Consider the following 144,179-nt stretch of genomic DNA (forward strand, 5'->3'; position numbering starts at 1 on the left):
ATTTTAAGCATGAACTGAAGAGGGTGGATTTTGTGCAGAGTTGGCACTTTCCGTCCTTGTAATGATGCCAACGCTTTCTAGACAGCCTTGCTGAATCCCAAATCCTGCCTACAAGGAAGAAGACCTACTGTAAATATTGAAAGGTCCATAAATAAAATGCTAACAAGGTGCAAGATTGGTTCAGAAAAAGTTGGAGCAGTCAGTGTGTGAGATGTAAAAAGCAGAATGTTTTGAGAAGTGAAGCTCATAAACTTTTTTATCTGCAAATACTCTAAAACGTCAAGCACTGACTGAGGTGCAGCAGTTTAAAAATTCAAATATTTGTGTTATTGTAACAATCTAGAAAATGTAAGGGACAAAGGAGTAAGTCGCATATTCAAATGTTTTTGAATCAAAGGGCCAGATAGTCAAGGCACTGAGTGAGTCATTCAGATTAGTGCATTTTAAACAGCTTTGCGCCACTGTGTTTTGTCTCATTGACACATGTTTGAGTAACCCTTTATTATTAGTCTGTCTGCATCGCTAAAGCTCAAAATCCTCCCTTTCGATCTTGTGATGTCATCAAGCAGTAGTTTTCAAATTAACAACTACTTTTCATTGTTTGTTCAGTAGAGATTCAATTCTATTCATTTCTGGGGCTGAAATCATCCAAATGAATCTCGTGAAGGTATATGGAGTTTATGGAGTATTACCAAATGACATAAGGTGGAACATAGTTTCCATCTGAGAAAAAACTAATCATGCAAGGCTTGTGGGGTAAACAAGTGTTAATGAAACAAGACAAAACATATATATTTTTGATGAAGAAACAACTGTATAACAGATCAAAAAACAGCATAATATAGGCCCTTCAACAAGGCAAATTTTAGTTCTGTATGAATGTACTGCTAATGATTAATTCAGCAGGTCTTAGAGCCAAGAGAGGACTGCATGTGACCCATAGTTTGGACACCCCTGTTTAAGAAGATTCATAATAATGAATAATAATAATAATAATAATAATATTGCATCAGTTTTATATAGCGCTTTTTTGGACACTCAAAGACGCTTTACAGAGCATTATTCATTCACTCCGTACCCGGTAGTGGTAAACTACTATTATAGCTACAGCTGCACTGGGGCAGATTGATGAATACAAGGCTGCCAATCTGCGCCATCGGTCCATCACCATCACGCATGCACACACCACTTACATACTAGGCAATGTGGGTGAAGTGTCTTGCCTAAAGACACACCTGGCACCCCCCTGTGGCACCTGATTTTCCCAGGGGTTTCCCATCAAACTACTAACCAGGCCCAGCCTTGCTTAGCTTCTGAGATTTGATGGGATCAGGTTTTGTCAAGCTGGTATGGTCACAATTTAGATGGATTAGATGAATAGTGTATTACATTTTAACCTGGGGCAGGGAAACTACTTTTTGCAGTTTGGAGAGAATTGCTTTCATTTTGTTTGTCCATACAATTAATATATGTAATTAATGTATGCAAAACACTGCTGTAATTTTACATTTCTAGTCTTTTCTGGGAACTGTCTTTGAACGACTAAATTTTAACTAAAAACTATTCACCGTGGGCCACCTGTGAAGTGAATGCAGCATAACCACAATTTTCAGGGCTGTAATTCTCCATCTGTCTGACTAACAAGACTTCTGACAGGAGCGAGCTGGGGCCTTGAGTGTGCACTGTGGATGACATCATTTACCAGTCACTAAATCCTACACACACTCACACACACGCACACATACACTAGAAGAGCAATGGGGGATTGTGCTCTGCAGGGCAATGACTCGTAACACTGATGAGGGGACAGTAGGTGGAAGGACAAGCCGGGCCTGATTTAGTTCTCAGCCAACAGAGGAGGCCCGATGACAGAGGTCCACGACATACAGTTCGACTTTTCCCATAAATAAACATTGTATGCAGTGCAGGAGGGAGAGGAGACGTTTACAAATTAGAATAGGAGAGGGCAATGTGGTGTAGAACGGTAAATCATATGACTAGTTACAGCTCATGGTGAAATATTTTGGAAAATTATCAGCTTTTTGACAGAATTTATTAGGCTTAGATGAAGTCATTGATTAATTCATGTCCAGTTAAATGGGACTTTTTCTGGAGGAGGGTACATGATGTGAATATTATGCTTTGCCTAAAATGTTTCACAGTGGCATTAAATGATCTATCTTTATCTTGCATTTTCTCAATTTTAGGAGTTTTTTTTTTTTTTCATAAAATTTGTTGTAAAACATGCATTCTTACTCTGAACAGTGTTGCCTCTCCACAGATCTGATCAATAATGTGCCTTGGTGACCCAGTCTGTTTGCCTTATTGGATAAGTTTAATGCTAAGGAAAGTGTCTTGCAAAAAGACACAGTGGTAGTAGGTATTCAAACCGATCATTGTATCTGTTGAACAAATCATTATATTCTATAAAAAAAAAAAAAAAAAAAAAAAGAATGTTTTAAAAATTCATTATGGTATTAAAAGCGTTTTTTTGTGTCATGATATGACATGATACCTGAATACTCTTTATTTCAGTTATTAATTTAATATTATTAGTGCCTGCCTAGTTGAAATTTTGAAATGTAAGTATTTAAAAATGTCCCTGGATATTAATACTGAAGTAGACTTTAGCGTTTGACTTGTAGCTTTACTCTATCTGCTGGCACTTCAATGAATGTAATGAACTTGCTGCCATATTTGACATACCGTTCTTATCAACAGAGAAGTGAATTATTGCACCTCACCTCGCATCCTAACATAGTTTCCCCATTTACTTCCAGACAGGCAAACAAAGCAGCCTTGAGCCCCATAACTCACCGGTGAGTTTCCTTCGGTCCGAGAAGCAGGTGCACAGGGCTGCGCTGGTCATCTCCTCTCGCTCAGTCCTAATCAGAGCGGGTAATGACGCTGCGTCCGCCAGTCCCACCGAGTCCCACGTGTAGCCGGGAAACAGGTGAATCTGCCTAATCAGGAGCAGAGTGGTAAACAGCCAGCAGACCAAATTCATACATCACAGTTTGATTGCTCTCAGCTGGACAGGACGATGCTTATTCCCCCATAATCATACCACAAATATGTCCCGTTTTTTCCAATCGGCTACGTTCACATGACATCACATTCTTGAATTGCTATCGTTTAAAATTTAATTGCATATGACAGTTTTGATCTTGCCTAGTTTTTTGGGGAAAGTTGGGAAAGTTTATAATTTTACTTACTGGTTGGACATGGGCAGCAGATATGACATTTTATTATGACATTACATAACAGTTACATAGCAACCACAATTTTAACAAGGACCAAAGCTTGTCTAAAAGTATGATTACAAATAACAACGCCTCTATTTTGTTAAAATAACATTTAAATTATCTCTGCAATAGGTCTAGTTAGATGGATTCTGTTATAGAATTCAGTGATACTTCTTGTACTTTTGTACATTTCTTTTCAACTTTTTTTCAACAAACTTTCCACTTAACTAGTGTAAAATTATGGTTAATATTTACCATAGGTACTATCCCACCAAACCAAGAAATAACTAGAAAAACATCGTCATGCGCTGAAGGACAGGTCACAATTCTATGGTGGAATTTGCTGTAAGACTTTCAGATTGTAGATTTTTATTGTTAATATCTCTAATTACTGTGCCTCAAAATAAAGATTTTTTTTAAAAAATGGCAACATTTAAAAAACAGCTTCCTATTCAAACCCAAAGATATCATTTAAATGTGACTTAGAGTCATAAGAATGACATGTTTTTAGATCTAATCCCTAACAATTAATAATACGGTCCAACATTTGTGGATCATAATTTGAATATATCTTTCAATAACAGTGAATCTCTCATAGAGTTAGCCTCCTGTAATAGCCTGGTGGCAACCTTAGCGGTTTGAAGAGGAACAGAGTCAAGTTGAGCCAGTTTTCTGTGCAGATCCCAGTGCATTTATTCCCAACAAGACAAAAAAAACTATTTACAAAAGTTCAAAAAAGGTTAAAACAGGCATAGCAGTTACCTGCGCTCACACAGCACCTCTCCCTAAACAAGGTGAGGCTGGCTTCTTTTAAAGGCCCTGTACTAATTGGGTGAGCCCACTTTAACGATCAGGTAAGCACCAATAATTTGTACATTTAATATCTAAAAACAACTATCAAAACAGTGCCCAAACAACATCCAATTACATTACATACATTACAAATATATATATATATCTTTATTTAAATTAGCAGTGTTCAAATGTTTTAAAATACTAAATAGAACCAGTTAAAAATGTGTGCTCCCCTCCTCCAAACATGGTTGGCTGCCCCGGAACCTTCTTAAGGTGCTCTGGCTGCCCGGGGACTCTTTTGGCCGGAGCACCTGAGGCAGACCACACCAGAGGGTAAGAACAATTACTTCAATTTAAATGCACTTTTTCCCTTTTCTTTTACAGGTAACTTCAATCTGCACATACATTTTCAATAAACATTTCTTAAACTTTGTTTCAGTTCCTCATTTTACCTTTTAACTAGCCCTAGGCCCAAGTAATGGACTGGCTACATTACATTTCCTCCCCCCTCTTTTAAGGGTCCAGTACCTCTTCATACACTCTAGACAGGGAATCAGCTACAACATTAGATTTTCCAGGCTTGTAATGGACAGTAAAGTTAAATGGTTGGAGGGCCAGGTACCAACCCGCAATCCTTGTATTAGAGTCCTTCATTTTATGGAGCCACTGAAGAGCGCGATGGTCAGTTTCCAGGCTGAAATGGCGCCCCAACAGGTAGTACCTCAGTGACTCGATTGCCCACTTCATGGCCAAACATTCTTTTTCCACCGTTGAATACCTGGTTTCTCTGTCCAGTAGTTTCCTGCTCAAAAACAAAACTGGCCTTCTCTCTCCGTCCACCTCCTGCAGCAAAACTCCACCTAGGCCCACTCCAGATGCATCGGTTTGTAGAATGAAAGGTCTATTGAAGTTCGGGTTCTGTAGAACTGTGTGATTGTTCAGGGCCTCCTTTAGATCCTTGAAGGCGCAATCACACTGGTCAGTCCATTTTACCTTCCGTGGTGCCGACATTTTGGTGAGGTCATTAAGCACAGCTGAGCGGTCTGCGAAGTGGGGAATACATTTCCTGTACCAGCCAATGAGCCCAAGGAAGCTCTTCACCTTTTTCTTGGTGGCTGGAATGGGGAAAGAATGAATGGCCTCCATTTTTCCCACCTGGGGCCTGAGTTTGCCGTGTCCAATAACAAAACCCAGGTACTCCACCTCTCTGAGCCAGACAGCATTTTTGGGGGTTGATGGTTAGGCCAGCGGACTTTATGCACTGCAGAACTTGTTTAAGATGAGCCATGTGTTCCTCCCAGGTTCGGCTGTAGATGACAACGTCATCCAAGTACGCAGCTGCGAAATCTGAAACATCTCTCAGAACATAGTCCATCAGTCTTTGAAAGGTGGCTGGCGCCCCCTGGAGTCTGAATGGCATCACTCGAAATTGGTACATACCAAAAGGAGTTTTAAAAGCTGTCAGCTCACGGACCTCTGGAGCCAGTGCCACTTGCCAGTATCCTTTGCTCAGGTCTAGGGTGGTGATGTACTTGGCCTGCCCCACTCGCTCAACCAGCTCATCAATCCCAGGCATTGGGTAAGGGTCACACAATGAAATGGCATTCAGGTACCGAAAGTCTATGCAAAATCTCAGTGAGCCATCCTTCTTGGGCACAAGAACCACTGGACTGCACCACTCACTGTTCGAAACCTCAATAATGCCCAGGTCTATCATCAATTTAATTTCCTTTTTCAAAGATTGCACCAACCGCTCAGGAATCCTGTAGCTCTTTTGACGTGGAGGAGCCGTCTTTCTTCAGCCGGATGTTGTGCTGGACCAGGTCAGTGTAACCAGGTGAGTCCCTGAACAGCTCTGGGTCAATGAGAGGAGCCACTTGCCTCTGCTGGGAGATAGACAGATGTGAGGTGTCTATAATTTGAGACTCACCCAGGCTTCCAGGCATGAACTTCTCTGGTGTCTCGTCGCACTGCACGAATCAACAGCTGAGGGACAGGTTCCTGGCGGGACTGAAATTCTTTTAACAAGTTCACATGGAATGTCTGGTGCTTTTTGGCTCTGTTGGGCATATAAAGTTCATATGTGACCTTACCCAGTCTTCTGGTTATTTCATATGGACCGTGCCATTTGGAGAGGAGTTTGCTTTCAGAGGTGGGGAGGAGAAGTAGTACTTTTTGACCCGGTTCAAAGCTTCTTTCCCTGGCCTTCCGGTCATACCAGGTCTTTTGGCTTTGTTGAGCTGTCCTCAAAGTCTCTTGTGCCAGGGCAGACATTTCCTCCAGGCGCTGCCTCATTTTAACCACATAGGCCACCACGTTCTCTTCAGCGGGGGTTGGGTTCTCCCAGTAGTCCTTGAGGAGGTCGAGTGGCCCCCTTACTTGGCGTCCATAGAGCAACTTGACTGGCGAGAACCCAGTTGAGGCCTGTGGCACTTCACGGTATGCAAATAGCAGGTACGGCAACCACTGGTCCCAGTCTGCTCCTGTGTGAGACACAAACTTACGCAGCATATTTTTCAAAGTCTGGTTGTACCGCTCAACTAGCCCGTCCGTCTGGGGGTGGTATGGGGTGGTCCTAATACCCTTAATCCCCAGGAGCTTGTAAACCTGCTGTAATAACTTTGACATAAAGTTTGTCCCACAGTCTGTCAAAACCTCTTTTGGAATTCCCACCCTGGAAAATAGCTGTAATAAACAGTTAGCAACATTTCTGGCTTTAATTGTCTTCAAAGGGAAAGCTTCTGGGTACCTGGTTGCATAATCAGAAAGAACTAAAATGTATTTGTTCCCTGAACTGCTGCGTTCTAATGGCCCCACTATGTCCATTCCTATTCTGTCAAATGGAGTTTCAATGATGGGCAGAGGCTGCAAGATAGCACGAGGGGCTTTGCGGGATGAGGTAAGTTGACATATTTCACATGAATTACAAAATTTGGAAATGTCATTGTACATACCTGGCCAAACAAATCTGCTTGCAATCCTGCACAAAGTTTTTTGGAAAGCCATGTGTTCCGCCCATGGCACAGAATGACCAAGCTCCATTACTTTGGCTCTAAATGGTTTGGGTAATGCTAAGGCTTCAACAGTGCCCTTGCATTGATACAAAATGCCCGCTTTAACAATGTATGTTGCCTCCTCTAAACATCCTGCACTGCCCTTTTTAACCCCTTCAACTTCGGTAACTTTTTGAAACCAGGGTTTCAGGCTTACATCATTCTTTTGGAGATTGGCTACATCTGGTGGGAGTTCAAACTCAATTTGGAGAGAAGGTTTGGTTGGTTTCTCAGTTTGCTTACTAGCAGTGACTTTGAACTTTTCCCGTCTTTTTTGTGCTTTGGATTTAACAGGTTTTTCCCTAACAGGTTCAAGATCCTCCCCCCAGAATGGTAACTCTTGTAAGGACTCTTTTGCCTGCTGAGCTCTGGTAATAACCATGTTATAAGCTCTAGCTGGTTCTGCTTTCCCAGGTAAGTTTTTAGGTAGACTAGGGTTTTCAGGTAAGTATTCAGGTCGGTTTAGGTTCTTCGGTGAGTTTTCTGATTCTTGCACCAAATCCAGCAAAATTGGCACATCGTTACCAAGAATCACATCAAATGGCAAGTTTGGCACTAAAGCCACTGGCATCAAAAATGTCTGGCCCCCAACTGTCAAATAAACTTCTGCTGTGGGGTACTGATGTTCATCCCCATGAATACAGCTAATGCTAGTTTTTTCCTCATTCCATTTTTCCCTTGACACCAGGCTGGACAAAACCACCGACTGAAACCCACCCGTATCTAATAGTGCCATAGTACGGTGACCATTAATCAGGACTGGTGAGGTACGAGCTCTCTGAGTTGTTACAAAATGGCTGGGCACAGGTCTAGGCACTGCACAGTAAAGAGATGGCTTAGATTTATTAGCTAAAGGACAAGAATATTGGGTGTGGCCTAGGCCATTACACAAGTAACACCTGACCTCTTTGTTGGACCTATGGGAGACATTACCAGGATTAGGCTTTTGAGCATGGCTAGGTGTAAAATGTCTAGGTCTACACAAAACCCTATTCTGACCAAAACCCCGTTCACCCCCATTGGACTTACTTCGGGCTTGGTCTCTGTGTCCATGTTCTCGGTGTTGACCTTTTTGGCCATGGAAGGAGTTCTGTCCATAGGTGGTCTGGTTGAGTCCTTTCCGTGCAGCTAGGAAGACTTCTGCCAGCTCAGCTGCTTTCTCTGCTGTCTTGGGATCATGTTCCCGGATCCACACCTCGAGCTCCGGTTGCACCATTCTCAGAAATTGTTCCAGAATCAAAGTCTCTGATATCTCCTTTTTTGTAGATTTTTCGGGTTTGACCCATTTTGAGAACAGGTCCTTCAGTCGCACATACAGCTCCTTTGGGGTTTCGTCTGGAAGGATCTCTGTGGAACGGAATCTTTGACGGTAAGTCTCTGAAGTTATTTCATATTTTATCAATATTGCTCCTTTAACCTTTTCATAATCCTCAGCATCAGCAAAGTCCATTTGAACATATGCACTGCGGGCCTCGCCTGTGAGTAGAGACACTAGGCGGAGCGCCCACTCCTCTTTTGGCCATTTGCAGACTTGAGCCATTCTTTCAAATGTGGTGAGAAAATGTTCAATGTCATCGTCAGGTGAGAGAGGAAACAACTTTGGCTCTCTGTGAACTACAATCTCTCTGAAGAATCTGTTGTACTCACAGACACTGGGACCTTCATCTTGAGTGTTTTCATTCTGGTCTGTAGGGGGAGCAATTTCTTGCTCTTGGTCTTGTCCTTGGATGACGCGAGTCACCAAGGACTGCATTTCCATCATCTGGTGCTGCATGGTTTTCCATCTCATTTCTTGTTGTGCTGCCTCTTTTTCTAGACGCAGATCTCTGGCTGCCTGGGACTGTGCGAGTGACATCACCAGCGCGGTCAACTCCTCAAGCTTGTCCCCTGGTTTGCAAGCTGCTCCAGCCCCTTGGTTGGCAGGTGCACTTGTCCCCTCGTCAGGATCCACATACTCGTTAATCTGCACTTTTCTTCTTGTACTCATCCTTAGTTACTCTGTTGCATGGGCCCCAGCTTCCGACACCAAATGTAATAGCCTGGTGGCAACCTTAGCGGTTTGAAGAGGAACAGAGTCAAGTTGAGCCAGTTTTCTGTGCAGATCCCAGTGCATTTATTCCCAACAAGACAAAAAAACTATTTACAAAAGTTCAAAAAAGGTTAAAACAGGCATAGCAGTTACCTGCGCTCACACAGCACCTCTCCCTAAACAAGGTGAGGCTGGCTTCTTTTAAAGGCCCTGTACTAATTGGGTGAGCCCACTTTAACGATCAGGTAAGCACCAATAATTTGTACATTTAATATCTAAAAACAACTATCAAAACAGTGCCCAAACAACATCCAATTACATACATTACAAATATATATATATCTTTATTTAAATTAGCAGTGTTCAAATGTTTTAAAATACTAAATAGAACCAGTTAAAAATGTGTGCTCCCCTCCTCCAAACAACATGGTTGGCTGCCCCGGAACCTTCTTAAGGTGCTCTGGCTCCCCGGGGACTCTTTTGGCCGGAGCACCTGAGGCAGACCACACCAGAGGGTAAGTACAATTACTTCAATTTAAATGCACTTTTACTTTTTCCCTTTTCTTTTACAGGTAACGTCAATCTGCACATACATTTTCAATAAACATTTCTTAAACTTTGTTTCAGTTCCTCATTTTACCTTTTAACTAGCCCTAGGCCCAAGTAATGGACTGGCTACATTACAGCTCCATAGGCTCTCCATCTGAAATTATGACATCATCAAATTCTCAAACCGGAACACAACCTATAACCCCACAACTTCCACTTATCATGCCGGCCGCTTCTGTTTCCTCAAAACTTTTCTAAAAGATAAATATTCCCATCATGCAAGCTGTTTCTGACTAAAATCTCATCAACTGCTTCACAAGCTGCTGACATTCAACACTGCCCTTCAAGGCCAATGCCACTAAAAACAGTCATGCACAGAATTGTATCTTTTCTGCACATTTCTCCTCATATTGTAATCAGAGAGTGGGGTTATTTTTACACAAAGCATGCCTCTGATGGCTCGATAACCCGCGTATGCCATATCTGTGGTATTTAATTTTTAAAACATTTCTGGGTTTAGCTGTGATGTGAGGGCTGCCGAGGCTGGTCAAGGGCGGATTTTGTTACCGTGTGGCCATCAATAAAGGTTTAGCGGACGTGCTAGCAGATGGATGGCGAGCTCTGTGTACAAGGGGATGCTGCGCGATTGACAGTGTTTGGCCAGGATCGACTGGTTGAGTGAGGGATTGTGGGAATCGGGGTTGAAAGACTAGAGTGGGCTTTTCACGAGTGTCAAAACACCCATACAAATCAATGGTCATTAAATCAGACAGGAATTCTTCAAATGTATAGTACTGTACAAAAGTATAGAAAAGTTATAATAAAGATAATCTTATAACCCTATAGGTCTGGGTTTAAGACACGTAATTCAGGGGTAAATGCTCCTCTGAATCTTATTTTTGGTCAATGTATAACTTATTACAGTCTCCATTATATTCTGTTTGATGCTCATAAAACAAAACATATTCAGCATGTAGAACTTCACAATCAAATGAAACACTAAATCAATCTAACCTGTATTCACGCTCAAATAAATCAAACTGCAACAATTCTGTATTAAAGTTCTAGTATTACACGTGCACAATTAAACTTTTTGTGGAAGGTGTGCCATATGCTTGGTGGATATCTTTATGGAGACGTTGTTGTTTTGCTAGGAATGTACCACAGCATGGCAATGTATCTATATGGAGAAAAGCAGGTGACACCATAGGCCATAGACGAGGTCAGAGTGCCTCTTTCAATATTTTCAACTAACCATCAGCCATTTAAAGCACACAATTAACCACACTCCCTATGATGCCTGTAAATAAAGTTTGACATTTGGGAAGAATTCAAAAATTCTTCTGCATTACTAAGTAACATTTGCTATTCCCTTTTACATTTATGAATTATGGAAACATTTAAGCAACTCAAGAAACAGGTCATGGCTTGTTTTAAAAGAATGAAAAACTATAGTTAAGGCAAGAGCAACGCTGTTGAGACGTGAGTCATCTAAATAGCTGATTGTCAATCAAAAATCTATGCCTGTTGCTATGACAATTACACTGTAAGCAAAGGATACCAGTACACCTGCAGTGAACTAAAGTTCTACAAATATTATGCATAAAAAGTAACCTAGCGCATAATGTTCTTCAGAAAAATGAGGCAAGGATGTGAGTCACAGTAAAATACCACAACTATCATTAGTATTTGTGCAAGGTGTTTTTATTGCAACATGAATTCGTATTGTGAGCTCACCTCACCTCTTTACAGATCTGACCTGTAACTTGGCCTGGTTGTGTAACTCGTTGTTCTCCGTAGAGATAAATAAGTTTAATGCCATACTGTGAAACATTCCAAAGATACTACAATATTCTAAATACTCCCTAAAACTACCATTACTCACTGCTTACTAATCTGTCATTAGACCGAGGTCAAATCAGATCACAAATCAGCTGCTTAAAATATTTCCAAATTCACATGTTATGGCACTTTATGTCCTCTACTGACACCTAATACAATTCAGCACAGGTTGTTGAAAAAACAGACCCAATATATGTAGCATGTAATATTGTAAGACAAGCTCAGTGAAACAAATGAATGTGGTCTGAGAAGAGACTGATAATGTGATTTATCCACAAATAGTGAAAATAATGGTGAAAAATGTCCTGGCGCTTTGACAGTGACTCACCGAGCTGCTCGCGTACGTCCATGGATGTGATCATTTTGCAGATATGACTACTCTCCCCTTCCCAATGATTTTCTGTCTACCTCGGTGCATAACACGACTTCCATTATCCCCTGTAACTCAAGAGCTACACCATAAACGCCCATTTCTTCGCAAATCAATAGGGTAATTTCATACGGGAATACACAAGCAAGTCTAAGGATAGGATAGTGTGGGCAGGGTAGCAATGACACTGTTTTTTTCTTGCTTTTTTTCTATCCTCGAGACATGGGGCATTAAAAGCAGACATCAGTGGATCTGTCTGGTCAGTATCACTCGGAAAATGGACAATTGGGTACTTTTATCTTGCAGGTCTTTTGATGCCAGTTCAAGGGCAACTGTGACAGAGGTGAGGGAAGAAGGAAGGATGCGGGGAGAGGGAAAAAAAAGACAGATAAAAGGCAAAACTAACAACATGAGAGAGAAGGAAAAGACAGGTGCAGGTTTTTAAACATTTACCTGTCGAGGTGGAGAGATGGGGGTTTGATTCCATTACACTTCTATTACAGCGGTAGTTAATGGTCGTGTCACAGTCTGTTAACTGCATTCATCTCGGGCTCTGATATATAACGGGACATCAGCGGGAACAAAGACAGATGACTATGGGGGAACAGGGTGGTGGCAGGAGCAGGGTAGTGGTAGGAGCAAGAGGGCTTGGGAGGAGGACAGCTGTGGACAGAGAGAAATATAACTATGTAAGAAAACATGGAGGTTGGACAGTTTAAAGGGTGTAAGTGATATTTAGGGAAAAAGTACATGTTCAATTGGTATTTCAGAAGTTAATCCTAAATTATTTAAGAAGGTATTAGACTGCATGGAGTAGAGTGCCTTTATCATTTATTGAAGAGTGGAAATAACAAAAACATTGGTTGTTCTGAAAGAGTGCTATTTTTCATAGTATAAAACCCTGTAAGTTAACTTTTCAAACTACACTTCAAAAAGTGAAGAAAATATATGAAAGATAAGAAATGAATAGTTACTTTTTGCTACAATTGTTAAGTATTGTGTATTACTGCATGCTAGACACATTTGAGCAAATCTGTCAAATACATTTTTTGACTATTGACAACTTTATTTTATATATTTTTTTCTCTTTTTAATCCCTCAGTCATCCAGGTAGAATCCATGCTTATTTTATACATGATATAAAATAACTAATTAATTGTAATTAGAAGTTAATGTGCTTTCATACTATTCAATTTAATGATTGCAATAACTGGTGACTGCCCCATAAGGACATTCAGATGACATTATATTCAATGTCCATGTCCAATAGAAATGTGTTAAAATTTGTTTTTCAATGTATCAGTTGTAGGTACACCTACAAAAAGTGCAAAAATGTCACTATAACTCAGACTTAGACTTTATTGATCCACAAGGGAAATTAATAACTTTACACCACTGTGTGGATTTCACATTTTTCCCCCATTTTAATCAGCTCTTTTTTTAAAGCATGTTTATTAGATAAAAATATACTCAATATTACATTTTCTTCTTCAAAACAAGATTAACGATATTATTGTTATTTCAAAAATCTTCCCAACTCTAGATAAGACTTCATTTTAAACTTTTTTTAATAACTTTTTTTTATTTTTAGTGACTATGACAGGTTCCACTTGAAACTCACTGGGGCATAATATACAGAAGTTCAAAGACCCAATAGCCACTCAAGACACTTACATAACTATAGGATTAATGCTGTCAATTTAAATGAGAGGCTGCAGTATGAGCGCTGAGGCCCGTGGCTCCCAGTGCGCCCGGCTAATTTCATAAAGGGATTATACATGGCCTCACCAGTGCGCTATGTGATCATCTCGGCTCCGCTCGCTCTCTCTGTTCGGCATTAACCTATTTAGGCTGGCTTTTAGACCTCTCCACCTGCCCTATACTCTTTCACCATTTTCCAAATCGATACAGAGTTGAGCACGTACATATAAAGCACCAGAGGAACAGACTTTCAAAGAGTTTAACCACAGCTAGCACTCCCCAAAATGAAATAAGCCGGTACGCGACGTCCCCGAGGCTTTATTTTACCATACGCCTTCCTGTCCTCCATCATAAAGCTTTATCACAGTCTAATTATGCGCCAAAACAATGGAATAACTCATTGGCAGCGCCTGTTCACATTCTATCAGCCTCTTGGCAAAGACTGCACCGGCCAAAATTATATTGTCACTTACCTATTAATGAAGACAAGTTTGTAGGCGCGCTATGGCCCCTTTTAATTTATATTAATTCTCTGTCAGGTCTCGTTATGGCTGTTATTAAGGGGCACCGCCTCGAAGAAAAACAAGGCGTTTGACCCAAGTGCTAGCCTATGTATAAATCTTTCTCTATCATTTAGCGGGCAATAGCAAACAACTAGCACACTATGTGAGCAGAATGTAGAGCAGTGGAAAAGTTGGATAAGTTTTGAATATATTAAAAAGTCAGGGTGCTAACTATGCAGATTCTAGCGGCAAAGAGAAGCTTGTGTATCATGCAGTGGGCTTGTGGTACAGATAGGGATGTTTTGAGGTGAAATAGAAATGAGGGAGCACTTTTGTTGCTAAATCGAATACACATTGAATGAATATTTATGGAGTTTAAAAGCACAGTGAAGTATTTCCTATATTACCACATGAGATCACAAAGTGGAAGAGCATTTTCTATTTGAGAGAAGAACGCCTAAATATACAGGATTTTTGTGACAAATGAAATAAAACACAACTGGGCCCGGTCAAGCAGAAGTATACAGCAAGGCCAAAAATTCAAGTTAATGCATCTGATATAAAAATGTATTCAACAGATAGCATATGTACTCTAGTTTATGAAACTGTTTACCTTTTTTTTGTAAAATTTTTGGTTCTGAAGTTCCATACATTTTAAATAGACCATGTATGCAACATGGACCAAAAATTATTTCCCAAATTTCAAAGACCTGTAAATCATGTAAATAAATTGATGTATTTCATCATATCTTCTGTTATTCCATCTTTGAACTGTTGATGAAGGTACATGATTTAAAAAAAAGTATTTATGATAAAAATTAGCTTGGAAGGACTGACATATTTTATAGAATTAATTACCTTTCATTTTGAAGTAATATTAAAGTTTTCGGAAGAAAAAAGCTGACAAATTATGCAAAATCATGCACCTTCTACTTGCTTGCACAATTTTCCCTCCGTTACTTTTCCCTCCGTTACCATGACCTTTCTTAATACAAAATCTCATTACTCAAAAAATAAGAGGTTTTTCAACCTAATCTTGTACCATATGGTAGAAAACTATATGAAGCAAATATTCAAACAGCATAATACGGGCCCTTTAACTAATGAAGAAATAACTTCATAATTTGCTCCTGTCTTCTCTCTGACAGTAGTCATTTAAGTACAAATTCTCAACTTCATCTCTTTTGGTCTCTATTATAGCCTACAATCTTACAATGTTGTACTGTTTTGACAACACTAAAAGGTTTGACTGAATTTTAAATGTATATTGAAAAGATTTTTTTTTTTTCTAGCCTTTTTCTAGCCTCTTTTTCTATTATTTGGTGACATTTTCTGGCAGCCATATTGCCCTTCTTTATTCCTCATCTCTCTCATTCTCTGCGGACCACTGACCTAAAGTTAAACGACCAGCTCTCCAGAGTCGCCCGGTCTGTGGACAGCAAGGCTAATCTTCCATTTCAGTCTTCTTCCTGTTTGCTACATGAGCCATGGCAACTGGCCATATTTGATATTCTCCACAGCAGGCCTTATACCACTTTTGACCACCTCTCTGACCACCTGTCCCTTTGACGGGCATGGATATCCGTGTGGTTAGCCTGTCTGACTGCATCAATACCCCATTTCCTACAGAGAAAGACGACAGGAAGCTAATGCGCATTGATGGCATTTATATTCCAACTTATGTTATGATAAACAGGCCGTGATTACACATCAAATAGCGGAAATCAAATGCCAAACAGCAAATTAAAACGCAGTCAGAGCAGTTATCGGTAGCGCGCCATGTCTAATCACTTCTCCCAGACTTTTTCACTTTGTCAATAGAGCAGGTAAGGCCAGGTTCAAGGTGACAGCAGCGATAGACTAAACAAAAGGAATGGGTAGAGTCCTGCGTATCTCAACAGAGGAAAAATTGCAAGCAGGGCATTAATATTTTTTGTTATTGGGTCAGGAATGCTTTATAGTGTGTTTATAGCAGGGAAAGGAAAAACTAAGATGATTTCTTCGCTAAGATAATGTAAGGCCTGATAAATATTCACGAGAGCAGCAGAGGGGTAGTGCAGGGTGAGCATGGGGAGGAGAGGAAGTATGTAGGATTATGGAGGAGGGACCTGAGCAGACGTCTGTACTTAGAGTTTAGATTATGGGGGAAAGGAAGAAGAATGGCACAAAAATAAAATACACTTCAAACATTTTAAATACAATTAAAAATACCTAAATGCATGTAAAATGTACTTGTGATTTTGAGCTACAACAGATTAAAGATGCATTGTGTAACTTTGATGGCTGAGGGCCCGTCAAATGCTTTTCTTCATGTTATTTTTTTGTCTGGAATGTTTCACAATATGGTATTGAATCTTCTATCTTCATGGAGACAAAACCACACTATATTATTATAGGTCAGATCTGTGGAGAGTCAACCCTGCTCACAGTCAGAATTCCTGTTCTAGGCATTTTTGAGCTATAAAACCACCTGTAATTGAATAAATGTAAGGGAGCTGTTTAATGTCATACTGTGGAACATTCTGGGCAAAGCAATGACATATCCACAGAAACAAGCAGGTGACGGACCCCCACCCAAGAAGTTACACAGTGCACCTTTATAACACATGCAACTTGAGACTGATTGATGTTAATGTTAGCTCATTTCAAAATGTTAGTTTTTGGAAATGGGGGGTATGGACAGGCCAGTCCTGCAAGTAATCAATATTAAAGTCATCATTTTGTATCCTGTATTTTGTATTCCTCTTCCTATTGGAAAGAGATAAACCGCTTGCCTTTTTTGCCAGAGTGAATTTGGTTACCCTATTAGTGTCTACATTTTGCAATATCAAAGAACCTTTCATTTTATTCATGTAGGTTCATTTTATTTCACATATTGAAATAAACAACATATTTTGCCCTAAACATAACCTTTCCCATACTACGCACAACAAACGCCAGATGTCAGAGGTACTTCTGAATGTAATTAGATTTCGGAGGGATACTGCAAAGGTATTTACAGCACAATCCAAAGAGCTGCTGCGGTCCACACAACTGATGTCTCAGCTTTTGGTTTGTTGCTTTATCAACGCTTTTGAGTTTGCTGCTGACCTGTTATAAAATATCTCTGTTCTGTATTCCTCTGTCCTTTGCTGTTTTCATTCCATCTGTTTCATTGTGTCTAAAAGGCTGAGATGGCTCAATTAGCGAGGGCAAGCTGGCTGACGTGACCCCGGGTTTGGGACAGGTGAGTGGGAAGCCATCAGACCCTTTGATTGGTCTCCAAGGCACTGTAAAGCAAAGAGGTTAGCAGTGGGTTACCTCTGAAGCCATTAACCCAGAGCCCCCCCCCGGTTAGCCAAGAGGAAATTGGGTGTTAGATGAAGGATGTACGCCCGTGTTTTCAAATGGAAGTCGTGTAATCTTGTCTGCCCTAAAGGTTAAGCAAATGGAGAGGTAGAGATTAGTGGATGAGATACAGCGGAGAGGAAAAGGGTAATAGCAATACTGGATGAAATTACAACTACTACTACTACAACAACTGAATGTAACTGGACTAAACTGTAATGTAAGTGTAGTTTTTAAGTCACAGTATAAAGCGTTTGTGCAAAAATAGACTAAAATTAAAGGTTCTTTGTTTCTATTTTGGTTGTTTTCATTCCACAGAAAAAAATATTTTTGCATCTCCACAAACCTGACTCTTATTTAGTGAAGAGTTTAATTCAGTTTTGTTAGTTAAGTTATATACTGTACCTTTAAATATACTTGAATATATGACTTTTTCACTTTGTATTACTGTCACTGACTGATTCTGTAGGCTGGTGTATGAGTTCTACAAAAGGCTGTATGGTGCCCTAAGTGGTCATAAGTGGACATCTTGTAAAAAACAGATCACGTCAGGTAAAAATGTACAGGAGTTACAACATTTAGAAGAAACCCAACAGTAAAAAGTGTAACTGAAAGAATATGACAGCCCAACTTGTATACAAATTGGTTACTGACCTTTACTTTAGTACAAACACTGGCAAATACACAATGAACCCAAACCTATTCCTAAATTACAGTATGTTCTTGCTGTGTTATTGATCAAATGAAACAATATTAAAGCAGCAGTAGTTTGATGCCTGCCCTGCTGTACAGCCGTCTCTCACAGGACTGACTGCCTTTGCATGTTGGCTGCTAATCACAGACACATCTCGGATTATTGCAACACGACTTGAGCCTCTTCCTCTCTGTCACTTGCTCACACTTAATTTGCTGCCCAGGGGCCTGCCGTGTAATGATAGTCCTGTTCCCATCTCTGCTCATTAGATGGCAGCCCCTTTTTACTAAAGCATGATAATAAACACATTAAGTGACATGGAAAAATCTCAGCCATCCTTCAGCGTGCAGGAGATAACAAGGTCAAAACCGACACCGCAATTAGAGACCAGCTACTATCGCTATGCTGTTTGCCGCTATATATTTCAGAAGAATTTGAGAGAAAAAAGTGAATGATAGTATTAAAAGTAATGCCTGTAGGGTTTTCACTAATGATGTACTTGTTCATTAGTAAAAAACATTGACCCCTGTTACATCATCCATCAGTAATTACAGGCTACACAGGAAAGACCAGGCAATATAGGTTTATAGTGACATCCGTGTAGCCCAATTAAATGTAATAAGGTTTCAGAAATGTCCCTGTAATACTGGGATGACTTAATGCCATAATAACTAACAGAAATGTGAGTGACGCAATTTATCTTATCCATTATTATACACGCTTTAGTAAGTTAGTAAATTAGGCTCTTGATGTTGGATCTCTTTATTATGAATGTAAAGTAAATATTTGCAATGCTGTGATCCTGAAAAGTGTCTTAAAATATTGTTTAAATTGTTTGTTGCCTGCCTACACAATAAAATGGTAAGCTACTTGGTCTAAAGTGTACTGTGATTTGTGGTATGAAAATCTGAGTAAACTGTATAAATCATGATATTGAGTAATTTAATGGCAATAAATTCAATCTTTTACAAAATTACAAAAATTATTGCACTAACATTTCATCAGGGTGAGAAAAGTAGCATCTGCAATAATGCAAATCTACCCATGCTAACAAAATATGTGGAATTAACAACAATATAATTAGATATTTTTGAGACTTTCTAATGGGAATGTGCAAGTTCTGCAATTTAACATAAAACACAATACATTTAGCTATACATTAAGGACCCATATTACACACATTTCTGCTCTATGTTATAATGTTGTTTCCTCATCAAAAACATGCCTGGAGTTGTGTTTTCTTTCATTCACACATGCCTAACACACAAATCCCTCATATTTAGGTTGACTTCTTTTCTCAAACTGAAAACACTTTGTTTCACCTTGTGATGTCATAGGGTTATACAGGAAGTGCTCCGCTGTGTTTTTAAAGTCCATACACCTTCACTGAAATCATCTGGATTATTTCAGACCTGAAATTTACAGTCGCTACTGAGGTACAGTAGCTGGTAACTTGTAAACTACCACTTCATGACATCCCAAGGTGAAATAGAGCATTTTGAGCTTTGGAGATGTAGAAAGACTTATAATGCAGGATTATTCAAACAAGTGTGAGTGAAACAAAACACAAGTTCAAGTATGTTTTTGAGGAGGTAAAACCTTTCTAACACATCTTAAAGCTCACAAGGGTTGACTTTGCCATCAGATGCATTCTATTCCCTCATAACAGTGCTATCTACACTCTCATTAACTGCCTGTGTCCTCATTCATACATCCAAATGTTCTTTGTGCTGTTGCATGTCATGAATCCTTAAGTGTCCCTAATTCGGGCCAGTCAGAGGAGCGCTGGAACAAGGTGACCCCGCCTGTGTTTTTAATCATCAGCTGGTTCGGACGAGGTTAGGACTGGAAATTGCTTTGACTCTGTAGTGAATCTATTATCATATCGTACACCCCTCCCTCTTTGTTTTCATCTCTGCCGGACACCACTTTGCTTTTCCGCCTTACTTTTCTACTCTGTGTAATGTAAAAACTGTCTCAGCATGTTGATAATAGAATGCATTTAAATCTCTGTACGGACACATTTTCTGAATCCTTATTACGCTTTTCAAACTTGGCTGTTTAATCACTTCCTGACCAAGGGAACCCCACCATTCTTCTGTATCTGCTGACAAGTTTATCTGCTATTATTGATTTTGTTTAAAGAAGACATATTATTTATACTTGTGGCTTTAATTCTCTTTAAACACACTTTTGGTCACAGTGGAATTAGTATTTCACAATTTCTAACTTAAAATAATGTCCAAACAAGTCTGGTGGTGGTTTATAGACTTAAAAACTGCACAGGAGAAATTCAAGTTTTTACCTGTGAAGCAACAAATCAGGCAAAATGCAAACAGAGCACAGAGAAGACCACTTTGGATTGATGAATTAATGAAAGAAGCCTCAATGAAGCAAAATACAACTCTATTTATGGATTTGATAATGGAACAATATAATATGAAGTACATTTTGCATAACACATCCTTTAAAAAAACAACTTCAGATTCCTATTTCCAGCCATTACCAGTGCGCAGGGGCTCTCTCGCCATTCACACACTTGTTGGCTCATTCACATGGAGAGAGGAGTGAGTGGGCTTCGTTAGGCTGATTAAACCATCACGTCTAATTAGGGCCCGCATCACGCTTGAGCTGACAGCTGCTCTAGCATCAAAAAGATGGAAGATACATCAGTCTGCCTCTTGCTTACCAGTTACCGCCACCTGACTGCGAGATTGAGAAAATACTTTTGCAGAAAACACTAAATGTGTTAGTCATTTTAAAATGTAAAAAAAACCTTGAGACCAAACAAAGAAAGTGCAGTCCATTTGAATAAGGTCAAGGGTACAGTTTCAGTTCCTCTACTGCAGTGAATCACAATAGGACGTTTACTGTGACTATTTTAATATATGCAATATTTTCACTTATAATTCTTACTTTGTAAAGAATTAGTAATGTCCTTGTGCAAGTGTCAAATTAAAATGAACAGAAATACTCAAGCAGAGCCAACAGCTGTAGATGCATGAGGTTTATCTGGAAGGGCATTAGGTACAACATACGGCTCAAATTGGCTAGCCTACTGGACCTTCTCAAGCAATTTGACTCCACTTTAGATAAGGTCAATTTTGTACGATAATGATGTTTTTGAAAAATGCAAGTGATCTCAAATACAGCAACATAATTCTATTATTTTGGGCAAACTCAGAAAAATTAGTCACTTCTGCAAATCAGAAAATGCTTTTCTAAATTAATATTTAAAAATACGAATCATATCCTACTGATTGATTAATTGATCAAATGGGAAACTCTGATTTTAAGTTTCTCTATGGCCTGACCATTTATTTGACTTAAACTGCATTCACAATACTACACCTACACTATTTATAATATATATATCTAAATAATATAATAATAGTAATAATAATAATATAAAAATACTAAGAAACAGTATGTAAATGGGATGATAAACTCATAAACCCACAACTAACTCATTCCATACCTTCTCCTTTTTGGTGTGGCCTTATTTTAATCCTAAAGTACAACAGCCCTACAATTTGGGGTACAATTTATTATTATAACTTAATCTTAATTAGCCTTAATAAACTACAAATACATAATTAATTTGAGTGTTAGTGAATTTTTTTAAATATCGACAAGAAAAGCATGTAAACAAACACTAAATACATATACATATACAACCAAAATGTGCTGATCTCTAAACAGCAGTTAAAGTAAGTCAGTAGTCAGCATTAAGACTTCCAAAGTACAATGCAAGGACAAATGTCAGGAATATCTGACAGACGCTGCCAGGAAACTTTGAAGATTGTTCTATTGTTGCGTCATAAAAAAACGTCAAAATGTATGTTGTCATTTCAAACTTACAACAATAAACTTTTAGATACTACAATCTTGACAATAGAGGACAATTTTAAAAGTCAGTTAGAAACCTTTTCCTTTTTAGCGCGTCATCTCTTCCGTAAACACTGCTCAGAGTGCAAAGTGGAGGCCAGATACATTAACTTCTATAGCCTTGGGAAACAAAAGGGCTGCGCAGCAAACTGTAAATGTAGTTAGCGCTGATGAGACAAAAGACAATTAGCCACTTCATTCAAACAACTTGCTCCTAATTGACCCAGATATCTAAATGAGAAAGTCATGGGTTATTGTCTGAATGGATCAAAGTTCAGGTGGAGTTTTCAGGTGACAGATAAACATACTCAGGTCCTTTTGTGACTGGCAGTTAATCAATAAATGACCTTGGGTTAATTGTTACTTTTACAGTCATTGATCTGGTAGAGATTTACAAAGCAATGGATAAATAAGAAAAAAATTATGCCAACAGATCACATTAAAGAGAGGCTTAATTTAAAAATGTAAATGAAAAGACAGCAGTTAACTACAAATTTAATCATGTGTAAGTTGTGGAATGTTGATTTTAACGTAAAATGAAACATTACAATAATTGGATATAAGGAACATGTTAAAATAGATAAAGGTATCTGTATATTGGAAAAGTATCTCCACTGCACGTCATCCATCCATCCATCCATCCATTTTTGTCCGCTTATCCGGGGCCGGGTCGCGGGGGCAGCAGCCTAAGCAGGGACTCCCAGACTTCCCTCACCCCAGACACGTCCTCCAGCTCCTCCGGGGGAATCCCGAGGCGTTCCCAGGCCAGCCGAGTGACATAGTCCCTCCAGCGTGTCCTGGGTCTTCCCCGGGGCCTCCTCCCGGGGGGACATGCCCGGAACACCTCCCGAGGGAGGCGCCCAGGAGGCATCCGAAACAGATGCCCGAGCCACCTCAGCTGGCTCCTCTCAACGTGGAGGAGCAGCGGCTCTACTCTGAGCTCCTCCCGTGTGACTGAGCTCCTCACCCTATCTCTAAGGGAGCGCCCAGCCACCCTGCGGAGGAAACTCATTTCGAGCGCTTGTATCCGCGATCTCGTCCTTTCGGTCACTACCCAGAGCTCATGACCATAGGTGAGAGTAGGAACGAAGACTGACCGGTAAATCGAGAGCTTCGCCTTTCGGCTCAGCTCACTCGTGAACAAGACCCCGAGATACTTGAACTCCTCCACTTGAGGCAGGGACTCTCCACCCACCCGGAGAGGGCAAGCCACCTTTTTCCGGTCGAGAACCATGGTCTCGGACTTAGAAGAGCTGATCCTCATCCCAACCGCTTCACACTCGGCTGCAAACCGCCCCAGTGCACAACATCGTCTGCAAACAGCAGAGATGAAATCCTGTGGTCCCCAAACTGGACCCCCTCCGGCCCCTGACTGCGCCTAGAAATTCTGTCCATAAATACAATGAACAGAACCGGTGACAAAGGGCAGCCCTGGCGGAGTCCAACATGCACCAGGAACAGGTCTGACTTACTGCCGGCAATGCGAACACAGCTCCTGCTCCGGTCATACAGGGACCGGACAGCCCTTAGCAAAGGGCCCCGGACCCCATACTCCCAGAGCACCCCCCACAGGACACCACGAGGGACACGGTCGAATGCCTTCTCCAGATCCACAAAGCACATGTGGACCGGGTGGGCAAACTCCCATGAACCCTCGAGCACCCGATGGAGAGTATAGAGCTGGTCCAGTGTTCCACGGCCAGGACGAAAACCACACTGCTCCTCCTGAATCCGAGGTTCGACTATCGGCCGGATTCTCCTCTCCAGTACCCTGGCATAGACCTTACCGGGAAGGCTGAGGAGTGTGATCCCCCTATAGTTGGAGCACACCCTCCGGTCCCCCTTCTTATACAGAGGGACCACCACCCCGGTTTGCCAGTCCAGAGGTACTGTCCCCGACCGCCACGCAATGTTGAAGAGGCGTGTCAGCCAAGACAGCCCCACAACATCCAGAGACTTAAGGTACTCAGGACGGATCTCATCCAACCCCGGAGCCTTGCCACCAAGGAGCTTTCCAACCACCTCAGTGACTTCAGCCAGGGTGATGGATGAGTCCGTCTCCAAGTCCCCAGCCTCGGCTTCCTCCTTGGAAGACGTGACGGTGGGATTGAGGAGATCCTCAAAGTATTCCTTCCACCGCCGGACAACGTCCCCAGTCGAGGTCAACAGCTCTCCCCCCACACTGTAAACAGTGTTGGTGAAGAACTGCTTCCCCCTCCTGAGGCGCCGGACGGTTTGCCAGAACCTCTTCGAGGCCGTCCGATAGTCCTCCTCCATGGCCTCCCCGAACTCCTCCCAGCTCCGAGTTTTTGCCTCCGCAACCGCACGGGCTGCAGCACGCTTGGCCCGCCGGTACCCATCAGCTGCCTCAGGAGTCCCCCGAGCCAGCAAGGCCCGATAGGACTCCTTCTTCAGCTTGACAGCATCCCTTACTTCCGGTGTCCACCACCGGGTTCGGGGATTGCCGCCGTGACAGGCACCACAGACCTTACGCCCACAGCTCTGAGCAGCCGCACTGACAATAGAGGCAGAGAATGAAGCCCACTCGGACTCCATATCTCCAGCCTCCCCCGGAATCCGGGAGAAGTCCTCCCGGAGGTGTGAGTTGAAAGCCCCTCTGACAGAGGGCTCCGCCAGACATCCCAACAGACCCTCACTACACGCTTGGGCCTGCCAGGTCTTTCCGGCTTCCTCCTCCGCCAGCGAACCCAACTCACAACCAGGTGGTGATCAGTTGACAGCTCAGCCCCTCTCTTCACTCGAGTGTCCAAGACACGCGGCCGGAGGTCAGATGACACGACTACAAAGTCGATCATCGACCTGCGGCCTAGGGTATCCTGGTGCCACGTGCACTTATGGACACCCTTGTGCTCAAACATGGTGTTCGTTATGGACAAACTGTGACTAGCACAGAAGTCCAATAACAAAACACCGCTCGGGTTCAGATCGGGGAGGCCGTGTCACTGTCGTTGCCCACGTGGGCGTTGAAGTCCCCCAGGAGAACAACGGAGTCCCCGGTCGGTGCACTGTCTAGTATCCCTCCCAAGGACTCCAAGAAGGCCGGGTACTCTGCACTGCTGTTCAGCCCGTAGGCCGACACCACAGTGAGAGACCTGTCCCTGACCCGAAGGCGCAGGGACGCGACCCTCTCGTTCACCGGGGTGAACTCCAACACACAGCGGCTGAGCTGTGGGGCAATGAGCAGGCCCACACCCGCCGCTCCCCGCGGCCAACGCCAGAGAAATGGAGAGTCCAGCCCCTCTCAAGGAGTTGGGTTCCAGAGCCCAAACTGTGCGTGGAGGTGAGGCCGACTATATCTAGTCGGTAACGCTCAACCTCCCGCACAAGCTCAGGCTCCTTCCCCCCCAGCGAGGTGACATTCCATGTCCCCAGAGATAGTCTCCATGTCCGGAGATCCGGTCGCCGAGGCCCCCGCCGTCGACTGCCGCCCAGATCTCTCTGCACCGGCCCCATATGGATCCTCCCGAGGGTGGTGGGCCCACGTGGGGACGACCCCACGTCACTCCTTCGGGCTGAGCCCGGCCGGGCCCCGTGAGGGAAGGCCCGGCCCCCAGGCGCTTGTTGGCGAGCACCCACCCCAGGCCTGGCTCCAGGGTGGGGCCCCGCACGTCATGGTGCAGCTAATTTTTTTAGCCATTGCTATGGTGCTTATAGTGTAATGATACAGACCAGGGATTAACTGCTGCTGGAACTACTTTGCAGTTATACCACACAGTAGTTAGCCTTAGGATTCTTATCAAACATAATGTAAATCTTGCATGAATCTTTGTAATATGCAAAGAGGGTGATCATTGAAGAGGATCCAGAAAAAAAATGCCCAAGTCAGACCAAAGCTGCTCTGTTTTTATTTTTCTGTTAGTACCCCGACACATTTGAATTGTAAATGTCTTTTCACACACCAAAAAAACATATATGATAATTTAACTTGCTAACTTTTCAACTGCGTTTGAACTTGCCAAAAAGTTAAAAACAAATACAAAGCTCCCATACTAATTTAGATGTAAATGTGAAACAAACACAGGTAAACAACAGCGACCTTTCTGCAGATGTCCCTCAAACTTTTGGGAGAAGTTTGCATCTGCTCCCGGCATGAGTGCCGTGACAGAATGCTCTCCAGATCTCTCTATGGCTCCCACTGCGTTCAGCATAAGAGAGGCGGTGACAGACAGTGGACTGACAACAGACGTGCTGTCAGCTCAAATAGTGCACACTACAGAGCAAGAGACTGACAGAGACAAAGGATAACCTAAACAAGCCTGTGCACTTTCTATACGGATTTTAAGTTAGGCTAATGGTTAAAATATAAATGGATTTGGTTGATTGAGGCTTAAATGTGCACTGTGTAACTTCTAAGGTGGAGGGTCCACTACTTGCTTGTCTCAAGCTGTTATTTCTTTGCCTGGAATGTTCCACAGTAGAGCATTAAACATATCTCCCATGCATTTCTTCAGTAACAGGTGTTTTACAGCATACAAATAGCTTTAAAAAAGTTGAATTCTTACCATTCTTACTCTATTTAAGTTTGTCAAATAGGTGGTACCCTTCACCATTTTCCCCACTGAAGTGGATTCACCATTGATTTAAAATATTTTGTGACAGTTGCACTCTAAAAAGAGAAAGTTCAGAGACTTGGGCGGAGATAGGGGTTAGGTGAATAGAGGAACTTTCGGAGCAATCAAGATTCAAATTCAAGACTATACAAAATTACTCAAAGATGCACAAATCACTTAAAATACATCTTTGAGTACAGTCCCTGACAAAAGTCTTGTCACTTATCCATTTTGTAGAAACAAAAGCTTATAACCTGACTTTAAATTAATCGATTGGTTTTAGAAATGTCTCATATGAAAGCTAAAACCCTCCCAAATTATGCTCAATATACTAAAATAAATTTGCTTCACTGAAGAAAGATTGATCATTTAATGAACACAGAAAGGTCAGATTTTGGCAAGACAAAAGTCTTGTCGCCTTGTCATATAATGCACCCAATCCTAGATTACAGCCTCACCTGTGATCAGTTACTGATCAATCAATTAGTGGGTGTGTATAAAAAGAACCCCAGCACACCAGACCTTCACATCAACTGCAACTTGACCTCTGACAACATGCCTAAGATCCACCCTGAGACCAAAGCATTAATTATCAAGAGGCTGAAGACCAGATCCCCTGCTGAGGTGGCTGACACCTTTAATGTGTCTCAGAGTCAAGTACAAAGAATAAGAAAAAGATCTGAAATGACTGGAGATGTTTTTGACAAGCCCAGGTCCAGCAGACCCCGCAAGACAACTGCTCGGGAGGACCGTTTGTTGATTCGAAAATCCAAGGCCAGCCCCTTTTCCACTGCAGTAGAGCTCCACCAGGCCTGGTCACCTCAAGTCCCTGTGTCAACCACAACAGTTTGTAGAATTCTGTCTCGAAATGGCCTCCATGGTCGAATCAGTGCACAGAAACCAGCACTAAACAAAAGGCAATTGAAAAACCGTGTGGCATTTGCCAAGGCCCACAGCCTGCTAAAAGGATGGACACTGGAAAAGTGGCAGAAGGTGGATTTCTCAGATGAATCCTCGGTTGAATTACATCACAGCCACCACAAATATTGCAGGAGACCTACTGGAGACCACATGGATCCAAGATTCACCCAGAAAACAGTTAAGTTTGGTGGCAGAAAAATCATGGTCTGGGGTTCCATCCAGTATGGGGATGTGCGAGACATTTGCAGGGTGGAAGGCAATATCAACAGCCTAAAATATCAAGAAGTATTAGCTACGTCTTACATTCCCAATCATAAAACAGGTCAAATTTTGCAGCAGGATGGTGCTCCATCGCATACTTCTATCTCTACATCAAAGTTTCTCAAGGCGAAGAAGGTCAAGGTGCTCCAGGACTGGCCAGCCCAGTCACCAGACATGAACATCATTGAGCATGTCTGGGGTAGAATGAAAGAGGAAGCATGGAAGGCAAAACCAAAGAATCTTGATGAACTCTGGGAGGCATGTAAGACTGCTTTCTTTGCTATTCCTGATGACTTCAACAACAAATTGTATGAATCATTGTCGAACCGCATGGATGCAGTCCTTAAAGCTCATGGAAGTCATACAAGATATTAAATATGGATCTCACAGCACCACTACATTATGCAACATATTTTTGTATTTGAAGTAAATTATTTGTTCAATTTTCTGTAGGCGACAAAACTTTTGTCTTGCCAAAATCTGACCTTTGTGTTCATTAAATGATCAATCTTTCTTCAGTGAAGCAAATTTATTTTAGTTTATTGAGCATAATTTGGGAGGGTTTTAGCTTTCATATGAGACATTTCTAAAACCAATCGATTAATTTAAAGTCAGGTTATAAGCTTTTGTTTCTACAAAATGGATAAGCGACAAGACTTTTGTCAGGGACTGTAAGTCACCATGAGAAAACACAGTTAAAACCTTGTTAAAGAAATGTAGATTTGACCTAATAAGTCCCCTTTAAACACTACAAGTATCCCATGCAACCAAGAGGTTCCATGTGACGGCATGACAAGGTAAATTATCTCTCTATGACACTTTACCAAAGTCTAAAATAAAACTAAAGCCAATTAGGTAATTTGTAAAAGAAAAAACAACTGTTAAAGCTGGGACATAAAGCATGAGTTCCATTCTGTATGTAGAAATGCACATTTACATAAAACATTTACAGGTTTTGGGTGGGTGAATAAAATTTTCTTCCAACAAAGCTATTATCAAAGAAGAATATAACTCATCTAAGTTCTTCCCACATCTCTTTATAACGCACTTGAATGACACTTAACAATCAAAATAACGGTTAATTTAAGACACTAAGGTTGATGAAAATTTCTATCAAACTGCGTAGATTCTTTTCAAACATTCATTTGGCATCGCATCACAAAAGCTTTCATTTTGCATTTTGAAATTGCTTTCCACTGCGCGCTGTGCAATTATCAAACTTCACCAAAATAGCCGTGGTAAAAAACACACCCAATTGCATAATACAAACAGATGGCACGAGAAAGGCGTCATCCAAAGACCTCAGATGTGGACAATTTGGTTGATTTCCTCCTCCTTGTGCAGTGGATATGGGCTGCTGAATGACTCAGTGAGAAGACGTATCAATGGGAGGAAATAACATGATTCACTGCACTGTAATTAGACAGTGAGCCAGATGAAAAGCAGAAGATTTGCTCTTTGACATGGGTCACCCGCAGAGCAACACAAATACGATCTAAATGCCATCAGGCGCGGTGCAGTCACTGGGAGCCTTGCGTGAGAACATGCGCCGTCAATTCATTATTTTCATCTATTTCTATCCCGTGGCCATTATAAGTGAGCCAAAGAAACAAGAGTCAGATGAAGAGGAAAGTTGGAGCAAGCAGAAGTAATGCTGTGTTCCCTCCACAACAAGGCAAGAATATGAATTATCTGCACAGACTTGTAGATGATCAAAAGGGACAATCTCTTTATTACTATGACAGAGTGTGAGACACAAACCATCTCTGGCTCCCTGCGTCTGGTTGGACTTACCGGCTCGACTTATCAGGGGCAGATCTGTAATTACAGCAGGTTGTCAACAGTTTATCAGCCTGGTCTCATGGGAGTCCTGCTCAGAGCCCAGCTATAACAAACAAGAGACAGGCCAGCAACAGTGCATGATAGGAAAAAAGAAAAAAGAACTCCCACTGTGGCAAAGGTCAGACATAAGAAAGGAGGGTAACATCATTAGGTAAAGTTCTCATAAAATACATAACTATTTGCCTTTCAAAGAATATTGTTGTTGCAAAACGTTGTTACCTTTGTACTGATATTGAATTAAAAATCATGTTATTGCATTAGATATAAACAAAGCTTTTTGGACACTTTACATGACATGATCATTCACACATGATGAGAGTAAGCTACTTCTGCAGCTGCAGCTGCTTTGATGTAGACTGAGAGAAGTAAAGCTGCCAATCTTTACCAATCGACCACCACCGCCCACAATGACCACACACCACTTTCATACTATGTAAGGTGGTTCAAGTGTCTTGCCTAAAGATTGGGTATTCTTAAGGTGGTATATTGCAATTTTATAAAAAGTAATGTGTTTCAGAGTTAAAGTGTAGTGCTGATACTCATAACCAGCTCCGGAAATCAAAAAGCTTTATAGTTAATGATAGTATCAGTAGATTTTGTTGTTTAACTGTGTATTAAACTGGCCAGCAAGATGAATTCTCACAATGTTTGTGGGTTCACAAACTCATGGCTAAACATATCAATCAGTGTTAGCCAGGTTAGTGATGGATAGAATTAATTAGAGTTTCATTTTACCTGTGCAAAATTACTTAATATTTGAAAAAAATATTCTATTGTAGCTTTTAGCAGACTATCTGTGTAACAACATTCATTACCTGAGTTGTTGAGATGAAGATTCTTCTGAATGACTTTTTTAGAGCCACTTCAAGTAATTCATTTACTGGATTGTCTGTCGAGTGGCCAGCAAATGAGTTTCTATAAATAACGTGTATTTTTTTAATTACATTCGTTTTCATTTGGCAGGTAAACAAACCACTTTCATCTTTGTGCTATGCATCATTAGCATAAAAAACAATTATACAAATTATCTCTGTGCCACTGAATAGTTCTACAGCTGTGTAACAGAGCCATATTGAACTCCAATTATATTCATGTTTGTCAGCAGTAGCATATCAAAAAAGTTTATGATGGTATTAAACCTGAGAATTATTCATACTATACTTGCGTAATCTACATGCTTCAGGGCAATTATTAGCTTTATTTTTGGCTATATCTACAGTTTAGCTTTATTTATGGAATGCACAGAGAGACATAACCTATCATCAAGGCAAATTGTTGATTTTAAATTAGCATAGCATTTTACTCATTAGTTGGGATTAACATTCGAGTGCAACAAAACTTGTTGGACTATTACTGGTGTTGACGGCTAAGATTAGTTTGGACTAAGGTGTTCAATAATCATAAATCAAAGCACATTTCTACCATTGTATAATCATCTCATCCTTTGTACCACCCTTGACTGAAATTTACAGTAACATGTCAACAGTTGATTTTGGATAAAGAAACCAAAGCAGGTAAATCTTTCTTATATAATGTGCTAATAAAGTGAACCCCCCCAGACTATAATTGTGACTTGTAAACACACAATATAATTAAAGAATACCAAGTCATTTTTGTTCCGGCAAATATAAAGCCACCCCACTCCCAGTTACTCTCACTATAAAATGTGATTCATGAAATGCTGACAGCAGCCCCAGTCCTTTAATTATTAACAGTGAAAAGTCGGTGGGAGCCATCACTCACTGCCGCACAAAGGTAATGGGGTTATTTGTTGTGGCAGGGAGCCTTAAACTTTGATTCATTTGGCATTCTTCTATTGTGTCAAGTTGGATGGCTTCAGCAGGTAGATAAGAGGGCTATTTCCTGTGCTCCCGTGACATTGACCACCCTCTTCCAACACACACACAACACACACATGTGCGCAGTCATTTTAATCCAGTCTCCACGGTAACATGCACAAGTCATCCTGGTGAGATACGGACACCATTACAGCAGCTGAATGTCAAGGGGTGACCCTCCTTTGAATTGGCCCTCAGCCGGACGGGATACAGGAAACACATTAAGGGGTTAAATGAAAAGGTTAAGTGTTCTCCCGCAAGCCCGCATGTATATCCCTCAATAACACCGAATGTCAGCTCTCTGGTGCTTCCTGTTTCTAATTTCACAAGGTAAACTTAAACGCACGCTGGTTTATCATTGAAAAAAATCAGTCAAAGTGAAGAGGCAGGAGTCCGGAGAATGGCGGCTAATTACAACCCCGGTGTGAGAAGAGATTCTCAAAAGAGCGCACAGCTCGTGGTGCTGGACAGCGGGAGCCCAGAACAAATTAGCCTAATAGCTGGAAAGTGCCTTCTAAGCAGAAGGAGAGGTCAGCCAGCCGAAGTGTGCTCTGGAACAGTGCACAAGGACACAACTCAAAGTGGGCCAAGCCATTGACTTTTCAGAGAGGAGGAAACATTATAACAATGTTGTGTCACAAGTTCAACGTGGTGTAGGTTGTTTAGTTTCAATCATTTGGATTAGTTTCATCATTTGCATGGGTTTCAGCTAGCTGTTATATGCAACATTTGAGGACTTTTTCCATTCAAAAGATATAATATGTTTACAGTAATAATCACTATTCTGAAACGCATGGATACACATCTGATGTTGATGTGTTTATCATCAACATTGAAAGACACAGTCAAATGTACTTCACGTTAAAGTGTCTGTTCTTTTTCATCTGAGCAAAAATTGTTTTGCCCCATATACAGCTGTACAGTATAAGCAGCTCAAAATAAGTCAGCTGTGTGCTGTATGCATCTAATTATAAAGTGATGTCCGAGAATCAAGTGTGCAGTTTGCATGCTAGCTGTGACAGCAAACTCCACTCTGGCCTGTGAAAAGTGCTCACAAACTTTGAACCACTGCAAATCATTTAAAATGAACTAGATCTGTTTTTTTCACATTTTTATGACAGTAAGTTAATGAAAAATAATTTTTATACATTTGGGAATGTTTTGGATGCCTAGAACACATCCTTACATGACCTTTTTTGACAAACCAGTGTTTAAGAACCACAAATCTAAAGCTGTTTCCTTGTAATTTTCCATTTTTGTTTTTCTTCATTTTTCCATCAGCAAAACTCAGCTTCTCGTAGCATTAAAAACATCCTTTCTCCAAGCCAGACGCAATCAACTGCAGATTACAGCCATTAATGACAAGTATTTTCCATGCCAAACCTAAAACTCGCACCTAAAATTGAGTTTTAAGCCAATGAGATAAACTTTAGGTCGCTGAACTTAAGCACAAACAACTTTAACTGCACTTTATTTATGACTATTACCTCTGTGTCTCCTCCCCCACACTGTAATTTCAACTTAGAAATCTCATTACCACTGTGTTACCTCGTGCTACACCCACAAAGCCAACCGTAAAAAGTAACCAGAAAATCCATCTCTGCCCGTCTAAGATCACGAAGCTATCTATTTGTTTATCCCTCGGAATGCATCGGCAAACCAAATTAAAAGTCATATCTTTATGCTCCAGGCTGCCTAATATTATTTCCAATCAGGGAGTGAATTATTCAGGCTTGTGTGTGACTAGCGGCCTGTTCTATTTGTAAGCTCTGGGACTACATTAGCAGCATGAGAGGGTACAGTAAGGACAAGATAAATATTAATTGCATGGTTATTTCTTACTGCATATTCATATAAATGCCACCCACCTGCCAGGATCCACGCAGGCAGATGTAGAGACTTCTTGTAGCCTGGAAACAAGACACATGAAGAAATATTAGCCCTACATACCAATACAGTTTTTCATTTGAAGTAATAGTTTTTATGATTAATTTAGAATCTCATGAATTACAGTTGGGGTCCCAAATTAGCTTGTAGACCTTATACGTACGCACGATAAAATAATATTAAAATATGTTACATACTCAGGTTAAATTATTAAAAGAAAAAGCAAAGTACCAGATGCAAGGTATTAAGGCCCTGTCCCTCGTAGCAGTGGATCTATTATTTTACAATGAATGTACTTACAATGTATTTAAGTTAAGTTAAACTTAAAATTTTCTTTATTGCGCTCTTGTGATTTCTGATAGTATCATATAATGGTACTTCTTAAGCCTAATACAAAAATTGTATTAATATTACAAGCATTATTTTTCTTGAGATTAACTGGAATAATTGAAACTACTCAACAATTAAAATAATCACACCCATATTTTGATAATTACTATCCTTGTTTTGGGCTACACATGGTAAAAGAGGCAGCAGCACTGTTACATGAAAATGTCAAATTTTCTGATTTCTGAAAAGAATGGATACAGGCCAATCTGACTGCATCTCTAAAGGTAAGTGGCAATGCCCTTTCTAAATGAACAGAAACTGGATGTATATAATATTATTACTGTGCCAGCACCTGAATACTGACTTCATTATCCCTCTCTCGCCTTTTCTTGTGACACTCATCTTTTGGGCGCCTACAAAGTCACTGGGCCTCTTTTCATCTGCAAATGCCAATGTGAAGCGTATTGTCACCAGCTGTTCTTTCTTCCCCTATCATGTCTTTTTGTGCCTCTCAGTGCGTCGCTCCGACAGCCTGCCAAGCCAGAATTATACAGTAGGTCAGGGCTAATGAGTGAGTTTGGAACGTCTCACATATTTATCGAAATGAACCTGCTGATCTCGGACCTCCTCTGCCTCCTCTCTTATTCAGCTAGTTGTTTGGGGTTTTAGAGGGATTTGTGGTCATGGTTTGGTCGGCGTGGCTCGCACTCAAACTCCAGATATGACTCCGACAGTTTACAGCTAGTTGACGAATAACATCTATCTAAGAATATACTACTGTCAGTAGAGGGGAGGAATATACTTTTAGTAGCAAGAAAAAAGCTATCACAGAGAAACTGATGACAAAGAATTAACCAAATGTTATGACAGAGGCACAAATAATAATGGACATTTAGGTCTATAAAAATATTTCTTTGCAGTTAATTTGAAAATGAAGACAATGCCATATGCCAGTCTTTGGTATAAGAGGGACACATATGCCAAGTGACATATGCCAGACCTTATCTAGATGATTCATACCAGCTGTATTTGTAATTTCTAAAAAAAAAAAAAAAAAGGGAGTAAAGAACGATTATGAAACCATCAAGAGAAGAGAAGAGAATTTGATAGTAACAACATATTTTACGTCAATCTTTGCTTTCTTCTCAATACCAATACAAAACTTGGTCAAGGTTACTCTGGCCCCATTTTAAAGGTTCCTTTCTTCAAATGTCGGACGCAATAATTATCTTTTACCAGAAAAAAGACATTCTTTGACTCTCACTTACTAAACATGGGACATAAGTGGCCTAATATGGAAATCTCGTAAAGCCCTTTACTAGGGCCGGTGAAATGGGATTTGCAGTTGCTGTCGACATTGCTTCTCACCATTCAGAGGTAATAGAGGATATATCCCTCAACACATCAGGTAGACAAAGGGATTTACTTTCAGCGAAAATCTTTCCGACCTTGTTCCGAGCCCATTTGAAGGTGCAAATTCCCCCCGCTTCGCTTGCAAGTCAAATTTACTCCAACTCCCTTGATAATTTCTTCCGATCCATTACCCAGCATGCCGTTGTTGTGTTGTTTGTAGACGCTGTGCTGCTCAAAAATATACAATCATCCGGAGGCAGAGCTAACAGACACGAGAGAATTTATTTAGTCAACACGTTTTTATTTGATTTCCTGTTGTGTGGGACAATACAGTAGCAGAAAAGCGATATAGTGTTCATTAGTTTTCGTGCATTGGCAATAGCTGTCTAATGGTTTATGCATACGGGGCCAACAGCGGAGAGCCGAGATGATTTAGGATGATGCTCATTTTATGGAAATCAAAGCAAGAAATAAGAAGAGTTAGAGTAACACAGCTGCCTGCCTGCACGCTCCCCCTCCCCACGCCTCAGACTGTCAAGACAATTGGGCTGTGTCTCCCCTTCTCCCCCTTCCTCTGCTTCGATCGGGCCTCACCTCTCCTTCATCCTCTCCTGTTGGTGCTGTCAGAAAGCATTAGGACGCTGCTAACGAGTGACTTAAATTAGGATTCCCTGTAGTCTGATCCAGGTGTGGGTAATGAGGTGCGAAGACAGAAGATTGGGGCTCCTCCTCCATTCTTTCAGCTCCTAAACGGAGAAGAATATTAGACCATTATTTTTGGCACTGAAGTATTGATAAATTACGAGGCTGGGTGAGTAAAGGTATACATCATGGTTACAAAGGGTTGGCGTCGTGACAGCCGTTGTTGGTTACATTGTGCAGCCTATTCGAGGAGCTAACACTGATATGTACTAAAGCAGACAGGTCTAATGATATGGAAATGGAAGTTCATGAAATGCAGTCGTGAGTTGTGTTCCGGTAGCTGCAGTGGGATGTGAGTCATGCGGTTGATGGGCTGTGATCTGTTATCGTCCCCATGGCGTGGCCCCTCAGTCAGGCTAAAGAGGTGGTCTCACTCCAGTGAAGGTGGAAATGAATGTAGGCTCAGATCCTGCTCTTGTCTGTTCCTCCTGACACCCACACGCCTCTGTCTGAGCTATCTCGGTACGCCTGACGTGAGGGTGCGGGCACGTTCATATATGTGAGTGTCAGGATGCACTCATCCAGAACTTTTCTAACCACTCACATCATCTGCCCAATGATTTTAGCATTTACCTTTGATTTTTGGATCCCTCACTGTGTCAAGAGCGAAGTTGGGGAGAGAGGAAGTGCAAAGTCAGCAATATACAGCACTGTCCATCAAGCAGCTGTGACTTATCTGGAACAACAGAGGCCTTGACAAAGTGACAAAGTCACAAATAATGACCACCTGCCTCCCATCACTTTGACAAAACTCATCTGAATATGTCTCCTGCCTGCCTCAGCAAGGCTCCCATCGTCCCATTTAACCATTTAAATCACTGAGACAGATTCACATTATATCAGGCTGGATCTCACTCAATCTGTCAAATTTAGAGTCCCAGTTTTCTGTATGAACTTCTACTTTGAGTTGTGACTCAGATGATATTTTGCTAAGCATTAAATAATAACATAAAATGAAACAATGAAAATGACGTGCAGCATCACAGAGTACTGCTGTCCTGCCGCTGTCTCCCTGGAAGCTGATTGGGCAGATTGGACAGGCTCCAGCGTGTTGTTGAGCAGCAGATTGGTCCCCAGCAGCACCTGGTGCTTTGTCTCCACTTTAAACAGGCTCCGTCTTCAACGCTGGCGCTGGTCCTGACACATAACTCCCTGAGGAAAAAGAGAGAAGTGAATTGGTGTCTGCCTTCCACTCAGGTACATCCTCCCCCCTCATCCTCTGCTGCCCACTCAAGCAGCTGTCAAGGTGAAGCGCTTTTACATGGTGAGGCTCCAATGCCCTTGTCCAATTTCACTTTGGAGTGAAGCTGGACTGAACATGCCAATCCTGATATTACCAAACAAATTAAATCAGCCGTTTGGGTGCAGAGGAGCGCGAGTGTTGAGGATGCTAGGAGCATGGCAGCAGAGGAGAGAGGGAGGGAGCTCTGTGTCTGCTCTGATCGGGACATCCGAGCAGGAGAATGGTTAATTGGCTCTGGATGAAGGCAGAAGATGGAGGGAGCCTGTTCTCTAGCTGCTGGCCATGTCCATGACCGTGCCACGATGGCTGGCAATTAAAGAGCTTATCTGAGGTGAGGAGGCACACCGCAGGAGCTATTGGCAGGAGAAGAATACAACCAGAAGCACTGAGAAAATATCTACCAACTGAAATGTAGCCATAGAGGCAGCTCACTGCACTGGTTTTATTTTTACTCACTATGTTTCATAGGGTAATGTATAGAAGATGTAGTAGAAAGAATCTCACAATATAAAACAAATGCACAGATCAGAAAGACATAAGGGAGGAGCAACATCTGAAAGTCAATAAGCACAAACTGCCCTGAATTGATTAGATACTGAAACCATAAAATAATATATTGTTTGATAAATTAAAGGGGACAAAGCTTGTTTGATGTTACATATCACAAACAGTAATACTTTGAATACACTTTGCTATTGAAACCAAAGGATTATCATTATCATACTGTAATCATGGTTAGAACTTTAATAGATGTGGTTGTGAAAGAGCAAAACAAACAGAATAAAGCCAATTCTATGGTCTGAGCATAAGCAACCATCCAATGCTCCATATAAATGACCACATAAAAGCAATCATTTGTTATTCTATGAAATTGCCTTCTTTCATAGTACTAACTCTATCTCTCTATGTGATCATAAAAACGCATAGACTGTATAAGTAGTTACAACGTTCATATATTATGCACACAGACCATTAACATTGCTTCAGTCAATTATCCAAATCAAGACTTTTCCAAAACTATTATCTGCATCTGCTTTACACTTTGAGGTGTTGCCGACTCGACCAAAATAAGGGGCAGTAAGAAACTTCAGGGGGAACTTCTAATACCAGAGCAGAGAGCAGGGCACCTCGAGTCTATAAATCTTTTGGAGTAATATAGACTTAGCCCACAGATGTGGAGAGTGGCCAGCTCTCGGCATGGCACTGCTGGGACAGACCTACAGCGTTATTGGCCACAGCACAGAGATATTACCAGGCCATTGCAACTTTGCACATTGCCTCTGGTGTAGCATCCAGTTCCCGTGGACATTCCATACGGTTATTGCTTTGTAACATCAAATCACAGCACAGCACATCAATCTTATATTTGGTGAGTATTTACAAAAAAGCCATCCTTAGAAGAAATAGCAGTGCATTTTAAAATGAAATACCTCTACCTATGTCATCAACACATCAATCATTCCATCCAAAATCCAGAGAAAATTTATGCACAAGGACAGCATTTTTATGGCATTTATTTAACAATATAAAGATGTAGATCATTTATGTTTTTTGTAAAATCATTACGGTTGTGCAATTTAGACTTTGATTTTTGGTCTTGTTTACAGTCATGACACTAGGTAGCAGTTAAGGAGCTAGTGTAATTTTAGCCTGAAAGAACTAACTGCACTCCCATCTATCTCAGCATGTCTCTACTCTCTAGAGTTTACCTGCTCCTCAGCCTTCATCACCTCACTCCAATTACTCCTCCCCACCGCTGGTCACACCTCCTCCTCGTCCAATCAGCCCCTAGCCCAGTTTAAACCCCCAGTGTTTCGGTTCTCTCCAGCACCACCTCAACTTCTCATTGTTCCCTTCAGTCTCCTCATGATCTCATCGTCCCCCCTCTAATACTTCCAGTGTCCAGGGCCCGGGTGGAAGGCATCTTGTAAACGTCATCTAACTGGCCACACCCTTCATTGCAATGTCTTTAAAAATAAAATAACACATTCAACAAATCATACTAATACTTTTCGATTTGTGTCTTTCTCTTCTCTTTCTCTCCAGGTTGAAATTGAATTACCTTTATGTATGTCACATCTGCTGGGCATGTCGAACCAGGAGGTAAAGTTATAAACCTCAACAGAAACAACAACAACACCAAAACCAAACAAATAATAGGTATCTTACTTAGTGTACTTAAATATGGCTAAGCTGTGATGAGTCTTTGCTAGCTATAAAAAAGAGAGATAAAATGATGGCTTGTGAGAAGATCATCTTAGAAAACAAAGGGATATCCAACTGGCAAGTTTCTGGTCAACTCAGGTAATTGCTATGTTGTTCGGAATATCTTTTACCTCAAACCCTATAATGCATTTATCCAGATTGAACATCTGAAGTTCTGTAAGTATTTCATGCAAGAAACAATAATCTCTTCCTACACAAATATAGTGGCTTTTGTACTGACATTGTGAGAGGTGAGCCAATAAGAAATGGCTCATATGGGATAGTAAAACACAGCTGAGGTTTTAGCACGTTTATTCAGTAACAAAAGCACAGGTGTTAGAAATAACGTTAACAATGGCTCTATTCAAATCAATGGTGCCTGTTTCCAGTGAGGTGTTTATGAGAGCCAGAGTCCTAAAACAAAAGCTGTGCCAGCTATTAATGGAGCTCATTATGCAGGTGTGTTTCTAACTTTGACTTTGACAAGACTAAACTGGGGAAATGTCTCTCTGAAGTAAAGTGGCCGGTGAGGTGGTGAGAAACTGATCATGCCCAGTTAAATATCAACCTGGGTAAAAACTATTTTGTAACTTTAGACTATTTTAATATGCTCACATTAAACATATAGTTGCTTAAGTTATGTTGTAGATGTGAGTAATTGCAATTTAAAATTTACACTGCAACAAATCAGTAATCAGTGCTAGTGCAGCTCACTGAATGAGTTCTGAAGGTTCTAACCTTTCACCTCAGCTATGGCCTGTCCATACTGAGAATTGTAAAAACTTAAACATGTTCTCTATATGCAGGTTAAGACACTGGTAACCAAGGTTCAGTTGTATTTGTATTACCCTTTTTTAAAACATTGTAGGAGCGCAGGCCACATACAGTTCCTTGTCAATAATTCAACAAAAAAAAAAAATAAATAATTTTTACCATCAAGGTCATTCCTATCCAGTCACATTGTACCCTAAGTGCTTTATTTTTGCACCTCTAAGTGACATGCCAATACAATAATGTCTCTTCAAGAAGTTACTTTGATACACCATACCGCCATGTAAAGCCTGGGCAATTAAAATCATAATGGCAGATTTCAAGCACTAAACTAATGAGCTCAACTCCTCTGAGCACAAATGCCATTAGAAGTCCTAATGGCCCCCCTTCTCTCCATCACAAAACAAATGTTGAGCTGCTCCAGATGAGATGTGCCTCCCTGACTAGAGATCAACACAATGCTTATTTGATTAATACTGTTTGTTTACATGAACATACTAAAAAGCCTCTCCCCGCTGCGCCAAAAGCCTTGATACAATGTGATGTATAATTGGATGCTGGCTGTAGGAAACAAAAGAAGAGAGCTCGGCTTGAATGATAAATGGGAACGCAGGGAGACGAGTGGATTAGGGAGTTGATAAAGCACTTTTTGGCCTTCTTGTTTTCTTTACACAACAGCTTTATTCCTGACTTCACTACACAACTTTCAGAGCTTCCCACTCACAGGCCTACTGTTTGTCTTCTTGTCAAGAGATATCACGCATAAATCACACTAAAACAAGGCTATCCTCCTCCTCTGGCTGTCTCTTACGTTTGTCTCTCTTACCACATCTCCATGGGGGACCACCTGGATCAGTGAAGGGGGAGATTTCATCATTCGTTTCTGCCAGGATCTATTCTTGCTTTGGTGGGTCCCTCGGAGATTGGTGAGCGGTGCCAGAGCTGATGATGATCCCAGCTCTGCTCCTCCCTCTCCCATTGGAGCACATCAATCACCTTTGCACACCTCACCGGCTGCAGGAGAGGGATGGAGTTTTTTCTTAAATCTAAAACAAAAACAAAAACAACCAAGGTAAGGTCAATGCTGGTGTTACGGTGCAGTGAAGACCCCATATGACAGGCAGTTGCTGTCACATCTTTGGGGCATGTCAAATGTTTTTGTTTTGTGTGTGCTGAGTGTGGGTGGGTGTGGGTGTTTGTGCACATGTGTTTTGCTGTTGTGGATTTGATATTTCAGACAATCTCTGTGGAATCAGAAAAGGCACCTGAGGCGTGAAATGGATGGATGTCCCGGTGGAGGGCACCCAGGACGTCAAACACAATCTAAAAAACTGGAGCTGTGTTTGTCTGCTTTCATTAGCACACATGTGGGGTCCCTCTGTGTCTGGCTCCTGTCTTGAATGAACAGTGTCATGTTTCTGAAGAGGAGAAGAGACACATCAATGTAAAAGACACAATAGACAGAGATTAATAAAGCACTTACCTAAGTACATAAAATTAGTTCATTCTTATTAGTAAAAACTGTACTATAATTTTTCGACAATTTCTTTAAACCACATTTGTATTAGCTAGAGTCTCAATGCATAATTTGCTCTGGAAACTGGAATTGAAGGCAGATGAGCACTTTACACATGTGCTGGTAGCATAGCACTGACATTGAGCAGGGTGTATTAAATTTAGACTTCAAATGTAATATTATTATGGCAAATGTGGAATTTAGCATTATCTGTGCTATTTAACTAGTTGTTATGTGGTTACAATTTAATTACACTAGCAGGCTTTATTGAAAACAACATTTTAATTGCACCCTTTAGGGTATGCTAAGTAGCTAATTAGCAAGAGCTAAATTACATAAAAAACACATAGCGTTATATAATTATTTCTGACCTTTCTAACTTATAATTACAATGTATTATTACTATTGTGTTTTGGTCTAATCTATGATCATACCTCTTATGTCAGCACATTCTCACCATTCTTGTTTTGACTTGTCATGAGCTTCTTCCAGATCCACGGCTCCTTTGTCAGCGAGTGATAATGTGATCGGATCTCATATTTGAAAAGAGCCAAAACTATTCCTTTCTAGTTTTCATGTATTTATATTGATCAACCCTGCACCAACACAAAATCAGCAAAAACAGAGTAGGCAACATTATTATAATAATTAACGTAGTGCAAATCATAACAGATCAAACATAATTTCAAAGGGTAAACACAGTCCCACTCTTTGTTCGAACCATTTCTTAGCCTTGGTCATTTCTATTTGTGATTAGTTTGTTATTAAAATGAGTTGCCAGAGTGGCTTCTGTTAGACTGACTATATTCTAAATTATGTATATTGAACAGAAGAAAAGAAGAAGAAAAAAAAAAAAAGATTTGGATGCCATAAAAAAGCTAAAAAGCTGATCACTAGTCAACATCAGGTCAAAAATTTGGGAAGAGAGCCAGCGCCCTCTGAGTGTTAGAAAACGTATTGGGATGTGAATGTGGATGTATAAAATTTAGTATCCTCGAATGATGTTATTCTGTGGCATTATAGGCTAATAAAACATGTCCACCCCAGTGTAAATAAATCTCAAATGGCCACATTCAAACTCATTGGGTTTAATAACACATGGCAAAACTCAGCCACTGCTTTATAAAGATTAGACTACATGAGAAAGTGAAATGACGGAAAAGGTGTGGTAACATGTTGAAGAGCTAAGGCCATGATGTGTGTGAACTCTGGGCCAACAGAGATACAACCTTTGTTTATGAGCAGAAGAGAGCCAGCTGACAGTGCGTTTAAGTCAGTGGAGCCCATCCCACTCAGAGATCTACTGGTATGCTTTAATCAAGTGATGCAGCTTTTTCTGTGCCAAGGTTGACCATAATTGTTACCACCAAACCGGAACAAATTCATGCCATGCTTTTTCTTTTGTTGAATACATTTTGAGAAACAGAGATAGATCACTGCATCACTGGAAAAAATGTAGACAAATCTTTAGCAGTATGGCATTGATGCAGTAGATGTGAGCACAGATGTTGTTTTATTGTTATAAGCTTTTTTCTATGGAAATTTCAGGGGAAACCAGTATTTTTATATGCATTGTTGTGCAAGGAAGTCCACAGGTTACAATATAAAAGCACAATGACGCAGTGTAAAAAAGAGCATTTTATTAAAACAAAATGCCTATTTACAAAGGAGAATAGACAACACCTGCACAAAAGCGTTGTACATTACAAAAGGGGTAATGCTTACATAACTAACTTGGGAATGACAATTTGCATCACAGCTGTTATATTACAGTGCCAAACCTGCCCTAAAGGCTTGACTTCTTTTGATTTCTCACCAACAAATCAAGAGGGAAAAAGACATGAAGATGCAATGTTTTTAATACTGGATAAGTTTTAATTTTAGGTTTGCATTGTGTAAAAAAAGAGTACCATCCATTCACATTTCAACAAGTTTTTCCACCAGTTGGGCAATATACATACGGCTGTTTCTTGTAAAAAAAAAAAAAAAAGAATAATAATAATAATAAAAAAATAAGATTAACATTTTAACGTTACAATCAGACAGAAAATTTTTGCCTTATTCACATTACTGAATCACCCCATTAATGTAGAAAAATAAATACAAGTTGAAAAACAAAACATTCAATAAAATATCCTTTGTATTACATTGTATTCAGCATCCTGGTAAATTGCCTTCTAATTTGTCAATTCATATCATGACAGTAAAAGGCTTTCAACTTGAATCTAGATCATGTTTTCCTAATGCCCAAGCTTCAGTTTCAGACCATTAAACATGTCAGGGCCTTATATCTACAGAAAGGCCTACCCGCAGTATGTAATCTGATCTTTCTACAAATCTTCACATCAACACTTGTGTTCTACCTATAGCCACGGGTGCCATGCGGGGTCCATGCGGCACAGGTTGTCCAGGCTGTTGGCTGCGGCAACCAGGGTGTTGACTTTACTCTCGCCCCCCTCAAACTGCGCCAGGTTGTGGAGACGGGTCATGATGGCGGTGACAGCCTTCTGGACCAATGAGACGAGCTGCTGTGAGTCCATGTTCTCTGGCTGGCCGGCTGGAGACAGGGGCATAGAGGTGTCTTCCTGTGTTTTTTTGTGCCAAGCGATGATCTCGTCTCGAAGGACTGCTTTCAGAATACCATCAACCTGTAAGATGCAGAAAAGAAATGAGATTAAAAGGTCAGTGAATTGAGGAAAAATATAAAGATATTTGAAGATGGCAAATACCTGAAAAAATATAAAATCTGAATAAAACATACAATTCTTAATCTAGGTCCTTTTGTCAAGAGTAATTGTTTCACAATAATTTGTAGCAGTTTAAATGGCCTATATAACATTATACGTATATAATGTAAATTACTCAACAACATACCTGGAGTTGTGTTTTGTTTCATTTACACATGTTTAACACACAAAACCTTTTTTTAGGCTAGGTTTTTCTCTCAAATGGAAAACAATTTCTTCCACATGATAAAACAGGAAGTGCTTCACTGTGTTTTTAAACTCAATATAATTTCACTAGAATCATTTGGATGATTTCAGCCCTGGAATGGCAAATATCTACTGAACAAAAGGTAGATGTTAACTTGAAAACTACCACTTCATGACATCACAAGGTGCAACCGAGAATTGTGAGCTTTGGAGATGTGGACAGACTAATAATAAAGGATTACTCAAACATATATGAATGAAACAAAACAACTTGGGTATGTTTCTGATGAAGTAATAACATTCTAACATGGCTTAAACCTCACAAGAGCCCATTTTGTGTAATGTAGGACCTTTCACAAATATGGTTCATAAAATATAAAATACTCGCACTATATAGAACTTGGAGAATTTGTCAGTGAGTCGAGAAAACAACTGCCTTCCAGGAATACTTGTCAAACTGGCATCCTGGGAATGACGGCAAACAAACACCTCAGTTTATACAAAGGTCATTGGCAATCTTAGGTTTAATGTATACTTAAGGCTGAGCTGTTAACTCAAAATTCAGGGTGGGTCAGTTCTCTTTAGGGGAATGTTGCCATGTTGTTAGCAGCTCATTATGGCAACAGAGAACTTAAATGGACGACCATGAAAAAACAGGATGGGATCAACACTAGCAATCATCACCTAACTAGGTACAAACTGTTCCCAGGCTTACCTTAAGAGCTGGAATTTGAGACAGCACTAAACGTTTTATGGTCAAGGGTTTCACTATATTTTGAGTGGATGATTGTTAGGTGTTTGTTGTGTTGTTTTCGTTCCCTGGAAACGTCCATTTCCTTTGGACCACAAGAAAAAAATCTGGCTTGTGGGTTTTTGGCCTTAATTAGTTCACACAGTAAACTTTGTTTATTTGCCTCTTAAGAACTGCATTTTTGCTCCACATCTGTGCGACTATCTACTGAACCTATACATGGACATACCACACACCTGTCATTATGGCTTTGCTGCAGATTTGTTTTCCTTTTATATTCACTGTATTGTTTGGCTGCTTCTCTGCACTTATATTCTAGGAATTATTTGAGCCCAAAGGTTTACGAGATGAGATGAAAATGATAAAAAAAAATAATTGGGAAATAAACAAACAAAATACCTTGAAATTTGGTTGTGCAAAGCAGCGTGCCACAGCGATCATGGACGCGGTGAGGGGACCGGAGACTCCGATAGTGGTCAAGAACTCTGAGATGTTGGGAGTCAAGCGGAAAGGAACAGGCCGATTAGCATCCAGGTCCCCAGTGGCATCATTTATGTCAAAGCGAAAGTAGGAGACATTGAGCTTGCCCGTGTCCTAGAAGCAGCAGACAGAAATAAGAGAAATGTAAATGAGGACAAAAAGTAAATACAGCAGTCACATTATTCAAAATCTTCTCATGAGCTTTTGTAGAAATATGTACGTTTATTTTGCATTCCCTTTAACACATTCAATGATATAAAAGGAGTTACTAAACCATGCCAAGACCAAAGAAATAGCTGCTGTTATTGATCTGCCTGGTCAGACACAGTAACACATCAAACTATCAGCAGCAGAACATCTATAATCCTCAATGCACTGCTCTCTGGGCCCACGCTCCCCACTGACTCAAATATATACCGCCAAGTTTTCATCTTTAAGCTTGCATTTATGTGTGTGAGGACGAGTAGCCAATCCAGTGAGATAAGCTTCCCTATATGAAAAGGTGAGTGGCTGTGACAGCTTTATAGCTGAGAATTTCAATCTTGTAAGAGCTGCCTCTTCTTCTCAGTCTTGCCTCCTCTCTTCTCCTCTTCCTCCTTCTGCTCTTCTCCCCAGGCTCTCTGCTGTCGTTTGCTCCTCAGGCCCCAGAGGAGGGCTGCTAGGCAGCGGGCTGGGACACTGGCAGCCCCTAGAGGCTGTGATAAGTCTGCAGACAGTAGGCTGCAGAGGCAGCACTCTGAATGCTAATGGGCTAGTGACCAACCAGGATCTTATTTTGTGAGCTAGTATACATCTGCTACATTATGGTGTCACATTTAAGTGACAGCACACAGTGAGAAATGTCACAAACTGTCACAATTTTCTGAACTAGTGCCAAGCAACATGTTAAAGATACAGAGGAAATTTCATATATAAAAAATATGTCTGAGATGTCAAGAGTGAGGTGAGCAACAAATCCAACATGTGTGCAAGGGTATAGAAACAAAGTAGTGCTTCTTAGGTTTCCAACTATTCATGGTTAGATTTGTTCTTCAAGAAAAAGAAGGTGGGTTATGGTATTCCAGCTGTGATGTCCTGTCCTTGCACCATATTTGTGAGTGTGGTTTAGTGTGTACACATCTCGCTCCATAATCCTCCTGTGTCTAATGGGATCTGCAGTGTGGAACAGGCAGAAAGGGGGCTTAATACTAGCGCTTAGCTGCCCAGAGGAACGCCTGTCAGCAAAGGCCGATTAGGATCAGAGGGGAGGGGTGCCCAACTGACACAATCATCTTTAATAATGACTTTGAGAAAGCCGTCTCCAGACCCCGGGCTCCAGACAGAGAGGCAGAGGAGCTCACACAAATGTGCAGTCTTCAAATTGAAACGTCTTTGATAGCTGTTGAGTGGCGGCACTGAATATAATGTTCTGTCAAAACATCCTTGGCATTGACAGGGGCTGCTGACTGATAGGCCATGCGTGAATGTCATGGGGGAGAATGGTAATTCATATGAAGAGATATGGAGGGGTAATGCTGATCTCTTAATGCATCTATGAGTGTGGATATCTATTGGATCAGCCATTGCCTCAGAGCTCCCACTTGACCTTGGCACCAGCATGTTGGTGGGTGTTACCTGTGCTATCTGCAGCATCTCGGGGTTCAGCCTGTTAAGGTGGAGCATGAACTCGGCCAGACCGATGAGAGCCAGCTGGATGGTGAACATCTTACGGAATGTCCAGTAATCTGTGGCGTTGGGGAAAGTGTGAAGAGCCCACTCCTTCAGCATGCTCCGTGGTACCATGTTTCCTTGGACCTCTTTTAGGATGTCCCTCAAGACCTGGAGTAAAAAAATATTATATTCAGTTGCATTTAAAAATCTTTCATAGTTGGATATGTTACAATAAAATTACATCAAAGCCTTATAATGCTTGTATGGTGACATGTACCTGGTGGCTTGCTTGGGTGCCCCTGGCTTGCACAGTAGCCAGGCGGTCATAATATCTTGAAATGGGGTTGTCATGCTCGATCCCCTTTTTGGCACAGCGCTGTTTGTAGATTTCCACCAGTGACAAAGACGAAGGGTTGTCCTCCACCAGCCGCATCTGAGGTGACACTGCCACCACACGGGGCACTGCAGGCAGGAGATGGAGGAGAGAAGATAAGAAAGGTGTCAGGAACTCAAACAACAATGAAATAAAGCAATCAACCACAAAAGTTAAAAGTCATTGCAAAGCTCTTTTCTTTTTAAAATTTGGATTTAATTAATTTTATATGATTTTCAAGCCTTTCTTAAAATGGACATGAAGAGATGGGGGAACATTCAGCAAACTGTCAGAGCCAGGAATCCAACTCACAGCACTGAAATACTGAGGCTGCTGTGACAAAATTGGGTGGTCATAATACTACACAGAATGGTTATATATTCAACTGCATCTACCAGTAAAATGCAAGACAATATATGGAAGATTTTGTTACAGAGCTTCAATCTCTGAAGACTCAAAAGTCTTCACTCAGTGCTAACCAGAGTTGTATCACACACACAAAAATCTACTATACATTGGTCCTGAAGATAAACCCACATACATGCATAGATTGGATTTCAGGTGGCAATTGTAACACAGCTATTCCAGTAGGGTGGTAATGAGATGGAGGGGACTGTGGAATTCCCTGTCCGAATTTCCTTTTAAACAAACCAATCAAGTGTGTAAATGTAGAGTGGGAAAACATCTGGGTGAAGCTGAACACAGGGGGATGACAAGAGAGGAAACTGTGCTTGAAAGCCAATAGAAATTTACAGTGGGCATTAGGGACATAGTGTGGGAATAAAAGGAGGTGTTGGTGGCCAATTGTCCACCCCAATGAGTTGTCAAAATGTGCCATAACTCTGCTCATATACCTCAATGACAACGATTCCAGTGAAGCTAATTATCCCTATATATGCATTAACAGGTATGAAAAAGAACATTGTCTAAACCAGGGGTGTCAAACTCAAATTCACAGAGAGCCAAAATTAAAAACTAAATTGTGGGCCAAACTAAATATTTATTGAAAAATTTCAACATCATCTGCATGTTTTCTTTTCTTTCGAAATATGTAATGTTAAACCTTTTTCTTATTGACATAAATGTTTAATAATAGACAAACAAAATTTTAAATAAATAATGTCTTATAGTCATAAGACAGTCTATCTGCAGTCGGCGGGCCAGCTCTAAAACCAGAAAGACAAAAAAAATAATGAACTGTACCTAGAAAAAAAAAAAAAATATATATATATATATATATATATATATACATACATACACACACACATTTATTTTTTTTTTTTTTCAATTTTTGAATCTCAAATCTTAGTAACACTGAATGTACACTTTAATTAGCCGTAATAACGGATGAACAAAGACTTAAAGATATTACACAAAACTGACCCTTGTACGCTTTGAGCAATGTTATAATGCTGTTATCTCATCAAAAACACCTAGAGTTCTTTTTTGAAACACATTTAAGTATTCCTTTATTATTAATATGTCTATAGCTCCAAAGCTCTAAACACTGCTCCATGCTATGATGTCATGTAGCAGAAGTTTTCAAGTTAACAGCTACCATTAATATTTAGTTTAGTAGAGATTGGCAATTTCAAATAGTGTTATGGAGTTTAAAAACACAGTGGAGCATTTCAGTAATACCACATGAGATCACAAGGTGGAATGAAACAAATTAATGAAACAATGAAATAAAACACAACTCCAGGTAAGTTTGTGATGAGGAAACATTATAACAGATCAGAAAATAGCATAACATAAGTACTTTTATAAACAATTAGTTTATTATGAATTAAGAATGATTCCGTCTTTGTAATTACTTGATTAAGAGGTCAAGATTAGGAGTTAGGATATTAATGAAGTAGTTACTAAACCTAAATCAGCTACTTTGTTCATTATGAATTAAGTCTTGGTTCATGCTTTATTGAGACCAGTTCAAGTGTAATTAATATAGAGATACCAAATTCTTATTCTCTCACCAGTGAAGAACAGGTGTCTCTTGGTGGTTTCCTTCCTCTTCTCCAGACATGGGTTGAGGAGGCGGAGGAGCTGGAGAACCCTCTCCTCTCTGCGGGACTCGGTGAGGCAGGCATCATTCATCACCAGATATGGGTAGATCTTTCCATTGTGTCCACGGATGTAGAGGCGACGCGCAGCGGTGTTGTGCTTCTGCACGATTTCAACTCTGGGCATGAATCTGGAAACACATAAAGGTGAAATTATAAGGGGCGATTTATTCATGCAATCTGTTTTTTAACAACACAGATCAAGTCCCTGCCTCTCCCTGGAGGAGTTCAAGTATCTTGGGGTCTTGTTTACAAGTAAGGGAAGGATGGACTGTGAGATTGATAGATGGTCCGGTGCAGTGTCTGCAGTGATGTGGTCACTGTATTGGACCGTTGTGGTGAAGAAGGAGCTGAGTCGAAAGGCAAAGCTCTCGATTTACCGGTCAATCTACGTTCCTACCCTCGCCTATGGTCATGTGCTTTGGGTAATGACCAAAAGGACAAGATCGTGGATACAAGCGGCCAAAGTGAGTTTCCTCCAGAGAGGGGCTGGGCCCTCTCTTAGAGATGGGGTGAGGAGGTCAGTCACACCGGAGAAGCTCGTAGAGCCGCTGCTCCTCCATCTCGAGAGGAGCCAGCTGAGGCTTGGCATCTATTCCGGATGTCTCCTGGATGCCTCTATCGGGAGGGGTTCTGGGCATGTCCCACCAGAAGGAGGATCGAGGACATGCAGGAGGGACTATGTCTCTCGGCTGGCCTGGGAACTTCTTGGTATCCCCCCGGAAGAGCTAGCGGAAGGGTCCGGGGTGTAGGAAATGTGGGAGTCCCTGCTTAGATTGCTGCCCCCACAAACTGGCCCCGGATAAGCAGAACAAAATGGATCAGCTTGATTTGATAGTTGTTAAATTGTATTTTGTTTTTTACCTCAGCTTTTATCTCAGCTTCAAACTGTAGACTTTATGTGGCATGGAGCAGACCATAAATTCTCACACACTCACATTATAGAGGGATAAGCACTCCCATGGCAATGAATATATGAAAATTTATTTGCAAAAACACATTTTAAAACCGATGCAATTTGGGGGAAAAAAAATGTCTTAAATGTCTTAAAAATTGTCTAGCAGTGTTTTCAAAATCCAAATTTTTAGTGCGTTCAAAATATAATGTAATTCTGTTTTGAGCAAATCCTATCAACTATGTTATGTTATTCATCATTTGTGTAGAAGATGGAAATAAGGGAAAAAATATGTTTTCAAAAAGATGTTTTCGCAGTTAAACTTCTGTTTCCTTACAAATAAATGACTCAAATAAAGAATATTAACTAAACTGAACATATAGCTATCTATGAATATCCATAATGGCTTGCCTTCAACATTAAAGGCCAAAGTAAATGTATTAAAGCTAAAATTGTGTTTAGAGATAAGTAAAACCTACTTGGGTAAAACTGTTTTCTGCCTTAAGACCTGATGTTCTTGAAAGTCTTGACAGCCTGGCAGTTTGCAGATCATAGCATGCTCTAGTTTCTCATTCTGCTTACTAAGGCAGTGTGTGCAAAGACCATACCTGGCAATTTTGATGTAGTAGTGCGTAGGTTTGGGCATGAGGAACTCCCCGGGGATCTCCACCTCAGCTGTCTGCGCAGAGAAGTTGCTGAGGAAGCGGCATTTCTCTTCAATGAGGAAAAACTTGGGCAGCTGCTTGGTCTTGGCCTCCAAGATTTTGATCCACTTCTTCAGTTTGGAGATGAGGTTGTGAAGCTTCATGGAGCCGGGCACGCTGAAGTCAAAGTCTGACAACAAAGAGGGCTAGTATTCAGTCATCAACATTTAATTTATTTTATTTTATTTGTGCTCTCAATCTAGTGTGCATAAGCCTAAAGGAAGAAATACATGCACAGAAATAGTCTGGATGATGATGTTATTACGATAAAATGGTTTAGAGTAGATGCTAATAAAGTTGTAAAATATGGTTGGCAAAAGTATCAATAGTCAGATAATTCAGCCCTGGAATTTCACGCTTTATGACATCAATGTGGAACAGAGCATTTTGATCTTTGGAGATGTAGATAGTAGATAGTAGGGTTGGGGATGTACCCTTAATTAGCAGTTGACGATGTTCACAGTGAATCATCGTGATGGACGATGATATTATAAGTAAGTCTTTATTTATATAGCACTTTTCACAGACATTTTTGTCACAAAGACACTTTACAGAGCATTACATTCAGCATTATTCATTCATTTTATATCTGGTGATGGTAAGCTACTGTTGTAGCCACAGCTGCCCTGGGGCAGACTGATAGAAGCGCGGCTGCCATGCCAATCGGCGCCAATGGTCCCTCCGACCACCACCATCACTCACGCACACACCACTTTCATACTAGGCAATGTGGGTGAAGTGTCTAGCCACTAGCACCAGTGCTAATTTCCACCTGTAGTCCCTGGGCAGGTTCATTGATTGATTGTATTTTAAATGACCTTGACTATCAACTGTTCTTGGAGACCTGTGTAGCATGTTTTGGGTTGATGGGGGAAACCGGAGCACCTGGAGGAAACCCATCCAGACACAGGGAGAAACATGCAAACTCCACAGAGAAAGGCCCGGGAGACCCAGGGATCAAACCTGGAACCTTCTTGCTGTGAGGCATGAGTGCTAGACACTCAGCCACCCATTATTATCTCTTTAAATGTAACTCATTAAATTGTTAAATATTATATACCCTTTTCTACTTAAAATGTATAATTTCGTCATTTTACTAACCTAATTACTCATCAGGGAAAAAAGCTTGCATTTAAGAAGAGTTGGTTGTTAACCCTCACGCTCTCCTCGGGGTCAAATTGACTCGAAGAATTTTTTATTTTTATTTTCCCGCACCCAAAAAATGATTTTCTCGTCTGGCAAGAATTTATTTGAAAAAAAATTTTTGGGTCCGACTGACCCGCCCCAAGAGAGCGGGAAGGGAAAAAACAATTCTTCGGGTCTATGTGACCCCGAGGAGATCGTGAGGGTTACGAAGGAAACGAAGTTTAACTTTTGTTTCTCGTATTCGACACTTTCCGCGGTTACCTGAACAGAGGAGAATTATATGAAGAACTTTACGCAGAGTCGTTAGGATACAGCTTTACGCACACGCGCTCCACGCTGGATATATTTACCAAAGAGGAGCGATTTTGGTAGTATTTTGGTTCATATTATCCGTTTGTTTTAAATTTTACGCGTACACTACAGGCTGTAACTAAATGTGGATTTATTATTACGCATTTGGCTTTGAGACACGCCCCGCACGCGACTCGCTGTTTCTTCAGGTCTTCTTTTCTTAACCGGTAAGATGACATACTGCGCTTTGTTTGGATGGACTGAATAATATCGTGTTGAACTTGTTAAACATGAGCGGTGTTTGTGCAATATATTTGCGCAGAGCGCAGTCGTGACACGTGAACACCTGCACCGCTGATAAATTGATGCAGTGAATGTGTTGGCTCAACGCATCATGTCTCTGGCAGGCTACTTAAACTAGCATGCATAATAGTTATATTTGTAATTTGATTTACAGAGCAATCCCTTCAAAATGTTCATCATCTCAGTGCGTGTTTCTGACATGAGGGGAGGTGGCATCACGATGGTGGCTCTCCATCGTGCCATCGTGATGCTGGGTCATCCATTTGGAACCCTAGTAAGAGGTGGAGACTTGCGAGTCGTGACTTGGACTCGAGTCACTATTTTTAGGACTTGAGAACTGACTTGATAAAATGGAGTGACATGGGACTTGACTCGGACTTGAGGCCTGTGACAATACCTGTTTTTATAAAATATTTTTCTCTTTACAGTTGATAAATGCGGCACTGAATTTTTTAGGATTAAACTGGAACACGTCCCTCCCACTTCTCTGTTTCATACTTTGGATGTAACTTAAGTACTGTGATACAGTATCCTCAAATGTACTACATACAGTAATATACAGTACAATACAGTAAAACAGAGGGAACTACATAGAACATGATCCTTTCATTTCAGTGCATGGCTTTTTAAGTACAATTTAATTTAAAAATAATTTAAATAGCAAAAATCTAAGCTATATTTGGTATATTTGGTAGTCTTTAAATCTTTGGCTTAAAGACTTAAAATGAATTGAAGTTCAAAGCAAATGACTTGGACTTGACTTGGACTTACGAGCCAGTGACTTGAGACTCGACTTTGACTTGACTCAGACTTGAGGTCAAAGACTTGAGAATTACTTGAGACTTGCAAACCAATGACTTGGTCCCACTTCTGCAGACTAATAAAGAATTGTTAAAAATGTGTGATTGAAACGCAAGAGAATGCCAGGCATGTTTTGGATGAGGCAACAACATTATAATATTTGCGCAATATAGGACCTCTAAACTAGTATCGAAACTAGATACTAATTTGAGCATATATCTATGCCAAAACTAAAGAACTGGTGTTGTGTTGAAGATGACAAAGATGACTTGTTTTTATCACTGTATATCGAATTCTGTATCTAGCATCGAGCCCAATCATTGGTCTTGAGATAGAGTTTGAAAAGCACTTCAAGCTCAGCTCTAGCAATAGAAGAAAATGAACCAAAACTGGCAAACTTTGGATGAAGAAACGTAAATGTTCAAAACTACACAATATGCATAATTTTTAAAACACAGTGAAGGGAAAGTAGTATTAAGCCATTAGACCATCCATGGTTCAAGCAAAATCGATAGGTAGAGACGCTTGACAATATTATCACTATAAAATCATCCTTTGGCATATTGTTATTGCAGCAATTCAATCTTTGTTATGATTGTATCCTTTCCTCTCTCTTTCTTATTTTACAACCCATGCTCACTGCCTCATAGCAAAAACAGATGCAAGTAGTAAAAACAGAAATCTACAGTGGGTCGATGTGTTATTTTTTTCCCCCTGCCCTCGAAATGCCCTTGAGCAAGGCATCCAGCAAGTACAAGACCATAACACAGGGGGCGGCTCCCAGGTGTGTTTAAGAGTGCAATGTCTCACCTCCCCAAGAGCTATAAATACGGACTCTTACCAACCTTGACAAATGAAATCTGCCATAGGGGCAAAAAGACAGGCAGTCAGTAAATATGAAGAATGCAGCCAAAAGCAAGACTCAAAAATAACTGAAAGGCTATTTAAAGAATCAGCATTTGTGAATTAATATTAGTTTAGGGTATTTTTAGGACCAATGCCTAAGAAACCTGAAGCCACTAACAGGTATGATTAATTAAAGAGAGGTTTGGGTATTTGCTTTTGCTTTATGTACACACCAGGAGATACAAAGAGTAGCTTGTTTGTACGGTCATGACCGTGTGAGTAGTAGCAAAAAAAAAAAACTGCGTCAGAGATATAAATAAATGTGGTATGAATGGTCACATAAGTCAAATGAACTTTTTTACCTAAAAAAGTAAAACTAGCAATTTAAGCAACTCGGCCGGCATGCTAATATAAGCCTGCAGTTGTAATGGGCCAAGTTTGATGGCAGAAATGCTGGCAGCCATAAATCATGGACTTTAGACGAATTGAGTGATTTCCAGAGTTCAGACTAAGAGGACCTTGTAAACAGGATTAATGAAAGATGTGTAAATGGAACAAATAAAATTCCACATATGTTTTTGGTGAGGAAACAACATTAAAAAAGTCAATTTTGCACAATATGTGCATTTGCGTGAAGCTGATCAAATGTATTTAGAGACTAGGCCTAATTTGACTTAAATTTAAACTTATGCCTGCATTTTAACAGTATTCATTTTAGCTGTATTAAATATTAAAGGCCTTTAAAATGTTGAGAAGTCATCCCACACCCAGCAATTGGTTGGCAGTTACAATCCATCTTAAACAGTCATTGTGCTATTGGTCATGAAACCTCACTCACCATGCACTTAATTTTATATGAAAATAAATTTTATTTAAGTTTGTCCATGAGCAAGACATTCATAATTTCAATAAAGCAATTCGGTGCACAATTAGAAAACTTTTGGACGTTAAACTCCCAGGGTGAACTGATTCAATTAGTGGTACAGCAGGACGCTGTGAAGTATTAAATCCCAGTTCCAAGTCAAAACTAATATTGCAGCGAACATACTGTTATGAGCAGAGCAATAATAATGATGAGGAAGGAGGGCAAAACTGAGACCCTTTTCTGCCCCTGGGCTTCATCTGTAAATACCTGCCTCCCCTACTACGGTGTGCTCTATTGTACCACCTCTAAGAATGAATCCAGGAAGCTGCGAGGTCCTGCCATTTCAAAGCTGTTCAATTTCTTCCAGCGTGAGACCTCCTAATACTTTAAATAAGCCCTTTAAAACAGCCAATGTTCTTTGCCGAGTGGTCCTATTTTGCTGTCAGTCCGTCTGCAGTTCCCCTGACCCGGTAGCAGGGGGTGGAAATTGAAACTGCGGGGGAATTGCAACCAAACAACTATTCAACAACATTAAAGTTTATAATGCCTCCAAATAGAAAGAGTGGCACACGTCATAAAGGAATGTGGTAATATTCACTTATCACTTACATACATGAATTGCAATACATGTACAAATTGGCTTCTCTCCATCTTTTGTACTGTCAGGAGGACAAAAAAAGAGACAGCATCAGAAACTATTGATTTGTGCCTGTGGTGTTTATAGTAGCAGAGTCTAACAGCCTTGTAAAGTGACTGCTGTGGAGCCAGAGTTATTTGGAGTTGCTCTGAAGTTCTCATCTCTGACCCCTGCTCTGTAACTAGCAGAGGAATGAGGATAGAGAGAGAAAATGTGTGGAAAATAATTTGGCTGCTCTATGACCTGTGTGAAACTCAGAGTTATTCCTGTGGCCTACCTGCCCCACTGACAGAGGAAGAGGGGAGGGGGCACTGCAGCTCTAAATGATGCTTCAGCCAGTGGGGCACTTTAGAGGACCACTATTCCCCCATGGACTGTCCCGGAACTATGTTTGTGAGTATGAGCACGGTCTGACTTTCCAGGGTTACTTTAGCAGAATGAATAGGACACAGGGCATAATGGCTTCTACTGTGAAGCTTCACATTTAAAGGTTATGATAGGAAATATGTCAAAGTAAATGCACTGAAATGAGAAATGGCATTTAAATTGATACATATTACTGAAAGTCAAAGACACACTTGTGACAAAAGTGTCTGGAAGAGATCCATTGCTAAAACAGTAACTCATGCAAATAGCATTGGCTGTAATTGGATTTGAATGCCTCCCTGCTGCCAAATGTTATATGTGCACACATAAACCCATATTTTCCGGCCCACAAACCCCGTGAAAGCAAGTGAGCTCTAACGTGGAGCTCGAGTGGAGCTGGCTGCTCAGCAGCTCTGTAAACCCTGTTTGTTCCGCTCTTGGAGCCTGTGTGGTTTGGTCTCTGTCTGCACAGTCCAGTGTCGCAGAGGGGACAGTGGTGGGACAGTGGTGGGCCAGGGCACCCACGGCACCCACAACACCCGCCCGGGACCACCCGGCTGTGGCACACAGCTGGCTCATCCACATCTGGGGAAATTCATCAGTGCAGAGCTCCAAGTCTCACAAACTGTTGTTTGTGTTGTTAACTCAGCCAGGCCGTGTGCCACGGCTGGGCTTTGATTACTAATACCATAACACCTGTCTCCAGTCTTTAGTTTTGCAGTACTAAATGTGCACATTCCTTCATCTGCTTGTATGATTTTATGCTTTTCAGTTCTGACTGTTCATTATTGTCTATATTTTCTCTGTAAGTGAGAGGATCATTTTCTCCCTAGCTGCTTTTCATTCCCTCTCCTTGTCCTTCTCTATCCCAGGGCCAAACACATTAGCTCTATAGACCACTTTCAAAACCAATGAAGAGGAAAAGCACAGGCGAGACGGAGGGGCGATGGCAGGGACGAGGAAGTGCTATGTAGAAAAGCAATGAACAGGACAAACCAGGCTGTTAACTGTGATTGTAATTTAGAGAACATGCATGTGCAGCCTGTGGAGCGAGGCAGTGACCACTAAGGGAAGTCCCTCATGTAATGTCCTGGACAACATTCAAGTCATCATATTCAACACAATGGGGCCTTGGGCCAGATGTCAGCAGCACATAATATCCCACCCAAGCAACATATCTAATTTGTTAATATACCAATCACACAGAAAGAGAACCCAATAGAGAAGAGGTGAGAAAAACTATTGTATCTGCCCAGTAAACTGCACAGACATGCCACACCAAATTAAATCATTTGTTTCAAACCTTAATTACATTGCACAACATAACTGCTTCAGAGTATAGTGAGTTCAGTAAATGGGTTTCTGCTAACATAATGTTTCTGGTATTAAAACAGTTGTTAATAATAATAATCTCACTTGAGACTTTATAGACTGAAAGTTTAAAATGTGTCGCTAGCTAAATGTCTACAGCTGGAGGTGTTGCTTGTTTTTACACCAGTGTCACCTTCACACTTTGTCTAATACTCAAACTTGGAGCCAGTTTTCATTTGCAGAGTAAAGAAGTTACATTTGACAAAACCACATACTGTATCCATTGGTAGTTATGTTTTTGGTTTTAAATCTCTTAAAGTTAAATTCTCTCTCAACAATTTTTTTTTTTCGTGGGATGATTTGTGGGGGAAAAGTCCAGGGCCATTTTTGGTCCCAGTTCAGCACCAAAAATTCTCTCCAAAATGGAGGGACAATTTGCATACAAGTAACCTTTTTTCTGAAAAATCTTCCTTTAACAGAATAAAGATGTTGTTATTTATTTTTATTAGTCTAATCATAAGTATTGTTTTGCATGTTTTGGCCCTTGTTTACAGTAGGCTGCTGGGTGACAGTTCTGGAATTACCACTACATATGTCCAAAATTAAAATTTATATAGGATACAGGATATTTATTATCATGCCTACACTATCATAAACAAAAGTAACTAACCTGTAGTGAATTGTCCTTTCATTTTCTGGAAAACAGGGTCCTGTGCAGTGGCCTGGGCACGTCGTGCCAGGGACTCTGAGGCGGCGCTGGAGAACATAGTGGACACGTTGGACACGTTTTCCAGGCCCACACCGAAAGTGCTCACCAGCTTCTTCACAAAGTTCAGTGTGTGCGGCGTGATCTTAGCATCAGACACCGCTCCACTTTTCTCAAAGGCAACTGAGTAGCATTTAGCCAGGCCCTGCTGAAGCTGCCTCAATACCTGTAGAAAAAAAAGGGGTAAGATTTGTTCAACTGTTGAACTTCGGTGATGGGTGCTTGTATTAGTTGTGGTGGTATTAAATAATGGAAATTAAAGAAACTTGTGTGCTCTCAGCCATGTTATAAGGTTGTTACCTTATCAAAAACATAAACAGAGTTTTGTTGTGTTTCATCTACACATTTTTGAATAACCTTGATTTATGTGAGGAGGAAACAACATTATAAGATAGATCAGAAAATAGCGTAATATGAGACCTTTAAGGGTGGATGACAACAAATATTGTAGCAAGGTCTATTGCTTGTTTGGATGATGTTTGTTTACATCACATAATAACATATCAAAGGCAGACAAAAATACAGTGAAAGTGTCATAACATTGCTTTGAAAAAAAAAAACAGCTTTAAATATAAGGCCCATTAGTGCAAAGGTAACATATTGTCAGTACTACCTATAGTGTGTCTTGTGCTTGAGGAGAAATAGAAAAAGATGAAGACCCAGCATGCGCCTGGCTCTGTCCGTCCAGTGGAACGGAGCATAGAGCCTGCAGCTGCTGCCGAGTGGCCCAAACTATCACAGATAATCACAGAGTCTCACACACACACCAACAAACTCCAGGAGCTTAATCCCTGGGCCCATCCTACACGCTCACCGCACCCATCCATCACCTGTCGGGCTTTCGCCTCACGCTGCCTCCATTTCAGCCAGTTTCCTTCCACCCACAGTCTCAGAGTTACACTGTGAGAGACTGCAGAGCCTGGCTAAAAACTATCTGAAGCACCTGCCTAAATGAGAATGTCAGGCTTAATTCTCGCCAAGATGAAACAAGAGCTGTCAAATACAATGGAGCTAATTCAGTTCAGATTTAGTTTCACCAACATCCTCTCCTATTCAGGCGCAAATTCAAATTCAGATACCTGGTTCACTCTCAGAATAAGACTATGATCGCTTGTATTCACATGGACTAAATAATGCTATTCACAGACAAAGAACTTTAACTTGCACAAATGTGCAGGGCAGACAGGCTGTGCTAGCGCTGGTCATCTGGGCAGGAGGTGGCCTCACACACACCTCTGTGCTCTGACTAGCTTTCAGACACACACAGATGCCACGCGGCCAGTGTATTATTGTCTCTCCATGTGAAGCGCACACACCAGGACAAAGGCTCCGTGTCCCCTCACCTCTTCATGCCAGTTCTCCCTGAACCACACCATCTGGTCCACGATGCCCTCCAGAGAGGAGAGCAGGGTGGGGTGCAGCTCCCTCTGCATGTGCATGATGCGGCTGCAGCGCCACATGGGAGCTGTGGCTCTGATGGGGCCAGGGTCAGAGCCTCCGGAGTGGGGCTGGGCTCCCACCGAACTGGGTTGCTGCTGCCCAGAGGCATCTGGGTAAAGAGCGGATAAGGACAGAGCATTAGCACATGGGGAGTATGCTAAGGAGAACACTTTGAATGCTTCACATAAATATGCACTGAATACATTTAAATTGGAATATATTTAAAGTAGCTTCGAATAGATGGATATTCACGAAAATCAAACTAATTGAGTGTAGAGGGAGTAATGTGCACAAAAGTTCCCCAAATCCCAACTGCACAATGAATCAAATATTGAAGCTTTTTGTTTTAAATAATTCTCACATCCAGCAAGACATTCTCCATTTACAAAAATTAAACTAGGCTAACTTTTTCAGCACCAAGGTTAAATACACCACAATACTAAAATATAAACCATATTGTAGAGGTAAAACACATACAAAATAGGCCCTAAATCACTGATGTCTGTTGGCACCAGCAGTTTATGTGTTCTGGGGAAAATAAAAGAAAGTACATGGATTCTAGTTTAGTTGGTTTTAAACATTTCAACCCTTAAAGAGCAAAGAAAAGATTTGTTATTTTAGAGAGTGGTCAAGAATCAACCCATCCGTGCCCTCATATTTACTCACCACTTTTGTAGCGCTCCCTCTGCTCGATCTTCAGTGTCAGGTACAGAGTGCGTATGGGGAAGTACACCGCCTGGGGGTACACTCGTCCCACCTAGCAGATAAAAGAGGGTCACCGATTACATTTCAAAGACTTCCCCTCAGGAGTGCAAAAGGGAGAGAGGAGAGGCAAGAGACGGAGAGAAAGGTGGAGAGAAAGAGACAGAGACAGAAAGTGAGAGAGATTCCTGTGATACAGCCAAAGACCAGGGTTCAAACAGACTCCATGTTTGAAGCTTTGAGTCCAGGGACTGAGGTGAGTTTAAAACATGTCATGGCTGAATTACTTTACTGAATGTGACTGATGATGAAAGTGCCCTCAAGACTTTTCACCAGAAGTCACAGGGATCACGGGGGGGGGGGGGCTTAACAGTTGAAGTCAGATTTGAAGTTACCCAAAAAGTCCACAGACTCTGATAAAAGGATGAATCTGATACTGTACAAAAGTTGTATCAATAGATGACAAAAATCTTTCAAATTAAAATTGACCCAAAATAAACCAATCCTTTATTGAATAGCTTGTATATTTAAAAAGCCTTATGCAATAGAAAGTCACTGGATTCAGGGGGAACTGGAAATTGGAATCTTAAGTGAAAACTAAAAGCTACATTAAAGATGAAAGAGGAATAAAAGGAAGTGAGGATTCACCACAGATCAACATGGTAATGGGAAGACGAGAAGTGTCTTCAGAGAACGAGACAGAGAGATATAAAACGCGATAGAGAGAGGGAGAGAGAGAGAGAGAGAGGGAGAGAGCAGAGGGACAGGGCAAGTGCTAGACAAGGAGAGAGGAGAGAGGTGTCCGAACGTCAACATGGAGGTGGAGAAGATTGTGTGTTAACTTCTGATTCATCTTGCCGTCGTTCCCCAGGCGCTCTTCTGTGCACCTTCATCAATATTTCAGTGTACGTTTTTTAAACATCCCGCCGCCACAGAGAAGCACTAAATAATTCAAGGCCAGAAAAGGAGAAGAACCCTGCCATGCATCGAAATGTGGCTCTACCCTTTACGTAAAAAGGGTTGGTATGGAATAAAAAGACTCCATTTTAAAAGAAGTAGTGGATTTGGAAATATTAGTGCAAGAAGTACAAAGTGATTCCAAATATCCTGGCTGCTTTTTGGGGTACATTAATACAAGCCGCACAGCTAAGCAAGTGCGCGCAAGTGCTGTGAAACAAGTATGGCTTAATTAGCACAAAAATGAAGGGGAGAAGATGGATGGCCTGAAAATGTCACTTAGTTTAGTTTCATTGCTGGCTTCTATGTTAGGTTCATATTTAGAAATGCAAGCATGTTCCAATTAGAAATATACAGGGAGATAAGGGTAGATAAACCACAAAACTGCTCAAGGTGGTCTGTCTATAAAATCTGACTCTGTCTCACCTTTTCGTATGCGTAAGTTGATTATTAAAATGTTGTTTTTCTTAACTAACTGTGTCATCAAATTTAAACAGATATAGAACTGTTGTTCTATATTTTAGTGCTTGTGTACATAGAACATATATAATTTTTTTCCTTTTTGTGTCTTTTAAAAAGATGCACTATGTAACTCTTCCAGTGGAGGGTCAGTCAGCCTGTTTGTCTCCCTGGAAATGTTATTGCTTTGGTGGGAAGCAATATAACTTGTCCATCTCCTTGAAGGCAAGCAGTTAACACCACCAGGACAAGTTTTAGGTCATATCTGTGAAGAAGCGAGCCTGCTCAGGGTAATAATTTTGTAATTTTGCAATTAAAACACTCATAATTGAATAAATGCTAGATTGGTTTAAAGCCATATTGTGCAACATTCCATGCAAAGCTTTAAGATCTCAGAAAAGTTACAGTGCACCTTTAATGTCATCTTAAAATGTCTTTAATTTGATTATGTAATATGCCAAATAATATTATTGCTCACATGGAATGCGATGTCTGTTTTTAATTTAATAACATTGGGTAGTGGTGCCTCAAGTCATTTCTGTATGAGGTACTGTATTCTTTCCTTGTATTGCCTCCTTATGTTAAAAGAGTTCCACTCTCTCCTTTATCCAGCTCTGCACAGCCTCAGTACAATAGTGGTCTTTACAGAGAGGAAGGCGGTTTGTCACAGCAGACTACTCTTTGAAGATCACCCTCTTCAAATTGTGTGGAAATAATACTCCATTAGGCAAAGCAAATTAGTCCTTGGTTTAATTACTAGCTTGGTTCCTGCAGTGCGGATGCATACAATATTAACTTTATAATCATTTCTTGAACAAATAATTTAAAAACCAATTCGGCTGAGACTTGTGAAAATGCCAATAAAGAGCTGGAAAGGGGACAGGGAAGAATCAGTGTGTTTCATTTGGTAAATAGAAGGCAGGAAGAAGGCTATTCATTTATGCTGATTAGCGACGCATGCCAGACAGGTGCGCTTTACTGAAATTATAGTCTAATAAAATATGAGTGGTTAATGCAATTAGACTTATAGAGTATAAAATTGGACACAAAAAGTTTTAATAACCATACCTGACTGATCAGATTGAGCAGAGGTTTGTCTTCTGAACCCACTAAACAGGTGAGGAGCTGTGGGATAAAATTGGACACAAAAAGTTTTAATAACCATACCTGACTGATCAGATTGAGTAGAGGTTTGCCTTCTGAACCCACTAAACAGGTGAGGAGCTGTGGGATCCAGGCCAGCCACTGAATGGGCGGTACTCCAATGCAGTATTTATCCACAGCATCTGCCAGGGTGTTCTTGTCATCGAAGCTTAATAGCCATAACACCTGTGGAGTGCAAAAAGAATGGTTAGACCAAAAAAAAAAAATAGAGAATACACATATACTACAATGATTTTAAGAAAGATTAAATATAAAACAAGGCGCATCTTGGCAATCTTAGCAGGAAGGTTCCTCTTATCTGTGTCTCTCCATTATGAAGAAGACATTAACCCAATTCAACACCACAGGTTTCTAGCAGTGGGCCAAACCAGGCTACACAGATTGTGTATAATTACTGATAATGACTGGTCATCTCATTTCATCCATCAGGATACTGCTGTGCCAAACCAGCTTGGCAGCACAGTGAAACATGGTACACCAAAACATCTAATTGGGATGTAGTACCAGTAACAGTGGATATTAGAACAGACTATGGCTCATGTCAACACCTGTATAATTTATTATATGATCCTATATTCTATATCACTCAGTAGCTACAAGAAAAACAATGTACAAACATTTTAGCACCCATTCAATTGTATTCCAAACACTTTGTATTATTAGAACATTGGCATGAAGCAGTTGTGACCTGTACTGGAAACATGTAATTTAAAAAAATAATCTACTAGCAAATTAACATAACAATCACTTCAGAAAACGACTCTGTATTTAAAATAAGTGAAGACCAATTTAAAGGTGAACTATGTAACTTTTGGTTGGGCATTCATCACCTGCTTGTTTCTATGGATTGGTCTTACAGGCTTTGCCTGTAATGTTCCACAGCATGACAGTAAAAACTCTACCTTACATCTGCTCAATTACAGGTGGATTTAGTGCTCAAATATACCTAGAAAAAGAGGTATGCTGAATGAGTCAAGTTGCCTCTCCATGGATCTGACATGTAACTTGGTCAGATTTGGTCTCCATGAAGATAGAAAGATTTAATACCATACTGTGAAACATTCCAGACAAAGCAATAAAAGCATTTCATGGACGCTCTACCAGAAAAGTTACACAATGCGCCTTTAACACCAACTATAAAGTGTGAATTCTAAGAGCTTTAAACATGGATTTGCAGTGCATTAGTATTAGTCAATATATGCTTAAATAAAACACAGCACTGTTGCCTGTCCTACTGTTAGGAAAGGGGCCGAGGACCGTGAACTGAAATAGAACAGATAGAATAGAACAGTAGCTCTGGTGAATACTGATCTTCAATTATAAAACACTGGTGCTGGCTTTTCAGATGCTCTCAAGGCCACAGATGAAAATCCTATTAATAGAAGTGTCTCTGTAAAATGGTGGAGTGCTTGTTAGGACACAGCACTCCTTTACCCCCAGCAGTCTTACTGAAATGGGAGGTATGGTTGCATCACAGTGACTGCAGCAGAAAGGTCAGGGCACGCGAAGGGTCGTGAGATAGCAGCGTCAAGGGAAGCCATTAGTCTGTTAACCTCACTGCCAGTGGATAGCCTTCACTCCACCATTGATCTGGCGTGGGAATCCGTCCACAGACCACCGCCGCACAGTAATCGATCAAATTACAACTGTGTGTTTGGACCCAGCAGACAGGGAGAGGGAGAAAAGATGGCCTTCCCTTCTCCTCAGCACCAATAATGTATGAAGTGAATGGGGGCAAGGCACTGAAGAATCAACAGTGACCTTGGGAGGAAGAGGTTTCCTCTAAGAAGGAGCTAGTGGATTGTACCAAAAATACAGGTTTATTGTCTGATGGTGAGAAGGTGGCTTTTCGATACTTTACTGCCTCTTAGGACACAGTATTACACAACCGTCATGTAAATGGTAAAATAACAATTAAAACAATTGATCTTGGGTTGGGTGAGTGACAAATAAATACCTTTACAATAATTTGTTTTTTTTAATGATCATGTGTGGTTGGAGTGCCCAGATGTCATGTCATACCTTGGCACGGATTTTAAAATGATGGTAATTGTAGTATTGTTTAATGCAATTATTCATCTAGATAAAAGATACATTTTCTTAATCCAGTGATTATGTGAAATTGGACAGCCTTTTTAAAAAAAAAAATAAAGACAATTAAAAGATTTAAAAAGATTAATTGAAGCCTAAACCATCATTTTCCATGAACCATATATTATGTCATATATTTGATGATGTGATGTAAGACTCAGATTAGTATCGTTATGATGATATAGTTTTATTGGACCAATTAAAGTTTTGCCAAAACACACACACCATAATTAACCCTTTAATCTTAACCTCACCTTGGCCAAGTATTTGCGTGACTTGCTCTCATTCTGGTGTCGACAGGCGTGGAGGTAACAGGTGATGGCAGACACGCCCAGGTGGAGCTGCCGATCTTTGACAAAAATGTTCTCCAGGTAATCCCCCCACATGGCCCAAGCCTTCACCAGGACGTCATGCATCTGCACAGCGGCGGAGAAAGCCTTGTTTGCCTCCTCTGACCTGTAGCCACAATAATAGATGTGAGACTAGATGATATAATAGGGGGAGACATTACAGTAGAGGGCAATGGAGAGAAGAGGGATTACGAGCGCAAGAAACAGATGATGATGATAATTTTGTGAATTATGCACTACACATCGATAAGCACCATATTTCATTACATTGGTGTTCAAGGCCCTGGAGAAAGCATTTAATCCACTATGAATAAATGTCACCCAGGGATCAGCCATTTTGTTGTAAAGTAATATGATTTGAACCCGCCCTATCATAGTGCGCAGATCAATTCATTTAATACCATCTGACATAGTGTATGAGCTTAACATCTCGCCATTTCATCTGAACTGACAGCACCACAGCAAGGTTAAAAAAATTGGGAATAGCTATATTTATCTGTACACAAATACTCTGAGCGTGAAGAGCACTGCAGGAGCTTAAAGAAACCTTGGAGGGGATAAACTTGAAAATCTTTGGGATATTTTCTAACCCCGGCAAAGCAATTCTTACACTTTCGGATTTAGAAATTGTAACATAGCGGGAGGAAATAGACAGGTAAGTGGTGGCAGGAGACACTGGTTTCTTCGCCTCATTTACGCTGACAAAGCAAGAAATTCTGAACCATCAGCTATTTTCACATGAAGATTTTTTATTTTTTTGAACAGAAAATAAGATACACTATGAGAGGCACCCTGAAATGTTCACCTCATATGCAAAACAAAAAGACAGTTGTGTCAGTGAAAAAACATACTAGGGGCTTTTATATACTTCCTTCTTAGGAGCTTTGCCAAGACTGCTCTCCCATACCAAGCCAATCAATTAAAATGTGCTATTATAAAAGGCATTTTGGCATGTGATGAAGAAATGGGAGCTTGATTGCTATGGGAGCAAGAGGCATGGACCCCTCAGTAATACTCAACAGGGTTGCCTCGGTTACTTTTGCTACCAGTCAGGCCGACAGGAGCAGTAGCGACGGCGGGACCCGGTAGACTGTCAAAACCTTCGACAGACGTTTAATTGAATGATCCCAAAAATCCCCAGCACAAGCTCGTGCAGTTATAGGCCCCTCTCTGGCCCCCTGCTCTGCTGTTAATTCTCCCCCCGACATACAGGAGAACTTTAATGACAGCAATAAAAAGCTTGCCGAGGTGGAGGCAACTTCTGCTGATCCGGGAGATTCCCTGCAAATTGCCTGGAGTTAATAATTGAGCTGCATATACATTTAATAAGGCACCCGCTATTCGTCTTCCCACCCTGAGGACACGTTGTCATGTTGGATATGACGAGACGGGGACAGAGTGGATGTGCACAGCCTAGTCAAGCTGTGAGGTTAAAGCTATCTGCTCTATGGGCAACCCCTGCAGTCAAATGCCTAACAAACTGTTGACATACTCTACAAGAGTATGCACTTCTAAAGACATGTCAACAAAATCTCTGTGGAACCTCTGCTAGTGCTAGTGGCAAGATTTTAAATGCAATATCCTGACAAAACAATACACCCACGTGCATAAAAGACAAAGTGATAATGAAAAGAAATGGGACAAACTTTGTCAAAAATGTTTTTATAAATAATAAGTTAAATGGTGACATTGTGTTAACAAATTGCTGTGCAAAGACTTACTTGTTGATCTGAGCTAGAAACATGCCCTTGAGTGCGTAGAACTCAGCTGTCATCTCTTTGGTGAAATACTTCAAATTAGTCGACTCAATCACTTCCAGCCCCTACAAAGGCAACAGTCAATTTTGAACTTAATTACTAACAAATAAACTTTGAAAATAATTTGGGAGACATTTTGTTTTGAGACAGGGCAATAATCACAGGTGAAAAACAAACAAATGGCGCGGTGTTCATTAAGAAATAAGAAAAAGAGGCGTTAAGGGAACTAGACTTCCATTATGGTGAGGCTCTGATTAGGTGTCCCCCATGTGCGGCTGTGACAAACGATGTGCAGAGGGAGAGGAGGGGTGAGGAAAGGAGAAGAGGGTGTGAGGAGGGGTGAGTATGTGGAAGGGAGGGCTGGGGGGGGGCAGAGAGAGCCAGAGGAGATGAGATAGAGGTGAGAAAGTGCGAGAAAGTGAGAGAGGGAAAGAGAGAGGGAGAGAGAGGAGTGTCTACTGGCACTTTTAATGACTTGTGGTGTGTTGAACCACTTCTATTAATCAGAACACTTCATAGGCTTAAGGAGCAACTCCAGAGTTACACTGCTCACTAAGTCTTACTGCTATCTCCTAAAGCCACTTTGGACACTTTCAGTACTTTCCTTGGTCAATTGTATTCATGTTAAGTAAGCATATTTTAATTACTATGACACTGTTTGTGGTTAGGTTTTAACAATCATGGTCAACCAGTCACCCTTTTTGTATTGATTTTGCATCTAGGGAGTGCCACAGAAAGTTTATGAACATGTATAATTTCTAGAAGAAAGAACCACCAAGAGGACAGAATGCCAGTGGTTTTCAAACTGTGGTATCTGTACCACTGTACCACCTGTACCTAGAGAGGTGGTCCCTCTCCTGTTCAAATATTTGCTGAATTTAACATTAGTATTTTTTGTCCTCTTTTGGGTTTAGTTTAGATCTGGTGGCACATGAAAGACCAAATATTGGGATGTACTCTGCTCTACTTGGTGTGAAAAGTTCAGAAAACACTGAATCAACCTTCAATATAGTATTATAACTCTATGGTCCAGGCTTTAAATTGAACTGTTTTAGTAGCAGTTACGGACAATTACACAACAGATAGTCAATTAGACAATAGACAAATCAACAATGGCATTAACAATATACCCTCCATGGCCTTACCTGCATACATTCATTCTTTCCCATGACACCCGCTAGCTGCAAGTAACATTTGACTTGCTGTCTGATCTTCTGGAAGCAGTCCACAATGGGCACTGTAGGGATGGTGTGAATACGGCTGAGGATGTCCAGCGCTACATTCACCAACCCCTGTTTTTAAAATAAAAAGTATATAAATTAAGTATAGCCAGTAACAATTAATTAGATTGATTTACAATGAGAATGCAAACTGATCTCTGTACCTGTTTACGTCCAATTTTGCCATACTGAATGATGGCAGAGGCTGACGCATGTACTCCCAGCATTGCATTGTTGTTATTGGGATCATGCTGTGTGTTGGTTTCATATGCTGTCACGATCGCTGTAGAGAAAGGGGAGACAAAAATGACTCAATCTGACAAATAGAGCATAACGAGATTAATTTGTCAATCCTCTACCTCTGTGACAGCCCTGCCATTAAACACAGGGGAGGGCAGCAGGTATTGAACAGTAAATGGACCATGGCAATAATTTCCATCAAGAAAACTTCACTTTAAGTTTGAAGGGCTGCCATGTACGAATGAACTCAACTTTATCCAGCTATCATTATATCTGGGGTTCACAGCATGTGCTACGAACTCAAAACAACACATTTTGCAATGCTGGTCATTCGGAATAGCTTCAAAGTCACAGTGGGAAAGAATAGAGAACCAAGGTAAAAAGAGAAAAAGTTTGTTCGTGTGTGTGAATATGTGTGGCTTATTCTACAGGGAGATAGAGTTGACATTTGAAAATGCAGAGACCCGGTGGGTGTTCTGGCCTTTGAAAACAAGATGTCTTCCTGGAACTAGCGCCACTGAGCGCGAGATGCTATGACAATGCTATATGACAGGGCATTGTACAACTGCCATGTCAAAAGCCCATGAAAAAGTCGATACAAAGTAGTGTTGTCACGGTACTAAAATCTCAAACTTGATTACGATACTAAGGAATAGACTAGGCCTGCCTGCCATGATAACAAATTTTGAAGCATGATATATTGCTATATACTGTGATAAACAATTATATTGAAACTACCATATGTCACTGACAAAACAATAATGTAAGATATTCCTTGACAGTATCATTAAAAGGCAAATAAATAGAAGACTGAAGCAATAATTAGCCACAGAAGATTTTTTTTTAACTCTCTCAAGCTCAAATCTCATCATATTAAGACAAACTACAAAACATTTTGAGCACTAAATAATATTGTTCCAGCTCTCTCATATTGAATGATAAGTCGATATAGTAATAATCGTGATTATCATGGCCTAGAATAGACTCCATACCTACTCAGCAATGATAATAAAAAACATGCTTTATGTAGACTATAGAATGTGATTTTCAGCATTAAATAATAATAATAATACTTTCTTTTATATTATTACAAAGCTTTATTTTATCTGTGTAATCACTCAGTCAAGGTATGTTCCATAGTGGTCAATGGATGTATACTAGTCTATATGGTCTTATACTTGTTCTGACAGCTCAAGATTGTTCTAAAGCTATTCTTGAAAGGTTAATTTCTGGCTTGTGACTGACTTTTTTAGTATACCTCCTCAAATGAGTATCCAGTTTAGTAGAATATAATTTGAGACTTTTGACCCCGATACAATACAACCACAATACAACGTCCAAAGGTGCTTCAGGTGCAGTAGGGGCGTGGGAAGCATTACCTTGGTAGTGATGCTGGCGCCACATGAAGATACTGCTCCAGTGGGACAGGTCATCAGACACTATGGGCAGGCGGTTCCTCCAGGTTTTCACCACAGTTTTCATGTCGTGGAGGCTGGTGTTGCGGCCCAAGTTGGCTGGCTGAAGTCCGGCATTGATTTGGGCAGCTTCCTGGAGCTCAATGATTTGTTGTGCAGCCTAGAGGGAATTACAAATGCAAATATTCTCTTAGCATTTCTGGATTGAATTAACTTTTTAAAATATTTTGTAATTTGCCACTTTGGGGTTGAAACAGGTTGGTTCACAGTGGTTGTTGGAAGGAAGCCACTGCCAAACGTAGACTGGCAATAATTCATCATCCTCACACAAGATTTAGTATCCAAAGACAATATTAGCCAATCTCGCATAGCCAAAAGCAGCATTTGTGTTTACAGTTAGAATTGTGGGGTTTTTTTTGGAATTGTTTGGAATGGCTGGCAGCCCGCTTCAAAATCTTGGTCCAGACATGGTACGGCAGCTGCACTTAATCTTGCTAGAGTTTTGTTAGAAAATAACAACAAAAGGTATGTCATGTGCCAAATCTGTTTTGTATTATACCAGTTAAAATGATTCCAACTTTCACTGGCCTCGGAATTTTAAGACAGTTCAATACTGCATAAGATCAATTGAAATTAAGTAGAACAGTAACCATAAGATCACAGCAGAAAGGTTTAGGAATTGTCACCTCTGTTGAAACAGAACAAAGAGAGAGTGTGTCAATGAAAAAGAAAGGTGCAGTTGCAGATGGGTTGAAGACAGAAAAACAGAATCTGCAGGTCAGTGACTTCAGGTTTAAACTCAGTATCCTAAAAAGCTGACAATCTCCACAGATTATATAGATCAAAGTGCCCAAAGAAATGTAGCTCAAAAGAACAGTATACCAGGACTACTCTGACATGAAGGTTCAAAAAAAAGCTTTCTAGTACCTTATTCCAGTAGACCTTTACCATCACCAGATGTAGAGAGAATGATAATGCGCAGAATAGTAAAATGAACACCCTTGAGCGTCCAAACAATCAAATAATTTTCAAAGTATTCTTAATCTGATCGATATTTTCCGTAATGTTAAGTAATTTTCTTCTTTTTTGCATGCATTTTCTGCCCTTTCTTTTTATCCAAACTTGCTACACATGTGACTAATCTAAATGATTTTGAACTGCAAATGCTGTGGAAAAGCTTTTTATTTTAGGCCCATCCAAATATTAGCTCAAAAATCTATCAAGTCTTTCAAGACTGCTTCTATAGGTAATCAAAATCCACCCTAGATCTGTCACTATAAATGTCCCAGGAACGAGGTGAAAATTTGAAATTGATAAGTGAGGGCTCAGTCTCATTGTGCGAAAAGACGACTTATCGATTGTTCTAAAGCCTTTCTGCGCACATAGAATCAATCATTCCATTATGACTGCCCATCAATCAATATTAATCTCCGCCCCACTGATCAATACTGGGGCTGATAATCCATAGATAGTCATTTGGAGACTTGGGAGCTAGGACCTTATAATAACTAGAATTTTTTTTTCAAGTGTATCTAAACCTTACTGTACTGGCAAAAATTCCCATTCACTTTGGCTTATGGAGTTGTGAATGGCAGTTATAAAGTCTGGAATAGAGATTTACAACTGGGCGCTTGGCTAGACAGAGGAATAAATAGCTTGTTTTCCCTCAACTAGGGTAAATAATTGGACAGCACATATGTAAGAGCGAAACACGAAAATAAGGGAACACAATTTAAATGGAAAGATAAATGTGGCAAATGCTCAGTATATGGAAGACACCCGAAACAAAATAAATTAGACAATGCAATATTTTTCACAATTATCTGTTCATATCAGCTGATAGCCCATTTCTAACCTTCATTCAGAGAGTCCCATTCATCATGTAAATGTAATTCGGCGCCAGGTATTTAATCAAATGGTATCTGATGGCGGCAAAGTAATTACAGCCTTTCTAAACTAACTCCGTATTCTCTTCTTCTCCTCTTCGTCTCCCCTTGTACTCTTCCCCATTGTGTTAACTCATCACCTTTTTAATTCCCATCACCTGTCTTCTTTTTTATGCACTTTTAATCATTGTCCCAGTCCAATGTAATCTCTCATTGTGGAACCAAAGAGGCTTAAAATATTTTAGATTTTTCTTTTTTATAATCTATCTAAATTTTACAAAATGGGTTTCGGAGGGAGAGGAGATAAAGGCAGTTATCTAGAGGACTCAACAAGGCAGTGTCCCTGGGTGGTTGATGATCTTTTGACATGGATATCACAATACAGAGTTTATCACAGAAAGGCTAGTTGCACTGTAAACTGGTATTCTCTTGTATAGTTATAAACAAGCTTTATTGAACTGTATGTAAATTGCAAGGACTTGAAGGGGTGGACCAAAAAAAAAAAAAGTGTGTGTGTGTGTATATATCAATTTGACACATCACCTACCCCTAGGGACTTCTATAAAATGCTTACAAGAATTTAAAATGCACTGTAAGAAGCTATATTCTATCAGATTTTAGTAATGATTTCAGTCAGAAAAGTATTGCCAAAAACAAAATTGTTGTTTTGGAAGGGTTAATTTCAGGCCTAATGCGAACTCACCTGCAGCAGGGGGGTGTGCACGTGTGACACGATGTGAGGTAGTCTTCTCCACTCGCGGATGGCCAGGCTAGAAGCCATTTCCACCAGGCGCTCGATGTAATTGAGCTGCTGCTCCTCTGGGTGACAGATGGCCAGGTACCCACGGTGCATGTTCACCTTCCAGGCCATCTCTTTGGGACAGCTCAGCTCCACCTGAAACACAATAAGGAAATCAGTTAGAAGTCAGACAATGAGGGAATTTACTTAGTTACACATTTTTTGCAGACCAAATTCACCTTTTAAACCTGGGGTACCTCAATTTTAAACAAGGACGTATGTTTTTAAAACTAGTTCCTGGGGTGGACTACGCAACCAGTGTATAGCTTATGACACTTAAGGGTTTACCAAAGATTATATACCCTATCAGTATTAGATGCAAATAGTGTACTACAACAGTTTGACTGTCACAAAGTGAGGCTTTTACAGAATACTATCTGTGGGAAAAAAGTTTAAAAATTTACAAATTTAGGAGAAAAAGAGGTGCACCCCTGCTTCATCAATATCCTCAATGTTGTGATTAATTTATGATGAGAAAATGTGTTTTGTGATGTTCAATTTTAGTTTGCCCAATCCTCCCTGTATCTAATTTTATTGTACAGTGTTTGTCTTAGATGATCAAATGCCCAGCACAACAACAAATACTCTTTATTATCATCTTGGGTGGTGCTGTTCTAATTAAATTAAAACATCCAAGGGGAGAAAGACTATGACACTGTGCATAATTTAGTACCCAGATAAATACAGTGCAGAATGCTTTCCCTGCTCATTTTGTGAATGGCTTCAACAGGACTTTTGTGCTAATGACTAATCAGGCTGACGAGTCTGACACAGAAGCGGAAAGTGGAAAAGGCCCAGCTATTGATTAAAACTCAGAGTGCATTAACACCACACAAACAATAGCCTGGGGAGCAGTCATATCACCACGTGCTGCCCACTCACAAAACATACAGTACACACATAATACAGCAGATCTTAATCCAAAAAAAAATAATCTGAAATTATTTAAGAACAAGGTAAAAACTAATGTTTTTTCAAATATAAGGAGCTCAAGGAGATATTGAGGAAAAGGAATAAACATTTGTGAGACTGTCGCTCTTAAATTTTGAGTATGTTTATAATAAAATTCCAAAAGACTGCTTAAAAACAATCTGACTTTCATCATTAGGACAATCAAATGCAAAAGTGAATGGACAAAAACCCTTAACCAGAAAAGTACAGAAAGATCACTTTATACTCCAAATTAACTAAATGAGGTGTTAAAATTGCTGTAACTTTTCTCTTGTTTGTTTCATACAGTTATGGAAAAGGGAGAAAGAAATGAGAATGAAAATAGCATGTGAGAGCAAACGCACAGGTGTGTATTTGTGCTGCCCGATGTTGAAGAAAATTACAGTGATCGGTCAGAGCACATTTATCAGACCTGACACTTGATGAATATCCCCAAGACAGAACCGCCCTTATCAAGAGGCAGCTTTAATTGAAAGCGGGGGACATTTGGACTTCGGCACAAGACTGGGACTGTGTGTGTGTGTGTGTGTATGTGTGTATGTGTATGGGGAGGGGGCAGGCGGCGTGCATTCGGGCAAACAAAAAGCCTCGCTCTTCTCCTCACCATAAAACAAATCACCCTGCAGCAGATGCCTGGTAATTACTCACGCGCGCAGCTGTCGTAAATATTAGTGGCTAAAACTGGAAATGTGGGGGCCAGGGTAGGAGAGGGGGTACTACACACTATTGAGAAAATCTGACGGAATTATGCACATTATGAAAAAGTTTAAGGGCAAGAAAAGGTATGATTACATTTTTTAAGAGCAAATTTTTAAGAATGACCAGAATTGGGGAAGATTTCCCCCAAAACTGAGTTGGAATCAGCACCATTTCACCTTAATAGTCAAAACTGAGTTAACAGGAAAACTTAAAGCAGTACTGTAACATTTGGGAGGTGGCACATCACGTTCCGTGGACATAAAAAATATAACAATCTGGAACATTCTCTGTTGAGGCGAATAGATTATATGTCATATATATGTCAAATTATATCCAAAGGAATTATATTTCCATGAAAAAAGCAGGTGGAGGCCCTCCTCCAGGCCAAATAAAAGTCAGTTTTTAGGTCAGTACTTTTTTTAGTACAATAAAAACATGCTTTTTTTTCCAGTCTTTTTTTGACTTAAAAGGTTGCACAATGGGGCTTTAAGTACTAAACTTTTTCTAGTAGTCAAATGTGTAATATTAAGCTGTCTTGATGAAAATGACAATGGTGGTTCGAACAAAGTAAAGTCTTTCTGAAGTTGTGGAAGTATTCGACAAAAGAAGAGAAATGGTCGGTTAGAGGAGTGGAGGACTGAAGCTGGGATAAAGGGACTTGTGGTGTGGCCGTCCAGACAATTTAATTAGGTGTCACCTTAGGACTCAACGGCTCAATGGATTGGTTCCAAGTCTCCTTGAAAGAGCAAAGCAGGAGTTATTTGTTATACGTCAGGTGCTATCACAGGCCGCCCACCCGTCCACACTTTGTTTTAAGAAACATGAGGCCAATAAATTAACAGAGCAAACAGCTGAACTGCATTTCCTCAGTTTTATGGTCCCTTGTCTTATTCTCCTGGTTGAAGTACCACAGAAGACTATGAATATAATGCCCATATCAAGTTACTATACTTTATAATGACTTGGGACCAAGGCTTAATATACAGCACTGTACTGGAACACGCGATTTAATATATAGTCCATCCTTTACCTCGCCAGGCTCCACAGAGTCTGAGAACTTGTGCCTATATATTTTTTACAATTAAGAGTTATAGCTTCCTCAAGAGTAAATGGTGATCAGACATCCGTACATCCATATCTGATGACTGGGCACTGCTCACCTGTACCAGAGCTTCCTTCATGGCAGTCCAATTGGAAACTCTCCAGGCACACTCCAGCACTAGATAAGGGTTGGAGTGTCCTTTAGATTGTCCATATTCTGTCAATGGCTCCCACTGGTTCAATTCCTTAGAACAGCTAAACATAAAAAGCAGAGAGATAAAATGCTTGGATGACTTTAAAAGCAGTGTGTGGTATACTGTGCATGCAGTATGTTATTAAATTAGAATTTTGTCTTTTTTATGATAGAAATTACCGTATCCAGTGGTCCTCCCAGAGCTGGTACTCAGGGAAGATGGCAGGGGACACGTTGCTCCTCTCGTGCTCTTTTCTAGCCTTCTCCATTGCTTTTTCATAGCTTTCTTGGGCCTAAAAGAAATATTTTTAGAAGAAAATTAGGCTAGAAAGGATCACACATCCTACAATTATTCAAACATTATTTTATAATCAAATAAACAATTGCTTTTAAATGTAATAGGAGATGAAATCTGAGTTGTTAATGCTTAAAACTTAATAATGAACAACAAACTATTACTACCCTACCTGTTCAAAGAAGCCATGTTGCTCATAGGCAATGGCAGTGGCTGTCTCAGGAAACTTGCATCTTTTTTGCCACAGACCAGCCCACATGTCCTCCTCCTGAAGCAGGGAGTAGAGTTCTGCCAAGGAGTCCAAAATCTCCTTGAGACACAAAACAGTTAAAAGGTAAGTTTATAGAAGAATATAACAAAAAACAGTCTTTCTCTCCATAAACTATCTTACCTGTTGTGGAGGAGTGATGCTCTCCTGCTCATAGAACTCAGTGCTCTGTTTGGGCTTGCTGTGAATGCTCAGGCCCTTCTCAAAGGCTTGTTGCTCCAGCATCAGAGTGGAGCGGAGCCACAGGTTGTGAGTCTTGCCCAGGTATTTGAGCACACAGGGCCGGATAGGGATGGGGGGCACGCACTGAGACATGGCCTCCACAAAACAGTTGAGGGCACTGGGCTGACAGTCCCTCTGAGCCTGGTGACTGCCACTGCACAGGAACGGACTCATCTCTCCCGAGAGCGCCTGGACAACAAAAACAGTATGAATATGGTGCAGGCAAGTGTTTGAAAACCTAGGTACAAGAAGGCAAACAAGCAAGTATATCTAAATAACTACAAAAACTAGAGTGTCTTCTTGCATATACTAGGGTTGCAATTGAACATAATACACAATTAGCAAATCACAATGGCTGCAAAATACCATAATTTCCCTCATAAACAAATTTGCCTGTCTTATTCTGCATAAATACTGCTAACCCTATAGTTTAGCGCTGATTGCTAACATGTTACAGAAAACTAACCCTCTGTTTCTGACAACAAGGCCGTTCCCTCAACCACTGTGCCACATACTCAATAATAATCTAAAGAAATGTAAAACATGTTGAAGAATGAAACTAATTTGCCACTCTGCCAGACAGCCTTGTAAACTGACATTTGATGGTCAGTTTAATCAGCCCTGTGAGCCTGTCACATTAGAGTCACAACTCTTAATGTTTTTCAATAGTGAACTTCAGACATTTCACAGCTTCAAACAGCTCCAAATCAAAACCATTGAAAAGGTCTCTAAATCCTCTATATGCATCTGGTTCATTGCACTCATCACAGCTTTTCTGCGTTTGCCTCTCATTTCCATATTGAGGAAAAAAATGAATGTCTAATTAGGTGTAAATTGCATATTTGCTGGCACAAATTAGGTATCCAGGGGTCTTAGTTACAGTGCTACCAACGTCACTGATAAGATGTGAAGATAAGATAAACACATAAAGACAAAGAATATTATGCTAAGGAAATTGTGTTTTTCATAATAATTTTGACCTTTATAACATTTTTTTCTAAGACAAAAGCAATCTTACCAGTGTATTTTGTTTTACATGTAAACTGTTATACAAATTGTTTTCATTATATTGCACAAATATCTACTTGCAACACCACTACTTTTACAAAAAATCTTTATCAAAGCAATTAAAAATGTAATGACTGACTAAGCATACAAGCATTTAATCCATACTGAATTTCAGGCCAACTAGCTCCTATATCTGACGTTATGTAAAACTCACATGTTGCTGGCGGTCAGAGAGGATCTTCCAGAGGCGAGGGAAGAGTTGAACCCAGCTCCTCTCAGCCAGTGGTGTGGAGATGTGGCAAAGTTGGACCAGAGCATTTAGCAGAGCCCCAGTCTACAATAAAGTAAAGTGTCAGGTAATGCTAAACTGCAACTACAGGAGAGATATTAAATAAATTATTGAGCTTGAGGTTTTTCACTTCCGTACCTTCACCTCACGCAGTGAGTCGAGGAACTTGTCATGGCGGTTGGTGAGCATGTGCAGTTGGTTGCCTGCGTCTCTCTCGGCCTGTTCCTTAGTCTTTGGAATGGCCGTCTGGTCGCCTGGTGCCAACTCTATGTCGATCTCTACATCCTGAAATAAGATCATAACATTACATTAGTTCATCACATAGTGCAGTCAAAAATACCTCTTCTGTATCAGTTATTAAAGCAGAAAGTTAAATCCGTCTTCACCTCCTCCTTAGTCTCGCTGTTCTCTCGCTCACGTGGCTCCTGCTTGATGCGTGTTGCCATGGCAAAGGCGGCGCGGTCATGGCTGTCAGCCAGGTTGATGACATTCGTGATAGAAGGTAGCATTGATCCCTGACAGCTGGTGCCTATGATGGTGTTTCGCTCGCACACAGCCAACAGTAGCTAGCAAACAAAGTCACACAGATGCAAAACAAACTGTGAGTGACACTGACGGGCTGACAGGAGGCCACCTCAAACTGACTAAAATAGACATTTTTGTTTTGACTTGATTTTTTCAATTGTATAATGGTGGATAAAAAAAAAAAAAAAAAGCTTCAGTCTTTACCTCAATGCACTGTTTGATCCAGAAGTGGCTGCCCATGGCCTCCCAGTTCTGAGAGCAGCAGATGTACAGTAGTCTTTCATAGACCCGTCTCTTCATGGACGCATCAAAGACCTCAAAGAACTTGGCCCTGATCATGGGCTGAGAGCAGCGCAGTCCCGAGAGGAAGGCAGGCTCAAGTTTGGATGTGATGTCACTTCCTGAGAGACTCTCATCCCTAAAGAAATAAAAAATAAATAAAATTTAGTGGGCTTGTTTTCAGTGTTATTCACTATCTACTTAGTTGAAGAGATCCTAAACATGAGTGATCTGCTTTACAGTAAAAAAAAATAGTTACTACTATAGTTACTTACATAGTCACTCATCTTAAGAATTTGAGAAAAGTATGGTGTGGTACAGCCATGCCACTGATGTGTTATGAGGGGACACAGAATAACAGAATGTATTGTAAAATGTGAGAGGTGGAGACTGCTGTGATAATAAAGCCATGTATTATATGCTAAACCATCCTTTTCTCCACCACCCAGCCGCATGAATGGCCCTCGTGGGTGTGATTCACGTAACAGGAGGAAAGAGGAGAGAGGTGGCAGAGAGAGGACAACAAAGGAACGGTACTTCCAGCCCAACATTAGCCCAATTCTCTTAATGACACATTGTCCAGGCACAGCTGCTTTATCATTTCATTATCATTACAGCCTGTCTATCACAGCTTTACTGTATTGTATTAAAAGAGAAGAGCAGATGGGGCGGAGGGATGCAGTGTACATTAGGCTGATTGTATGTGTATGTGTGCGAGACAGGAAGACAAAGAGCTTCGTTTGATGAATAGCGGGCATTGGAGGCGTCTGTGCCCTTTGCCCTGCGCCCACTGGGGGTTCTGTCAGGTGTAAGCTGAGCCCTGACACCACTAAAGCCGCCTGGCACGCTCCCTCCACTACCTCCAGCTGTACTGTGACCTCTGATTTACAATGCCTGTCTACAGATAACTTGGAGTGATAAATTCCCACTTTAAACAAATAATACATCAATTTAACATTCATATTTTTTCCCTAAGCCAAAAAAAAAAAAATCCATTAATTAAAATCCAAAAGAGATTCTAATGCTCCTTGAACCTACCACATCTCTTCCCACCTCAACCTTCATCCTTCTCGTTAGGGTGGGAGCAAGGGCGGCATGGCATCCGCGGTTCGGCCATTTGGTCATGTGATAAATGGGAGTAATTACCTGTAGACGTAATTAACGAGGTCCAAGAACTGAGCATTTAACTCCAGCTCATCGGGGAAGCGCTTCTCTATGTAGGTCATCATCTTCACCAGCAAGATGGACTTCTCACGCAGGTTGGGCATCTGAGAGTAATTTGGTAAATAGAAAGAAGTTAAACCATTTGCACAATATTTGACAAGTCTAGTTTATTTAAAGGTGCACTGTGTAACTATTCTGAAGGAGGGTCTGACCCAAGAGAGGTCATTCCACAGTTTGGCATTAAACTTATATCTGGCTATCTATTCAGTTACAAATGTTATTATTTCTCTAAAATATATGCTTGTCTCTAGGGTGATAGCTTCCCTGGAAGGCCATATCTCCATGGAAACAAGCATGTGGCTGCCCTTCCATAAAAATTATATAGTGCAGTTTTATACAGTTGCTTAGAATATTTTTGTAAATGTTAACACACACAGCTCATGATTAACATAAAAAAACTTCATCTCACCTGATTCGCAGCCATTGGCGAATTGTTTTTCACCCACTCCTCAACAATTTTGACCACAGCCCGGAGGATTTTAGGATCAGGTGACTTCTCGATGAGAGAGGTTAGAATGACCTGGATAAAGTTCTTCCTCATTTCCATACTCATCACAGAGAGACGAGTCTTCACCAGATCCAGGCTCAACATAACCAGCTCACTTGTCACTGAAAGAGCGAAAGAAGCAATCAAAATCTAATGTTAGAAACTATTTGTGTTTCACTATGACAAATAACTGTGCTTGCTAGTAGGAGCATATTATAGAAGATAGATGGCAGTGTATCTTTGTGAGTTTTTCACAAGAGAAACAAAACAACTTGATCTCTCAGCTTGGAACTAGAAGAGAGCACCCGCCCAGTGAAAGCAGACGATCAGAGGAGGGCATCTATCACAAGACTGGAAACATTTGTGAACATGAATGAAGGCCTGAGTACAGTATGTGATTGAGTCTTTTGAAGCAGCTTGGCATCGCAGAGATATCACAAATGTAATCAGGAATCAAAGGAAGATCATGTAGCAAGTGTGTGTTGTAAGCATTACAATAAATCAAAGAGTTTGCCGGGACAGAATAAAACAAAGCTTAGGCAAGGCAGCACAGCAAGTCAACTTCAGCTGGAGTTGGCAGTAACATCAATACATTTCAATACTATAATATGGAATATCGAAAGAAAATTATTTTAAGTATGTGCATATGTTATGTTTTGACATTTTCTTCATGGGATAAAATAAAATCTGCCATGTCCCAGTAGAGATATATTAATATATCTACAGCTCAAAATTAGACTATTGTGTGCAGTAATAATAATAAACTGTTTTTATCAGCCAAGAACCAGGTAATTAATGCTGTTAGCATGCTAGATATTGTTAGGGGTGTGATGGCAAAACTCCAACCTGACCTCTGATAATTGTGAAATGACCTTATAAACTTTACAAATCGTAATAATCAGAATAATCAGAATTTAGAAAAGTGTTAACAAATATGGGAAAACGTTTGGATCATTGCATACAGCTGAACAATTAAATAAATCAATTTTTACATTTAACATTGTACCTTAAAAATCTGGTAGAGTGCCTCTAATAAGCAATATCTATAATCATCTGTATAATAAATATGATTTTTATTATTTTTATCAAGTTTTGCCTTTTCTAAAAATTATATGACATTGTCCAGGCATTTTACTGGCACAAAGAAATACGATTGGCACATCACCATGACAGTATATGCTTAAAAATATCAGTATCTATATGTTATGTTATAATATAATATAATATATAATATATAAAGTTCTATTTTACTCAGATTATTAAAACAAGAACAGAACAAATATAATGGTGTATGCCTGGCACACTGGCCAGTACCCCTGGACCTGTACCTGTGCTGGTCTCTGTGACCCCTGGATTGGCCTGCTGGGGGCTCAGGTGTTCCCGTACCATCTTCTGCAGTGAGCGCATGAACACAGAGATGAGCCGGTCGATGTAGCTGGCATTGTAACTGCAGGCCGACTTCAGAATCATAAGCGTTCCTGTTCAAATAGAGGCACAGAACAGAGGACAAAAGTGAGGACACACACAGTCTCAGCGTGTTAAAGAGCAGCTTTTACAGGAAACAGAGGGTTCACAATGTTACCGAGGAAACGGATAGGGATGAGTAATGGTTCTCCCTGTAGTGGGTCCACATGGGAGAGCAAATGTTAAAATGTCATGCTTTGGCCGGACAGTTGCAGAACATCAGCAGGACCTCTAACACAGGGGCACCCAATGCTTTTTACTGACCACAACTGCTTAACAGGGAGCTGTATCCAACTCTATTATCTTTACAATGTTTCTCCAAAGACACACAGTTATTGAAAATAGGGCTCATTTTGAACACAACCATAACATTTTAGGGGCATAAAGTAAAGTTAAACACTCCCAAAGACATCCTTTCACAAATCGTTGGGTTCTGGCCATTTTTACCATCCAGCTGTTAGCTCAAGCACTAGACCCTGTTGGCTTGATTTTTAACTACATATGCTAATTGCCCAATGTGGAGAAAAAAAAAAAGAGAAATCCCATGATAAAAATAGAGCACATTTTACCGAAAAGTTGTGTGGGGTTTGTGTTGCTTGTGGCTTTTTCATAGTTGGTAAGTCCCTCGTAGATAACTTTGCCCACAGCAGCGTACAGGCACTCCAGTTCTTCATACTTTGATGCTACAGTAGATGAGCCTGTACAACAAATAAGACTTTAAATTATATATATTACACAACAACAAAAAAATTCACACCCAGAGACTGAACCAGACATATTGGTGTAAGAAATAAACACAGACACACCATTAACACCAAACTTACTGGGCTCAGTGGGGAAGATACTCATGAGGCGAGAGAGGAGGGAGTGGACTGCCCGCAGCACTTTAGTATTGGTACAGGTCATGCACGCAGCGATGCCCCTCTGGAGAGGCTTGAAGTGGGCCAAGATGGCGGGGGACTGCAGCACGGACAGGAGGAAGCACAGGATCTCCAGCCCAGTGCAGATGTTGGAAATATTGGCTTGGGCTGGCTGTTCCTACACACAAAAGTGAAAGATATATTTGAGAAAACCATTTGAAATAAGTCTGTTCGATGAAATATAACAGACTACCGATTAAACTATCATGGAAATTAGATAATTACTTTTAAAGACAAAAATGACATAAAACACAGCATGGTTGTCTTTTCTAGCTTGGAGAAGAATTAATAAAATGTAATATCTGTAAAAATGACCAATATTTTGTGCCAATTTTTAATGGAAATAAAACGAAGGCTGTATGTTTATGCAATTACCATAATAAAAACAAGACATTACACAATATCAGCGAGAATATATTTTGTTAGTCATTTTGTTGTTTTTCTCAAAAAATGTATTATAAATTAATTCATAAATGTAACAACAAATACAACATAAATTTTACAATATTGATAAACATATGGAAGTAATCGTTATTTCGTTATTTGCCTAGATGAATATATCAACCATTCCTAAAATAAATAAATAAATAATATATCAACCATCCCTAAAATAAATAAAATCTTGGATATAGAAATGCACACGCACAATCTACACACACACACACACACACACAAAAAAAACGCTTCTATTGAAAAGATAAAGCTGATCAAATCACCAGTAAATCCAAAAATCAATAAAAAGGTGCATGGGGCCCTAATTTTGTCTCAATTGCAATTACTGTTTATGACAATGGAAAGACCAAGAGGATAATCTTGGCCAGACTTGTTCCAGTAATCTTGCCTAATGAACAAGGTGACTCTGTGTGATAAGGGCCAAGGTAGACATGAGGTCATATTGATTCAGTATGGTATTAACACAATGGCAGCGTGTCAACTCCATGGATGTGTCTATGCCTACAACATGTTTTGTGGCCCTTTGACACGGCCTCTCTTGGCTCCTAATCACTGCCACGCCAGATAATAAAACTCAATCCGATTTGGAGCGTTGTTCATTAGCCTGAGTGAGATGGTGGGTGAGGCTGCTTGTATATTCGGATAGGCGCGAGAGCTACGGAAAGTCTAGTCGAGGCAGTCCCTCGAGATCTGCATAGGTTGATTGGGGGTGTGCACGTACATGTCTGAGGGAGAAGGCTTGGGCAGAAGCAACGATCCCCAAAAGAGAACAAGGGAAGGACGTGACAATTGCGAGCGCTCCCTGATAACCTTGTCTCCGCAGCGGCGTCGGATTCAGACCGGAGAGATGAGACGGGGGAGGGTCGAGGAGGGGGTGAGAGCGGATAAAAAGAAAAGAAAAAGAGACCGCGATAAGAGAGAGAGAGGGAGAGGGGCGGAAGTGCAGGCAGGAGGCAGTTGGAGATGTGGAGGCGCAGTGGGGTGATAGTGGAGCCAAGGATGAGGAGTTCAGAATGGAGGGGTGTGGGGGCAGAGCAGGGAGGCACGGGCCAGAGCAGAGAGACCGGCGTTATCGCAGCGCTGTCATTATTTTGTCATTATGGCAGTTGGCGCCTCTCTTCATGTATTTCCGATAACAGACAAAAGACTCGGCCACGTAAGAGCAAACACTGAGTCGGAGCTTAAGCAGGGCTGGAAACTCTTTCAAACAAAGGCACATCGTAAGATCCAGGCTGAGTAAAGTTGGAGCAAAAATAACAACATAAAAATATAGTAAAGTAAGTAAACTCGTTGCAATCTTACTTTAAAATTATAGCTTCCAATTGTGCTTAGATCATCTCATTTATTGATGTTTCACTTGCATTATTTTTGTGTAGTATTTTGTGGTAACACATAATAATTATGCTTGATTATGCAAAGAATCATGATGATGGAAAAGAAAGATGAAAATTACTACCAAATCTACTGACACATAATATATTTAGATGATCATGTTATCGTTTATTATTTTGAAAATGCTATATTACCCGAAAGTAACGTATCAAGAGGTTTTATAAGTTTCACTTTCGTTTTTGGTGAGTCCTGCCTTCCTTTGCTTCCCATGTTGACTAACTCCCCCTTCAGAGCACTATCACAACACAATCAGCGTGCTTTCTACTAATGAAACTACTGCACAAAGCAAGTTATTGTATATATGCTAAAAAACAATCAATTTAGCATAATATTTGTACATTTTAGTTCTAGCAAACTCTCATATTACATTTTGCCCCACATGTATATCCATCCATGTCTGCATGACTATTTAATAATAACTTTAAATTGAGTGTTTGTTACACATAATAAAAAAATACTGAACAAATAATTATGGAGAAAAACAAACAATGCAGCCAGAGAATGGAGGAATCATTACCGAGAGCATATGCCAGGATCTTACCACTGTCATGAGCAGCTTGTCAAACCACTGCAGCTTGAGTTCGGCGCGGGGCCACATGTCGGGCCTGAGGGCAGTCTTCATCAGGCTGACACAGCGGCGGGACAGCAGCTCCCCCGGCGACCCAGCCACATTGGTGCTGTCATTCACCTGGACAGGGCGAGAAGGGTTAATATCATTATGGTGTACAGAGTCAAGTACCCTTTATGGACACTGAGAGGAGAGGTGTCACAAGTGAGGGTGGATGAGAAGGGCAAATAACATGGATGACTTCTAATGTCTTGTTCTCTGGCTCAAGAATTCATATTTGAGAATCCAAAAGTGAAAGTAGGGCTGGACATTTTTGCATATCTTAACAAGTGTAAATTAAACTTAATCAAATTGAAAATCTGATGTGATTCCAAGAAAATCATGTAAACATTTTTTGGCATATCGCTCACCACTAACTGCAAGTCATCCAATTTATTTGCAACCAACTATTTGGAAACTATGGGCATACATTGTTACAAGCTTGGGGGGGAAATACAGATTTTAAATAAGAGACTCCCTAGATATTTTTCCTGATACATTTCCCTGGTTTGATCCCCTTGGCTCATTGGGAAGGGACGGTTGGGTGATCTGTGAGAATGGAGCCCATCCAAAAATAAGCAGAAAAGTCAAGGTGAGTTAAACCTCCCTGGTCTATTTGGGGCATCTGACCAAGGTTAGCCCTGTCACTGGACCAGGAGACATGTGTGGAGGAGACACAGAGGGGACTGCAGCGTGCCATGTGCAGTGATATGTTCCGGACAGCCACCAGGTGCGTCCTACCTTCAGCGAGGAGCCAGGGATGTCCTACCTGGCAGGCGCTACGCATGGCAGAGCTGTGTGCGGGCTGATGTGTGTAAGCACGGATTAGCTGGGTGATAATGACTGTTACCTGGCACGCAATCCTGATGAGGAAGTTGACCACAGTGTCCGTATGTTGCTTTTCCACAGGTTTAGTGAGCATGGTCTCTGTGCCAGGCAGGGACTGACTGCGACCAAATACCTGAAGTATGAAAATATACAAATAGATATTATGGATATACTGTGACAATTGCAAAAAGGTGGACTGCAGTAAATTAAACTACTTTCTACCACATCTGTAACACATCCTAACTTTTTCAATGAATTTTTCACCGAAAAAACAAACGTGTAAATATACAAATCATCTGCTGTGTTTTTGATATTCTCATACTGTTAAGCGTATTTAGTTGCCTCTACAGTCCCTGACAAAAGTCTTGTCGCTTATCCATTTTGTAGAAACAAAAGCTTATAACCTGACTTTAAATTAATCGATTGGTTTTAGAAATGTCTCATATGAAAGCTAAAACCCTGCCAAATTATGCTCAATATACTAAAATAAATTTGCTTCACTGAAGAAAGATTGATCATTTAATGAACACAGAAAGGTCAGATTTTGGCAAGACAAAAGTTTTGTCACCTTGTCATATGATGCACCCAATCCTAGATTACAGCCTCACCTGTGATCAGTTACTGATCAAGTCAATTAGTGGGTGTGTATAAAAAGAACCCCAGCACACCAGACCTTCACATCAACTGCAACTTGACCTCTGACAACATGCCTAAGATCCACCCTGAGACCAAAGTGTTAATTATCAAGAGGCTGAAGACCAGATCCACTGCTGAGGTGGCTGACACCTTCAATGTGTCTCAGCGTCAAGTACAAAGAATAAGAAAAAGATCTGAAATGACTGGAGATGTTTTTGACAAGCCCAGGTCCGGCAGACCCCGCAAGACAACTGCTCGGGAGGACCGTTTGTTGATTCGAAAATCCAAGGCCAGCCCCTTTTCCACTGCAACAGAGCTCCCCCAGGCCTGGTCACCTCAAGTCCCTGTGTCAACCACAACAGTTTGTAGAATTCTGTCTCGAAATGGCCTCCATGGTCGAATCAGTGCACAGAAACCAGCACTAAACAAAAGGCAATTAAAAAACCGTGTGGCATTTGCCAAGGCCCACAGCCTGCTAAAAGGATGGACACTGGAAAAGTGGCAGAAGGTGGATTTCTCACATGAATCCTCGGTTGAATTACATCACAGCCGCCGCAAATATTGCAGGAGACCTACTGGAGACCACATGGATCCAAGATTCACCCAGAAAACAGTTAAGTTTGGTGGCAGAAAAATCATGGTCTGTGGTTCCATCCAGTATGGGGATGTGCGAGACATTTGCAGGGTGGAAGGCAATATCAATAGCCTAAAATATCAAGAAGTATCAGCTACCTCTTACATTCCCAACCATAAAAGGGGTCAAATTTTGCAGCAGGGTGGTGCTCCATCACATACTTCTATCTCTACATCAAAGTTTCTCAAGGCGAAGAAGATCAAGGTGCTCCAGGACTGGCCAGCCCAGTCACCAGACATGAACATCATTGAGCATGTCTGGGGTAGAATGAAAGAGGAAACCAAAGAATCTTGATGAACTCTGGGAGGCATGTAAGACTGCTTTCTTTGCTATTCCTGATGACTTCATCAACAAATTGTATGAATCATTGTCGAACCGCATGGATGCAGTCCTTCAAGCTCATGGAAGTCATACAAGATATTAAATATGGATCTCACAGCACCACTACTTAATTCACTGACGTTATGCAACATATTTTTGTATTTGAAGTAAATTATTTGTTCAATTTTCTGTAGGCGACAAAACTTTTGTCTTGCCAAAATCTGACCTTTCTGTGTTCATTAAATGATCAATCTTTCTTCAGTGAAGCAAATTTATTTTAGTATATTGAGCATAATTTGGCAGGGTTTTAGCTTTCATATGAGACATTTCTAAAACCAATCGATTAATTTAAAGTCAGGTTATAAGCTTTTGTTTCTACAAAATGGATAAGCGACAAGACTTTTGTCAGGGACTGTATGTTGCAATTTGCTCTATAAATATATATTGATTGATGGAAGAACTGCTTCTTTTTTGATGAGTTTGCACAACCCCCAATACAAAGTTCTTTACTTCATATTATTCATTGGACCATTCTTTTCTGAACCTCTGGCACATACTTTGACAATAGCACTACTTTCTAACCAGAGAAGGCATGATGTGTGATGTGGCTTTTTGTGGAACACCATTATGCACCACACTCGGCTTTTTGAGTGACAGCTGATGGAGCTCACCGTGGAGGCAGCCCCAGTGGCAGTGCGGAACCTTTTGACGTCTTGTCCAGTTGCCGCGGCGTCCCCTGTCAAGGGCCCTCTTCACCCCGACACCGCTGGTCCCCTCTCCGCCCGCACCCGTGTCAGCCTCGGTCTCCGGCTGTCACATAAAAGGAGAGATTTACAGTGCCATCTGCTATTGGCGCTTCTGATAAAATCTATGTTAAAGAGTTAACTTTGTGTGGGAGTTTTGGAGACTTTTTAGCCCTAACTAACTTCTGCAGTTCTCCAGCAAAGTTCCAAGAAGATTTTGGGGTGTTTGGATGGCACATACTTTTCCAGACTAATAATTCTTAAAAATCATAACAATTAGTCTGTTGATAAGAAAATACTGTTTGGCACACAGAATAACCAACATTATAATAAAAAAAAGAAAAAAGATTAGTTCACAGTCCTTGCAGCTTCTTATTAAAAACAACAATAGTTTAATTTTTTTTTAGCTTACTCAGTTAGATATAATTAACAAAGTCATAACTGGGGGTTGATTAGTTGATGCTTTACCTGTTGATCTTTGATCCTCTGCAGTTCCCACTTGATGATCACCTCTGCTAGATCCACAGCCAGTTTCCTCTGCTCTATGGTCACACTGGGAGTGAATCCAAGTCGCTGCATGGCACTGATCATGTGCTGGACCAGATGGTGGCGTACCGGATAGTATACCTGAAAAGATATAAGTAACATATTAACAACTAGAACTACATAGTTAGCAAAGATCTTCACCTAGAAAATATTAATTGACTTTCATGGATGAGGAAATGCAACCTAAGAGATGTACTAGTTAATAAAACGGTAAATGGTCACATTTTTATATAGGGCTTTTCCATCTTCAGGGCATTCAAAGGGCTTTACATCAAGGAACCATACACCCATTCACACACACCAATGTACACAGACACGAGGGGCAAGGTGGGTTAAGTGTCTTACCCAAGGACACAACAACAGCATCTGTGGGAGCTAGAATTGCACTGCCAACCTGTGGGCCAGTGGATCTGACCGCTCAACCAATGATGTTTTTATGTTTAGAGGGGGATTTGAACTGCCAACCTTCAGATCAGTGGACAAACGCTCTACCAACTGCTACTGCTATCCATAATAATCTCACTCTGGATATTAGCAACGACTATCTTGCAGCATTAGAAAATCATTGACCTCACACTAACCAGACTACAGACAGAATAGAAGGTTACTCAGAGTTTCAATGACTGGTTGATATTCCACACACAGATAATTCAGTGGGACAGTCCTGCATTTTGATTTCCCAAAGCAGGAGTGGCAGATGGTGTTCAATGCCAATGGCCGAGTTGAAAATAAACTGCAGTGGTTCACATGAGGGATGGGCTCACGGGCGACGAGCAGCAACTATACAGAACCAGCCACATACAAAGTCCGTATAGCTGGGAGCCTGCTGTAGGCACTCTCTGCTTGGCCGTTTTATCTACACATCAAATAACCTCAATCTCAGAAGGCACAAAATGGAGATATAAAAGAAAGAGCCCAATGATGACCAGCCGTGCAGTGAACTTTTGAAATGGTAAAAAAAAATAATAATAATAATTTTTAAAAAAAAAGCTGAGAAAGGACAGAATATTGTGACTATGATGAATCAGACTAGTATAATGTAAAAACTTCTGTTTAACTTATACAATTATTGTATTATTGTCTCTATAGAGATGTTATTGCATTGGTTGGATTTTTCACAAGAACAGCATTAAACTTATCTCCATAAAAACAAGATGGTAACACCCCAGGGGCAAGTAACAGGGCGAGTGTGGTGTAGGGTGGTCAAAAAGATCAAAAAGCAGATACTAATCGATACTAAAATTTGTATCAAAACCAGATATTCCTTTGAGTAGGCACTGATATTGGAAAATTTACAGAAAAATTTGAGCTTTCCCGTACATTTTTAGTTTAATTTTGAGCTTTATCGGTACTTTCTTTATCTTAGCATGAGGTCTTAGAATTCTACATTCTATTACTAAAAAGTAGTAATATCTCCATGGAGGAGCCGCTGGCAGACCCTACAACATTAAGAAAATACAGTAGCTTTGCGCCTTTAACTAATGATAAAACATGTTTTTGTTCTGCTAAAGCATTTAAAACACTTATCCATACTGTACTGGCCCTGTTATCCACCATAGCATGTGTATGTGCACTTACATGACTTATGCATCAACTTTGGGGCCACTAAATTAGCAAGTTCTCAAAAGTGGCGCTGCTCCTTAATCTCAAGGACATGACGACGCGCACTCGGCCTGGAGCGTTGGCACTCCAGAGGCACTTGGCTTCATCACAATCTGAACTGGGACTGTGGAGCACTCCAAAACGCACGCGGACAAAAGAGCGAGAGATGAGATGTCTATCTGAAGGCTGTTGCCAGTGTCAAAGAATATTAAACCTTCTCACTTTGAGGGTAATTACAGTGGATGGAGCAGGACTTCATAGCGCCTTAATGACGGAGTGGTTTAGCCCTGTCCATCATGCGCGCGCACACACAAACACACACACAATTCTCCTGTGTTTCTATATCCAACGCACGCACAAGTCTCTCATCTGTCTGTCATTATCTCCTCCCCAGTGTAATTATGCTGATGTGATTACATTAGATTAGTCATCTGGCCCAGTGCGAGCAGCCTGTCAGCGAGATACAGAGAGAGAGGGAGCGATATAGAGAGGGGAGCTGGGGAAACGCCAGTCTAGTGCTAAGAAACGGTCGCAGACTTTACTGACAAGGCTGCCCCAGAAAATGTCTCTCAACTTGGCGATCAATTTGTAGTGGTGCTGACTTGGGCACAAAATTAAAGATCTGTGGTCATTTGAGTGAAAAATGCAGCTTAGATTGTGATGCAAAAGAAAGATGGTGAACAGTAGCCTGGTGATAGTGATTAAAAATTTAAAGCAACAACAGACCAAATAGGAGTTGCAATTGTCAATATGAAATGAGGTGTTGCTAATTGATGTATTACACAGCTCATCAGACAGCCATAAAAATAACACAGCTTTGAATGATGTTCCCATTTGGATCATTATCTGTTACCATTTAGAGCACAATTTATAAGTTTACATAGCCATAACATTTTTTCTAACATTAAGTATATGTTTCTTCAGGTAATATTTCAAAGCATTACATTAAATATACCTTAAATATAAGAAGCAAATACAATCCTTCATCTTATTAGTCCCTTTTCACCATAGGTTTTTGATTTGCTGTAAATAAAACAGTGATTGATTGTACTCAAATTAAGACATTATAAAAGTAAACTATAACAATGGCTCACAGTTGCTGGGTTCCAGATGACATCACATCATTCTATAGGCGAATAATAGTTAATACAGATGAGGCAGCTAAAATAAATATTTTTAAAATGCAGTTTTCTTGTTGTAATACAAGAAGTTAATGGATGTAATCACTAATAGAAATCAGCAGATTCAAGATTTGTGAATGTACCTTTTGGATATTTCATGGTAAAATACTATGTGACCACAGGGAAAACTTCCATCAAAGAGTACGGCAACATCATATTCAAGAATCTGAAAACCACCAATAGTATAGAAATTTCTCTGGATTTAACTGTACTCAGCATTACACACTGGACCATTTCTGAAAAATTATATCCAAATTTGACTAGCAGACCAACTAAACCAACAATTACACCAACCATCCAAAAACAGAAATGTTAATGCCGAGATGAGGTACTGATCCTTACCCTGAAGTGCTGCACTATGAGGTGAAGAATGTGCACCAGCTGTGGTACAGTGTGTCCTTCCACTATGATTTTGCGTGTCCAGTGGGTCAACATTTGGTGTCCATCCTCCATCCGAGCAGGCACAGCCGGAGTCAAAATGGCCATGGCCTGACGGACAATGGCCCGAGCCTCCATGGTATGAGCCTTCAACAGGCTGTGGAAGACCTGAGAAAATAACAAAATTTGTGAGTTAATATAACATGGCAGATGGTAAAAATGGATTTAAAGCGATATAGTTCATACCTGTAGAACAATTTTCTTATGAATGGCGAACTTGGCGATGATATGGGCCAGTAGTAAGTGGCCACTGTATTTGCAAGCTGGGTCCACACAGGCTTTGGGCAGCAGACAGGGCCAAGCGAAGGTCATGAGGCGACGCAGTTTGCTGTTGCGTGACTTGTTATTGTCATGGATGTGGTGCGGTGCATGCTCCACCAGCAGAGTGGAGAACTGCAGCAGGCAAATCCGGAGCGAGTCCAGCAGATCGGCCTGCTTCTCTGGATCCAAAACCTGAGAGAAGATGATATGGTTAGCTTGCTAGCATGCTCAAGTTACACAAAACATACTCTACCAAATAAATGCTTATCTGAACTAGACAAAAGGTAATTTTCGATAACATTTAAACATATATTGATTTTATTCACAGTTAGGCAAGACATACACTATTACATTGGACTGAAAAAATAGGATAGAATAAAATATCACCTTTCTTGAACAGTTTTAGAATGACTGAGCTTTACAAAAACTATTATGAGACCACATGCATGCAGTATGAATTATTATTTTGAGCTGAAAATGTCTATTGTCTAAAAGAAATTCAAAAATAGATTATCAAAAGATTATCAAAAATAATTTTAGTATAGTAGCATATTTAGGTGTGTTCTGCCCTGTCTGTTTGCAAAAAAAAAAAAAAAAAAAAACAAGTATGAAAGATTAATCTTCAAAACAATTAAAGAATTTCTCAAAGAAATAGTAGTAACATATTTCAGAGACAACATAGACCATAGGAGAGAGAGGACAGCAGAGAGTGTGTGAGGAAATAGGTTTTAACCCGAGAGTAGAAGAGCCATTAGCAGCCATTAGTACTGCTGTTAGTCAGTGATGAGATCTGCCACAGCAAACAAACACGCTGACCTTTCGCATGGTCACACAGCGACATTTACACCAGACATTACTCTGTCTGATAGATGCGGCGCGATGGAGGAAAAGGCTAGGAGTGGGTGGATGAACGAAGCAATGTGAATGACAACAATTAAATCATGTAGAAATGGTTAGGTACTGTTGGGGAAATGGCACCATGCTGTGTGCATTGTGTCTGATGAAGATTGACAGGGAGAGATGGCGGTCTGATAGGATATTATGAGAGGAAATGCAGCAGGTAATGAAATCACATAGACTCGGGGACAAAGCTGTTGACTAATGAACAGAAGCGGAAACCAAACCAGGAAGGAGGCTACATGTTCTCAGTAACATCTCAACTTACTGCAAAGAAACTATTAAGACTACAGGCTTTGGGGGGGGAAAAAATCAAATTGACACTTTGATTAGATCTGCAATATATGATTTAAATATCATTCTGTTCAGAGTGTAAATAACTCCAGGAGCATTGACCTTTCGGAGAAGACTGAAATATGAACTGACAAACAAGAATCCTTTACATTTCAGAGTCCAAATGTGTACTATTGTCTTGGTACAACAAACATTATAAAAGACAGGATATTTTTTCTTTGCAGAGGAAATTCTATTATCTAAATAATTCCAGCTTTTGTGATGTAATAATTGCACCAACAAAACGTCTTCTGATTGAGTAGTATGTATTATACAAATACACAATGTTTTTGTACATATTTTAATTCAGTGTACCTTTGTGATGAAGACACTGGTAATGCTCTCGGGATTGTCTCCTTCGGGGTTGGGCGGTCCAAGCAGCTGCTCGCCTTCACCTTTCTCAAAACTATGCAGGAAGGCAGGGTTCAGGATGTGCTGCAAAACCTGAAGACAGAAAAAAATGTTTAAATCTTCAATTAGTCTTTGGATAAGAAGTCAATTTAGGCCGGGCACACAACTTTTCCTTCTTTAAGTTCCTACAAAGAATACCTGACGGCACTTTTGTGAAGGCACTAATCAGAACAATCACCAGGTGTGGTCTTTCAAAAAGGTACATTAAAGGAACCTGCAGTCTGGCACCTTCATGAGAGTAATTATGTGATGAAGTGGTTAGATTTTCTGAATTGGACAGTCCTTGCGTTCGGCTGATAACAACTTTAGATTACATAAGGAGAGGGCAAGAGTAAAGGAAGCTTAAAGACTTGACTGAGTCATAATATTTTCATATAAGCATAGAACATTATCCAGCAACAGCATAGCAAAGTGTCTTTTGATCAAAATACTATTCTTAATATGGAAGAATATCCATTGACTAAGCAATTGAAACTTGTTGAGTAAGATTTAGTATTTTTTAGCATACAGCCAAACGATGCATACAAAAATATTTTCTATTTACTATTACCTACTATAGTCTTATGTAATTAAACAGGACTAAAAACCTAAACTCAGCCCACAACCAAAGTTCATATTCATTTCAAATAGAACTGCTAAACAGTGCTGCTGGATAAAAAAGAAGGAGAGAGAAAGATGTGGGGTCTGAAGGTACAGGGAGCAGTGTGATATGTCTAACAGGTATAAACACATCAAACGCCACCCTTGCAGCCAGATGTTTTTAATCAGAAACTCCTAGCAGTAATTGGGGAAGTCTTTTGTGATGTCACCAACTACTGAAAATTGTAGAGGCCATTGAAGGCAGCACACATTTATATCATTTTTTAAATTTTGTTTCTCCTGCATGCCAACATATTTTACTAGATCTTTTTCTGTACACTGAAATAATTTCAGAACAAAATAGAAACCCCATTCAAAGCGGCAGTCAGAGATCCTGTGGAGAAGTTTTGTTTACACGTGTACCCCTGCAGTGGAATCTGGCAGGTTCACAATCTGACTGAAATACATTTGCTTGTTTTAGTTTAACACAGTAGTTTGATTCGTGCCACCTCAGAGAAAATGATGCTAGCACAGCGTGTTGGAGCGCTCCGTCTCGCTCCGTGTCATGTCGGGAACAAAGGAGGAAGTGGGGCAGAATGGGAAATCGCCATGCTGCGTGCCTCGTAAGTTCCATCCGCTGGTTTGTTTGTTTATCCGCCTGAAATATAATCCTGCCAATAGTGAAATGCTTTAGCCGCACCAGAAGAGTTTTGTGCGAAAGCTGTTGTGGAGCAGCATGAGGTCAGGCAGTGATTTATTGCCGCTTTCCTACACAGTCCCTCTCCTTCTCCATCTTCCTCTTTTCAATGTGAAATAGTCCCACTTTTGTGCCATACAAGCATTGGGACTTAAACCAAAGCGAGCGGATTTTTTGGCGAAAACGTACAGAAACACAGATCTGGAACAGCAAGATAATAAAATATGAATATTATAAAGATAGATATCTACTCAGACCAGATGATAGAGTGAGGGGGCAGCTCACAGATGCTTAAAAAGAAAACTGTGGGAGGAAAAAGATAACCTCCAGAGCAGACATTGTGCTGCGTATGAATTTTATGCAGATGTCTGACTGATTACAATTCTACATTATGTTTACTCTGACTGCAAAGATCATTATTGGAAACACAAACACCTCCAGGATGATTTTGTTACAACTGGTAAAATAAATAATGTCACAGACAATAGCACAGTGCATTATCTTATCCGGCACACAGCCTAACAAGCAGAACCAGTATGCGCGGAGGAGTTCATTAGGACTAAAACAATGATGGGGGATATGTGTGGTGAAAAATAAAATGTTAGAAAAAGAGCTATACATTTACAACTCTCTGCAGATTTATACATTATTTAGAGTCTACTGTATATTTTGCAGTGTGTTCCTGAGGTTGGAGCAGTGGTTTTAACACAGTGACTGTCCTCTGTTAGGTGGTGTTGGTGAGCTGCCAGTGCCTTCTCTATGTGTGCCTATGTGTGAGTAATTGGGAGTATTTGCCACAATGCCATTTGGTGATGTGCTCCAGTGCTGGGCCAGGCCTCCCCCACTGACCCATTGTGTTCAGCATGAGTGCAGCTGCTGCTCTGAGCCAGGTGCTGGTCCTGGTACAGCTGTGCACAGAGTATGTTTTTAAATGTGAGTGTGGGTGTGAAAGTGTGTAAGCATATGGGACCGTGAGCTTAATTAAAAAGCAGCCTGAATGATTGTAATGCTTACTACAGCAGGTCAGGTAGAGAGGACAGAGGCATTCATCTGTGAGCCTCCAAGGGGCTACAACCTGAAACCCATGACCTTCTAGGCTCCATCAAATAACTTCTGCTACAAAACACAGCAACCAGACAGCTCCCTGAGCATATGCACTTACATATACTTAATAATCAACTCATCACAGGCTCAGCTTGACAAACTCACAGAGAATGCCAGAGAAAAGCCACTGTATTTATGCCTGCTCACCTAAAACACAGACTATATTTGGCAGAACAGCAAGCCCAGAAGTGTCAACTCTAAAGGCTAAACTATGAAAGTCATTGTCAAATTTCCAAGTCCCTGTGGTGCAGTGTTTTAATTTAATTTCTCTGCTCTGATTATTTGAGTGCATAGAGGATACCTTTGCTTTGAGCTCATCATTGAAGTGAGGGTCACTGAATTCAACAAAGCGGAAGAAGAGGGCTCGTTTCTGGGCAATGGAGTAGTTCTTGGGAATTTCCTCTTCCATGTATTCCTTTAGGAAAGTCATGTTGCACAAGAAACGCCCTGTGAAGGCCCGCAGCAGCTGGAATAGCAGCTCAATCTCAGAGTAGTTCCTTCTTCAAATAAGAACAACAATTTTCATTAACATGACAAATGTTCAAAACTCAACAGGTAACTGAATATCATATATTTATCTGAATACATACTTGCAATAACTAAGAAGGCAATAGGCCAGAAGCTTTGGCTCTTTCCAGTTGGTGGCAGCCATATTGTCTTTGCGGTGTCTTTCCTGAAAGGCCTCGCTCACCCAGACCCGTCTGAGCTGGCTGACCAGAGAGTGTTGGCCTGCCAGCCACCCTTCATCATTCTTTACAATGATGCTGATGATCTGAACAAAGAGTTCACAACAAAGGGTTCAATGATGCAAACACATATGCATCAGTCAAGCTACTTATCAAAAACTACCTTGATGGCCTGGAACTGTAGATCCAATCGGGCAGTGGTGGTGGAAGGGGATCCAGGACGAACGGTGGCTGCAGTACCAGCAGGAACCAGGAGGGGGACAAAACGATTTGCATTAGATGCCAACACATCTCTTAGTGGCTTGGCATCTTTGTGTTTGAGGAAACTCTGGATAAGACAGGACAATAAGAATAGTAGTACAAAGCCATAGCTCCTGATTATGAGCTCATTGGGCAGGCATGTGTGCTGACCATAAACATGCGGCTCCATTGAGGGTCGTTGAGAGTGGCCTCCATCATGAAGAGCTCCACGGTCTGAGATGGGTGCCGCGTCAGGAACTTGATCAAAGGCTCCCTGAACGGACTGCCAGCCTACGGCAAAGACAAACAGCAGCACAGGGGTGAGGGGAGGCAGCGCATACCTCAAAATTATGGTACACAAGCCAAATAGCATTATAATAATATGAGATAAGGAAATAATGATGTGAACACTACTAGATTATTTGGAAGGAAAAAAAAAAAGACAAAAAGAATTTGATTTCAAAGTATGAAAGCTGTGGTGTGACATTATAAAAATCTTTCATAACTTCAATGTGATGTAATATTGGTATTATATGTGTTAATAATAACTGATACTGTACAAACTATTGTAGAAATTGTATTACTTTGAAACTGCATTTAAATTTGCAAAGATTAGAATACATTTTCACTTAAATGCCAGTCTGTCTTAATAAAAGTGCAGTTTGTTGCTTGCATTAAAAGAAAGCTGCAAGTTCAAGCATTTAGGTCCAGAAGCTTACAATCTGAATATTATGAGAATAAAGATTCACATTAATACCAACATTATCCAGCTTTGCCAGTATCAGAAAAGTTAAGCTTAAAGTATTTGAGTGGCACCTCTATAAGCATGGCTCGCTCTGTCTTCATCACCACCTCGAGCAGTGGCTTCACCAGGGTCTGGGGAGCGGCTGGGATCAGGTGGAAGAGGTTAATGATTGCCGAGCAGATCTTCATCTCCTATGAACACAAGCGGCAAAACAGGGAAGAGGACACCAGGTGAGACATGGACAGAGCAAATGACACGGAACGGACATAATCTAAAACTGTTTTGATGGGCAGCCACTGTGAAAAGACATGACGAGAACTGACAACTAGTAGATAAAACTTTTGACAGCAAAGCTACAAACATTTTACAGAAATACATATGTTGTCTCTTTTTAGGAGATTGTAGACAAAACATTGATAACAGAATGTGAGACCAACTTTCTCAAAAACATTCACAGACACAAGGACAGGAAAATATGGGGCAACTTCACAACATTAGTCTGATTGAACAGCACGACATTGGCTTGATTAAGCTTTACTTCACTGACAGAATCACCAACAGAGGGCGCAACACCAGGTTACATCTCACCTCAACGCCCTCCATCGCAGGCTATACCAGAATGGGGAGACAATGAGCAGAGTCAGCACAGCATTTTGTGTGGTTGTGTGGAGGTGTGTAGTTTCATGGGAAAGACGAGAAGATAAAACAGGGCCAAATGACAACAGAACTTTAGAGAGGAGTTATTTTGGGAGTTTTGCTGAAGTGTTTGATAACCAGGATGTAGTGTGTTCAGAAATGTTAGCCGCGGCATCCTTGACATTTAGAGGAGAAAGTCTTTTTGATAACTTCACAATAGATAAAGTGCTGAATACAGACTGTGACATTTGTAACTTCCAGTTCTTTTAGTTCTTCAATTTCCTTTTTGTGTTGATATTTCATAACACTGAATCAAGACTGAATTTTATTGTATTAGTGGTTTGAGGGAGGCGAAACCAAACAAAAAATTTAAATGCCGTTTGCTGCTTTTGAAACTTGGGTCAAGCTAGACAATATGACTGAAATTATCTGAATAATAGTAATAATATTTCTCCAAAACAGCAGAAAAGGCTTGAAAGAGGGTCAAAATACATCTTTTTCAACAGATAATTTAATGTGAAATGGGATAAACTTGTAAACAGGGAGCTCTTCCATAAGCAGAAGCTATCCAATTTTTCCCTTCCATCACCTTTTTGTGCATCTTCACAAGGTTATCCGTCGGGGTATAATGAGGAGAAGCAGCACAGGGCCCAGCACCGTCTGTCCGGCGCCTAATTAATCATTGATTGTAATATGGCCGCTCAAATCTTTTGGGAGGGGACCACACAGCAGAACAGAGGTGTGGACTACATGTGATTGTGGTTTTGTGTGCATAGAAGGCCGTTCTGTCCCTCTGGTGAGGTGTCAGCAGAACAGAGACCAGGTAGAAAATACAGTCTCCTTATGTCACTTCTTTGTACAAAGTTTGAGTTATTAAACAAGTCTGGAATATAGGGAGGAACTTAGGGGGATACTGTACAATGTTATTTTTAATTAGAAAATGTAAGAGGAATTTACATTTTCTAAATTAAAGCAACATATCTATGGCCTGGAGTATTCAAAGTTAGTTCCATTTCATCCATACTGATTGCTAGAGGGCCATCAGAGTTTCACAGAAGTGTATAAACTGTTCTGTTCTCTACTTTTTGCCAGATTCAGAAACATCAGAATGTAAACTGCTAATTAAACAGAATTAATGTTTATACTCACACTGCCATCACTGCGCTGGCCTCCCTTGTGCGTTATTACCACCACCTCCATCCACTTCCTCAGGTGTTGCTGACAAAACAATAATTTGATTAGTCAAGACTCTTATAACTAACAAATGCAATTAAATAACACATCACTTACCATCATCTGGTCACAGAATTTGTCATTAAATGAGTTGGGGAAAAGGCGTGTCACAGAAGTCAGACGGTTCACCACATTGAGGGTCAGGCTGCGATAATCTCCCAGCATCATCAGCAGGGGGCGCATGTGAGTGTGGATCTGGTCCACTTCAATGGTGGCACCTTCAAGGAACTACAATAGTGCAAAAGATAATATGTTAATTTTGATGAAGAAAAGGTACATTTTAGATTGCCAGCTGCCAAGTGTAGTGTGCTCAGCAATACTGTTACAAGGACAGAAACTGACCGATCCAATTTACCTTTCTCCACTAAATCCAATTCCTTGAATCCTTTTTGCTCATTCCAAATTCTAAACGTCAGGTCCTATTTCACTGCATAAAATATCTCCTTCTTTCTACCTTTGAGCCATCTGCTACAGCACCACTCTCACCATGTAATCATCATTCCTCTTCTGCTCAATATGATATCCAGTATCCTAACCAAACTACCCTCTCTGACTATCATCATCGTGCAGCCATTATAGCACCATTTCAAATCCATACATTACTAACGAAATACAAAGAAATGTTATTTTAGGTGCAATCACTTTACTGCTATGAACTGAACAATCGGCTCGAATCTCCAGTGTGCATTGATAAACAAATTATGTCTACACAGAACTCTACAAGACCTGTACTTGGCAGTGTCCTAGTTCTTACATGGGCATCTCTATTAAGAAACTAAAGGCCAGTTAAAACGGGAGCATGGTCAGGAGGTAGTGTACAGTGTAAACAAGCGAGCACATATATGCCTGGACCAAAACACAGCTGACACAGGAGCACGCCCCCCTCACAGACAGGAGCGAATGATGCATGGCAGCCACATTCATTTTCCTCTCAACGCCGGGAACAAACACTCCATCCTGTATCGATCGGGCCGTGGCAATGCTCATTAGTGCTAGCAGGGCAGAGACAGAGAGAATGGGAGAAAGGAAAGGGAAAAAAATGGCTTAGGATAGAATAGTGAGGAGGAGTAATGGCGCTAAAGAAAGAAAATGAAGGACACAAAAATAGGAGGTGAATAAAGAGCTCGAGGTGGATTGGTATTGGCTGAAGAAAATATGGATGCTCTGGTCATTAGATACAAGGCTGGTTCGGGATGGCTATGATTAAGTACAGAGAAAAAGGTACGAAAAGATAAATGGGAAAGAAAGTGTAAGGATTAATATTTCGGCTCAACATAAGAAATTTACATTTTAAAAAGGTGGTGTATGTAATTTTTATTGGACTAACTTTCCTGACTCATTCCTAGCATCTGCATTAATGTTCATTCAGTATGATGAATTTAATTTGCAATTTACAACTTCAGAGGCCAAGTCGGGAGTTTGGAGGTCACCGTAATACTAACAACTAGCATGCCAACAATGCACTTCCTAATTTATGGAGACTTTAGTAAGAAAATGCTCTATAATTAGATGCAGACAGCACACAGCAGTCTTATTTTGACCCTAAGGGCTTCTTTTGCAATACATCTGTACTGGCGCAAAACACATGTTATGTTTTTACATGAAAATAACGGTACAGAACCTAATTTTGTTCAAATGTAAAGGTCTTAGCGTCTAATAACACTGTATATATTCACAGGCAATGACAGTGGGAAATACCAGTAGATGTTACCCTGACCTTCCTCATGCATGCCTCTCCAGCTTCCTGCAGCTCATTATTTGTGGAGTTGAGGGCCTTGAACAGAGCCGCAATGATCTTTTCTCTGGACTGTGGCAGGTAATTACAAGCAGCCAAGGCATCTAAAATGGGGGAAACAATAAGAATTTTATTACATTTCTGCTGAAAAAAAAAGTACATGGAAGATGTGCTTATTATTAAACTAGCCCAACTCACTAAGAGCAGCAATGCGCAAAGGAACCAGAGATGGAAGGCTCTTGTAACAGGGAAGTTTCATCAAAGCAGCGTCCTCAGCTTCACACAAGTTTAACAGCTAAGAAAAATTTATACAGAACTTGATTAAACTTCTTCACAAACACATATAATTGTTTAAATCAAAGCATTTGTAATCCATACCTCAGTATAAAAGACCTTGTGCTCCATGACATTTAAGTCCATAGTAAAAAGGCGTGGCTGAAGAGTGGTGCAGAACGTGTTGCCTTCCATCAAACCGATTTGAGCATTGGCAGGCTGGTGACGGAGGAGATGTTTCTTTGGAGGAACCATGTCTTGCAAAACCTGAAGAAAAGGATTCACATGAGAATATTAATAACATGAATGTCATTGTCATGAAAATTGTTGTTGGTTAATTACCTCTTTATGTGGCTCCATGATGACAGTCACACTCTTCCCGGTGACCTGGGCCAACACCTGCAGCGAGTGCATGGCCTGTTTCCTCACAGTGGAGTTGGGGGAAGTGACCTCCCGCACCAGGTCATGGGTCACCATGTGGAAGGACTTGTCCTGAGCAGCTAGCAGCTCCTCACTCTTCTCCTCATCCTTTAGAGGGGTGGCACAGCGCACCAGCAGCTGCTCCAGAGTGGTTTTGGCCATAGCTACAGCACCATTTGAGACCTGCACGAAAATCAATAAGTTACAAAGTACAGTGGTATGAAGTAGACTTAAAGTGGAACAGCAAAGGAGACTTATAGTTGTGTCATGCTTACTGTCAAAACAGTGGTGAAGATATAGGTGTCCTATAATGCACTCTTACCTCTCCTGTGAGGTCCATCATGACAAAGAGCAAAGCTTTGAGGAAAGTCAGCTGATTCTGTAAGACCCAGACCAGAGGCAGTCTCTCCATCAGGAACTTGATAGACACCACACCTCCAAGCTTGGCATACCAGGCCTGCTCATAGCAGCAGGCACACAGACGCTCCACTATGTAAGAGAACAGGGGCAGCTGGCAAGCCTATGGATAGGAATGAGTACATGGTGAATATTTGATATTAACCAAAAACAACTAGTTTGACTACTAGAGAAAGAACTTCATAGAAAAGCACGTTTTATTAAAAATGAGGTACCCTTTCTTTGGAGCCCAGGATGATGCTGGCCACATCAAAGATGACCGCAAGAGCCACCTCTCCGATCTTACAGAGCTCCTTCTCTTCATAGGCCATACAGATGGCTATGGCATCAATGAGAACCAGTGGGTCCATGCCCTTTGATCCATTCTCCTCACTATGGAACATGGCTGTGCTGGGCTGACTGCCAAGCTGGTAGCAAGGCAGCAGGAACGGACCTGCAGCAGGGGAAAACACTTAAATCAACAAGACCCTATTACTATATTATTCATTTTTATTAACGATGTGTCTCCTCCTTCTTGTTAATACATTTTTAATGCAAACATGAGTCACATTTGAATGTTTTTGTTACATTAAAGACTAATCCCTTGGTTAAACCTTATGCTAATATTAGCTGTAGAGCCCCTTACCACACTGTTGGGCCACAGCGACCATAGTGTAATGCCGTATGAGGCTGGCCACGAAGGGCAATGCGCTGGGCCTCAGGTCCTTTATCACAGCTGACATGAACGCCCCGGTCAGGGCCTGCTCAAACGTCCTGCGGGCCGGTGTGTCTTGTGCTTTGTAGCGGTGAGAGATGATGACATTGGGGATCCACTTCTCTGTGAAGCTGATGGAGAACACAGATTTGACCATATTAACATTTCACAACATCGGGATTAAAATGTAGCCAGCCCTCTCCGTTTATCTCATTTTTCTATTCATGCTCAATACTTTCTCCAGACTAAAACAGCAGTGCCTCCCTCGTCGTGCCCTGTTGGTATTTTTGTTATTTACTGCAGCTCAAGGCAACTGGGCCACACGGTGATCGAGCAGCTGTTTTCTCCATGCTTGAGCTTGTGTTTTATAATGCCACACGCCAGGGGCAGACCTGATGGATCGCTTCATTTCATTATTGCCATTTAAAAGACTGCTCTTTGAACAAGGAGGAAGGGGGAGGGGGGGAGGGAATGCTGGCGAGGGAAGAAGCAAGCGGGGATCTAGCGGAGAAGGTGGGCAGGGCTGACAGTTGACAGAATGTCAGATTAATTGCCCTTTACTGATTCAGGGGCCTGTCACTCTGGGCTGCACCATTCTCCTCACTTGGCATTTTGAGAATCGCTCTAGGTGTCTTTTCCTATTCCCTGAGAAGCTATATTTACAGTGACCAAAGGGAAGGAAAAAGAGGGGTTTAGATAACAGATTAAAACAATGGCAATTTAAATATCCATGAGATAAAAATTGAAAATAATAACTAGCTGGTACTGACTTCACTTTGGCAGGTATGATATGAGAGGCAGCAACACCATCAGACTAAGCACATGTGTGTCTATATTAGTGCCAGATGACAGCTAAGTGTATGGGACATAGTGCTGCATAAACAGACAGTTGAAAGTCAATTAACTCATGCCTGGGGATCAATGATGGTAATGTGACTAGCCTTCCAACAAGTCACCTCCTTCCTGTTTGTCTGTTCATGTAAACGTCTCCACCTCAGAAAGGAGCCCACCGGGGGAGGAGGAAAGGCCACTGTAATTAGCAAATGCTATGCTGGTATCAGAGCTTATCGGGCCGATGTGTTGGGACAGTGATAACGGGGTATATGGGCTTGTGACAGAGGTGCGGGAGATAATGCAGACAGGGTTAATGCGATGGCTGGGGCACAGGTCAGAACTGGTGCAGGTTAAAATGAAGGAATGAAAGATGTGGCAAGTTAAAAGAGGCAATGCTATGTGAGTCAGCTTTCTGTGACAAAAATATCAACAAGTAAATAGACAAAACCTACTTGGGGTGAGATAACAGCTGGTAGAGAGTAAGCTTATTGTCATCCAAACTGGTCATGGCCACCAGGAAACACTTGATGACCTCCCAAGCTTGTCGACGATAGTATGGTTCTGTGTTGGCGCTCTTCAAGCAGTCCAGAGCTGTTTCAATTGCCTGAGAAAGGAGTAAAAACAAAACATGACATTAAGCAGCCCCTAAGACTACATGTATTATATTTTCTGGTACAAATGTATTACTTTGATACAAAAAAACCTATGTGTGGTTTTATGAGTTTAACTTACAAAGAAACACGGACAGCCATCTGGCCGCTGTAAAGGTCAATGCAATTTTCTACATTATGAGCAGACATGCCACTGCGGCCAGGGATTGAAAGAGGGGGAAAATTAAACTAATTAATGCCACTCAGAACACAAAACCAGGAAGTGATGACTGTGGAAAAAAATAGAGGTTGAAAGAGAGAAGAGGGTGCCGCTTAATTGAATTGTAGGCCTGTCAGAATATTGGGATATCAGCATATTCCTGTCAAAACTGAAACTGAAGTGGCCTTCTAAATTCAACAACTGAGAGGAGTAATTTTAAAAGTAAATATTTTGAGAAAACAGAGGGAATTTAATTAAAGACAGAGGGACATTAACAGCAGAGATGAATGATTGAGAATTTAAAAAAATATTTGGTTAGCCAGTGTCTTACAATATAATTAAAACAAGGTAGTAGCAATTGGAAAAAAAAGGTTTTATTAAGATTCCAGTCGTGTAATTGGATTTACTAGTTAGGTAAATACAGATATAGATAAACAAACTGGATCAGCCTGTCATATATGGATGTGTATAGGTCACTGATTACACATTTAATCATCATATATTAAAACTGGTCATTCTTTAGGCTACTACATTTATAATATTAAGTTGTTACTCCATTTCTCCTTTAAACCACTACCCAGACTGTTTTGCATTAGGTTGTGTATGCAGTGAACAGCTTAGAGAGGAGAAGTACTGGCCATTAGAGAGAGTAAATAATGCCGTCATGGTGGCCAGCGCTAGATGGATGATTACTGACTGAGGATGAGGAGGAGAAAAGGAGATGAATTTAATTACCTGGAGGACACATACATCTTATCACTCACACACACAAACTCACACACACACCTCTGACAAGGACATATTGCCCACTGTGCAGAGTAATAATGAGGATTACAAAGGTCTCTTTTAAGTTTCATCCATTCTTTCAGAAGTTTAAAAAAAACAATGGACTCTGCCAATTGAAATTCCAACAAAATAGTACATGGTTCTGGTCTTACCTTTTCCATAGGCAGCTGTATAGATGCTTTGCAGTCAGTAAACTCTGCCTTAATACTGGGACCTTGGACTTCAGTGACAATATAGAGTAGTCTTTGTGATTCTTTCAGCATCTTCCTGTTGCTGCCTCCAAACTTGCCCAGAACTCGATAAGCCACATGTGATATACTTTCAGCTGGGTTGCGAAGAGTACGCCACAAAGCCTGAGATTATAAAACAACATATGATTACATTTAAACAAAAGGAAAGAGCTTCAAAAGACACATGCAGCTATTGTTTTTACCTGCATTAGCTCTGCTCTAACAGGTTGAATGTGGTCGTACAGAAAGTCGGGCTGCAGATTGTCCACACATAACTCCAGGGTGCGAAGGCCTTGGCTGACCAGAGTCTGGGAGCCATTGAGGGCAGACACTAATGGGTCCATGAGCATGGGCAGGTAGGGCAGCAGCGAGCTCAGGCGCACTGGCACTGTCAAACACAGCTCCACAAACAGGTCCTTCATGTGCTGCTTGTGAAGGCCACTCTGCAGCATGTTCAGACCTGGAGAGAAAGAATTAATAGGGAATGATGTGGAACAGCAGTTTGAACAGTGACCTGGGAAATGGTTTTTTTTCCTGGTTTAGACATGGTTAAATGGGGACATCTTACATAAAATCAACTTTTACTGTTATAATGATGTTCAGTCATCGTGAGCCTAGCCAAAACCGCTGATTGATATTGATTGATTCATGCATGTTTGAATAATCTTGCATTGTCCTGCATCTGAGTAATATTTCTAAATGTTGTTTTGGATAGAATCAGTGTTTGCTGCTTAGAATTTAGATTTTTGGTGTGCCTGCTTTCATAGTAAATTATTCCAACTATGTAAATTTCATTAGTCAATACTTTATGAGGGTTTACCTTGCAGAAGATTTGGTAACAACGGTAGAAATTCCTGGTAGAGCAGGTCATGGCTACCTCCACCAATGGACCGAAAAAGGGCACGCAGAAGCAGGAAGTAGTTGTATGGTTCTTTTGCTGACTGGGCCAGCTCCATTGAACTGTTAACTATTTTGTGGAGGTGAGGCTAAGAAAGAGACAAGCATCCAACAATCAAATAGATTTTAAATATTATAAATACTGCACCACAAATGATGGTTTCTAAACTTACCTTAAGCATTTGCTCATTCTCAGCAGCAAAGAGTGACACTGATCCAAAAACCAGCTTGAAGAGTTTAAGGTAGAGATTTGAGAGCTCAACATTGGATCCCATTTCTGGAAGTCTTTCCAAAAGATACTCCACTAAGATGGTGGCAAACAGGGCGGATGTGGACAGGTTGGCGAGGAAAGAGTTTGCCACAATCTGAAAAACACATAGGTAGTAGAACATAGAATTATTTGTAATTGAAGTTTTTAGTCTGCAAAATGTCTTTAGGCCCATACCTGAAGGGCATAGTTCTTTGATATCCTTTCCACCATATAGGGCACGGTAGTCTGGAAGATCTCTTTAAAAGTGAGTGGATTCATCATGGTAAAGACTCCAGCAAAGTGCTCCAGGACCTCCTTCTCCTCCTTCATTCGAACAGTTTGACAGTTGGCCACTCTGATATATGTCTGCTGATTATTGGCTACTTGCACCTGGTAGATATCCAAGGCTTGCATGGCATATTTCACCAGCTTGATATAGATTTGCGTCTCTTTTGGCTGAAGTTGCTTGTTAGGAATGAACTGAGCCTCTGTGGACAAAGAAAATTATAGTTTGCATCGCCACGTAGTCTAATTTAAAAAACATATTTCATCTCACACCTCCTGGGGCTTTACAAGAAGTGATGCCCCAAGTAATGGTCTTGACTCCGCACACCAGAGTCTTGACCAAACTGCGACAGTCGGACACCTGAAACGTCTGCTTGTCTTCCTTGTCCCCGGCCCTGTCGAAGGGGGTAACGGGAGGCTGAGGAGGGGCAGCGACTGGGGTGGGGGGCGCTGGCGGGGGGAGTGCGGGAGTAGTGGATGGGGTAGGGGTGGCTGGTACTCCGGGTAAGGCGCCAGGATCAACCACTCCCATTTCAGACTGAGGCTTGCACTTTTTGAATATTGACACAAGCTGGTAACGTGCAATGGTGTGGAACTTCAGCACAAATACCTGATTTAGAAGGCAAAAAGTTAATTATATTAACAACTTTCCTCCGACTTCTATGTTTAAAGGTGCACTGTGTAACTTTGCTGGTGGAGGGTCTGCCGCCTGCTTGTCATCGTGGAGATTTTACAGTTTTGCATCAGTTATTCCACATTATGAAAATAAACTTGATAATCACAATGCAGACAGGTCAATGGACAAATATATGGACAAGCTAGCCTGCACAACAGAAGAATTCAGGTTTTTAACATATTTTTGAGCTATAAAACATCTGTAATTGAACAAGTGCAAAGGAGATATGTTTAATGCCCTACTGTGGAACATTCCAAAGAAATAATATCTCCATGAAGACAATCAAGTAGGAGACCCTCCACCGTATAAGTTACATAGTGTACCTTTAAGTCAAACACAATGCAGATACAAGGACTTAACATTGATTTTACTAGCAACAAACCCACATTAAGTTCACTCTCCACATATATTCTCATAACCAGTTGTAAACCACCAGTTATCACTTGCTAACCTCCAACATCCTCATGAGAATGTCTCTTCCATTGCCGTTCTCCTGTTCAGACTTGGAGCGAATGCAGTCAACCAGGTTCAGGAGCAGCTTACAGGACATGGTCTGTATGTTACTGGGGAGCGACTCGTCATCAATGTTCTTAGCGAACAGTTGGACAGCCAGGGACAAATCTGTCAGGGGTAGATTTTGACGAACGTGGTGCACCAGGTCTGCCAGTGTGCTGTAAGCCAGGGGTCTGAGAAGGAAAAAGGCAAAGTGTGACATTTGGAGAAGAATTCAAGCAACATTCCAGGGCTGATTTGTAGTGAATGCTAAAAAGGCTATGCTCAACTACCTGACATTTTGTGCAACTGTAAAAAAGTGATAATCAGAGAGGACCAAGTATCTGAAACTGAATAAATGACATTCCTCTTGTAAGCGGGGTAAATTGAACAGGGTAACGACCAGAAACAAAAGCTAAAAGACTTTTGGACAGTATCTAATTAGTGTCCTCTGTTGTTAGAATTCAGAATAGGTGATCATGCAACAGAGCTTGACATATGCAAGAGGAGGAAGACAGAGGAGCTAATGAGTGACACTGATAGCCCTGCCAGTTCTTATCCAGCTCTGCGTTTCCTGCACACTTCTAATGTGAACCGACAGCCATTTTGTTGATGAGGTGAGCCGCCTTGGCAACTGAGAGGGTCAAAGAGGTATTGAAACGGACCTAGGGGAGGGATTGTAGGCAGCGTGCCCTCTGGAGATGCAGGTGTACATGACAGTTTGACAGGGCAGTGTTGCAGGCTGTTAACCCGAGAATCTCTGCAGCCTTTGAGACCAGTCTGATTAATATGCTTAGACGTCCTGTGTGCACCTGGATGAGCAGAGCACCGCAGCAGAGAGGGTGCTGACAATGAAAGATCAAATCACAGTACACACTCACCTCAGAGTCTCACGGGCAGTGTAGCCAGAGCCAATCAAGATGGACTCATCGAAAAGTTTGTCCATACATGGAATGAACTCTGAAATGCAAGAATCAGTTTGTCAGTACAGTTCATCAGAAAATGTTTCTTTCAGAACATTAACTGCAAATGATATGAGCAGAAGTAACATGGGATACTGTGGAAAATCACTCTAAATGTGTCACAAGCTTTTATTGATGTCTGAGCATTCTTGAGATTAAATTTGATTTAAACACCATCCAAGTGCAACATCTAAGGCATCTCATCTTAAAATAATCACAGTAAAATAATGGTATGTGGTACGTACGGCTCCGCAGGTCGGTGGTGAGGATATGCTTGGCTGCTATAAGAAGCTCTTTGCGGAGGTGTGCCGTCTCGGAGGGGCAGTTCGTCAACAGCTGCAGCATACCCTTTACCATCTGCTGAGAGTATTTCCCCACAAGGTCCTAAAATTGCAAAATCAGGGTTACATTTAGGAAATTTATAAGTCATCATCTATTAATCATAATTTTAACAATATCAACAGAATACGGCCTTATCTATCACAAACAATTTGCAGTATAGTGGGGCCATGCTCTAACCATTAGTTGCCGATACTGTAAGATTGACTAATGCTTACCTTTCTGGGACTAATTCCAAAACACCGCTTAGTAAATCACATGAACAGTGAAGACATATTAATCCCAAAATAGTTTTACCGGCAACAAATATCAGTGAAATTTTAGTGATGGACACACTTGTAAAAATTTAGATACTGATGCACAGCTATTAAACTGCAGTGTGCCCTGGTGTCAGGCTGAGCCATTAAACAGATGGAGTGTACCTGGTAGATGCGGATGATGTAGGCAAGAAATGACAGAGTCTTGATCTGTGCTGCAATGAAGTCTGCATAGAGCTCCTTGTTAAAGAGTTTGTGTTGCCTGAAATAGAAATAGCACAATTAACATACAAAAAACATTAAGTGGGCGTCATCAGTGACATTAATGATGTTGTATACCTGCAGAGTGTGGTAATTAGAGACAAAGATTGTTGGTCTACATATAGGAGAGAGTTCTACATGGGTGACTTGTTTGAGATACAGCTGTTACAGCATATTAGGAAGAACAGTTACAGTTCCAGAGAATCCTGACATATTATCACTGGATTAAATGGGCTGGCTTCTCTCACTAGTTTAATTGAGGCATTGTGCTACTTTGTTGTTGTTGTTGTCGTTTTAAAATAAACTTGTTTTTACCTGGCTTGTGGAGACACCTGCAGCATGATGGTGTTCATGATGAGAGGCACAAACTCTGACACCACATTGTGAATGTTGAGTTTGTACAACTATAGGGACAAAACAAAATGTTATGGAAATTCTGATGCACTCTGGTATGCAAATATTTGGGCAAAGAATGAGAATTATTGAAATTGCAAGATAGAGAGCCTGTTTGCCATAATCAAATTCTAGTCCACAACATAATACAGTAACAAATAACACGGGTAACATATGTATAGTATTTTCTTTAAAATGGCCAACATAACCAAAATATTGCATTTCTTTCACATCAAAGTTGTTCACTCACCTGATACATCAGCACCACTATAATGGGCAGCTCTGCTAACACCTTCAGAGACAGTGAGCCCCGGGGTATGATGGTGTGCTAAGGACAAAAGAGGCAGACAAAGAGCATGGTTATATTCATTTTTATAACATTAGTACATTACAAGGTGGAGTACTAAAACATTGGAAAAAAAATTATGGGGAACATTCAAGGTAGATAATCCGAAAGTGAAATAGACCTAAAAAGGACACTTGGTAATATATGACATGTAAAAAGTGTGTATTAATAACAGAGTGCACTACTGCCATCAAGTGGTTTCAGTAAGTCCTGCAAGATATTCAATCCAAAAGACAAACAGTATACAAGATGTATTAGAACCCTGTGGTTGACTTACTGTTCTTGTTTCACTGTCCTCTCTGTCTGGAGCTGTTTTAACCAACACAGATGTGATCATTCCCACCATCTCTGGAGAGGGAACTGTGTTTTCAGCTATCACTTGAGGATTCTCAAAATAGCGAGCCTTGGGGAAGCAGACAATTTTTTCTTTTATAAGCCAGCAGGTGGGAGTAGATTTCACAATGCGTGTCTCTACTTAAGGTGAATGTACATACCACCACTTTCGGAAGGTCTTTGTAAATCTGTTTTACAAAGTCCAAAAAGTGATGAATCTGTGTAGAGAAAAAACATTAAATTTTTTACTGTTCATTAAATTTCATTTAGTTTATTTAATTTACACTTGCAAATAATAATAATACTAATACTACTACTACTACTACTACTACTACTACTACTACTACTAATAATAATAATAATAATAATAATAACCTCCTGAGAGATTGGAGGACGAAACTGTTTATGCAGCTCAATTATAATGCGAAGACAGATCAACACATTCTCCTCACTTTCAATCTGCAAAGAAATACATTGTGAAACCATGCAACATTACAAATCATTATTCTGGAGTATGTTTGTATGTTTTCTAAAGACTCAAACCTCTAAAAACCGGAACATCACTGACAGAATGTTTTTGATGTGGGGACGAAGATGTTCGTTTGTTGGAATGCGGTGAATTATTTCTAACACCAATTTTCTTAATTGCTAAACAGAAAAGAGAAATGGGTAACTGATGTTAGTGCAGTGGAATGATCCATAGTTATCTAATACTGGGCTGGCAAATAATATTACATGTTTATGATATTGCTAACATATTTTCACATTTTGTTTATTACTCTGCTAAACACCAAAAAAAACATAACACAGCATTTCCTTGTACCTGAGTAGGTTTTTCTTGGAGGAATTGCACTTCTCCATCCTGAAGAAACGTGAGAAAGCGAGGGATGATGTGCTCCAAGAAAGTAGAATACTGAGGCGAAGATGTCACATTCTGAAACAGAAATACTATGGCTTCAAAATATCCATACCATAATATCAATAAATGTACAGATGCAAACATACCTCAAAGTTCTCGCTGACCTCCTGCATCATCTTCAGCTTTGTTTCATCCGCTAAATGATCAAAGAATATTTTAAGAGAGAATACATGCTTCCATATATTATTTGCTCACATCAGTTGTGCTCAGGAGAGGTTCTCAGATCTTATCAGTTTTACTTTCAGCGTCCAGTGTGCTCAACAGGTACTCAGATAAAACATTCATACAAACTCTTTCACACACACACACACACACACACACACACACACACACACACGCACACACAGGCATGCACACAAGTACCTTTGACTGAACTAAAGCAGATCGCTCTCATCACATCGCTCAGGTCAGAACACAACAGTATTACAGGAAACATATGATAAATTAAAGAAAAAAACTTACGGGTGTTGGTGTCTGTGAGTGCTGCAACAAACTGCAAGTACTTTTTCATCAGAGTGGTCTGGTCCACCACTGTGGGGCTAGGGGCAGGTACGAAGGCCATGGCTGTGGCTGGGATCAGCCACTAAGCAAGAAAGAGCGCAGACAGTGGTCTGCCCAGCTCCTAGTGTGAGTTCACACACACTGCAAAAAATAAAAACAATAGAAAGAAAAAGATGGTGGAAACTGTGGCGTTGTAATAATACATTAACAAATGCTCTAGTTTACATGTGATCAGCAAGACTCGTTTTGAACCCTAAAAAAAATTTAAATGTACCAACATCCCAAAACAAACCACACGGGCGCACAAATACTACGTCACTTTTCAGCATCAGATGGCAAGAAAACCAAAACTAAAAACACAAATGTATGTAATACAACATATCTATGCATCTGTACGGTTTTTATTCAAACTATTTGCACGAATACACAGCCATATTGAAACATTAAGCTCGGATAAATCAATTTCAATTTGTAAATCACATCACATCTTTAGCTCCGGGTGAGCTAACCACGCTAGCTTTCTCAAAGAAAGAAAGAACCGCACATCCCCATCAGTAAACTTAATGCATTATATAGAACACATCGCTGGCACTTTACTAATCCATTAATACTCTTGATTGGTTATACAAGAATTCCTTCTGACAACTGGCCATGAAAAGTGCATTAAATGTAGTAAAATATTATTAACGGTAAAGTATGCTCACCTACCGCCAGACAGGAAACAGCCAACCTGTATCCGCCGCGCTACTCTCTGAGCAGCGGCCGACACAAGGGGTGTAATATTCATCCGCGCACTGGGTTTTAAATATTAAATACAAAAATATATGATTGTTTACTAACTTTTTAAAATATATATTTTGTGTAAACATAAAAATACATCTGGATTTGAAAATTATTCCTATCTTCTTTGATGCAAAATATAAATTCTAGTTATCGCGGATGAATATTGAAAATACACAGTGAGCTCTAAGACCATCCATTTCGATGGTCTTGTTGGTCTGGCGGGGTTGATTTAGTGTAACACCGCCCTTTCGAAAACTGGTTCATTTTATGCCAATGTAAGTAGTCCAAGTGAACAGCAGCGTAACCTGAATATTTAATTTATTCATTTTATATTGCAAACTAAAATAAATAAAATAGGGGTGGACTGCATGTTTGTTTGTTTTTTATATAATAATTAAATAAATATCTTCAAATTGTAAATTTTCCATGACTAAGAATTTGTCCAGTATCAAACTGTTTTCATGTTATTCTTCGTCTGCCTCACTACATCCTTCAATAGCCTACCAAGCCTACACAGTTTCTTTTAACTACAATCTTCCTAAGTTCATCATTATATGGAGATGTATTGAAATTGCATTGACACAGCCTACTGTGTGTCTGTAGAATTATGTTGGATATTTAGTTAAGCTGCTTTGTTTCACATGTCAGCACTAAATAGGCCTGTAACTGATGATATAACTGCACTGATTGCATGTGCTTGAATGACACCACTGTAAAGATGCATGTTTGCCGAATGCTCCAAAGAGTTAGTGTGTATTTAAATGGCTATAAAACTAATGTAATTATGTAATCTAATTTATCTGCCTACATTTATCAGCCAGTCTGCTAGCCACATGCACGCCTAATAACCTGTAATTCATAATAATCTTTCTCTTTTTTCAGCCTTCACAGAATGTAAACTTGCTGGTTCAAATGAGCTTTTTCTTTTCACTTGGTGTCACATTGAGCTCAATACATAATTCGACGCACAAAATGACATTCTCATTCTCCTCGGTGCATTTTGTTCCCACAGTAATAATGATGTGCTAAAAGATGTTTGTCTCATGCTTATTGCCCTGTCCGTTTCATTAGTGCTTCTCTTTTCTGACCAGGTTTTATTTATTTTTTATACCCCCAGATGACACACGCTGGTGCTGCTTCACACAACCACTCATGTGTCCATTAGATTTGTCTTTTTCAGTGCAGGCTGGCCTCATGATGAGAACCCTGCATTATATTTCTCATATGGGAGAGAGAGAGAGAAAAAAGAGGAGTGCACTTTCCTTGAGACTCTGAATCCCCACAATGCAGTGAAAAATCTATTCATGCAATGGATTAAAAAACATCTGCCATTTTGAGCTTATGTAAAATGAGAGTGAGGGGTTAACATGAGCCAAGCTGGCAAACACTGGACAGGCCGTCACAAAATCCCCCAATTTGTACCGTACTGATAATAATCAACTAATACTATTACCATCACTTCTACAACTCATTACACTACAATTTTTAATATGTAAACAGAAGATACAGTTCCTGATACTTTCCACACTTTCTGACAGTTTTCTCCCTCAACAATTCCACTGTGTTTTAAGACCTGTCTGGCAGATAGCTTTCTTAGGAAAATCTCTCCTGACATCACACCTATTTTCAGGGAGTGTGCCGGGAAAACTGCCACCCAGGCTGCAAATGGATTGTTTGTGATTTCGTGCCAGAAACACCTTTTACAAGATTCCCCCTTTTATTGTCCTCAGATGTTTGCTCAGTGATTGTTTTGTCACTGCAGATAGAAATAGTACACTAATCATTCAAATCATTCACAATGAATTATGAACAATAAATAAATGTTAATAAAAAATCTAATTCAGAAATGCTTATCTTCAACCACACATGTTGATATTACATTGCCTTGCTTTGTTGATAGGCTATCACTTTTAATTGCACTCATATTCACAGTGACACAAAAAATATAACTGAAATCTCATTAAAAACACATTAGATTGTGTTTCTTCTTCCCATTGCTTAATTTGAGTACCTCTTTAAAGCTGTCACACAATCAGTAATTGTGCCGAAGATGCTTTAATCGTGATTAAAAGCAGAGGCGATCACTAATTTCACCACTTGGGATAACAATGCCATGCTTTATGTCATAATGTAAAGCAGAATCTAGTTTTTGGCAAAACGAAAGGCTCAGCCTTGCACTTTATTTTCACATTTAAGTCAGTCAATAGAAAACAGATGTCTATGTATGTACATTTTACCTGCCTGATGTGACTGCCTGGAGGATGCCATGTTAACAGCGCAGTGGTAAGTCACACCGGGCTTTATTGACCTTTCATTACAGCTTCAGCAGCTGTAGCTCAGGTAATAGTTTATCTTCTCCAATTCTTTCCTCGTTCAATGCATTTACCAGACTCTCAAATGTGTTTTTAACTGCAAATAGAATTATGCAGAATTTTGTAATTCTATTGTGCGTTATTTTTTCTATGTTGCTTAAAGTACAACTAAATAGTAAGGGTGGCAAAATTCCCAATAACTGAAAAACATAAAGCGAAAAACGTTTTGGTGTTTTTGAGAGCCGTTATCCTTAAAAACGTGCAGGTGACATATGACGCAGGTTTACTACAGCCAGTCAGGGGCGGCGTACAGATACCTTTTTTGGTAATCCTCTTTACTGAGTGGAGCTGTCCGGTGAGGTCTTCTTTCCTCTGCTGTGACAGGAATAGTCACATTAACCAGGCTTAGGCAGAGTGGCACCGGACGGGATTGCTGCTTTTCATTTTTACGCATAAATATGTGCCTCTCTTTTGGCCACGCATTGCACACATTTACGCAGCAATTCTGTTTTCTGGATTGACGTGTTGAAAGTGAGAGGAAAATGTTTTTACTTTGTAGGATTCTTTGCTTGTCCGTTTTCTGGAGTAGATATTTGACTGTTGGACAGCCAGATGATGGGAAGCGGTACATTTGCCGAGCCGTACCTCTTACTGGCGATAGCACCTGTCCGGTGACACTGTTGCCGGAGTTAAGCGCGGGAAGTCAAGAAGAAGAGCTAAGAAACACGGTCATGCAACTGCGAGAGACTATACTTCAACAAAAAGAAACTATTACCAAACAGGTCGGCACGATAAACGAGTTAAACACCAAACTGTCGCTTTGTGGCACCGCGACAGATGAGAGAAAGAACTCGAAAGGAGGAGCATGGGGCAAAGAAAAGCAAAATACTATGGGGGATGTTCCTAGAGATCCAAATGACACCATAGATAATCTGGGGAAAACCATGCAAGGACTCAAAGACAGGCTGGAAAACTTAGAGGTGAGTGCGTAAAGTGGCGCCTCTGTGCGTAAAAGTCAAACTGATTCTAAATGAATAGAATTTCTTCGCACAAACGGCTTTATCACTGACTCAGAGACAGTTGTGAAAATGATTAAATACAGCCACACGTCAGGTTGTAGTTTAGTATGTTAGAAAAGGATTAAATGTTTGTCCAAGGTAGAACATTCCTGTTACGCATGACCTGGATGCGCGACTGATAAACAAATGGGAACTTATTTGCCTATTTGTTTGATCATTTGCCCACTATTGTACAAATTAGATTGTGATTCAAACAAAAAATAATTAGCCTAAATCTATTATATTAGATGAGATATTATATTATATATCTACTATCAATCATAAGAATAATCTGTTTATAATATAACATCATTAACATAGAATAAAGTAACATCATTTCTTTGTTATCAAAAGAAATTGAAACCTGTTTTTGTACTGTACTAAACATGTATTTTCTCTTGTGCAGTCAACTTACACAGAATCTGTGAAACCATTACATGCCCCATTTTTAGTTTTACATTTTTATTTATTTACTTATTTACTTATTTATTTTTTTCATTACAAATGATTTCTTCAAATTCACAACACTGTTCCTATCTCTATTCCCCATAGCAACAGCAGCAGCGGGCCAACATTTCCGGAGCCTCTTTCCCTAGTGAACTGCGGGACCTGTTGCAGAGAAGACTTGGAGAGCTAGAGAAACAGCTGCTGAAAAAAGTGAGCAGTCTGGAGCAAGAGAAGAGCATGTTATCCAATGCTACGGCTGCATACAGACAGAAGACAGAAAGCACCCTTAACGCTCTGGTGGAGAGGATCAGCGAGCTAGAGAAAGGTACAGGAAGAGGTTGGAGCGCAAGAGTGATTGTGAAGTGTGTCTCTGATAGGGTTGACATCATCAGAGTGGCAAGGAAAGATGAAAGGTTGGTCTCAAGAGAGGAGTTCATTCAGAAAAATAAAAGTGGCTTATGACTGTATAAGATGCATATACTATAAGTAGAACATTCTATAATGGACAGGATGTGTGAAAAGCACTCACAAAAATTAAATAAAATACAATGGATGAAAATACATTGGACGAAATGGATAGTCTTAGAGCTTGTATGTTTTGAATAAATAAAAGATTGATCAGTTTATTCCACACTGCGTAATGTGCAGGGAAAGCGTTTTCATGATATAACCAGGTGGCCAACCGTCTATCAGAAAACTTAAATAGAACACCTTAAATGTTGGAATATTTTCCAATTCAGGAGTGAATCCAAATGTGTATCTATTCATTATGTTTGTATATTAGAACATTTTATTTTTCATTTTAGTTTACGTGTTCAACTGTTTAATTGTTTAATTTGAACACTTTAACAGCTCCATAACATATAAATTGTTTTCCCCAGGAGGTGGTGAGTTCAAGTCCCCAGAACAGTTTAAGTTGTCCCTCCCCCAGCGCACCAACTACCTGTACGGACGCATTACCAAAAGCCTTCCGGAGATGTACGCTTTCACTCTGTGCATGTGGATCAAGTCCAGCGCCAGTCCGGGCATTGGCACGCCCTTCTCCTACGGTGTACCCGGGCAGGCCAACGAGATAGTGCTGATCGAGTGGGGCAACAACCCCATAGAGCTATTGATAAATGACAAGGCAAGTACAGCCTACACTGTTTTATAGGACTGTGCAGTAAATCACATTTTAATGAATTATCAGCTTGGGGCTTTTTAAGCAAGAAGTCAGCAGCAATTGCCAGTAAAAGCAAGGGTTTGGAATTCAGACTTTTTTTTAACTGTTTTGAGTTTTGTTTATTTTAGAAAGTTAGTATTGAAAGTAATTATTTTTAACTTTAAAAAGTATTTCATTTAATTGTATGTATTTATTTATTTTGGTTCATTTTGCCCAGTCCTATAAGCAATTTCAGTAATTTTTTCACCTCAAATCATCATCGCTTACAGTTGCACAAGGGCAGATCCTGAAAAAATTGGCAGATAAATTAACTTTTACTTCCAAATCAGTAACAATACTTACAATATCATATTTTAATCTTATTTGACTGCAGGTTGCCCAGTTGCCCATAGAGGTGAGGGATGGAAGATGGCACCACATCTGTGTGTCCTGGACCACGCGGGATGGTCAGTGGGACGCTTACCAGGACGGAGAGAAGCTCGGGAGCGGGGACAACCTGGCAGCCTGGCACCCCATCAAACCTGGAGGAGTCATCATCCTGGGGCAAGAGCAGGTCTGTCAAAACAAAATCCTACTATTCTATATGCTTACCTCTTTTGCTGCATTAGTAGTAGCAATAGTAGTAGTAGTAGTAATAGTAGTAGAAGTTTGAGTAGATGAATGTATAAAGGTAGTAGTATTGTTAAAAGTGGTAAAGTGGTATTAATGGCTATGGTGCTGTACATAGTATACCTAAGTAATAAAATTAATGTTAAGATATGATTGGTTGTAGCAATCATAAGGATAGAGGTATCAACAATAGATATTACATTTGTAGAAGTAGAAGTAGTAGCAGCAAGTACTTCACAGTAGTAGTAATAGCAGTATAATAGCAGTTGTAAAATATAAAAGTATTTGCAGTTGATGTGCCAGCTTTTAGAATATTTGTTGTAGTAATAGCAGCAAATGATTTACCTCAACTTCAACATTTAATGTATTTGTTAGTAACAGTGCATAAATATATTGAGTATTGAGTATTAGAATGCAGTACAAATGTAAATCTGTTCCAGCTCTGAACAGACTGTGTTGACTTGTTCTGAAGCTCAACACTTCAGACTGCCATGTCAAGTAGTTCCTTCCTGTAATAAGTCATGTTATTTATGGAACACTTTGATATCCAGATGAGAAATTCAACTAGAACAGTAATAAGAGGGTGACAGCCTATCATGATAACTGACTGGATAAGAGCCTTATTAAAAACAATCTTACTACTTCCATTAAATTGTTTGTATGGCAAGCATGTTCTTATAACAGTGCATACCTAAAGGGCCCTTCATCACAATTTTCTTATCTATACTATAATGTTTTTCACTTCACAAACATACCTGGAGCATAGACTGTGTATATATATATATATATATATTTACAGTCTATGACCTGGAGTTGTGTTTTGTTTCATTCTCACATGTTTAACACACAAACTCTGCATATTTAGGCTGAGTTCTTCTCTCAAACTGAAAACACACCTTCACTAGAATCATTTGTATGATTCCTGCCCTGGAATTTCCAATCTTTACTGAACTAAAAGTAAAAAACTACCGCTTCATGACATCACAAGGTGGAACAAAGCATTTTGAGCTTAGGAGATTTAGACAGACTCATAATAAAGGATTACTTAAACATGTGTGAATGAAACAAAACATAACTCCAGGTTTGTTTCTGAGGACTTGACAATATTCTAACATGGTTTAAAGCTCACAAGAGAAAATTTTGTGTAATATAAGACCCTTTAGATACAATGAGTAAAATATAACTTCCAGTACATATTATATAGAACTAAATATGCAATGTGGCAGATTGTACATGTAACCTCTCCACCCCCATCTACATGACCATAAATGTAATATAAGATGATAGAGGCAATGATAAAACACGGAGATGCCTCTATCAGTATTTGTTTACTTTGTTTACTATCTTTTAATATTATATCATGTAACCATTTCTCCACTCACACTCCACTTACAGGATGTGGTGGGGGGCCGGTTCGATGCTGGACAGGCCTTCGTGGGGGAGCTGAGTCAGGTCAACATCTGGGACCGCGTTCTCAAATCATCTGAGATCCAGTCTATGGCCAATTGCAGCACCTACCTTCCTGGGAACATCATCTCGTGGCTGGCCAGTAATGTGGAGGTGTTTGGGAGAGGGGCGTTCAAAAGACCTCTGGAGATGTGTCAGGAGAGACTTCCCAATGCTTAAAGTGGTACAGTACACTCCGCTAATATTGGTACTACTCAATCTATAGTCAAGTGTTTGGTCACTAGAACCATTCTCTTCAGCTTCTTGTTATAGGTGACATTTTGAGGACTTTTCACCCTTCAAAAGCATTCTAGTTTTTTGTTTTTTTATTGGTAAGTGTGGCAACAGTCCTAATTTTTCACAATTTCACCACTTTATTCTGTAAAACAAAATTTTTCTCCAATATCAAAATTTTGTAAATCAATTAGAGAATTTAAAATAATAACAAGAAACCCTTATGTTCATATGAATAGGTTCTAATATTAGCAGATTGCGCAGCAGTTGTTAATTCTATCTTCTTTGTGTTATTCAAAAATGTTGCTTTAGTTTTAAACTGCCTTGCGTAGGAGAATCTGGACACCCAAGTGCAAACTGTCAGACGAAGGTTGACAATTATAATAGCTTTTACTTGAGAAAAGAGCTATCCTTTAAGCCCCTCAAGGATAAAGTATTCACCTTATTCAAAAGCCCACCCACTCTTAGGCCCTCTGTCTGTCTGCATGTTCCTCCTCAGATAGTAGTGGACACGTGATGAGCTAAAGCGTGCTGTGTGGGATGAAAAGATTATAGGTCTGCACTAATGTTATGGCTATGGCTCTATGGGTCTTAATGGTAAATGGGCTTAATGCCAATATCAATAAATGGCAAATAACTCTTTAAAGGTCCACAGTGTAAAGAAGGGAGAAGGGTTTGCGTTTGCCCACTTGTCTCCATGGAGATGTTATATCTTTGTATTGAACACAACAACAAAGTCTTATCAACATGCATTCTTACAGTGAGTGGGGTCCGTTCTCCATAGGTCGGACCTGTTACATGGTAATGTCACCTATTTTTTTAATGCCGTGCTGTGGAGCATTCAAGGCAAAGCAGTAACATCTCCATGGAGAAAAGCAGATAGCAGGACATCCACCAGAAAAGTTACACAGTGTACCTTTGAGGGAGCTAAACATCCATTTATCTCAGCTGGTACATTAGCACAGCATATTATATATTAAAGTGAATGTGCATTATGCATTGCCTTTATGAACACAGTGTAACATTGTGGTGATACTGCTTAAAGCCGTGGCTTGCAAATCGTCTCAGTACCAAATAGCTTGATATTAATGAGAGACATAGAAATACAAATGTACATAGATAGGCCATGGCCACAGAATGTGAAAGCAAATAAAACAGATTATACTATACAGTGGTAGCAGCTCAAAAGAGAAAGTGTGATAATGGACCAATTGTGATGCACATCAATTGACTGGATGGGGCATTGCATTTCTGTTTAATTGCAGCGAGCTAGTGGGGAGAGAAGGACAGCTTGTATGGTGGGGTCTAATTGCTGAAGAAGTTAATGCAGAATATTCAGTGCATAAAGCAATACTGTATATGCAGCCACATAGCTATATCTTATTTTTGTATATAGTTAGACAAACATAGCATTCCCTTTATAGCATATTGGTGTAAATTGTGTGAATTTGACAAGGTTTGTCTTAACTTTTATGTGATCTTTTTTTTTTAACACAAATGTCTTTTTTGTGGCCTTCTTATATATATTTAAGTGCCCTGAAATGTGAATAAAATGTACCGCCAATAAACAACATGTGCTGCAATGTGTTCTGATTTATTCATTTTATACTGGATTTCAGAGATGGAGAATTACCATAGCTGCCCTGGCTGTGGGCATATGGCGGACCATCTCACAATCATAGGGGTGCTAAGATGAGTGACAGAAGCGGTCAGACTGGACACGGTTCAGGGCAACACAACAGGTGTCCAGGGCAGCATTAGCGATGCTTAGCACATCTGAGAGGTCAAAGGTCACCCGTGACATCACACATACGCCTTCAGACTGACACCTCTTAACATTAAGAGAAAAAAACACTGGTGCAAATTATTCATCCAGTGCATTCAGTTAGATTGCTAGTGTATTTCATTGCTGTAAAACCAAGTATACTGAAGTGAAGGCTCAGTTTAATATAGTGAAATATACATTTTTATTTGAAAGTGTATTGTATAACCTCAGCAACAAGCCTAACCTGTCTGAAATGTAATTCTCACAACGCTAAAATGTAAAAAGGATGGATACAAATTTTAGTACACATTTTATATTTGAAGGTTATAAATGGAACGGAAGTGTTTTGGACTGTAGACCTGACACAGAAGAAACCAATTCAATGTGGAAATAAAACCTTGGTCTGCTGCTGCTCTCCCATGTCAACCAACACGAAGCATTGTACCATCAGTAATAACACATCACTTTTCTGAACACACATTTCTACAAGGTTTTCAACATTATTTATTTTCAGAAGACAAAAAGTAAGGCTTGTAATATAGGCAATGCATAAAACCTATAAGTACAGGTATACATGAAAGAAACCCTTTCATTATGTGTAGACAGAGATGGATAGAGTGGCTAAGTATTCAAGAGTTAAGTTACTTCAGAATAATACTAATAATAATACCCACAACTAAAGTCTTGGCACAAGAAATGAAAAAGTAAGAGTGAAAAAGTATTTTGGGAAACTACTCAACTGTCTGGGAATGGCATCTGATTTATAATCTGCAGTTAATGTAATTTGAAGGACAAAATATTAATAAACATAATCTGGTATTCAAAGGACAAACCACAGAAATTATAAATCTTATCTGAAGGAAACACAAATGTTCAAATCATTAAGTATTGTCAGTGTTTTTGCCACTTTTATTTAGACTTACTCACAGTGGGAAAAGTAGCCAAAAAGTGGGAAAAGTATACTCTTACAGTGTAAAATACATTACTCAAGTTATAGTAAAATGTCAGAAACTGAGAAGTGCTGTTTAGTGCTGTTTAGGTATACAGAACAATTGTGTTTCTTGTTCAAATTTAAATAAAATATATACATTAAACAGTATAAAACACCATTTCAACATTCTCAAGGCTATGTCTGCATTCAGTTCCAGTACAGAACATGATACAACGAGGTAACTCTTAAGATAGAGTCCAAGGTCATTGCTGTTCCTTTAGCAGAGCCCACTCCCCACTGCCTATGCGACAGCTGCTATTCATCAACCAAGTCGTGACAAACCAATATTAATAACACTATGGCATCTCAAACAGAGCACAGACTGACTATCTGCTACACGCACCACATACACATGCACTGGTGAGAAATCCAAGGTGACAGCTCAAAGACATTGTGGGCTGTTTAAAGTTTGTCAGGTAAGATATGAATTAAAAAGACGTGTCTAACTTGAAAAGTATAAATTTAACTTTGTGCTTTGCAGAGAAAAAAATCATAATATTGTCTGTATTCAAGTAAAGGCTCCTAAAAGGTCTGGTGGTTGCCATGGTCATGGATGGCTGCTCTTGTGACCGACAGTTTTTAAGCTTTTATATTTTCTGTTAGATTTTAACTTAATTTTTGGGGATTTCAACCAAGCTAAGAAATGCAGCTTGTGCAGCTATAGCTTGTTTTTCCTGTATCCATGGCGACCCTGCTTGGAGATAGTTATACTACCCAGCTATAGCTCTGTAATGCTACAGACGTTACAACAATGATTATGTCTCCAGAGTTCACCTGGCTCCCCCTGGATACTGCTGTGATGCTTCAGCACACAGAGGAGGGACACTTTTGTCCTGAGGGCTGCTACTCTTCTCTGGTGATCTGACCTGTTGAGCAGCACTGAAACTTTTGTTTGAGCTTTTCTGTTATTATTAAATTTTACTGCTCTATGTTCCCATCAAGAATGCATAAAATCATTTTGATTTGGTTTGATTGAAAGTAAAAATAAAGGTAAAAGTATTTATCATAGTTGTACAGAATTACAAAGTACAAATAGTGAGCAAATATTCATAGACTGTTGTCATATTTGAAAAAAAAAGTGAAACACAAAAAACAAATGTAATTGATAAACATAATAAAGGTGCATGTAACTTTAGGTGGTTATTTTTGCATATGTTTTACGGTAGCTTATCTTCAATATACAGGTGTCTTGTATTGTTAAAAGAAATGCCATGAAAAACTGGTCTCCATGGAGATAGATACATTTAATGCTATACAAAGTGGGAAAAAAACTGAGGCACTCAAAAAGTACAAAATAATTAAAAGCCTTTAATACCACATGGCAGATAAAGTTAAAATACGCCAACGCGTTTCGGCCCTCGGCCTTCATCAGGGCAAACTCGAGATGGTTATCACAGTGCAGATATTTAAGACTAGCCCTTAACTATATTATACAAACTATAGCTGAAGCACTTTTGAGTTATCGCACTATATATATATCCTTACATTATGTATCTTTGTATACTATTTTATACTATTAATATAATGTATCTATCTATGTATTGGTTGTTGGGATTTGCACCATTTATGTCTTGTATTATTGTATTTGAATTTGTTTAGCCTATAATTAAGGTTTGTTAGGCCTACATGTCCCATCATGCATCTAGGGGACTGTGGGCCAGCCCACTGTGAACATGTGACCTACACCTATTACTTTTAATCTGCACTGTGATAACCATCTCGAGTTTGCCCTGATGAAGGCCGAAGGGCCGAAACGCGTTGGCGTATTTTAACTTTATCTGCCATGTTGTATTAAAGGCTTTTAATTATTTTGTACTTTTTGAGTGCCTCAGTTTTTTTCCCACTTTGTATTTGAGACTGGTCCCTACACTGAAGAGCACCAAAAGCACATTTCTTCACATTTTTTGCATATCCAAGTAGCACTCCTGCCTCCAAAGCCTTGCACATTTAATGCTATACTGTGCAACATTTCAGACAAAGTAATACCAGGCAACAGCTGATCTTTCAGATCCTCCACTAGAAAAGATATGCAGTGTACCTTAAAGTTCAGTTAAGCCACGGCTCCTTGACCTGAGTTGCCATATGATTGTTAATAATCATAAATAAGTCAACAGCCTCCTCTAGTCACAGTGCGCTTGTGTTGTCATTGTTTTTAACCTGACCTTCACCAAGACAATGAATTTATTATGAGTGCATTTGAATGTCAGACGGAGCTTAGTGATTTATTTATTGATTGCAGTCACATGTTTTCTTGAGGCATACACAGGTGATGCTTGCTCGGTTAAAGGTGCAGTATGTGAGTAGACACATATCCTGCTTGACTCTGTGAGATGTCATTGCTTTGCCTGGAATGTTCCACAGTATGGCGTTAAACTTATCAATCATTTCATAATCAATGTAATTTTCTTTCAATTACAGGTGTTGATGTACTCTTACTGTGAGTGGTCTCCACAGATCTGAGATGCAAGTTGATGACATTTCCTGCGTGTCCTCATAGAGATAAGTTTTAACATTCCACACTAAGAGACAGGAAAGTGACAGATCCTCCACTATAAAAGTTACATAATGAACCTTTAAGCTCTAAATAGATATAATATTCTAATATTTGGAAGACATATTATGATACTACTATAATATAACTTAGAATGGTCCTTACTAGTGTATCTTAAACCTATGAGGTATACTGGGATCCACACTGGAAAAGCAAAGGTTGTTTCTCTTCTTTGCCCGTGTTGAAGAAGTTAAACATGACCCGGCTGTGAGTCTCAGAGTCCTGGCTCTTCAGGAAGATGGCATTACTGGAGGATGCCAGCTACAAAAGACACACAAACAAATCTAAATTGTATGGAATAGAATAAATTTGATATAATATCCTCATGTACATTATCTGTAGATCAGAACTTAGTACTTATAAATAAATAGTTTATTCTTATTTTGATTTCATAAATACGTATTATTTTGTATTTTACAACATTTAAAATTATCTCTTTCTCTCATTTGAATAATGTAAATTATCATAGCAACAACTACATTAGATGAAGCTAAACTGCGCTGTAAAAGGCTAACACAGATTTATACAGTTTGTAAATGGTACCGGTGTTCTGGTGAGACTTCGAGGGCGACAGGCAATGACTGTGATGAAAGAGAAAGTGGCCACGAGGACCGCAGCACAGGCCATGATAAATATCATGTGAGCATTACCTGCAAACACACAATGAACATATGGAGCCTTTGTTTGTACTATGACAACATTTGAAACCACAGTCTGCACAAAGAGGCTTTGTGTTCTATTGTGATAGCTGATTGGATTTTCTCTTGTGTGGGCACAGCTCCTAAAGGGAAGAATTAGCCCTGTACATAAAAGGTGATGTGGGTTAAGGAGGTCATCGGTTCATCCCAGTCAAATCTTCAGTGAAGGTTTATTTTGGATGCCATGTGACACACATCACATGACTTGTAGTAGTTGTAAATGACACTGACTAAATTTGTTATTGTTATAATTTATTATTACTATTATTTGTGTACTTCAACCACAAATAAATACAATTTTACCATTTATAAATCTCAATTTGAGGCTTGTTCCAAGTAATTTATTTATTAATTTTACTATTAAAGCCATTTTACACCATAACTGAACAAATAATTTTCTTATAAAAGTCTTATAAAGTCTTTCTTATATGGGTTAATAAAAGTAACCCATGTTCAAAGTGTTTAAAGTGTTGTGCTATATCTTACATGAGCTGAGTGCAATCAATTGAGCACAGCAACACCCAGCCCAGTCAGCCTCCTGGTCTCAGACATGGCTGAATTCCTTGATTTTCACTGTTCACTCAGACTGAAGTGGAACTAACATTTCTAAATGTTACATTGAAACTAGCATAGTCACTTTTATGGATACAATATATAACACAAACAATCTATTAAGTCTACTGTTGTCACTTAACAACTTCGAATAAGCTTTGATACGGTCACATTATGTCATGCTGTAGATGTGAATTCTTCCTGTTCTGGTGATCTCTAAAAATAGTTATATTTTCTTAAAATTAAACCAGGTTGTTTTCAGAGAAATGTCTAGTTTGAATCTTCTACATTTTAGGATGATTAAAGCTATCACATAACACATGGTCATCAGTCAAGAGCTATCTATTAAACTATTTAGTTTTTATGTACAACTTATTTTCAAAATAGTTTCATTCTGATTATCCCTCAAAGAAATGTGGTTGCTCGGGTCAATTATCCTAATGTAGCATTTAAAACTATTAATACGGTGTGAATGCAGTAGCCATCATGTGCTTTCTGGGGTGTGCTGTATGGCAGATGTGTGTCCCACTCACTGTTTCTCTTGACAAACAAGCTGAAGGAGGTCTGCAGTTTGCTGATATCATTGCGGACACTGATGTCCAGGCAGTGCACCCCAGTAGAGGTGAAGGTGTGGTTGAGCCAGAGAGTGTTCTCATACAGCATGGTCAGAGTGCAGCCACCATTTGGATCAGGGACGCAGTTAGGCAGGAAGCGCCAACACACCCACATAGGGGGACTAGAGCAAGCAATCACATTCAGTATTAGACAGGTCACTCAATTAGATTTTTTTTTATTTCTGCCTTATATAATTATAAAGAATTACTGCATTTTTGCAAAAGATTTGAAAAGGATTCCAGGACTGTGAATAGTGTTTTATAGAAAATAAGTAAATATTGCTGCCTACCTTCCATCGACATGAACAGCCAAACTGCTGTTCTGAGAAACTTCATAGTCTGAAGGCCCCTTCAGCTCAATATGTTTGATGGCATCTAAAGAAACAAATAAAAAGTGCATTTTGGCAACTATAATAAAAAGAAAATCATTGTCAAATGTCTTTTGTAAATGTAAAACCTTTAAATTGAGTTTGTTGTTTTTAGAAAAATAGACACATTTTAAATATTTCTTAATAAGTCTTAATAATGTCACATGTGAACAATTGCAGAAGGCCTAGTTTCAGTCTTGAGCACTGAGCAGTGGACCAGTTGCACTTTGTGTAATTCACAGACTTCATGGTACTTTAAATCTGGCATAAACATTGCCTATACAATATACCTAGAGTCTAAATGGCTTCAATACATAAGACTGATGAAAAGGCATAAGGAAACACTACATACCAAGCACTGTCACATCCATTGAATAAACCCCAGTCACTTGTGGCCCAGTTTGGTTCGCACTGACTCCGACTTTAAGCTTGAGTGTGTAGTTTCCTGATGCTGCATAATGATACCTCACTACTGGCTCTGTCCCCTGAATCACCTCTCTGCAACAGAACCATAATAAATGTTTACATTGAAATACTGTAACTTAAATTTACAAAACATCACTTTACCCATTTCCTAAGTCCCATGTGTAGGAGAACTTGGCGTTAGTAAAATTCTTCTGAGGATCAAACAGTTCAAACATGGTTTCAGTGGGAATATATGAAGCAAGCTCTCCTGTGTTTCTCACATAAGTGGCATTCCCATCCATTTGATAGAAGACCAACTTTCCTGCAATGTTTTCTGTTTTGATGAGAGATGATATGTAAAGTTAAACATCTGCATTTTACTTGAAAATCACTATATGGTATTTCTCATATATTTACATACTCAGTTCTGTCAAAGGATCCATTGCATCTGCCACACCCATCAAAAGCAAAACAGGCATCAGGGTCCAAACAACATTTCTGAAAATTTAAAAGCAAGTTAATAATAATTCTACAGATAAGCTAGCATGGTTGAAAACATATATTTACCTTGCCATATCTGCTTCTCCTCAAACCAAAGTAGAAATAAAGTAAAATCAATCTTGAACAAGCCGAGAGACAGAACATGGGAGTAATTGGTGATGAGACCTTCCTATTGGTCTGGGAGAAACTGGGCTCAAAAGGCTTGAAATTGTCACCATGCGTTTCAATCATGTGGTCAAGAAGCAACAATCAGCTTTTGAGTCTTGTGCTTTATACTGGGTCACATTCCTAAACAAACTGATATGGGACATTTACAGAGATAGAAATACGCAAGTAAAAGTTTACACTATTTACAGAATTCACTTGGTATAGAAGGGGATAGTGGTACTGACATTATCCACAAGGGGACGCAAATGTCTCATGAATACCTTTTGGAACGACAGGGGTGGTATTTTTTTATTTTTTATTTTTTTTCAATCTGGCCATGTATGGAATGAATAATCTAAACGTTTATGTGTAAGACATTATCTTATCCATTTACAATAGCTCACCTTATTAATTTTTATAAGACAATGTTAAAATACTGGCTCAAAACAGTTCTGTTGAGCTGTCCACATGGTTGAAAGGATTTTATTTTATTACTGTTCCCTTTTAAAATGTATAATGATTATCTATGGTTTTATCTATTGATTTAGAATTGTCGTTTCATATATTTCCTTGCATGAAAATCAAGAACGATATCTCTCATCTCATCTCATGCATTAGTTATAGGTCTTAGAGGATGGATATTTTTGCAGGTAATATGGTTCCTATACTATAAAAAATAAATACATAACGACTTGACTGTAATGCTTTGGGCAATCATTTATAACTTTCAAATAGCACAAATCCCTTTAAACAGCTCCCTCTTATGGTCATAGGCGTGGCGCCATAATGTCTCTGTTAAAGATTAAATCAGAAGTACTAAATCTATTTCAAAGTATTTCCATATGTTTAATCATTTATACTCCACATCACTGTAAAAGACTTTTGAATTGCGCTCAAATGAGGCACCTGTGATTCGTACGTAACCTGACCTCGGTGACGTGAGACCGGCGCACCCCTCTCTCCTCCCCCTCCCTCACTCGTCTTTATGGCCGCTCCTCCGCGCGTCTCTCTCAGTTAAACCTGCTGGAAACCCGCGCTGGTGGCGGAGACACCCGGGGAGTCCCAGTCTGAGAGAGTCCGGCAGGCTGTCCACATGCACGGAGGGAGGCTGCACACGAGGAGTACCGGCGCTCCGGGGAAATACTTTGAGTGAAAACCTAGTGGATTATACAATAGACAATATATATATTTTTTACCATTTTCACCATTCTACTTGTTGGAGCAGCCAATTCACCTGTCAGCATGTCTCGCGGTCCAGAAGATGTCAGCAAGCTCACCGAAAGTACATACAAGGTGAGTCCAATGTAATAACATAATTTATTAGACTTTAATGCAATTTATGGCACCTACCAATTTTGTCAAATCTTGTTACAACTTTTGATGTTAGGCAGTTTACATCACACTTGCACAACCTAAAATCTATCGCTAGATTGTACCTCATTAGTTAATTTTATTTCCCCACTGTAAATATGACGTAGCTTAATTGAACTACTAAAACTTTATTGCTTTGTGTAGTTTCTAGTACTTAAAACACAATGTACCCAATGTCAATACCCTATGATTTACGCGTTACAGCATACATAAGTATAGCATGTAATGTGGGAGGAAAGTTGTCAACAGTTCACAACCCATGCAGTGTATTTTAAACAGCTGGTTTCATTTGTTGTCATAGCAATGTGTTTTGTTGATGTTAATCTAATCAGTTTCACGCCCATGATACCTCGTAGGTGTGATAAGTGAGTGAAAGCACACTTAATGACAGAATTAAGATAAGAGCAAGGAAGGAGTTTCGAGTTTCGAGAACTTTGAGCCCAATGAAAATGTTGAAATTGAAGTTTTTATTTGTATTAATTTGACACATACAGTTGATGCTGGCTTTTTAGCTATACTCCAAACCCGTTTCCCCCCTTTATTACCTCTGTCCAGGTCTTTTTCTGTGCAGGCGAATCATACCTGACCATTGTTCTATTGAGGGCGTGCCAGGGGAATAGAGACAGGGAGGTTGAACAGCACTTGATTGTTGAGGCATTTCAATAGTGACAGGGAAAGAGAGAGAGGGAACGAGACACACACACACAGAGGGGCTGGGGTGAGTTATGTGTGCTAGGACTGCCCATACCGCAAATAACTGCAACTTTATAAAGAACTGAGAGGGACTTTGGCCTTTGTTTAACATATGAAAGGGTCAAGTTAAAGATTGAAAGTTTTATTGTTCTAACATGGAGATATTATTAGCAGCGCAAGGGGAACAATTATTTGTTTTTTGTGTTTTCATTTCCTCCATACACTCCCAATAAAAGTGGCTAGATGCATTGCTACAGAGGAGGGTAGAGTAGCCAAAAATACTCCTTAAATAAGAGTTGTGTTGCTTTAAAATAATATTACTGAAATAGAAGTACAGTAGCAGGTCTAAGACAAGTAAAGTAAAAAAGTATTTTCCTACTACTCAAGAAAGAGTAAGTGTATGTGTAGTTGTCTGAATGTAACGTCTGACAAACCGTAAATAATGCAGAAATGATAAAGCAATATTTTCAAAGTACAATAATAAATCTTATCTGAAGGAGCGTTCCAAGAAACACAAATGTTCAAATCATTTAAGATTCACAACATACAACTTTTGTCATTTGTTGATTTACTCAAGAGTAAAGTTTTACTCGTTTATGAGTACTGTTAGGAGTTGTAAAAGTATGCTTGTATGTCACATAACTACTCCAAGAAGTACAATCTCATTAAAACGTTTTTCAAATAAATGTAACTGATACTACCCATCCCTGCACTAATGTTATAATTTTTGGAAGTACAGGTTTACATAAGCACCAAAGAAGTAAGAGAAACATATAAAAGTGCATTTATCTAAACAAGTTGTTCAATATTTTCAGAATGTTATGGAACAGTTTAACCCAGGTCTAAGAAACCTGGTGAACCTTGGCAAGAGCTATGAAAAGTCTGTCACAGGTAAGTGAACTACGAAAAAGAAAATCAAACAATGCTTTGTTGATGTTGCAAGTTGTTGAAACTTTTGTCCTTTTGTGTAGCAATGACCATCGCTGGAAAGACTTATTTTGATGCTGTTTCAAAGATCGGAGAGAACGCCCATAAGTCTCCAGCCTCCAGAGACCTTGGTGAGTTTTCTGTTTAAAGGTCCCATATTACATAATTTTCTTACCTCTAATAATGTTGTTTCTTCATCAAAAACATACCTGGGGTTGTGTTTTGTTTCATTCACATAGGCTGTTATTCTCTCAAACAGAAAATAATGTGGTAATACAGGAAATGCTCCCTACACCTTCACTAGAATCATTTGGATAATTTCAGCCTTTCAACCCTGGAATTGTCAATCTCTACTAAACAAAGGGTAAATGGTGACCACTTGAAAACTATACTGCTTCACTCTGACATCATAAGGTGGAGCAGAGTGATTTGAGGTTTGGCAATGTAGACACACTAATGCATGACTACTCAAACACGTGTGAACAAAACAAAACACAACTCCAGATATGCTTTGCATGAGCCAACAACATTATAACATTGCTTAAAGCTCAAAAGAGTTAATTTTATGTAATATAGAACCTTTAAAATTATATATTTACACCTGAATAGCAATTTCACACCAAAACAAAGCAAAACATCAACCTTTGGACACACATTTTTTATTCTGGTATAGTGGTATTTACTACAATATACCTGTAAATAAGATGGTTTGATGTGATATTTTCCACTGCCTGCTCTTACCCAGAATTACTCTCGTCTCCTCCCACCATCAGGGTTGTCCAGGTTGTTTCTCGTTCAAGCTATGACTCATCTCCAGTTATTATATTACCGCCAAAAATCTAAGCGGCTATATTTTGACCAAAATTTCTCCCAATTTTGCTTCATCAACATCCTTTTTTCCAGTTCACTCACAGTTCACAGTCTGCCGTGAAAAGCAGCTTTTTTATAAATTGTCCGTACAGCGGGTAATCAAAGCAGCATAACGCTCTTCTATTCACTGTCAGATGTCAGAAAAAAGCCAATTTTAACTTGACAGGTTTCCATTTTCACTCATGGATAAGGGACTGAAAAACTTAGTAAACACAATAAACAGAATTTGATTAAATGTCAGAGCAGGTGTTGGAGGAGTCATTTCTGTGACAATTCACAAGCCAAGTTCATCCCATTGGGCTTGAATAAAATGACTATGGCAAAGCTTATGAAAACACAGATTTTATTATTGCGCCAGACTCACTTTTTGCAGCTATATAAATCAACGAGCAGTTTTCTGAAATGGAATGTTCTTACCTGCTAAAATGCAATTATAGTCATTATAGGCATTATAGTTTTTAAGTGAGGTTATGTTTAGGCATTGGAGAATGTTTAAAGTTAGTGTAGAAGCTTCCCATACTTGGTTTGTTATTGTGACTGGTGAATGAGGATCTTGTCAGTCCAGCCACACCTTAACATGGCCAGTAATTAAATAATATTACACTTTTATTTGGGGGCATTCCTGGTTATGCAAAAACACTGATGCTATATTTAGTTCCTTTCGATCTTGAGTTTTGAATTTTACTTTCTTTTCTTCAACATAAAGAAAAAATAATTTTAACAGTTTTTAATTCAATACAAGCTATAGTTAACTTTCTTCCTCCAAAGTCTGAATTCTGGTCCAAACGAAATACTTTTACGGACAGAGGATTGGCTGTAGACATCTTTATTAAACATATCTTTGACAGTTAGACATGAATGAATATTGATCTTGCTTAAAATTAGAGCTGAAAAGTTTTCACAGTAAACTGTTCAAGAAGTTTATGCGATTTTTTTCTTTCAATATCGATATATGCTCAAATGAGTATCTAGTTTTGATAGTAGTTTTAATACTGATTAATATCTAATTTTTGATACTTTTGACAACCCTAGGCATTGGCCAGCACTGTTTCCCTCCCAATATCTCCCATTCTAACATACTTGGACACTACTATAGAATGTAGTAGTTTTGTGAAAAAGCTGTGAGTAAAAAGAAGCCCATTCTTGAACTTTTTTGACAGTCATTTTGTGAGTGCTGGGAATAAGTGACAGCGAGACAGTGTGAATTCTCACAAGCGCCGCAGTGTTCAGCAGCAAACAGTCTGAACAAACACAGGAACCTTCCCAGGCCGCACGGATCACCTTATCCCCTGCTCCTCCATCTGGATCCTCACACCCAGGCTAGGGCCACACATGCACTTCAACTTGTTTTGTCACTCCTCAGGTCAATTTTTAAATCCATATGACAGATTTTCATGTGTTTTTCTAATTATGACTTGATTTGGTGGGATAGTACCTGTGGTGAGTATTTATCATAGTTTTATATTAGTCAACTGTCAGTTTGTGGGGAAAAAAGTTGAGAAGAAAAGTACAAAAATACAGGAAGTGGTGAATTCTAAAACAGTTCCAACCATAATTTAACAAAATAAAGTCATGATTTATTTTTATAGCTACTTAGACACATTTTGGCTTTAACCCTAACCCCTAACATTTCAGTTGCTGGGTATTGGGTAACAGTTAAGGAATGGATGCTGTTGATATTACATATGTCATCGTAAAAGTAAAATGATAAACTTCACCAAAATGAAAATAAAGGAAAAACTGGGCAAGATTTTTAGATTGCGGATTGTATAAATAAGTGTTAACAATGTTTTAGTGAAATGACTACAAAGTGTCATACGCACTATAATTTATTTCCTAATCTCTGACTAAGGAATACATCATTTAGATTTTCACGGAATTGAGCAATTGTCTTTTAAACTCAGTGTCTGCCCACACACATAAAGACTGGTCTCTGAGGTGATAAAAAGCTTTCTCTTCTCACAATGAACGGTATGGCCAAAAAGGTACTTGCGTCACACAGCGGTGGAGAGGAATTCACACAATTACCTGAGGCTTTTACTTCATTCCAGGCTTCACTTCATACACAGACCTGTGCTGCTTTCACATTCTAAGGTGATTTACATAAACTTTACATTGACTTGACAAAGTTTCTAATGGCTCTGTTCCACTTTAAATACTTGTCCTCGAGATGGAAGACGATTTTTTTTTTATTAGTTAAGCTATTATGTTTCAGCCTGTTCTCAAATGTGAATGCTCTTGGACATACTTAAAATGTGAATAGACTCGTGATTTTAACACATAAATTGTAAATCTAATTGCAACTTTAGTCAGAAAAACACCTATTAAATTGCTCAGCCCCAGTGTACATTTCTTCTGAAATTAACATGGTAATAACAACTGCTTGATTAAAATAGGAAAGTAGGTTTATATAGAACTGTAAAACAATGGAACACAAGAATATAATAATTCAACACTATAATAAAAAATCACTCGAAGATGGTTAGTGTTCCAGAGACTGCCTTTGAAGAAATCTAAGATAATGTGATATGTGCTACAGTATAATCAACTTTCAAGTGCACTATTACATGAAGAAGCCAACTTGAAATGTCAAATGCGAAATGTGAAGAACTACAAAACTAAAACTTAAAACTTTACAACAAGTTTTCATTTACTGAAATATCTAGCACTTTGACCATTATTGATATTTTGCAGTGACATCAGTGCACATATTAGCAAACATGCCAAGAAAGTTTTAAGACTGTTTAAAAACTCCAGAAAAAATACATGAATGGATTTAAGCACATTTTTAGGGTTAGTTTGGGAGTTCAGTTTTATACAAAAATGCTGGAACTAAGTGACTAACTGAAAAACGTTTGGCTAATGCTAGTTAGCCTGGGGGTCAGCCTTTATCATCAGAAGACCCTCTACTCAGAAGACCCTCTAGTCAGAAAGTCCATGTTCAGGTAGTGTTACAAGTAAATATTAAAAGTAATAAATATATTAAACCCTTAAAATATAGCAAAAATGTTTGAGGAAATAATGATTTGGGTGGAAATGGCTGCCTTAAGTGTAACAGGGTTAATAATTGTCTGATTTTGAGGCAACAACCTTCATTTCAATTTTATTTTAAATCTTTTCTTTTAATATAGCATTGGTGGGTTTGTAAACCAACAAATTAAGTAATGCTGGCCTTAGCTAATGCTGTTATGCATGATTATGCATTTTCCTGTCAATATCTCTAAAAATTTTGATGTTGCATCCATTTTTAATTGGTATACATCCAAATGTTTACTAATTCTTCCCTGATATCCAGGGATTATTTCCTGTTGCTTTCATCAAATATACATTCAATTGTTCAAGAGATATGTTGCTGACAGACCAATAGAAGAGAGAATGATTTTCTGACTAGTGGGCCTTCTGAATAAAGGGCCTTCTGAATAGTGGGCTTTCTGACTAGGGGGCCTTCTGATGATAAGGGTGTAACCGTTAGCTTGTGGCTATAATGTTATTTGTGAAGGATTTGTTTAACATCACAAATCACCTCACCTGTTGCAGTCGCAGGTAAGTCAGTTCTTTATGGTCAGATTTTGTTAACTTAAACACAATTTAAGTGTTAAGTAAAGTAACAAAGCTTCAGACGGCAGAAGCAGAGCCTACAGTTAGCATCACATCCCCGGGGAATGTAAAGTAACAATACAGTAGTCCCAGCACATGTTGCCTGACAGGAGAATGAGTACTTGAGTAGTAGTGTATTGTTCCAGTGCTTGTATGACCAGTGCATGGCAGAAGCTGATAGAGCCTATGTCACATCCAGGCAAATGTCAGGAGCAGTTTTGGTGGGTGTACAATCAGAGGCTTCCTGTGCACAGCGGCCTGAGTGGGCTCCACAGGGAGTTACCAGTGCTCTCTGAAAAGCCGCAGGTATTGAAAGACTGAAAATGTGACTGAAGAAAGAATAGCTCCATCTCCACCCCTTCCACCTTTTCTCTGCTCTGTTTGTCGAAATTGTTTTTGAAATTGTAAAGCTTGTCAGCATGAGAAAAATGTTATGGAAACAAGTGAGTGCGCTCCTCACTTTTTACTGAAGAATCAAAATTCATAGCACAGAGCCTGCTGGGATATGTGTCTCTGAAATGACTCCTGAAACTGTCTTGGCTTTTGAGAGCAGATTTTAGTGACATTTCAAATATTTAACTTAGACTTATTTGTTGTTATTTCATCTATAGACACCACCCTCTACTGCTTATCATTTTATCTTTCATAGCATTCATAACAGCACCCAACCCAACACTAAAGTCCCATAAAGACTTCTTACTTCTAAGAAGGGCTGGGCAACTTTACATTTTTTTCTGTACTTGAACGCTAACCTGTAATATGATACTGACATCTATCCCTTCTCCAATTGCTGTGTTGCATAATTTCTAGAACCATTATATAGAATCATAAAACTGAAAAGGAATGATGACAAATTAAACAACAAATTAGTTTAAAGGTGCACTGTGTAACCTTTTGTTCGTCACCTGGCTGGAATGTTAGAGTATGACATTAAACAGCTCTACCTTACATTTATTCAATTACAGGTGGTTTTATAGCTTAAAAACCCTACAAAAACAGGCTTTCCAACTGTGAGTGGGGTTGCCTCTCCACAGATCTGACCTGTACCTTGGTCTGGTTTGGTCAACATGAATAGAGAAACATTTCATGCCACGCTGTGAAACATTTTAGACAAAGCAATAACATATCCATGAAGAAAAGCATTTGACGGATCCTCCACCAGAAAAGTTACACAATGCACCTTTAAAGCACAGCTAACCATTTAGTAGTCTTCCATGAATATGTTCTGAAATTCTGGGATTCTGGGATTCTTACATTAGTTTAGCAGTTAAAATGTATTTCATCTTCTCTCAAATGTTAATGCTCCTGTAATTTTTTTAACAGAATCCTACTATCAGAAGAATCATAATCTCAATGCAGAAAGATCACAACTGAATATTATTACAAAAACGTTCATGAGTACTTTTTTCTTCATCACCAAAATATACTTTTTAACAGTACCCAGTCTACCCTAACTCCACCATTGCACCTTAAAGTTTTTGGTACTATTTTCCTGACTCCCTTTCCGCTTTCTAAACATTGGTACATTGGCCTGACCTGGTTGTGAAGCCTTCCTAATTTGGCCACTCGGCACCAGTTACTTCTGATATATATAACTGCACCAGGAAGGACAGCCTATAAAAGTTCAGAGAAAGTTTATTCTGCTGCTCACATAAAACGCAGTGTCATAGTAGAGACTGAGTAAATAGAGATTTATTGGTTTAGTCCAGGCTTGGTTTGTACGTTTTATGGAGCCACCCTGATGAATGATGTGATGCGTGGTTTGTGGTAGCTCGTCATCAATTTATGTTAAAAGAACATTTCATGGCAATTGATCATCGCAGATATACAGGCAGGCTGCGTTCATACTCATCTTTGAACTTGGGTTTGGTCCCAGTTTATTTGTGAATGATGTAGAACTGTTTTGATCCTGGTGTAGTCCTGGTTTAGTCCTGGTCTAGTGAATGGAAGAGACACAAACACATACATAACACAGAACTTCAAGGTGACATTGCACTGTAATTTTTATTTCACTATCAAGATATAAACAATCTAAGCTTGCCACCGCTCACGTTATTTTTGATTGTACAAGGTGATTTTGATAATACCTTTCCGGAATTGAAATGAAAATGAAACCAATTTCTTTTTTGTTACAGAAACAAAATAGATATCCAGATAATGATTCAAACTAAAACTAGTTTCAAAACCCAGTATTTCTTTTTCCTTTTTAAGAAGTATCATCAAATTGTGAAATTAAAGAACCATCACTACACTGTGTTAGAAGTTATAGTGCATACAATGATTATTACACTGAAATGGCAAAGGACAAGGAACATCACATGGTAGAATATATATATTCATCCAGTGTAAATTAGAATGTTTTTTCCACTGTGGTATTGAAAATGGTATATGGAGTATGATCTAACTTTTCCTTAGTATCAATATCAAGTTTCACCCTTTATTACTTTAGCAAGAATGCTTAGTATCTTGCCATGCATTGATTAGTTTGTACTGGTAGTAAAATACAGACACAGGTACGAAATGGTGCCAACAGGTCGGGGGCATGTGAGTAATATTGTCAGGCTTCTTATCATGACGCGAATAGGCATGGCTGTGTTGGGACAGGGCTTTGCCAGCTCATAAATTGCGTCACTGGCAAACAATTTTAAAGGGGTAGATGTCTGGACAAAGTGACAGTGTACACAGGTGGTACAGACTGGAGAATGTTTTTGTGTATCTCACTGACAACACAAACAACTAGAAATGATTTTGTGTCTTCAGATGCAGCGTGGTTAAGACGTAGAAGAAGGTGGGAGTGTAGCTACTTCATATTGAGATGAATTAGTCATGACAGGGCCAGTGAATCATGGATAACTGGGTATTTTTCCATATGTTGCATTCAAGTGTCATCGATGTAGGGAAGGAACAGCATATTTTCCATTTAAAGTAAGTTCAACTTAGTGCGGTAATTAGGTTCCATTAAAGTTTTTTGTTGTTGTTGTTGTTTGTTGTTTTCTACCTATTAACTAAGACTAAACAAAGCAGGCTATTGTTTAAACCATTTGTCACTGCATATCTAATACAATAATTCATTCACACGTACTGTGCTATGAGGACAATTTATTATTTATGTGTGAAAGAACATGATACCTCTTATTAAAATTGTGTTGTTTTGGAAAATACCTTTGCTTTAGCTTGTCACAGTGTACCTTTAAAGTCATAGCTATTTATTTTTTCTAATGTTATAGAATTGGTATAATGTTTCCCATTTATAGAGGAGACTATGCCTGCTCTCCATAGTCAAATTTTTGCCCCCTTAGTCTAAATCAAACTGATAAATTGGTATTAAAGATTATTAAAGATGAAATCCCCTTTTTTGCTTGTTGTATTATCACAAATATAAACAAGCAACTTTATTTAATCTTTAATCAGGCCATTATGGATTAATAGAAGCAATAAGTGACATATTTACTCCAAAATTTGTATTCTTATTATTGTTTTTCCAAATAAGGATTGCCTGGGCCACCATAGTCTTGTAAAAACCTGAGGGAAACACTCTATCACTAATATGTGTATGGTTTATGTTTAGTTTAATAGCCCTTACAAGGAAAGCCAGTGCTCAACAGCTAACTCCTTATCTATAACTTGACATTATTTAAGTGTAATCTTCCATGTCACCCCCATAAAGCAATATGAAGTGTGCTCTTTAATAGCCTTTTAGCCTGTCTTCAGATAGACTTCACACCTTGTTAACCTCAAAGGTGAAGTGTGCAGGTGGAGTCGCCCCATGTTGTTGGGGTTGTCCAAACAGCCAGCCCCCCTCTCCCTTCACACAAAGGACTCATTTACCAGTACGTTCTGCTGACCTTCAGAGGGCAATGTTGTTGTAGCTGCTCCCTCTCTCTCAGCTCTGCCCCAGTGCCCCCCTCCCTCTCTCTCTCTCTCTCTTTACCTCTGTTTATGCTAGTGTATGCTCCTATAGGAATGTCAGGTGTGGTAGTTCTAGATGTTCTAGGTGGTAGTTCAGTTTGATGTCGTAATTTCAGGTGGAGAGCATGGGTGTATATATTTCTATGGGAGATTCACCATTTTTGAAGGGGACATCTAAACAAAAAATTTACCTAAAAATGTTTTGTTAGAAATTCCACAAATTTGAATAATAGCTTACCACCATGTTTTCATTGTGTTTCATTTAATTTGTGGTGTCAGTGAAGAACTATACTGAACTAGATGTCAGTTTTTGTGTCATATGGATTACCCTAGTAAATACATATATATTAATATATATTAACCATTAAACAGGTAAAAATATCTGTAATCTCACATTTAAAAGGAGAAATTAATTTAAATTTGCACCTATTCACCTGTGCTAACATGGACAATAACATTTGTGCTACCTTTTTAACACCTTATAAACATGTCCCCATACAGTTATATGCCAGCAAAACCACAGTCACATGCCCACATATATGCATAAAGTGCTGTTTCAGGTACACTCTGACTAGAACTGTTGCCCTGTAGTAAACCTCCAGTCCAGATAGTGCCCCATTGTGCACTTTTAGCATTATAAACTGCTACGCTACAATTGTCCACTAGTGTTTACAGTATTGACACACTCCCATTGTCTCATGTCATATGCCACTGCTATCTAGTATATTGTGAGCCCGGGCTGAATGGAGACTGTTCTGTATCTGACCGCACAATGCCAAAGCCTTTTTTTAGATTATTTATTGACAGCTGTTCAAATATTGGACGAGCTGGAAAAGATGGCAAAGCTTGATAAAAGGGCGTAGGGGTACCGGCTTAAAATTGGTCTAGCTATAATAAAGTAGTGTTGTCACAATACTTCAATTACAAACTCTATTTTGATACTGAAGAAAGGGCTTGATATTCCAAACCATATTCAGTAGCAAGGTGGTGATGAAAAACAATGTAATTTTTTAGGTAATTTTAATTGTAATAGTTTTTTAATATTACCACGTGGTTTAATGTTCATTTTGATATAGACCAGTCTAAAATGATTCAGATAAGCTCCAACTCTTCTATTAATATGATTTTGTGGGTATTGATACATATTCAACTATCTAGTTTTAATACTGTAGTACCAATAGAATGTATATATAAATGAACATATTACAGAATTACTGGTCAGACCCAAATATGCAGAGAGAAAAAAGTATTTATTTCACAAAAATAGTCTTGGCGGGGGGATAGATTCCAGGGGAGGCAGGACGGGTCCGGGTTGGCTGCAGATGGGAGGTCTGTAGAGATGGAGGCTGACCGGAGGCTTACAGAAACTGGTGGGTACGGGATGAGGCTGGCTCCAAATGAAGTGCTGGGGATAGGACAAAAGAAACGGGTAAGCATCAAAAAGTCTCTGGAATTCTCAAAAATCTTAAAAAGCCTGAGTAGTTCACTGCTGGGATAACAGAACAATCTGGCACTGGAGAGCAGGTCAGCAGGTCTTTTATTGTAGGAGATGATTACTTGATGAAGAACAGGAGTGGAGCTCAGCAGGTGCATGATTGGGGCCCACCCAGGAAATGCCAAACAAGGTAAGTAGATACAGTGAGAGGGAGCAGGGAAAGGAGGGGTAGGAGGAGCAGGGAGAACCCTCACAGAACATAGCTAACCCACTAGCTGTTGCGGTCCAAATAGGAAGTGTTCATGGGTAACTTCCAGCTCCATCAACTCCATCAGCTTCAACTGACTTTACACTGAGAAACTGTTACCCTTCTCTCTCTGTAACTGCTGCAGTGAGCCTGATGATTTTAGTATTAAGATGTTCGTATTAATCTGCTGTACATGATCCTGGTGTTTTTATTTCAAAATTTTGTATGTAAATGAATTCCTATTCCTAATATGAAGCCTGATTCTAAATTCGCCCCTATAACTGCCAGACTCGTGAGCTATAACTGGAGACGAACTCTATATGTGACTCCATTAACCCACTTTAGGGCATCGGGGGATTTTTCACAAAAGTTTAATAACCCCTCTTTTTTGTCTTGCAGGTATAGTACTGATGGAGATCGCAGAAGCTCATCGAAAAATCTACAATGAAATGGAAGAAAATGTGAGTCTTCTCCACTAGCATCATTTAACACAAGCAACTGCAAACCCGTCAGCCTTATTTATGTCTTATAAGGTCATAGGTCACTACCAGACCATGGCCCAGTCTGTGGAATCTCACAATTAGCCCTCATTAGATAATAGCCCTAGATGGACAGTTTCTTTCTCTTCTCAGTTTCTCCACACGTCATCCTCGCTACTTAATAATGCCATTCCTCTCATTTTCAAAACTCAGTGCATCATAACAGTGTAAAGGAGAACGGAAGTTTGTCAAAAAAGCTACAGAATCATTCTTGACCTCACTGCCTCGGGCCAAAATGCTTCAAATATCTGAAAACTCAAATGTGCCTGGCTTAATTTAACTAAAACTGACGTGCGTTCAAGGTATTGCTATGAAATATTTCAGTGATTAAAGTTTCCTTGTGACCAGATACGACTTATCTAATACACAATAACAGGGGAAAAGTTGTAAATCTTTAACTTTAACAGGCCACTATAAGCCACCATGTTGAGTAGGTGGATTTTTTTCACCTTAGAAACATGTTATCATACATTCCTCGGGGTCACTCGGCTCTTATCGTGGAGTTACCATTGAGCCATGTGACGCAGAAGTACATTTTGTTTAGTGCAGCTGTAATGCATGTATGTGGTGACAATCTGTGAACTGTGTGTGCTGTATTTGCCCTTTGCAGCTGAGGAGGTTTCACAGAGACATTATCGTCGAACTGGAGAAGAAGACGGATATGGATGTCAAG

At 39.9% G+C, this 144,179-nt stretch overlaps 4 protein-coding genes and 1 pseudogene across 8 annotated transcripts in view; 2 read left to right on the forward strand and 3 right to left on the reverse strand.

Moving 5' to 3' along the window:
• Positions 1-1,243: 1,243 nt before the first annotated feature.
• LOC129407944 (5S ribosomal RNA) lies at positions 1,244-1,361 on the reverse strand (annotated as a pseudogene).
• Positions 1,362-43,056: 41,695 nt separating this feature from the next.
• Positions 43,057-114,019, reverse strand: trrap (transformation/transcription domain-associated protein). Its single transcript, XM_055149973.1, is given in 73 exon segments — positions 43,057-44,084; positions 45,520-45,714; positions 47,215-47,418; positions 47,528-47,712; positions 49,600-49,817; positions 51,190-51,415; positions 58,522-58,783; positions 59,961-60,166; positions 60,724-60,814; positions 63,244-63,300; positions 63,385-63,504; positions 65,685-65,886; positions 67,502-67,602; positions 68,683-68,829; positions 68,922-69,040; positions 70,377-70,572; positions 73,002-73,193; positions 75,908-76,043; positions 76,162-76,274; positions 76,449-76,586; positions 76,668-76,955; positions 77,989-78,108; positions 78,202-78,348; positions 78,450-78,629; positions 78,793-79,006; positions 80,014-80,135; positions 80,501-80,700; positions 81,907-82,056; positions 82,612-82,740; positions 82,867-83,080; positions 85,349-85,495; positions 86,265-86,375; positions 88,505-88,564; positions 88,566-88,643; positions 89,045-89,203; positions 92,248-92,451; positions 92,530-92,796; positions 94,150-94,278; positions 96,927-97,125; positions 97,216-97,397; positions 97,475-97,639; positions 97,723-97,842; positions 98,368-98,487; positions 100,082-100,150; positions 100,223-100,393; positions 101,883-102,004; positions 102,099-102,195; positions 102,279-102,440; positions 102,516-102,776; positions 102,916-103,113; positions 103,226-103,443; positions 103,636-103,835; positions 104,991-105,142; positions 106,287-106,487; positions 106,568-106,824; positions 107,185-107,350; positions 107,435-107,626; positions 107,707-107,999; positions 108,070-108,406; positions 108,924-109,158; positions 109,846-109,924; positions 110,172-110,310; positions 110,688-110,784; positions 111,099-111,187; positions 111,427-111,504; positions 111,800-111,925; positions 112,017-112,073; positions 112,231-112,314; positions 112,399-112,503; positions 112,679-112,789; positions 112,861-112,910; positions 113,237-113,416; positions 113,984-114,019. Coding segments are annotated over 72 exon segments (11,544 nt in total). The 5' UTR covers positions 113,337-113,416; positions 113,984-114,019; the 3' UTR covers positions 43,057-43,799.
• Positions 114,020-116,642: 2,623 nt separating this feature from the next.
• nptx2b (neuronal pentraxin IIb) lies at positions 116,643-121,272 on the forward strand. The gene is made up of 6 exons (XM_055150519.1): positions 116,643-116,665; positions 116,960-117,350; positions 117,981-118,200; positions 118,757-119,001; positions 119,411-119,590; positions 121,042-121,272. The coding sequence occupies exons 1-6, from the start codon at positions 116,643-116,645 to the stop codon at positions 121,270-121,272; spliced, it is 1,290 nt and encodes a 429-aa protein (XP_055006494.1).
• A 5,481-nt stretch (positions 121,273-126,753) lies between these two features.
• Positions 126,754-129,845, reverse strand: tmem130 (transmembrane protein 130). Its single transcript, XM_020924377.2, has 8 exons — positions 129,838-129,845; positions 129,692-129,768; positions 129,433-129,604; positions 129,218-129,363; positions 128,788-128,872; positions 128,417-128,619; positions 127,177-127,283; positions 126,754-126,894 (listed from the first exon to the last, which is right to left on the reverse strand). The coding sequence occupies exons 1-8, from the start codon at positions 129,843-129,845 to the stop codon at positions 126,754-126,756; spliced, it is 939 nt and encodes a 312-aa protein (XP_020780036.1).
• Positions 129,846-130,956: 1,111 nt separating this feature from the next.
• Positions 130,957-144,179, forward strand: part of baiap2l1a (BAR/IMD domain containing adaptor protein 2 like 1a) — a 24,576-nt gene continuing 11,353 nt past the window's right edge. For 2 of the 5 annotated variants that reach the window (XM_020924243.2, XM_020924244.2), the window contains exons 1-5: positions 130,957-131,211; positions 132,798-132,873; positions 132,954-133,040; positions 143,367-143,428; positions 144,117-144,179. The exon at positions 144,117-144,179 is cut by the window's right edge and continues 9 nt beyond it. In XM_020924243.2, the coding sequence (XP_020779902.1) occupies positions 131,161-131,211; positions 132,798-132,873; positions 132,954-133,040; positions 143,367-143,428; positions 144,117-144,179 (339 nt within the window). In that variant the 5' untranslated portion in view covers positions 130,957-131,160. Of the gene's footprint in view, positions 131,212-132,797; positions 132,874-132,953; positions 133,041-135,749; positions 135,874-142,745; positions 143,140-143,366; positions 143,429-144,116 lie in introns of those variants that run through there. The other 3 variants (XM_055150591.1, XM_055150590.1, XM_055150589.1) reach the window with 3 other exon arrangements.

Source organism: Boleophthalmus pectinirostris, unplaced genomic scaffold (genome assembly GCF_026225935.1).
Source record: "Boleophthalmus pectinirostris isolate CB_2022bp ecotype Guang Dong unplaced genomic scaffold, ASM2622593v1 HiC_scaffold_14, whole genome shotgun sequence".
NCBI lineage: Eukaryota > Metazoa > Chordata > Actinopteri > Gobiiformes > Gobiidae > Boleophthalmus > Boleophthalmus pectinirostris.

Excerpts from the sequence above, each read along its gene's own strand:
- nptx2b (XM_055150519.1), top strand. The coding sequence starts at position 116,643 with ATGACGCAGGTTTACTACAGCCA. Across the intron at positions 116,666-116,959 it reads ACGCAGGTTTACTACAGCCA|ATATTTGACTGTTGGACAGC; the intron begins GTCAGGGGCGGC and ends TTTCTGGAGTAG. Across the intron at positions 117,351-117,980 it reads ACAGGCTGGAAAACTTAGAG|CAACAGCAGCAGCGGGCCAA; the intron begins GTGAGTGCGTAA and ends TATTCCCCATAG.
- tmem130 (XM_020924377.2), bottom strand. Across the intron at positions 129,605-129,691 it reads GGATCCTTTGACAGAACTGA|AAAACATTGCAGGAAAGTTG; the intron begins GTATGTAAATAT and ends TCATCAAAACAG. Across the intron at positions 128,620-128,787 it reads GCTGTTCATGTCGATGGAAG|TCCCCCTATGTGGGTGTGTT; the intron begins GTAGGCAGCAAT and ends TGCTTGCTCTAG.